Here is a 144,179-nt window from a genome sequence, read left to right as displayed (position 1 = left end):
AAATGCTCATCTATAAAAGGAAGAAAGCATGATCTATTCATAGAGAAGACATTGTGGATGTAATTAGAAATTGTTTGTAGTCTGCATAAACAGCAAGTCTAAATGCTTTCCCCATAAATGCTCATATAAGCACCTCATTGACCATTTTTTTCTCAAAATGTTCAATCATGTTTTCACTTCAAGTGCACGACATGACTGTAGCCTGGCTAAAATTAAAGTCTAAATAGCCTAATATACAGTCCCTTACAGGGGGCCCCTTACAGACCAACCAGACTTATGAATTCAGATCTTACTGTTTTATCTAAATTAGGAGCCAATGAGCTGGAACACATAATTTAATTTTATGATGCACTGAAAGTATTTCAGTAAGTAGTCATACCAGACTGCTACAACACAATCTCAGAAGGGTATTTTGCAGGTTGTCTGTATAACAGATTTTAAAGAACAGAAATCATCTGTTATCAGTAAATATAGAAACATTTCTGATCTGTCAGAAGGGTACCTTTATTGGGTTTTAAGGAATTGAGTCTGAAAAATGCTTTGCTATGTGTAAGACCAAAATACTGCAGTTAGTGCTTGGAGAACCATCTCTTTTCCTTTCTTCTCGTCCTATGTCAAAAAGGTTACTTGCCAGAGCTGCCTTCTAGTGATCTTCCTTTTGTAGCTGCTGTGAAAGCATTAGTTTTTACTTTGCTAGAGAAGGAAACATAAACGTATAGCAAATCCCCTATATTCCTTTGCTAAAAGCCTTAGTATTTCATTGTTGCACCTAGAACTTACCAGTTCAAGGGATTGTCCACTCATGCGTCCTGAAAAAAGAGTGAATTCCCTCATCAAGATGACCACAATTCCTAATTGTATAATGTATAAAACTTTTGCTGCAAAAATTATTTTAACTATATTTACTTATTTAGGAGAGATGCACAGAAAGCACTAATATTAATTGGAAGGACTCCATTCTATTTCCTGGCATGCTTTCTAATCAGTGATTTAAAAAAAATCAGAGATACTGTGCTGAGATTTCAGGGAAGAACTTTACTGTGTGAGAATGCTTAGTGGTTGCTCCCTCTTTTCTCGGCTGTAGGCCACAGTAGATGGGGCAATTTCAGTGAGGAAAGACAGCACAAATTCAGTGTGTCTTGTACTTCCTGATGTCTTTGAGGGAGCAACCAGGTTGAGTCCCTTGTAGTTGGGCTGGTGAGGACTTAGAAGCAGGTGAATACTTAATTCATTTCATTCCACGGGGCTGCAAATTTTAAACCAGAGGTGGACAACCTCTTCACTATAGCAGCCCCATCCTAAAATCCTTGTGGATAAAAAGCTGCATGGGGTGCATTGCATACTTAGGAGAATCAAGGATAGCAGGAGTGTGATTTCCCAATAAGAAGTGACAGAAGAGTCCCTCTGCTCCGTAGGGATGACCTGCCTTGCTTCTCAGTCCCAAAGTGGCTGAGGGCTGTCATCTTCGGCAAGCTGAACCTTACTGGCAATACAGATTACCTGGCAGACTGACTGAAAACTTGCTGCTGGCCAGCTTCACTGTAAGGAAATCCCTTTGAACATCCACTTCTGTCTAGCAGCACATTTTGGCCAGCCTTATCTGATTGCTTTAAGAATCTGAATCAGCTTAAGCATTAACCTCAGGAGTAAATGGTCTCATTATAATCAGTGCAGCTACCAACAGGCTAGACTTATGGTTCATGATTTAGGACCCTCCATTAATAGATGAATAGAGTAGATTCTAGTGGTTCCATATGTCCACTCATTTTTCATTTATTGAAAGGTACTGCACCAGCCACAGTTCAAACCAAGCTGCTTTACAACATATTATTATAATCTATTGGAGGTAGGAATATGCAGTATGTAGTGAGGTTAGACACAAGCCTTGTTCATTTGAAAAGATACAGTCCCTATAATGGTGAAGTGAAAACATGTTTATTTAATTTGAAACTCCTGTATGCTCCATTCAGGGATTGCAGCTTACATCTTTTGCTGAATTTCTGGGAGTTTATTCTATTAAAACCAGTGCTTGAAGCTGGGGCTTACTGCTTTTAGGGGTATAGAAGAGTGTTTTTCAGAGACACTTGTCAGGAGTGGGACTACTTAATTTTGTGGAAATCCAAGGAGGATAAAGTCCATTCTCAACTGATACAGTAGTCTAAGTGGTAATACTAAAAATGACAAGACAACTCCTATTCTTGTTATCAATAGTTGCTTTACCATTTCTCTGTAAAGGACATTTCTTATGTGTATTTGAGGCCCATTTAAGACTAATTTTCATTGATCTATAAATAAGAATAAAATCAGCCTTTTTAAACTTTTAATGGACTTTTTCTTTCCTAATGACATTTTTACTACATTACATATCACCATAAATTTTAAATATGCTGACTGTAAATTGAACAATACTAATAGAAACATAAATGAGAGAGAACTTACTTCAACAGATCATTTCATCTATCACCATCTCTGAAGCAGGATCAAACACCTTAATTACCGTTATACCCGTGGATGCTAGTCTAACACGTTCTTTGACACCTGTGGTGCTGGAGTTTGCTCCATTCTCAGTTCACCGAGGGTAATTCACTGTCCTCTTTGTGAGAGAATTCTAGGAATTGGTAGGGGTTTATCGTACCTCTTCTCAATTTTCTCCTTTCTCCACCAACTCTAGATCCACCAAGGTCGGTTCTTTAAGTCATTCCTGATAACTCATGTTTCCTCAACTTGATTGTCTCTGTGGCTCCTTGCAAGGTTACCTGCTGGTTCACATTTTTATTGGGGTATATTACGTAAAAGAGGCTGAGGCTGTGCTGGAGTAGAGGTGGGTTGGGGGATTACTTTGCAGGTCTTGCATTTTCACACAGATTGCTCAGACTCGATTTGTGATCTGCTCCAAAGCCATTTCTCCAGAGCTGCTACTTATCCAGTAGTTGCTTTCTCCGATCTGTGCAGCTGCCTGTTTAGATGTTGCAGTTTTTTTACATATAAAGTATAATTTTGGTTTATGATAATTAAAAGAAACTAAAAATACAGGCTCAATTTTCTGACCTGACAGTGAAGGGAATTCTAGAAGCTTTCAGCGAGCATCTTTAATTTCAACTTCTGCTTTTATTTCGCTGATTTTTATATTTTATCCTCACTGTTCTTGAAATAAATGTTAAGCACACATTAAATTAGAGCTGTGCCACAACTAGAGTGAAATCATTCAGTCTGCATTTTAAATAGTTAAAACTCTTACGTATTTTTTAATTCTCAGGTCCTGTAACTATAATACTATCAGCCCTTTTTTCTTGAATTTTTAGTGGAAGTCTTGGAAAGACATTCATTTTTACTGGTAACTGCTGTAAATTAAGTATTACTTTTTTTGTCAGATGCTCAGGTTGTGGTTTTGATTGTGTCTCGTGCATTATAATAACAAGAAATAATATGAAGGATGGGCATATTTTCTTATTCCAGCATACTACTATACACAAAGAAAACTAGGTTCTTCCAAATTTTCAAGTGCCTGCAGATTTCTTTAGCAAATACTTTTGTTGTCTGATGACCTTTCCTTCATTAGTATGAATTTCCCTTCAAGGCAGGCATTTTTCAATCAACAGTAATTTGCATATAATTTATCAAGAGAAAAGAAAAGCAAAATAATTTTATTTAAAGATTTCCCTTTGTTTTAAGTGTCATTAGCAGTTCTGACTAATCAGATTTTTACAATCTCATCAGGCGCTTTTAGAAAATCTCTATGAACTCATCTAGAGGATGCATTTATTCCTAAGTGTCCTGTATTGCATTACAGCACGGTAACGAGTCACCGACTGCTACAGATGTTTATGTGAAATGCAATTAACACTCTGCCAATTTAGTTTTTATAGGGACACAATCAATTTTTATTCATTTTAAAGCTAGAATGCTTTCTTTTATTGTGTGCTGCCTCTCTGCTGATTATATAGCTAAACAAATTATTCTTCTGTTTGTAGTAAATGGGAGTGTTTAGGCAGACAGTACTGTGGCATATTACATGGATCACATATAAGCTAGGAATGAAATATTTGGATTATGGAATTTGTAAGAATTTGTAAGAACTAAAAGCTAATTTAAAAACTAAGTTTGGTTTATTAAAAAAATCACATAGAAATGTGAATGATGGTATTTAGAGACGTTTGTTTAATCACAAGCTTGGTCCTGTGATGTGCTTAGTGTCCACAGCTACCGTGGCTTTCATTATTAGGGGAACAGAAACTCAGCTTGTTCAGGGTCTCTTTTAATAATGACATTTTCTTGGATACTTGGCTTAGTTAAAGTAATTGCAGTGAACAATACTGAATTATTATACGCTAATCTTTGCTGCATAAAGAGACCCTAAGTAAGTGGTACATTCAACAAACACAGGGATATTGTTGAGGGTAAAGGCTGTCAAAGATTTGAGAAGAATGGAGATTTCTGGATGGTCCCTGTTGGGTAATATTTTTTGGATATTAAGGGTGATGTTGGTTAAAGTAAACAGTAAGAAGGCAAGAAGAAGAATGGAGGTGGCATGAATGTGGACTGTTAGGAAAAATTTTGCTTAGAATGAACCACCTTCCGCACTTAGCAAAATTATTGATAAAATTGGCTTGTGCTCATGCAGTAAATACCTGTTATCCTGACTTTAGTGATCACATGCAGAATCTGTAAATAGGGCTTCTGCTCATTATTCTTTCTTCCTTTACAAGCATGCCCATGTCATTTCTTATCCCTTCCTTAAGCATTTGTTTGTTTGCTTTTCTGCCTTGACTGCTGGGCTATGTTTATCTGCCTTAGTAAAAGCTTATCAAAGAGTTGCTCCCTACCTGTCCTTAGCATATATAACTGTATAATCGGGCTGGCCAGGGAAACACTTGAACGTGACTGCATAGAGACCATCTGCTGGCATCTTCTGTTTGGGAAGGCTGTGGTTGACCCCCAAGCTCTTCCCCTGGGCACCCCCTGTGTTTCATTCTCCAGCAAGCAGTCCCAGCACTGTCCTTCCGCCAGTACTGATGTTTGTTCCTTGGTGGGTCCTCCTGGTTGCTTTTCTTTCTCGTGGTCAGTTCTAGTGTTTGTTCCTGGGGCGTTCCCACCTCTTGGTCTTTCCATCCTCCAGCCCCAGGTCCTGCACTGCCCCTTAAGTCCCTGCATCCCCAGCTCCTGTCGCACCAGTCCTAGCTTTCTTCTTCCTCCCTCTGCTCACCTCTGCCTATTCCTCATGCTTTTCTCAGCCCCAGAGCTAATTTTCTCTCTCATCTGCTCCTTTCCCTGCATGTGAATCAACTTCTTTCTCTGCCCTTCCTGGACGCAACACAGAGAAAGAAGGGAATGAAAGGATCATTAAAAAAAGATAAAAACCCATTTCTGTCGTAATTTTATGAGATAGCCCACTCAGAATCCCCCAGAGCATGCCAAGTGTGGACAGATTGGTCCATAGGATTGACCTGCTGTCAAGTCTTTACCATGAGCTGCAGTTTTCCAAGGTTAATTATTTTTTACAAAATTCATAGGGAAGTTAATAATTGCTGCCCTAAAATAAATTTCATGTTGCTGATGTATAGTCCATCTTAAAAAAAAGAAAAAAAAAATCATTATTTTGAATGTGGGCAGAATTGTTTTCTTTCTTATCATTCTCAGAAACGGGTGAACAATTTTGATCGACATTTGTCGTGGTCTAACCCCAGCCAGCACCTAAGCCCCACACAGCCGTTCTCTCACTACCCCCTGGGGGGGTGGGGGAGAGAATTGGAAGGGTAAAAGTGAGAAAACTCATGGGTTGAGATAAAGATATTTTCATAGGTAAAGTAAAAGCCGCGCACGCAAGCAAAGCAAAACCAGGAATTCATTCACTGCTTCCCATCGGCAGGCAGGTGTTCAGCCATCTCCAGGAAAGCAGGGCTCTGTCACGCGTAACGGTTACTTGGGAAGACAAACGCCATCACTCCAAATGTCCCCCCCTTCCTTCTTCTTCCCCCAGCTTTATGTGCTGAGCATGACATGATATGGTCTGGGATATCCCTTTGGTCAGCTGGGGTCAGCTGTCCCAGCTGTGTCCCCTCCCAACTTCTTGTGCACCCCCAGCCTGCTCGCTGGTGGGGTGGGGTGAGAAGCAGAAAAGGCCTTGATGCTGTGTAAGCACTGCTCAGCAGTAGGTAAAACATCCCAGTATTATCAACACTGTTTTCAGCACAAATCCAAAACACAGCCCCATACTAGCTACTGTGAAGAAAATTAACTCTATCCTAGGCAAAACCGGCACAACATTTTGTATCAATCAGCTTGATATTGGGGAAGCTGTAAATTTACTGTGGAACTTTTTCCCCTAGTAGTTAAAGCATGTGTACATTTAAGTTTTCTAGGCCTCTGGCAGCCAAGCTGGAAAGTAAGTTGAAAAGCCATTTCTTCTGCAACTGCCTTGCTACCCTTTCACGGTCAGGCTGCAAGGCTTGTCAGTGTTGTTACAGTCCCGGTCACTCAAAGAATGCTTAGATTACACCTACTGACTATCAGAACCACCTCTGTATAATCTATGCAACTATTAAAATACTTTTAGTTTTAAAGAAAGCAGTAAGAATGCGCATCCTATGCGTGTTCAAAGCCCGTATTTACCTCCTCTAAATTTTTGCTGCACATTTCAGAGAGATTTCAGTCTAACTCCAGATGTATGAGTGCTTAAAGGCAGTCTTGTCCTTATACTTGCCTGTCAAGTGTCATGAATGCTTATAGTTTTGTTGTCCGTATCAATGTTAATTTACTTAGGATGCAGTTACAGCACACTGCTGAATTTTCTTGACCTCAAGCATTGAGACAGAAACTTAACTTAAAAGCACAGAAGTAGTTTCCTTAAATTTAAACTGTGACTATAAATAATGCACACACTTTTGTGTAATGAAATAATTAATAATTTCCCCCAAATTTAGTTATAAACTACTAAAGTTAGTATTCAATTTTTTTGTAAGTTCAGGTTTCTATAAAATGCATCTAATAACTTTGTAGAGCACCACAACATAAATCTAAAGAATATATATACAGATTATAATGAACCCCTCCATTTTAAATTGGTCATGTAAGGATGATCATGTATTCAGAGAAAATGTACAAAGGTTTTGTTTCCTTTTTCAGATTTTTTTTTACCCGATCTGGCTTTCTGTGGCAAGTAACAAAGTATTAGCACCTTTGTTAATACTAATAACTCACAACCTAACACAGAGTTTTCCGAGGCCTCCCTGCAGACAATATGAAGGCTTCTTGTTTCACTTCTTAAAATTTATTAGTATTCAAGTTCAGTGAAGCCTAGATGAATAATTGCAGAAAATAAACACCCCTAGGAAGTATGAACAAGGTGAGCTATAGAAGCTGCTCTTACACCAAAATCAGATGAGGTCCACATTTGGTTCTTTTTCATGTTTCTCTCACTATTTTTCAAAGGAAATGGTACAATGACAATGACCGTTTTTAGTAACTCGCTGTAATTGCCACAGTGTTAGGACACAATCCATTGTGAAGCAGGGAAGAAAAGGCTGAAAATGACCAGCAAGGACACTTTAATGAACACTTGAGTGCACCTCAAATGAAAACCAGATGTTCTTTGTTAACTTCAGCAGTAAGCCTTCTGTTCCGATTGAGGAAACTGTACCTTCATCAAGGACAGAGAACAAGGAGAGCTCTTTCCAACAACAACGCATATTTTTTGTATGTTTTATAGATAATACTGCAGAGGTATGTTTCTATACCTTTGTGAACCTTCATGGCATATTTAACATCACTGATATAAATAACAACCCATGGCGCCATAAGTTTATGATTTGAACAGTACAGTTCTTTATTTAAGAAAGCTCTGTAACACAGTTTGCTTAGCAAATGGAAAATATTCTGCAAAATAACTACCGAAAAACTACAAAAAAGAACTATTTCCTTACCGTTTCACTGCACCAGAAGGAATACTGCAAATAAAGTTATGCTGTTATGCTTATAAAGTGATGCTGTAAGTGGAGTTTGATTTTCAGCAGTTTTGATTTAATAGATTGTAAATACCATTTTTTTAGCTATCCATTCTCCAAGTTCTAGTGGGACTGCCTAGGTCTGGCAAATCAACTGCTGACAGGAAACTAAAAATTCCTGAGGGAATTAGGCGCAGTATTTATGTGCATGTGTGTATCTATATCAATACATACCTAGACATTCAGAGATATACAGCATTGTATATAAACTCTAGACCTGAAAAACATATTGGCTTGTAGAACACCTACAGCAGCTAAATCAGGCATTAGGTGCTCCAGTTGCCCCTGTAGACCTGCAGTCCTACTGCAAGTACAACTTCATGGACACTGCTGGAGCGTAACAATGATAAATTGTCTCTTCAGACTTTAAGGAAAGGGTTTAACCAGAGATGTTCAGAACGAATTCTGGAAACCTGTAACATTTTAATTTAAGAGAGATCAGCACTGATTTCTCCAGGTCATCAGGTTGTTCTGCAGCACATGGTATGTGGCCAGCTGAATCCTTGGTAGGCAGTGAGAATCCTGTCTCTGCCCCAGAAAAAGTACAGATAATTTCCCATCTGTCCCCTTTCCCGTTAGGAGAAGTGGAACTGGAGGCAGAGACAGGTCATGGTGGAGCTAACTGCTCTGTGCTTCATCACTTGTTGGACTGTGTTAGTGGCAGTACAGGCGGGCTCCTGGTTATTTTAGCTGGAGGTGAGGAATGGTGAGGAACAGCCAGCTTCTTGTAGCTGTCCCTCTCCGCTATGTCTGAACATAGTTTTAGGATTATGTATGTTGTATTATTTCATGAATTACTAATGTAATATGAATCATAACAATCTGCCACATCAAGGCCTACTGAATGGAAATGTAACATATCGTGCCAAGATATACTTGGAGACAATTTAATTTATGGCTTATTGACTATAATTTGTGAGCATTTTCTTCGGTGCTTTTAATATATGCTGCATAAGGGTTTATCAAGGCACTTGTTCTATAATAAGTGATGTAGGAGGTCTGAAAGACTAGCATGCAGTGGCTAATGCTAAGCAATATACTACAGCTACAAGTTCTTTCTTTGTGCATTAATTCTTCTGTAATTAATATTTAATTATTTAGCCATTTATCTGTTTAGCTAGTTAATAACTCAGGATGTTAGGATGATAGGAAAATTCCGTTTGGAAGGCAACCCAGGAGGTTTGTAGTCCAACCTCCTTCTCAAAGCAGGATCACCTACTGGTCAGACCAGTTGCTCAGAGCTTTATCTATTCCAGTCTTGAAAAACCTCCACGTTTTTCACCTCAGGGTGAAAAAGGTTTTCCTGTTATCCACTCTGAAACCCTTGTGTTTCAGCTTATGCCCATTGTCCCTCATCCCTCCACCATGCATCACTGTAAAGAGCCTGGCTCTTGTCTTCTTGATGATCTCCTTGCAGGTACTGGAAGGCTGCCATTAGGTTCCCCTTAAGCCTGCTAAACTTGGTAGAGTTTGCCTGATTTAATCCACTGGCCAAGCCACATGTTATTTTGAGGAATAAACGCCAGGTTTTAAACAACTTTAAACAACTCCCCACAGCTCACTGTTGGCACATGTTTAGATCCTTCCGACATTTTGCCCTCTTATTTGTTTGTTAATACCGTGCCCCTCTGTGCTGTACGAGTGTTGGTCTGACATCAGTGAGCGGTTGTGAGTGTTGTGCACAGAGGTTCAGTGTGGGGAGAACCAAAATGTTGGGGTGAGATGTTTAGGTTGTGGACAGTGCTCTCTGTTGGCTGCAGAAGGGTTTTGGTTTCGAGTGCCTCTTCACATAATAGGAGTAATCTGCTATTTACATTAGTCACGCAAGGTTCCTCCAAAGGTCAGTGGATGTCTCCTCTCTTGTGTTGTTTCCACGTAATCTATTCAGGAGGACATACCCTCTTTGCATCCTTCTTGCTTTCTGCCCTTTTGCGGGGATTTTAAGCTCTAAAATGAAAGTCAGATCCACAAAGCTACTGGGAAGACCAGTTCAGAGAACTGTTTAGTTCATCTTCACCAGATTATACCATTTACCCTACTACTTAGTATTTCATAAAACTCTTAGGACATCCGCTCCTTTTCTTCAGTTGTTATCTGGTTTGCTCCTTTTCTTCAGTTGTTATCTGGTTTGCTCTGCATTTCTTTAGCACATTTGATTTTCAACACGAGATGTCTGAAAATGTTCATACTGTGAAAAGTGGTTCATCTGTTTTTATTAACGGTTTCTTTTTTATGAATGAATGAATGAATCTCAGCTTCCTGGGAATGTGTTTCGAAGTTGCCATTAGCTGTTTTCATTACTTTGCATTCAAAATTGTTTTGTTCCTGTGGCTGGACTGAGACTGGACTGGGGGGAGTAGGTGGGGACATTCCCATATGTCCTCAAAGGGAATTCAAGGGTGTGTCTTACATTTGTTTCAAAAATGCCAAAATGGACCAAAAATAAGCATTGTCTATATCAATCCTATTTTTTACATTTTCCATTTAAAAGGAGAGATCCTCTGTATGCCTAGAGATAAAAGTGAAAATCTGTTACTTACCAGCCAGTAGTTTAAGAATACAGAGCTGACTTGTAGAGCTGTGTTAATGAGTTTGCATACAGCAGTTACAGCGCACCAGAAATTACTGCATGTAAGATGTTGGAAAGACCAGATTCATAGATTTTTTCGGAGCCTTGCTCATCTGTCACAACTTTATGCTTGGTTCCAGCGTTTCTGTCCTTACAGGGGAGCTGCGGACTTGTAGCTGGGTTGTGTGAAGCTGAAGCTTTCATAAAGCCTTAGTGAAGTATATCGGACAGATCATTTCGAGCACAAACTGTTGGCAGGAAACATGAGGAATTCCTTGAGATTCTCTGATAGTTTTGTACATGGTATTTGTATTATACATATATATATATATATATGTATATATATGTGTATATATATATATGTGGCAATATATACATATTCCCACAATATGTAGTATTTCTACTGTAAAGACTCAATTTACTTTGGCTAGAGGTAGAGGTGGAAAGCTTTTCTTTTTGATTTCTGCATTTATGGAAATGAGTGGCAGTTTAGCATTTTGTTCCTATACTCGGAAGACTTGTAGGAGATTTAGTGCCACGTGAGACTGTGGAGAGATGTACTAGATGGATGGATAGAAAAGCATGAGAAGGGAGGGGAGCAGATCACCAGGTCCTTCTGAATAGCAGAAATTGTGATCATTTAGATTTGGTGATAGCTACTGGTGAGCAGTATGTACATATGGATAGATGGACAGTTTGCTCTTTGAGCAGATTTGCTGACTTTTGTTTGATAGCATCCCTGCAGTGCCTTGGGAAGGCTTTAGTTCATGAGATGTGCTCAGTCCAAGTTCTACAGATTTTGACCGGTTCTGTCAGAGCATCCCTCCTGTGCTGCAAGCAGGAAAAATATTAGTGTTTTGGTTTCCTTCTATTTTAAAGTAGACTTTTTCTCCAGTGAAACTGAAGTTTTGTTGTTCATTATGCCAACTAGTATGTCTCATGGAGAACTGAGGTCATGGAAATCGGCTGGGGAAGGACTTCACAGCAGCAGGAAGGAGTCCAGAAATGGCAGTAAAACTGTGGTTTTTCATTTGGTTATTGAGGCCTATTAAATTTATGTTTAAGTGAGCAAAGTTGCGAGATATGAATTGGTACACTGAGAAACAAAAATTTAGGGTCATTCCTGTATTTCAAGCTTTAGCAATTAAAAGTGTAAATCCATGTGCTATTGCTTCTTGTTTTATATAAAAGCCAGGCTGGGATACTGATTAATGTTATTTCTGGAAATAGTAAAATATATACTCATTTGGGAAGTTTTTGCAGGTTTAATTAATATATTTTGAATAAGTCTTGCGAAGTTTATCCCAATGTCATCATAAAATAGATTCACTCCTGCTTTAAGTGATAATAGTACAACAAAGTTACATTTACAGAAGTAGATTTCAAAAGAAATATTAGATAAACCAAATAAGCCCCAAATGCGTAATAACTTAGGTACAAATGCAGTTTTAAATATGAGTGTTGGGATACATTTAAAAGGGCAAATATTACATGTATTTCTTCTGTTTCCTCCTGGTTCCTGTGGATTGAGATTCACTAATGCATGTATGCAAAAAGCAGAGCTTTATGAAAGCATTAACTGGTGTACTCATTAGTGCCAGATACCAACTCTTTACTAGAAGATGTTGACGTGTAGAATCACTAGTTAGAACAAAGTGGATTTGCAAGCTGAAGTTACAATATTTCCATACTGTACTGTGGTTATTTTACTGTTTTAGAACACATGGAGCCACTATTCGGCCACATGGCAGTGTTAAATTTTGCGTTTACTGAAGTATTACATGAAACCTTTGACTGCCCAAGTTTGGAGTTCAAGGTGGCTGACAGCAATTTTCATGAAGAAGAGAAACCATGAAAAAGGGAATTACACTGCACAGATACACTTTCGATTTCCCACCAAAATATCTCCATGTTATTTTCTCATTTGAGTCTTTTTCCCCTTTTATTACTTACTGGAATTTTGTCTTACAGTCTGGGAAAGCATTGTAACAGGGAGTAGAAATCACAGATTATAATTTAAATCTATGGTATGATCGCTATTGCAATGTTGGATATAGCTGACTGCTGAGGTTTTGGTATAAGAATACTAGTTCCTGGGGGGGGAAATGGAGTTTGTAACTTAATAGGAAAAATAAATAGAAGGTCCCACTCTTAAACAAACAAAATCCGTCTGCCCCTAACCCCTTAAAGTTTGGACACTGTTCAAAATAATTCAGAATTAAAGTTATACTCCAACAAGCCATTGTGGAAATGAAATCTCAAAAAGGAAGAAATAAGTGTCTTTTATATTTGTCCTGTATTTTATATGATGCAGGGAAATTCTTCATTTTATAATGCCTCATGTATATTTTAGCTTGGTTTACTGGAGGTCTCCTTAGAGAAGCAGTGAAGTGGATGGAGAACTTCATTAGTTCTTGAAGGACAGAACAGATTATTGAATAATCAACCAAGATCTTACCTCCCAGCTGTTTGAATTAAATAAGCTGTAATAAAATGTACACAAATCCTCCCAGAGATTTAAGTAGATGACTGTGCCTGAGGAAGTTGAATTATAGAAAAGAACATCTTAATTTCAGTCCACTGTTTCTGCAACTCATTTCACAGGCACTGAGAATATTGAACTGTCATAGAAATCAGGCTACTGAATTCAGGGCACCCAAGTCAGAAAATATAGCCCCTTGTATTTTCCACAAGACATGCACATTTTTGTTTGTTTGTAGAGAAAGAGATGGAAGAGGTTATCTTATAAATAACAAAAAATAATTTGTGATAATTTTTTTCAAGATCCTTTTGCTATTCCCCACCAGAATAAAAAACATGTATTTATTCATTTTGTAAAAGCCAAAACATTAATCAGTCAGGCTATTAAACTGTAAGAAACTAAATATAATATTCGAGAAGGGAAGAGGCACTATATCTCTTTAGTGACTCATGAATGATTCATTTGTGTTAGTGTAAAATTAAACACCTACTTTTTATACAAAGTTGAGGTACTGTTTGTGTTTACAATGCTGAAGGAGGTGCTAAAACAAGTAACTGAACAGCAGCAAGAAAGCCAAATGGTATTGTATTTGTTCAGTTTAAGAAGGGGTTGGTTAAAAAAAAAAGAGTAACAATACTGGGAAGCACTGAGACATATTTTTGTATGAGGTAAGCAGTGAGTGTGGAGGTGTAAATCCCTTGGAGAACATATGTGAGAAACAATGAGGCTTCTGCGTTCTTCATGTGGGTCACTGAGAAGGTGAACAAAAACCAGACAGATACAGTATATTTGGATTTCCAAAAAAGCTTTAGGTTCTCACAAGAAGTAATTCAAGAAATACATTACTGCTAAACTTTTGTGTGGATTGAAAAGTGGCTGCGAGAATAAAGAACTAATAGAAATAGGAGATTAATATTCATCATGCAAAACCTTCAACATCTATACAACAAGTACTTTGATAAATACACTTATTAATCAACTAAAAATAAGATGAGTGGACAGATGGCAAATTTAAGACAAGATAATTTAGGTGAAGAAGATTAAGAAAGGCTGAAGAACTCCTGTGGGACCTGATATAACTGGCAAATACGATGCAAACTATTTGGAGGGACTGCGTGAGCTGCTGTAGCCAGAGCTCCTAGAGAGATTCGAGCATCCTTTTGTGTAGCTCATTGCCACTTCTGCTCAGAGCATGGCACCAATCAAAAATTGAAATGGCTTCATTGATACTGGAAAATGTTTTCTTTGTGCAAGTAATAAGCCTGTGTTACCCACAGAAGAAAAATTACTTTTAAAGTTCAGGAAGATTTAAAAGGATATTAACAGAGATAATACGGATAAGAGCAATCACAAAAAGATTTTTTTTAAATGTTACGTAATTCTTATGCTTCAGAAGGCAAAACCATGGGCAGTTGTATCCCTCTGTTGTTCTAGAAGAGCGACTGGCATCTCTCTGATAAAAATGTCTGGTACCATCAGATGGGTGAGACCCTCTGGAAGGGACAAACCACAAGGCTGCAGTGGTACAGCAGTCATTGTGTTCAGAGTTCACCAATAAAGATAAAAGTTTCTAAATGAGAAAATGCTTGTGCATGTACAGGTCATTAGAAAATGGAAGATCAGACTGCAAACCCACTCCATTTAGCTTTTGGGTCTTGCACATCTACAGTGTGCAAGATGACACTTTTGTCTTATCTGGAAAGATATAACCTTCACTATTCATATTAATTCATAACTGATCACCTGCAAATGAGCTAACTACTTAGACTTGTATGGTTTTAGTATCCTAGCCTAGCTAAGTGCTTCTGGAGACTTAAAGCTCAAAACTCAGCCCACTCAAAAAGCTTGTTAATGGGTCCCAAATGACACAGCTATCAATTTTTTAGTATCAGATATACATGCTGTATCCATTATAACTTTCACTTAGGGGCAGGCTACCCTAACTGTACAGGAGCTTGTAAGGCTTTGCTCTTATTTTTGGTCTGAAAGAAGGAAAAAAAATTAACAATGTTAGATGAAAGTGAAACAGTGTATTGCAAAAGACAATGCTCACTATGTGTCTGGCAGAGAGGCCTGATGCATTGCAAAGAGTTGCAAGATTCTGTCTCTGTTTTTAACTTTTCCCAAGTTGTTTAAATGTGCATTGTAAGCAATGATAAAATGACAAGTTATCATTGATCTGTCCTTTCCTCCATCTCAGAGGGATTCATTAAATAATGCATGCACCCATGTGAATTACCCTTCTTCTCTATACTATCCCCAGACCATTAGCCAAATATAGCAACAGCAGCATCTTTCAACCCCTAGAAACCCTTTGGCTTTCATTTAATTAAATTATCCCATTATGAAAACTCTTATAATGAGATTAAATTTAATTATTTATTAGACACTTATTTGCACTAGGGAACCTATCAATTATGCATGGTTGTGCTAAACATTTTTCAATCCATCACCTTTTCTTTTCATGGAAGGTGCAATTTATTAAGTGCCTCTGAAGTTCTGTAACAGAGGAGCTCTAGCAGAAATGTGCATGCCATCCTAGTTCAGTTAATTGCAAATATAATAGGAAAACAGAAATATGAAAATTTATTCTCTTTCCTTTTGAAATACAGCATGCTGACAGAATTGCACATTTTGCAATTATTTGGTGTGTCTCCTTTTTACATCCTACCTAGTAAAGTTCAGGGCAGTCATTTTAATTCATGTTTTTGGTTGTATTTTGTGTTAACGGTTCCTAATTGCACAAAAATTCAGATGTAATGCCTAATTGGAATACTTCAAAGAAATATTTGTAGTGCACTGTGGCTTGTAGCTATATCCATACAAGAATTTCTTATTAATTTATAGAAGATACTAATATTTTCTTAATATAAATTAGTTGATCATAAAAAATAAATTGCAGGCAAATTATTAATGTGTATAACCATAAAACATCATCAGTCACATATCTTCTTGGTAAGACTTTGGATATGAAGGCAAAATCATATAAGCTACCAATAATTGTTTAAAGCAGAATGACATTTTCTGATGAACGTTAAGAAGAAGATATAAGCGTCAATACAGCTCTGAGCTTTTCTTTTATAAGACCTTGTCAATATGTAATTAATTATTCAACTGGAGTTCTGTGTGGCTCAGGGCAGTATTTCAAAGAGCTTTCTTTTATAAATTGCAAAGTCATCATAAAATTCCTTCTTCTTTTTTCCTTTCCTTTTTTTCACATTTAGAAATAGCATGTGTATAAAAGCTCATAGACACCTGCGAGGTGGCATAAGCAGTGCACTGATAAAGTGAGGAGCAGCAGGCTTTTTAGTAGCAGTAGGCTTTAACAGATGCTTTTAATACATTACAAAATTCTGCCTTGCTTTAAAAGTGCTCGTGTTTCATGTTCAGATCTGAATGGGGGTCAAACAGAAAGATTTATGTCCTTTTTTTCCTCACTTACGCATGTAAGAGGATGTTTGCTTCATTAACTTTGAAATTCACTGGCCAAATAGACTGCATATTTTAGAGGATTTAAGTAAATGTGCCCCAAAGTTCACACAAATTACTATAGAGCATTTCAGTCCTCATCTTGAAGGAATGAGACATGATGCATCTGTTAATAAAAACAAGGGAGTACTGCCTGTATTTGGCAAAACAGTCATATCTTGTACTTACGACTTTATCAGCGTCACTGGTTGTTATTATTTGGTACTTTCTTCCTGAAAGTCAGGACTGTTAGTTAAATGTCAGTGTACTCTAGTGGGCTTGATAGGATGGTTTTATTCCTGCGAGGGAGATTACATTCATTAGGACAGCTCTCCAGATGATATTCAGAACTGAAGTTTACTTTTTGGTATGCTGCTTTTGCCAGCCGAGGATCTAGCTCTCATTCTCCAGAATAGCCTCCCATCTTCCACTTGGATAGGTACGCTCATACGTAAGCCCCGTGTGTAAGATCAGTAAGTACTCACACACAAGTATGTTTCTTCTGTTGAAGTACCAAGATCATACATGAAGTGGGTGGTGGTACGATAACTAGTAATTTTGGTCTCTGACACTTCCTCTGCAGAATCAAACCTCTGAGGGAAGCTCAAAAATAGCATCTAGACCAAAACCTTTGCAACATTACACTGCAATGAGATTACCATCTGCAAACCCTTGAATGGTGAAAGAATGAGTTACATTTGACAACTTCTCAGCCTAAAAGCAGCATTTTAATATATTTTTCAGTAAGTTACAGCAAAAACTTCATTTTAACTTTGGCAAAGATGCGATGATTGCTGTGTTTTGCATTCTGAAACCTCGGTGCTGCAGCTGGCTGTGGAACAGCCCATCTTAGTCAGTGTTGGGGGCTGGTAAGTTTGCAACGGTTATTCTCATTTTTCCCATTGTATAATCAGCTGGCAGCTTTGAACGCGACTTTGAAACCTCCTTTAAGGATCATGTAGGCTACACACTACGATATGTTAGCAAATAATTTTAAAATGCTTAATTGAAACATGAAAATGAGATGAAAATCGACATCAAAAAGCATGCTTGATACATGACATCTGTCAGCCACCTGCTTAAATTGTAGCTATCCAGTCAGGCCAGGTGCATTAGTAGTTGTACTCAATTTTCACACCTGTATTACATGAAGTTTGCAAATTGGCTGTGGTTGCAAGTCCCCATACACTTCTCTCATCCTTTTACATGTGATAATACCTTTTTGTGCAAGTGGTACAAGAAAGGTGAGCCTTCTAAGAGCTTCAGATGCTGAAACAGTAAAGAAACTGTACATCCAGCATATATTGCAGAGCAGGTTTTTTTTAATACAGCTTTTCAATACTTTGGATACAAGTTTTGATAGTTGCACATGGGCAAAGACATGATCTATGAGGAAAAATAGAATGGCAGTGATGATTTGGTCATTGGTATCAAAAACTTGTAAGCAGGCTTTTCATTTACAGCTTGCTAACAGCTTGTTAACTTTCATTAACATCCTTTTGCTTTTGTATTTAATAAAGGCAACAATTAGTAGGATACTGCATAGGTATCAATATGTTAAAAAGCAACTAATTTCAGCTGTGTACCTTTTCAAGCTTTATTTTTAACACTGATGGTGAAAACACACAATGTGGCCCAATCTAGCTTGTTATAATCTTTTGTCTCCTGCCTTTATTAATAAAGAACAGCATGGACTTACTATGGTCCTGAATGAATATTATTTAGAAATGTTTTAAAAGAAAGATATAATGTTTAATAATATGTCTTAGAGGCATGGAGTTTCCATCTTTGTTGCTTGTTTATTGCTTTCCCCTTCCATAACTCTTCAACTAGAAGCAGGTTTCTGCAGAGGGGTTAAGACAGGAGTAAAAATAATGTTGTATCTGGGAAATTATGTTAAAAAGAAAAAAATTGTTAGAAATGGAGTGAAATGCGGGTTTTCAGAAAATTACAGAATGCAGTAAGATTTTTAGGACACTTTAAATGCAAAGACCTTTCAGCTTTTTTCATTCTTACAGCTTTTAGAATATTTTTAGACAAATGAGACTGCTTAGTTTGGGTGAAAATACTTCTGATTTGAGATTTGCTTTTTTAAGGAAAAGATTCCTTTTCAACAGAACATCGATAATTTTCCTAATACAGATAACCATAGCTGGAAGTTGTCAAGGCATCAGGTCATTAAGCCAGGGAGAAAGACTCTTGCTTCCCGTGTCCCTGATGCAAAGCTTTTTTCCCATCATTTTAGGCCTTCAGGTTGCCAACGCTCTTCCCATTTTCCTTGAAACAAGCTGACAGTCTAAGGCTTTCCAGCAGGCTGTGTAACAAAGCCCTTTCAAGACTACTTGATATAAAATCAGGTTCATCATGAGCTAATGCATGGTGTCAGTTCTTGTGGCTTTTACTTCTTTTCTAGTGGTCTCATCCCTCATTGCATTCCTATGCCGCCTTTGATTTTATTTTCTGGAGTTCATCAAAGTAGACTGAACAAATGGGTAGAAAAGGAAGATCCATTTCACTGATATCACTCTTAGTCATGACCTGCTGCTACATGGTGAGGAAGACAAAGTCAATCTGGCCCATGTATGAGACAGGACAGTCTAGCTGTGTACAGCATCAGGTCTGAGATGCTGGCTGAAAAAAAAACCAGTTCAAATGATCTGTAATATGGAAGAGGCGACTTCTTGATTGCAGCCATAGCTAGGCCCTGGTAGCAGGCAATGCACAATCAAATTGGGGAGGGTTTCTGTGCCTGTAGTACTGTTTTCTTTTCTTCAGCAGCTTTATAGGATGAACCTGATTTCTTGAGGTACAGCTTTGCTTGTATAGGTAGGGACTGAAAGGATTTCCTGTGAGAACTGACAGATCTTACCCTCTGGGGAACTGTCTTTCTATGTAAAATGAAGTTGCTCTGTCAGCAGAATGACTGTCAGCAAAATGAAAAAGTTCATTAAAATAACTGAACAGGACTGCAAATGGAGATCAGGCAGTTTCTTGTTATAACCTGGTTTCCTAAAGAAAAAAGGCTTTTGCAACCACATTCTTTGTACATGTCTGTCTAGCTGTATGTCTCCTAATAATAACTTTTCAATTTGTTGGGAAATCTCAGTCCAGTCCGACAGAGAGCTAGGAGCCTCAGAAACATCACGCTCCTTCAAGTTTTATGAAAACAGGCAGATTGGTTGTGGAAAACGTGCGGAGACGTCCTTGGCTGATGAAAGGCTAAAGGCAAATATATGTTTCAGTAGACACCTGTGAATCTGCAGGATAAGGCTGCCCTGTACTGATGACGGAAAGGCTGGAGGTGTGCGGGTCTTCAGTTCAAGCTAGCTGCCTTTTGGCCCTGGGGGTGCTGCTGGTGGGTGCAGCTTATTATATATCCCTCTCCCCAGACTGGGGTTTTGGTAAGAGGTGCATGGCAGAGTTGGTCTGTGTCAACCCTAAGCCATACACCCTCAGTGCTCCCAGCCCAGAGATTGCATTTCTAAGCAGCTTACACCCCAGAAGCAAGACCCTTTCCTCTTAGGAGCTGTACCATCCTCGTCGGCAAACCTCCCCTGCTTCCCTGTCTCTTGACTCCCTTCACTTATGTGCCCTCCATGATCCTCTCTTCGAGTTTCCCAACACAGAGCCCTCAAACCCGTTGCAGCTGCTTCACCACCAGATTTCAGCCTGTTTTAAAGTGCTGCTTTGACCAATCTGTGCTCCCGCTCTCTGCCCATGTTCACTGCCCCTGCCTCTGTGGCTGCTGAATGTCTTAAGGTTATCTGTGTGGGGAAAAAAAGTCCTCCCTTCCCCAAGCTTGGTTTCCAGGAGATGTGAAAAAAAATGGTTAGAAGCAGCAACTGTGAAAAGTGAAGCCTACGAGCTATAAAACCGAGGGAATCTCTGGCAAGACACTGTAAGTAACTCTACGCCTGTAATTCTCTCTACTCACAGCCTGGCTCTAAAATACCCTGGCTGACCTTCCTGGCACATTGTGGGGAAAGTTCAAATATAGTCAAATGACAAAAATCTTTCATTTATAACTTGCTGTCATTAGCTTCTGGGGGAGGAATGTCAAAGCACGGTTTCTGGGACTGTTTGATGGGTTACCAGGTTGATTATGTCTTATTCTGGTTTTAGCAGTGCTTTTGATCCTACTTTTTTGGTAATTGTAGTTTTAATTATGTCAGAGGTTCCCAGGATATTAATTTTCTATGTATCTAAGTAGGCATTTCAGCAAAGGAATTAATGGAAACGTCTTTAGAGATGAGGATTAGGAGCAGCATGAGGAGTTTAGTAACTCTGATTAGTCTGGGGACTTTTTCCTTTGGGTATAAAATGCCACCAGAGCATCCTGAAGTATCTATATGAAAAGACTGCATGTCCCTTGTGTATTTATAAATTGTAGAGTGGGAGATGCAAACAGTGCATACTTGGAATTAGACAGTTATTTTAGATGGTGGAAAGCAGGAGGGAAATTTTCAAATTAGCGTGTGAGAACGTAACCATGTGACTCGTTAAAATTAATAGGAACTGCATAGTTTAGTCTCTATGTACCACTTTGAAAATTTCCCTAGGTGTTTCTCTATGAATATTTATGCAATCAGAAATAAAATGCAGACAATGAAGCAAAAGCCAGTGTAAATACAAAGTGATCACATAATTTACATGTTTTTAATTATTGACATAAACTCCACTTTTGTCCAGTAATAAAAAAATGCATATGAATGAAGAAAGTAGTTAAACACAAAAGAAAACGGTTTCAGCTATTATTTAAAAAGGAAATACTTTTCTGATTTAGTTTCTAAAGAAGACACTAAACCTGCTTGCACTTTTAACAAAGATATTTATGACCTATAGTCCAGAATATGTTTTAAAAAAAAAAAGACAGATGATTGCATCACTCAAGAGGAGAGATTTATGTCAATCAGATCACCAGATACCAAACAACCTTCTGGTAGTGTACCAAGGGTCTTAATTTGATCTCAACATCGGGTTAAACTAGTTCTTTGTATTCTGAAGTCTGCATCTGCACTGAAGGACGATAGGAGAAAAGTGAAGGAGGTAAAAGGGAAGGTGTATGCATTTGTTTAAGAACCCACCTATCTACAGTGTCCTCTGACCAGTTACTACTGGCTTACTAAAAGGCACAGGGTGCTTATCTTTGATTAAGTCATGAATGGCGTTAATTTTACTATCCACTCATCTTTTATTCAACAGCATAAATCCAAAGCAAGGTAACTAGCGAGGTTCGTTGTTCCTGATCATCAGTTCAGTTCAGGGAAAGAATGAAAGATGAAGCAGTTATGTCTGAAAAAAAATTAACGTATGGTGTCTGCACCCCATCCCAAACTCAAGAGCCCCGGAACTAATTTCATCTGTTAGTATTATTGTACCACCTTTCCTCTCCCAAGACAGATGCAGCAAGTCAAGGAATGGCAATGCCTGCAAAATGAGAATAATTCTGAATCAATAAAACTTTTAAAAAACCTGTCAGAAAAAGTACATATTCTGCAGCTTTTTCTGTGCTTCCCTGTCTGCCGCGTGGTTTCTACGTTTTGTAGTCTTGTCAAACTGACCTGCAATCTTCTGCCAAATAATTCCGTCACCAATTAGTCTGTCATAGGCTTTGTCAGTTTATCTTAACTTCTCTGCCCTATGGACTGAATACTGGATACCAAACAAAGATCAAGAGAAAAGAAATGTAATGCTTTCTCTGCTATAACACCACCTTAACCCAAACATCCTCCTCCCTTGAAGTTGCGAAGCAGCAAAATTCCTCTCCAGGACCCCAAACTGAAAAAGGAAACAGTCACATCTCCAGTAGGACCAAGCTGCTCACACCCTTCCTAGCGAGACCCCGGGTAGGAATGGTTAAAGGGGTGAGGAGAAACATGTAACAAATTGATCAGTATCAGAGAGAGTGATCCCTTATGTGTCACAAGCAAAATCTAAGTGACCTCTCTATCCTATGGAAATTCGAGAAGAGAAGAGAAGAGAAGAGAAAAGAGAAGAGAAGAGAAGAGAAGAGAAGAGAAGAGAAGAGAAGAGAAGAGAAGAGAAGAGAAGAGAAGAGAAGAGAAAAGAGAAATTTAGTTGGAAGGGACCTGCAGTGATCATCTAGTCCAACTGCCTGACCACTCCAGGGCTGACCAAAAGTTGAAGCATGTTGTTAAGGGCATTGTCCAAATACCTCTTAAACACTGACAGGCTTGGGGCATCGACCACCTCTCTAGGGAGCCTGTTCCAAGAGAATACATTCCCCTGGGAAATATGTGTGGTTCTTCCTCAAAGGAGAGTTTAACTACCTTGTGTAAAGACAGACAAATTGTGTAAATTGGTTAACCAAAGGATAAATTGAGAGAGGGCTGGAAAACTGTGCTAGGTGAATGTGGGCATCTCCAGCGGTTGACAGCAGCTCGTGAACAGCTGGATAGCAGAACCTGCTACGAAAAAATGCCAGCTAGCTTGTATGGCCATGGGACTGTCCCTGCTGCCAGTATAATTCAGAATATCTGTGACTCATACTTCAGTGGTTCAGATCAAGAGAGCTGATAGAGTGAACACCAGAGATCTAATAAATACGTCCACTCCCTTCTCTCATCTTCAAAGTCAAGAGAAGGGAAATAAGCTTCTGACACGCAATAAGGCAGTCATCCCTGCGTGGGAGAACGGACTCCTCGGAAAGTATTTATAACGTGGTTAGGGGCAAGGCACCAGTGTGTTGGACAATGCATTGACTTCTCTGATAAACACTTTCTGAAAAGTAATTTCCGGAGCTAACAAGGAATTATGTAAATTGAGAAATAATCAGATAAAGTCATCAAGACTGAAGAAATGAAACACTCTTTCAGAGTGCAGTTATGAAAAAATGATTGGGATGCATTTAGCAGATTTCAGCTAATGAAGTCAGAGTTGTGATTGCAGGCAGGTGAAGGAAAAGGAACAAATTTTAAATGGTGAATCAGTATTTATGTTTTCTAGACTTGCAGGAAGTCAGGGTTTCATTTGTTTCAGCCCAAATGGTTGAAAAAAGAATTATGGGAAATTTTGAAAATGCTCTTTTTAGGAATAGCTCTTTTTTTGGGGTTGGTTTTTTTTTCCCTTAAAAAAATAGTTTTATTTTCACCATCATCATATCTAGTAACTCTGATAAACACTCTGCCAAACATGATAAACATTCTAGTAAACACATTGTAACATTCATATTGATTAAGTCTTGTAGAAACATTCATGAAAATGGCAGGTGAGGAAAAGGATGATTTCATGAGAGACTCGGTTTGTGGAAATCATAGAAAGTCTGGATGTCACCATTTTTATTATTTATTAGGTTATCATGTTTCCACTGATGTCTGTACATGTACTTTCATGTTTGTTGACTGTTAAATGACATCACTGCTTTCTAACTGCTAATAGTTCTCATTACTATTAGTTCTCAGCTATTTGAGAATGTATTGGTACTATACATGGATCTTTCTAGCAAGAGAAAAGCCATGTATGTGCTTAAACAGAGCTAAAGTTGGACATTTGGCATGTATTTTTAAGCTGTGCAGTGCAGTTTTATTAATACAAAGAAACTTATGTCTTGCAAAGTTACAAGCAAGCTTAGGTGAGTGTAAAGATTTAGCAAATCAGTGTCTCAGACCAATCTCTTAAATCACTGTGATTTATTCTTTTTTTATTCAGAGTCATGAATTTCTAAACCAAATGTAAACAGCAGTCTTCAAACCTCTTATTCCGGGTCTCCAAAGCCCACTTCTCTTACTAAATTAATAGGAAACATTTCTTACTGCATATTAACTCTCGGCTATTTTTTCATTGCCATTCACTTCAAGTAATTTTATGGTACCCATTGAAATTTTGAGAAACTGGTGTCTTGGCGGACTTCAGTGCATCCAAACATGAAGAGATAACTAGACCTGGATCCTGCAACCTGGGCTGCGAGGGTAGACTCCAACACCAGTACACAACTCTTTTGAGGTCAGGAGGACTGTTAACGGGTACCTCAGTCCACCTTTGGATCGCACTGCAGGACGGTGGCCTGGCCTGAAGCAGACCCCAACACTGGCTGACAGGAGCCTCGTAACGTAGGACCTGCTGAAACGTCTTTCATCCTGCACGTTCATTAGAGGGTAAAAACAATTTTGGGCATCCGTATATTAGATTACCGTAAAAAATATTTGACCTACCAGTTGTTACTTTATGATGCATACTGCATGACTATTTACTGTTATTTACTTACTCACAACTATTTACTATTATTTACTTACTGACCAGAAAAACAAGAGCCAAATCCCGGAATTCATCACCTAGTAGAGAAAGATTTGTATAAAGCTCCTGCTGTGCTTGGTATACCACATATGTCTGAGGCCAATTCCATAAAAAGAAACTTAACATGAAGTTGGTCCTGTTTTAATTCAGGCTTTAAGATGCATACACAATATTTTGTAGTATTTTGGAGGTGAAAACAGTGGTTTCTTATTTAAAAAAAAAAAAAAAAAAAGATTAGCGCTAAAAATAATGAGGATTTTATGAGCGGGGAGACAGGAGGGAAAGAGAAATGTATTGTAAGGGTATCATTGCTGGTTTGTGGCAGCTCTTGCGGGTTTCACAGAGGAGCAAGAGCCTTACGGCGCCTGAGCTGTACCCAGCTGAGGGGCGGCCGCTTTCCATCCCTTGGATTTCCCCCTCCCCAACTGTAGGCACCACGCAGTTCCTGAGACTTTCTGAATTCAGACTCCTTTCTAGATGTGGATTAAGGTTCAGGAGGGGGAGCCTTCGTTCTGGATGCTTGTTTTCCTTTGCAGTGAGGGGTGGGGAAGCAATTCATCAGCGGCTGCGGGGGCCAGCGATGCTTTCCCGTACGGCCGCAGCCTGTTGGGGCTTGGTGGAGCAGGCGGCAGCACCGCTGGTGTCCTCAGCCAGGGCAATGGAGCCCTTGTTTGTGTCCCAGGCACCATAGCGCGTCACTTGAAGCATTCAGTCTCCAGCAGTATAATTTTGACTTTATTTCAATAAGCAGTCATCTGCAGTGAAGTACATTGGTGGAGTATGTTTCAAGCTAGTGCATTTTTAGGCTACTAAATCTACTAAATTTTCCTACGTGTCTGAAATTTAGGATTTGCTGCTTTCCAGAAGAGCTATTAAAAATCAGCCTAGATACACAAAGGTACCCTGCTTGTGAACATAAGGAAAGTGGCATCAGATGCACCGAAGATAAATAAGCATTTTTGAGTTGCACTCAACACATTCCTTATTCCGATAGCTACCAAATCATGATTTTTTAAAATCAAATTATAAGAGTTAAAAATTGTTTATCTCTGCTCATCCACCTTAGTTTCGAGTTCTTCATACAGTTTTGTTCCGTTGTGTGTATCTCTGCGTCCTCTCTCCTTATGTTATTGCATTCTTCTGGTTTCACTGCATGAAAAGTGCTGTGCCTCTGCTCGGTCTGCAGTACCCGTGCTCTGTCTTTCAGCATAGAAATTGGCATCCAGTGCAAGGTGTGCTTGCATTTGTCTGTGTCTAGTTTGGCAGCATTATTTAATGGAGGTTGCTGTGTATAGAGACTCCTGTATTGGAAAAGGCAAGGCATCCTTAAAAACACATTTTCAGAACTTCATCAGGTGAATCACTCGGTTGGGTATGAATGCTTCAGTCTTTTGCGTATGCAGATGTGGTATAAGACAGAGGGGCAAGGGATATGATTTGGTTTTTTAGGTATTGAAATAAAACTTTTGCTTGTTCTTAATTCTTGTGAAACCCTCCTGAAATCCTTATTTTAACCTATTTCCCTCTAAATTAATGACAGGTTTGCAGGGACAAAAGTACTGACTGCCCTCTGTGATTTATTTTTTCCCCTTGAGCCTAGGTTTGAAAGGGATCTGTCATCTTCTGTTTGTGGGCTGAAAATGTAGGTGTAATTATGAATAATTGGTTTAGGAATTAAATATTTCTTTGGAAAGTTAGATTGTCAAGCAAGAAATATATCTAGAAAATCCGTATAAAGCACTTAATTAAAAAAGAATCTGTATTAGCAGCCTGGAAGTATCCAAGCAGTAAGAAGAGTTTAAGCTTTGTTTACATTTTGGCTGCAAGAGGTGCCTCTCTTTAAGTATTTAGATAAACAAACCAAAGCTGCTGTTTTCATTAGCATGTGACACAGAGCCCAGTTTCCTTACCTTGGAGAATATTAAACTAAAATTTGGTGGCAGAAAGCAATTCGATCTCTTGCAAATATGACTCTTGATAAACCTTACAGTATGGAAAAAAACCCCCACCAACCTTCAAATTTCGTACCTATTGACATTGCTTAATAAAAACATCTCGAGTGCTGGTGCTTCTGGGTGTGTTTCCAATAGCAATGTGATTGCAAGGCTCTGTGGATGAAATTACCAATCCTTTGAATTCTGACCTTCAGTCTAAAACAGCTTTAGAGGTTACTCTTTTTCCGATTTGTGAGATTGCAGAAAAAAAGTTAATGCTGCTGGAAGGAAGCGGGGGGAGGGAGCCAGGCTTGGAGATGAGAACTGGGACTTTGAAGCCATCTGAGAAGTTTTCCTCTGGCCTTGATTTGTAACAACAAATATTGGCAGTCTGACTCTGAGTAATTATACAAAGGTTCAAAACAGAGCATGTGGTAATTGAAATTTCTGTGAATACAATTACTATTGAGACCCAATTGATTTTAAGGGAAATTATACTGTTGGGTTCAACAAAGTCTGGATTCTTGGGAGAGTCGTAGCACCAAAACCTGAGAGCTAGCTCAAGCCCATCATCTGTGTCTATGGGGAGGGGAAACCTCAAAATTGAGTCCCCCCTACACGTCAACTGTAAGTGTCTGTCTCTTGCCACTGAAGATGAGGGTCGGGATGACCATCTTAAACGCTTAATTTCAGATGGTTACAGTTAGGTGAGAATCTAACTCCTGCTGAACAAATGAGGGTCATAGTATAATTACTGTAAGATTCAAAAGAATTTATTGCAGTAAATTTCTTAAGAACAGTTTACAGGAAAAGCAGTTGATGCGAGTGTAAAATAAATTGCCCTTGTAATGATTATTTTAACTTAGACTTCCGCTTTTTCCTTTTCATTACAAGGCCCAAAATGTGGAATATTTATGAACTTCACTTTTAGAAGATACTTCACCCTTCCTGATCGTCGTAAGAAAAATATGTGTGACTGAATGTTTCAAGGTTAAGGACGTACATATTTACTGTATTCAACTAACACAAGGTTTGTGATTTGAATCTGTGTTTATGAATTGCTTATATTAGTCATAAATGCAGGCTTGTCTTAATAGTTTGTCAAAGTCAGCTTGGATTGCTGTTCTTTCAGTTTTCTTCATAATTCTAAATGCTTTAATTAACAATTATTTTCTCTGTATCTTTTTTTTTTAATTTGCTTGTCCAGTCTTACATGTCAGCAGCTGAAAAATTATGCAATGATTGACATAAATAACTAAAATACAGTAATGATCCACTGCTCCATCTACTGTTGAACTGTGACATGAATAATACTTCAGGAAAAAGATACAGGACACATTTAGGAAATACTGACAAAATAGAATTTGCACCAAATAAACCTATTGTTTCTGTGGTTAGTGAACCAACATATTTTTCTTGCGGAATTAAGAATTCTGAGTACGACTTTACTTCTGAGCTGAAAAACAAAGAGGAACTTTCCATCTCCCTTTTCATCTTATAGGAGGTGCTGACAAAACTGGGTTTGTTCATGTTAATGGAAAATAGTTGGAGAGAAGACAGTCTAGCATTACTGAGCTGACTCATGTTATACAGTGCGCTGTATTTATATCACTGGCAAAAATGTAAGTTACTGCTGTGAAAAAAAAAACTGCAATGCTTTGTAAATTCTGTTTTCTAGTAGCACTGAACGAAAGATGAGGAAGGCTTAAATAGTTGTGGGAGGACGACCTACAGAAAAATGGCATGTGTGTGAAATGATGTGTTTTATAGTCTTTACAGAACAACAGGACTTGATGATTTTGTCAGCTCACTGGTAATCTCTCATTTGTGCTGCGTTCTTTGTGCAACTTAGTCTTCCGAGGAACTACAGAGTATGGGTTTTATCGCCTGTTAAAGTGCTAACAGGCTGCTCCTCATCATCTTTGCTGCATTTGATTTGACTTGTTCATTTATGTAAGCAAATTATTATTCACACATCACAGTGAAGGATGATTATTTTCAATCTTTTAGGCAGTTCTGTTTCCATGCTGAGCTGGAGTAAAAGCTTGAATGTAAATTAGAAAAATTAGCTCTTTCTCAAGGATGCTCACAGGTTGCAATTTATTTCTTTCATTTCACCCCCTATCTTGCAAACAGCTAATTCTCCAAATAACTTTGTTCAAAGACAGTTACGTTGCCTTCAGCGGGACTACTTTTATAAACAGTTACTAACATGTTTATGTATCTTTCGAGCTGAGGTTTTTGTGGAAAAAAAAAAAAAAAAAAGCGCGACATTCTCACTGATTCTTAGGTACCATAGACAGTATTAAAAATCCCCCTGTAAAACTATTGAACTTTATTGGAAAATGGAAAGTAATTTTCAGTAGTTCAATTTAATAGATGAGACATTGCTTAAATGAAGGCTGTTGTAGTTAGAAAAGCTACAACATTACTCTTAAATCAGGAATAGGTCTGAGCTCTGCCCTCAGAGTGTCACAGACCTGGTGTCTCAGTCTTTAGGGAAAAGTGATGTGGAAAAGTGATGTAGTGGGTAGAGCATCTACTTCAGATGATCTGGACACCAAAATTTATCAGTATTTTTGTGTGGTGATCATAAGTATAATTACCTTCATGAGATTTCTAGAAGAGAGAAGTGATGTAGGAAGTTTGCAGTTGGGTGTTACAAAATACCAAAAGAGAGATGACAGTATTAGATATATTTAAAACTTACCTTCTTGTAGGAAACCTTCCCTTCGCCCTGCCAAACTACTTATTTATTTTGCAGTTAGAGTACTCAGCATATTTATAGTTTACACTGTTTGTGTCTATAAACACATATATATATATGCTATATATTTTTTCCCCCATTACATAATGCTTTTAAGATGCCACAAATGTATTGAAAACACATGCATACCTTGATTTTGGAAAGTGAAAAACTGAGAAACGCTAAGGTATTTGCTATCAAACTAGACTTTGAGTGCTTCTTCTGTGGAAAATCTCTGCATTTGTTTACATCGTAGCTGTCAAGAACTATTTCAAAATCACATAAAGTCATGCATTCATTCAAAAAGCTAAAGCAGTATCTACTTAGGTTTAATAAAGACTACTATTTCCTATTTTAAATTATACAAAATAATCCTGTACTTCATACTGAAGTTGCTGATTAAAAAGAAGTACAATTGCATGCAAACTAGCAAAGATGTCATCGGGGCCAGCAGCTCATACACAGTTTGACTAAGGACGATGGTTAGCAGCACGCACCTTTTCTTATAACACGTTACACAGAGACTGTAATTCATGATTAATTTTATCCAGTGTATCTTGAAAGAATATAATGAGATTGTCCTTTTCAATCACACTGATAGTTTTTGGACAGAACAGTTAAAATGCTTGATTTCTGTCACTTTTTTTGTTTGTATTTACCAAGGTCTTCCTACTTTTGCTCATGTGAGTAGCATGAGACAATAAGGGCTCCTGTCAAACGCTGCAAACTTCTGCTCCAGCCAGGGACGTCTCTAGGCAACAGCTGCTATGTGTAAGATAAAACTTGTATGGAGACATAGGAGGGATATTGCCTGCTTCAGAGGGTTCTGACGTTGCATTGCAGTTGTTACGGGAAGAGCCAGGCGGCGGCTTTCGGGAGCAATGGGATGCATCTTTTGCTTTAGTGAAGCGTGGTCTTCCTGGGCCTATTTCTAATGTTAAATATTTCAGTAGCATTTCCTGCTTAGAGACAAACATGCAGACATCCCACTGTTCCATATCCATCTCATATCTAATTTTTCTTAATTATCAGCACATCTATAATTGTGGCACCTAAGCGCCTAGTAAATGCCTTGTTCAGGATGGACCTGCTTTCCGCGTGCTAAAACAAGTGTGTGACACTGCATATGGGGTTAAAACCATATTGCATGAGTAATAGTTGTAAAAATATACCCAATAGCTTGTTGTGCATTTGGTATTATGTAATAGACTTGGTCCTTTACTTCTTATGGCTCTTGAGATGCCAGCTGTATCAGCAGGAATGCAAAATCAGGGCAAATTCAGGCATGATGTAAACATACACAAATCCCACTGAAATATCTGTTCCAAACCCAGTGTTAGTGCAATTGTGGTTTAAAATTGATGTTGGGTGCCAGTGATCAACAACCCAGCCTGCACTGATTTGGTATGCAGTTAGCTGGAAGGACAAACCCAAAAAGCCAAGTAAACAAACCTCTTTCAAATAGGTTTCAAATAGGTGCGGTGCTCAGCTGGCATAATTAGATTAGCTATTGAAACAAAAAAACTGCGCTCACTTAAACCAAATGAGGATCTGGTCCATGGTATCACTGTAGGATAAGTTCATAGGTTAGACCATGCCATGGGGTAATGATATACACTAATCTGAAGTCCAATCTTCAGACATCAGATAAAGAACTTTAAGGCACTGTTTAATGGCTGTATAAACACAAAGGACCCGACTTTATCTTATATCCCCCATCTAGATAATTTATATGGCTTCAGTTCCCATACTGCCTACATGCCATACTACAGAAGAGATTAAAAATTCAGAGCCGATTCTTTTCTTGCAATGCATCGTCAGCACCCTTTTCCCGATCATCTTAGCCTCTGTGTAATTTATCCCATGTTTATGATCACATCATCAAGCTCTGTATGTGTGTGGGGGGATCTGTCTTAGTTTAATTAAATACAGAGACTGGGCACACTCCTGAAGTTATTACTTAGACAAAACTCCCATTAGGGACTACAAACTCCAACTAACAGTAAACCTGTTTCAGTAAGCTTTACTTTCAAAACAGTAACATTCTTTCATATATTTGTGCTATTTTGGTTTTTTTTTTTTTTCAAATATCAGATGAAGTAGATTTATGCAAAAATTCACATGCATCTCTAGAAGTTGCAGTCATATTTTTTTAAATCACTTTTTGATTTCCATAGCATCACTGAAATATCACTGGTTTTGAGAGGGGGTTTTGAGTTACATTTTCCAGCGTCAGATGGTACCTCTCAACAAGAATATGGTATTTTTTGAGGTTTTTTTTCCAGAAAAAAAATGAGCTTCTGCTTTACAGAAGTATGTGCCTGATCTTCTTCATGTAATACATGGAGCTCCTAGAGACAGTGAAGCAAGACATGTGTCTTTAACTCTATATAGGATTGGGTAGCTTTTTTTTTTTTAAATGAACAACTTATCACTGGTAAAGACTTCAGTGGTAAGTATTTTCCGGAGCATCATGGCAGTTCCAAAAAGCACATAGTGCGTAGCCTTGCATTTCAGGATTTCGGTGAATTTTACCTGACAAAACTGCATGTCTCCATAATGAGTAATTTGTATTTCTTTCGCAGTTTAATATAGAACATGATAAATAGTTTTCTTGGCGCGAGATCTGGTTTGTGACTATAAAGAAGCGAAGGGATTGTGTTTGTGCTGGCTACGCAGACGGGCCCAATGGAAAGCTGCTGATTTTGACCTGGGTTCCCATATATGGTGTGTGACTGTCCGAGATCCCTTTTCTCCGCTAAACAAAATGAAATCCTAGGTGCCTTTTCAGCTCGAGGTTGACTTGTAGCTTTGCAAACCGATCTGCTTTCCTGAAGTATTCCCAATGTACTTGCTACAAAATTATGTCTCGCTTACTGGGATGTAGTAGCCAGAAGACATTTCTCATCTAGAAGTATTGCTTTCATTCACAGATTAGTTAATTGAAGGTAAGGATATCTTCGCAGTGAATAACCACAGATTTTTGTAAAGAAAAAAAGAAGTTCTGTTTGAATCTATTTATACAGTATAAAGTTATTTTTCTTTATTTAGTGCTGTAGACCTGGCATAGGATTAAGACTTCTTTTTTTGGTACTGCAAATCATTACACTGCTTTCCTCATCGTATTTGGATTAGGTGTACTGAAAAAGCGTAGAAAAATAAGTCTTACATGAATTGAAAGGTACTGTCTACAAAGTGGAAAAGCTCCAGAGAGCCCTGGTCAAATTTAGTTATTGTGTACGTTATAATGTTTTTTGACATAATGTATATATTTTTAAAAGAGGGTTTTTTTGACTTATGAGCAACTGAAAGTGCTGTAATAGAAATGTATCATAAACCCGTTTCAGTTTAATGGCTTACTAATTAAATTATTTAATTACTTATTGATTGGTAAAAGCTAAGCTTTAAAGAGTTACTGTTACTTAATGCTCAAATTTAATTCTGTGCAACCGTCTCTCTCTTCTTTGCAAATATTTTTAAGGTCTAGGCAAAGGGCTTTTACACAGTTTTAATTTTTAAAACTTTAGTAGGTGAGTCGTAATAATTTAAAATACAAATTTGACTGTATTTCCAGTTGGTTTTAGGGGTACAGACATTTCCCGTATCTGCATGGTTTAAACCGTTGACAAAGTTCCAGGTACTTTATTTAATAAATACCTTTAAATTGGAGAAGGCTGGCTTAAATAGTTTTAGCAGACCCTTTCTTTACAAGGTTGCAAGAATGTCAGATATTTGAGAACAAATCTGTTACATATCCAATCAAAACGGCATGTCCGGACGTGCACGCTGGTTGTACGCTTAAGAGCCTCTGTGAGTATCCTTATTTAGCTTCTCTCATTGATATAATGTTGGTAGTTACTCTATTAGTAGGGCTTTTGTTTGAACCCAGCTTACTCGAGGGGACGCATCCTCACGCAAACTTTTTAAATGAGGAGGGACCCGAGGGGCTTCATGACTTGTTCTGGGCTGAGGCTGGAGAAGGTGTGGAAGGGGGCTCTGGCGTGCGGGCTGGGCGCGCAGGGGGCGGCCGGGCCAGGGGCGCGCAGCCCCCGCGCCGGTTCCGCGCAGGCGGAGGCCGGCGGAGCGCGGCAGCCCCGGCTGCCTTTGGCCCGGGGAGGAAGGTCGCCTTCGGACCGCGCAAGCCTGGTTGCAGTTGTTGCTTTTAAACCAATAAGGTTGGGACAAGAGAATAGCTGCGGTTTGCATTACAAAAACAAAAACAAATCCCAAAGAGGAAAAAAGAAAAAAAAAAAGGGGTGGGGGGGGGGAGAAGAAAAAGGGGAGTGAGGAGGAGAGAGGGCGCGGGAGCGGCAGCGTGCCCCCAGGCACTGCCTGGGCAGACCCACACGGCTCGGCACGCAGGCGGCGGGGCTGGAGGCAGCCTGCGCCGCGGCTTTGTCTGCCCGCCGCCCCGCTCCCGCCCCGGCCCCGCTCCCGCCCCGGCCCCGGCCCCGGCCCCGGCCCGCCGCCCCGGGGGCGCCCGCCCCGCCGCGCCATGGGAGGCGCCGCCGCCGCCGCCGCCGCGCTGTGAGCCCGCGGGCGCGGAAGCTGCGCGCCGCGGAGACGTCGCGCCCCGGCACCGTGAGTAGCAGGCGGGCGCTGACAGCGGCTGTCGGCGAGGCGGGCAGCGCGGGGCGGCGGGAGAAGCGAAAAGGGAAAGGGGGGGAGAAAAGAGAAAAAAAAAAAAAAACAAAACCCCAAAAACCCCCAACCAAAAAACCCGAAAAAGAAGAGGGCGATCGCAATAGCCTCCTTGCAAGGCAGCCCCGAGCGCCGCGGCGGCGGGGATTAAGCGTGCGCGGAGCGGGCGGGCTACGCACGCTCCGCCGTCCCGCAGAAGAGCAAGGCGCAACTAGAAATCGCGAGGTGCAGCGGTTAATTTTTGGCCGCGTTTCAGGCTGGGGTTTGCAGGCTTCCCGCAAAGCAGATGTCAGGCGGTTCTGTTTATTGCGATCGGCAAGGTTTGGGGATTCTCCCGTTTGATTTCCTAGAGTGCGAATGGCTCGGCGGCAGGGAATAGCGTGATGGTGAGATGCTAAATGGGGGGGAAAAACAGGCGCGTAACATAGGAAACCCGCAGACCTTGCTGAAAGAGGCAGGAGAGCGTGAGAAAAATAATAAAAAAATGGGAAGGAAGAATGCCTGACGGAGGTTTTGACAGCGCTTGCTGAAGCAGGAAATCCTTTTGCTTAATATGTTTAAATTTTCCAAACACCAAGGAAAACACACAGATCCCCACAGGAGAACTTTTCAAGATGACAGAATAAACGTCTACGCAACTGAAATAGTTGACGTTTATTGACATTTTAGGTGGCTTATTTAGAACGATGGTCTTAGAACGAGGAAGTTAAAGACCTTTTGAAGTCTCATTAAATTTACATCTTGCTTTTGGGCAAGCGAGCCCCCCACGACATTCCCAAGTATGTATTTCTCTCGGTGTTTCTGACAAACACCGACAAGAGGAAAGACTGCCCTTTGCAGCAAGAGTTTTATTCTGGAAAAGTAAAGGCGTTAGTGCATTTAAAAGTGTTTCTTAGAAGGTGGTTGGGCTTTGGTGGGGTTTTTTGGGGGAAGTAAACATTGAAAAATGAGGTAAGCAGAAGAGAGAAAAGCTTTCAGAAAAAAAAAAAAAGAGGACAGTGTATTTCATGTACTTTGTTTAAATTTACAGTGATCACAGAGAGAAATTTGGGGAAAGAAGTGGAAAGGTTGTGTAGTATATCACTGGAAGTTTTTAACGTTTGATACCACGTATAAAGAATCTTTTATTTTCCATCCCATACTGAGACGGTTCGCAAAGCATCTGCCAGAACACAGACTGCTGGTTTGGTGCGTAAAAGGAATTAATACCGTGTCTATGCATCTGGCAATATATATCTCTGTGTGTGTCTACACGTTATATACTTTTATGTATAGAAACGTGTACGCACACGGCGTTTTACATGTTGCTCACGAGCCCGTGACGCGCAGTATTTAGCCAAGCACCTCGCTGCTGTCGGAGTTTTCCCAAGGCCTGGTAGGGTCTGGAAATGAGCAGCCATCCCCTCGCAGCAGATCCGTGCGGTGACGGACGGCTTGAGTCACGCTTCGTCTTTGGAGAGTGGGGAAAAAAGAATGAGTAATCATTTTGTTTGAATTGCAATAAGTATGAAATATTTCTCGGGAGCCAAAAAAATCTTGGAAGGGCGAAAAGACATTCTTAAATGGCTGGTCAGAATAGGAGCATTGTCACATTGTACTACTTCTTTCTGAAACGGAAGAAAGTGTTGGGGTTTCAGAACGTTTCATTATAAGCGTATGAAGTTAGCGTGCAGGATAGCACTTTTTGAAGAATTTAAACTAGTAATTAAAAATGAAATAACTGTAATTACCTGCTTCTGGTTTAATAAGCGCAGTTTGTCTTTGATGTGAGTATCTAGTGAAAAAGCTCTACCTCTCACTTAGAGCCCAGCCATATGATTATTAGAAGAGGGAAAGTATTGCCAAGTTTTATGTGTTGCCAGCAAGGTGCTTTTTTGTAGCCAATTTGCATTTTAGTTTTGTAACATTTTGGCTGTTGAAGCCATTATGCCTGTAGATGCTGATTGCATAGCGCTTTTAAGGAGGCAAAGAGTGCTGTTGGGGGGAAAAGTCCTCTTCCCTCCCTCCCTCCCTCCACCCCCTGCTAAAAATGACAGATATTTTTTTTTTCCTAAGGAGGAACACTCTGATTTGAAAATTGCCATTGTCTTTGAAATGTGCTTCTTTAAAGTAGAACTGTTTTAAGAAAAAGCGCAAGTGCTGGCTATAGTTTTCTGGGTTAACTTCTTATTTTCACTTAGAAAATTTCTTTTCAGCTGGAAAAATGTTTTAAATTATAGCCATTTAAAAAAAAAATCGCTCCTAGCAAGCAAAAATACTGTGGAAAACCTGTAATTTAGACAAGTACCTACATTTTATTTGCTCAGTGCTGCTGAAATTTAGAATCCCTTCCCATTTACAGTTTACTTTTCACAGAACATTATTAACTTTTTGGCTTCATACATGATATTCTGTCAGATGCTTTTGATTTGTAATTTAGCAAAGTATAATAAACAGTGCAAAAGTCATGAATTTTCCTCCGCATCCTGAGCTCTGTGGTAGGGAAAATGTGATAAAATGTGTACCTTAAGTCTTGTTTGATGATCTCTCAAAGCAAGTTTGCCTTCTGGAAATAATTTCTGGGGTTGAAGAGCATGGTATTAACAGATTTAATGTGGCTATTCAATGGATTGGTGGAGTACTATGTGAGGTTTAACAAAATGAGAGAGACAAATTGAACATCAACAAAACCTACATCTGTGAAGAATTATAAATTTAATTAGAAAAAAGGCAAACTTAAAAGACCTCATTAACTAATCAGAATTTGATGTTACTGATTTAAGATTCTTAAATGGATGAATTTTAAGTAGCTTTGCTATCATTGTCCTTTTTTTCTCACCATGCACCATATAGTGCCCTGATCCGCAATACGTATTAAAGAGAAAGAATGTGAACGTTATTTACAAAAATCAAATTATACACAGTAATATTTTTGAGGTATTAAGGAGAATATGTATGTCACTTTTCATATAAGGCATTTTTAGCTTAAGCGGAGCACAGAGTATGAAGGGTGAGTGACAGCTCCTTTTTTCTTGGTTTGATTTTTTTTTTTTTTTTTTTTTTTTTAATGTGCTCCTTTGGCTGGCCGGGTAAGGCCGTTGCTTTTTTTTTTTTTTTTTTTCCACTTTTTGTTTGATATGTGAGTTATGTTGCAGAACTTCAATTATCCAGAAATCTGTTGGCAAAATGGGAGAATGTATGAGAGCAAGCACACGCCACCCAGAAATGTTTTTATTCTATGAACTGGTCGTCATAAGTGTGGTTCCTTACTACGTTGTAATTTTGTACTACACATAAAAAACTGAAAGCATGTGAAGTGTAGCATTTTGTAAACTGTAACTAATTTCACTCACATCTGTGTCTAATTGTTGTCTGCATTCGCATTCTTGAGAGTAGATTTATTTTTCCTGGACCACTCTGTGGATTCAGCTGACCAGCCTAAGTGAGGATTAGTTGTTTTAAAGTTATTTTGATTAAAGAGTCATTTTTAAATATGGTAACGTGCAACACATGGTTTAAATAATCCTTGAGACACAAAGGAATATATCTAAAGTATGTCTAATGAAAATGAAGATTGTGGATATGAACTTTCACAAATCATAGAGTGTTAGAGGACATATAAGGTATATATTTAATTCACTGTGAATGAGCTGGATTTTTTTTTTTCCCCCCTCTCCCATGAATCCTTAAATGAAATCTCTCTCACTATACACACACGTGCACATATATACGTATGTTTTTAAGTGTACGGAAATTATTATTGTTTTTAATTTGGGTAAATAAAATGGTGAGGGTTAATTGTATTTTAGAGTTTTGTGAAGTATGAATAATACTGTAGGGCACTTTGGAAAATACCAGTTAATTAAAGCATCTGTTTGAAAAAGCAAGTTTTTTCTATTATAAAAGATACGTTTTAAAGGATCCTGTGCAAGAGGGAATGAAGATAGCTCTGTAAGCAAACTTAGTTCTCACCTATAATTTTTTCCAGGTGTTTAGAAGTAACAGCAGAAACATATCCTAAGGCACTCTGCTGCAGTTTCTGGGGTAAAGAACTGAAAAAAAAATCTTTCAACACAAAATGCACAGTTTTGAATGTGTCTGCTCATCTAGTTTGATTTGGCATGCGACAATGTATTAAAAAGCACATTATGCAGTACTTTAAGTACCCAGTCATAAAAAGATTGATGTTTTTCAGCGTGCATCATTGCATGCTTCTTGACATCATTTGTAATGTTCTGCCATTGCCTGGCTGTCCCTAGTAGTTGTTTACTCTTGCTAGTAGTAATTCTGTCTGTGATTAAAAATAACAACAAAAAAACCCCTGAAAGACACATAAGTCGGATTTGCTTGGATGATTTTTATGGCACTTAAAATGCCTCATCTTTCTTGTCTTTGCTCTGTGATCATTTAAGAGATGTCGGTTCAGGTTGAATGGAAACGCACATGAAGGATTCTCAGTGCAGACATTAAGAGGATATATACCTTGCCCGGAGAAGCTTTTGTGTGTTTTTAAGCTAACAGCATCTAGCAACGTATCTTCACCTGAATTTTATCACCTGCTGACTGTCATTACTGGCCGTGGAGAAGAGTCTGTTAGCAAAGCAACAGTGTTTTACTAATAGGATGTGAAAATCTATTTCTCACCTGAGTTATAAAAGGAGTTGTTTTATTAAACTGGAAAATTATTGCTGGGCTTCCCTGTGGAACCAGATTCCTTTTCTTGATGAGTGACCTCAGAGGTAAATGCTACAGCTTCCTCCTACTTACTTAGAAGTGTTCTTTTAAGTCATTTTATCAGAAATCTCATTAGTGACCGGAATTTTTACAAGTAAGACCTTGTGCAATAACGCAGGGGGTTTTTATTTTAATTCACCCTGGTTGGAGACGGGCTCGTTTTGGAGATGGTTGTGTAATACTGTTCGTCGTATATTGAAGATCTTTACCGTAGGTAGGCCTGCCCTTTGTTGTCCCCCCCACCCAAAAAATAGTGTCAGCCTCTCCGGCCCGCTTCATCCCTCGCCTTTAGGGTGAGCTGACTTGTGGGTTCCCCGCTGGCCAGGCGCGGAGGAAGGATGGCGGAGAGCGGAGGAAGAGGAAAACCAACGTGATGAGGGCAAGAAGCTGTCAAGAGTTAAGGGGATGGGAGGGAGCGATAACGCGGCCGGCGACGAGCGGGGTGGAGGATGCTGGGGGGCTCGGGGCTGGAGTGGCCCCGCGGCTCCCGTTGCCCTTGGCGGGGTGGGGGTGGCACGGCGGGGTTACCTTCGCAGGGGTGCGCAGCCGTGCCGTGCCGTGCCGTGCCGTGGGAGGAGTGAGCCCCTCTGCAGCTGTCACGGGCCCCTGATGAATCACTATCCCGTCACTTGGCCGCCGTCCCCCGGCGCGGGGAGGAGGGAGAGAGACCTGCCGAGGAAACAACAGTTGAGCCTTCGATTTAAAGACAATATGCCTTTCACGGGCACCGCGCCCTCCTCCTCTCCATTTGGGTTTAAAGGACAGAATTGTCGTCCGCGGTGATACCCTTTCTTTAAATTAAGGCCTCGTAGTAAAGCAGAGTAATAGAGGCTTCTGTTTGTTTCCCTGGCTTACAGGTGCAGAAGTCCCAAACCAGTTCAGATGTTGCTGTTTCCTCAAGCTGCAGGTAAGGATTTGATTGAAAATTGCGATTTTTCTGCAAGCCTTTTATTAATTTTTTCAACTTCAGTTGATAAGTAAATATTTGTTCTTGTTTTCCACATTAAGCAGGGGAATAAGTGCTGGAGCGTTGCTTTTACGTGCGTGCAACCAAGTCTGTAAACCACGAGCATGTAGACTTTTTCAGTAAATTGTTTGACTTTATGTTAGATACTGGCTTTTCAAACTCATCGCGGTATCATCCTTTTTTATGTGTAGATTGGTTTAGGTAATGAAATGTAAAGTGAAGGGTTTGTGTTCAGAACTTGTGATAAAATCTCAGTTAAAATGTGAAAACTTCACAGCTGAAATGACACTTAATGCTTAAGGATATTTATACCATTACTGTGGGAGGAATTTTTTATATAACTTTAATAGTCTTTAAAAGAGCCTAAGCGTTTCTTTTAAACTGAAAAATTACTGGTTCAAATGCCTTGGAGGCACAGTAACCTATGAAATTTCTATTGGGAGCAATTACTTAGACTGAGTACATCAAATAACATTATCAAAAGTTTTAAGTATAAAGAAACGGAAGGATGGGGCACTTCAATCATAAACTTCCCCAACATCCACCAAGGAATATGTCATGGTGGTGATGGCTGTTGGCCTTTTTATATAAGGCTATTAAAAACGCAAATTGGAAATATTCAGCTGCTTGAGTGCTGTATAAACGTTTAATTTTTGCTCTGAATCGGAATTGCTCTCTCCTTATTTTGACTAAGTGACAGCTGCTGAGACACGGCAGAGTGCTAAGGCAGACTAACGCCTATATGGATTCACTGTATGTTGGTCATATCCCTTTTCAATTGGGCACACTTTATGTAATCCACAAAGCAAACAAATGAGCAGACATAATAATGTTTTAATGCTGCATTTGTTTCAACGGAAACAGAGGAACAATTAAGTAGTTTGCCAGAGTAAACACATACATCAGGAATATCTCATTCCCTGTCAGTAGATGATAGGTTTCCACAATTGCTTCAAGTGTTTTATTTGGTTTGGAGGCCCATTATATTGCCACTGAGTGGTAAATCCTGAAAAAGCAGAGTGTTAATTTGTTGTTAAGAGAATATATGTCTTTGTATATTGGTGATTCTGTCTTTGTATGTATCTTAAAAATACAAGGTGACATGAATGTTTAAAGTATAGCGCTTTGTATCTAAATTTTATTCTGTTAGAAGCTGCAAAAATAATTACAGTAGCTGGTCAGTCATGTGTGCGGGGCTACAAAATTAGTTTTGCACCAGCAAAGTTCAAGTTGAGATAAGCTGTTCATTCTTTCCTAAGTGTTTTCGGGATGTTGATTAACAGCAGGCTGCGTCTCATACAAGTAATTCCTCTGTAATCCATGTTGAATATGTCACTAAAACTAGTTGCATCTTGTTTTCAGGTCTATGGAAATGCAGGATCTAGCCAGCCCACATAGCCGACTAAGTGGTAGTAGTGAATCCCCCAGTGGTCCAAAACTTGATAACTCCCATATAAATAATAATTCCATGACACCCAATGGCACAGAAGGTGAGCCACCATTTTTTTAGTGTTTCATAGTTTGTTTTTACTCCTTGTTGCATTGGTGTTCTTGCAGTCTGTAAGCCACAGAGAGAAAATGTTTTACTATTTTAGGTATTACGTGTTTATGTAATACAGTGTATAGAGCCGATATTCAGTGTTTGTCAGTAGTTACTATTACCAAGTTTCAGCAATAGTTTTCATTCCAAGTTTATGTTCCTTTCATGGAATTTGAGCAGGTAGTATGTGTAGAGCTTAAAAAAAAAAAAAAAATCCAACCCCCCTGAAAAGCCAGTTTAGTGATGAGAAGAAAGGAGGTGTTTACCATTGTTGTACTATGAAAGGCAATCTTTCTGTCTTTTTCACTATTTCAGTATTTCTTTATGTTCTCACTTTTTGCAAGCTCCTAAGGCTATGAAATTTTTGTCAAGTAGGCTAATAAAACTGAGTGTTGAAATTTCCTCAGGCTAGCTTGCTGCTCTGATGAAGTGGCCAAAATTCAAACAGGTGTAGTAATTCAATGGGGTAAACTGATACCTATTTTTCAAGCAGCAGTCAGCCAGTTGATGTTATGTTTGTTCTCAGTAGAATACTAACAGCAGAACAAGCTAACAGCTTTGCCAGTAAGGAGATATAATGAAACACAGAAGGTTTTATATAATAAGCGGCGAAAAATACTCTTCCTTGTAACGTTTCTGTGGCAATAGTAGGAAAAATCGTATATGATGTTTGGCTAGCTGCGTGGACAGAGATTTTAATACGTTACTAGAAAATAGAACCACACATCTTCAGATAATACTTTTCAATATAAATGTATAGCTAAACAACTGTTGTAGCAAAGATACGCCTTTTTTTTCCCTAAGAACTGGGTCACATTAGTGCTGTCAGACTGTTTAGGATTATGGACATGCATTACATTCTTCCAGGAAAGGCACATGTCAATCAAACAGATGTCGTCCCCCTCAATTCCCCAAACATCTCTGTTATTCGTTCTAATTGGAGTCCTCTGTAGTGGGGAGGGTTTATGCGTTATCAGATTAACAGGCGTTTGTGCCAGAGTTGTGTATAATTTACTTTTTGCTATCGCTGTAAAAGTATTGCTGCAATCAAATTTTAAGGCATTTTAAAAAAAAAAAGTAGCTTTTTACAGAATAAATGAAGTTCTTAATGTGTTAATGTAGTTTAAGCAGAAAAACACTTCATGTCCACAGATGAGTCTTCCTCCTTTTTAATGCCGAAGTTCATAATTATATTTTTATATCATATTATTGAGTATTTACTGGTTATTGGTACAGGATGAAATTGGTTGACCCTTTCAAATTAAAATTCCTCTTGCTCACAAAAGCCTTTGCTGTAAACTTTGCCAGCTTTTGTACCTTCCATGTAACTTGAAGGTTCTTTAGTAGCACAAAAATAGGGAGTGTTCTTTGAAACACTGAAAGACACTCACCATCTGGCTCAAGTTTTTGTTCTAAGTAGTTGTTGTGTGCAGGCATGCACTCTGAAAAATGGGGTGCTTAATATTACTTTGTCAGGGAATTAGCTATATATTGTATCTATTCATGCAGTGACCTCAGGTAGCAAATAGTTTTGGAAATAATATCCCAACTTCTAGGTAGGTATCAGAGTTTATCGAAGAAAGTAAATTAAATCACAGTAACTTATTTATCTGACATTAGAATTTTAAAGTTCAGGCTTACTCATTTTGTGTGAATTCTACCCAGAAAGCTATAACTTGCAATACACGTTTACCTTCTGAGATGAAGCCAAACAGTTTTCTTTTGTTTGCAATTTTCCCTCAGGTGACATGACCCTCCTCAGCACTGCAGACTGGTTGCTAAGCCCTAGCACACAGACCCCCGCAGGTTTGGGTGGCTGCGGTGGGTGCCACAGGCGTGGGCACTCAGCATGCGTTTTCAGATGTTGTCCAGAAAGCGTCCTGAGAAATAGCTTGTGCTTGGTGATTCTGATCTAAACTTTCTAAATGGAAAATTCCTGTCTCTGATTGCTCTTAAGTGACAAATAAGGAAAAGTTTCTGAAAGAAACATAATTGAATAATTTATTTCTGAATTAGATGTGTGACAAGAGACAAAATTTGTGAGCGAAGCAGATAGATGCCTAAGAATCTGAAGGTGGATTTTTTGCTGTTAATCTGTTTTATCTTGAGAAAATGTTGGGTTTGGTTTCCTTGAGCTGCTAACCAGGCTTAAGAGAAAATTGAATGAAGCAAGGGTGTCTTTTTTTTTTTTTTAATGAAAGGTGAAGTAAAATTATTTCTTCTGAGATTCTTGAAGCAGAATCCTGCTGAGACACAAGTGGCAGATTGTAAGGATGCAGTCGTAAGGGCTTGCCAAACACCTTTCTTAAAATGCTGCAGTGTGGTTTGCTTGCTTGTTGCACGTGGAGTGGAGATGTGGGTTGCTGAAGCTTCATATGTTAAATATAATGTATAAAACCAACGTCTAATCTACTACACGCTCATTCTGACGAACATGAAAGAGCCCTCCTTTTCTGGCATAAGGGACCTTCATGTGAATGAGAAATGACCTCCAGGTATTTGCATGTCATAAATATCTTGTAAAGATATGTTAAATTTGATTTGACTATGGGTGTGATGTAGGCAAGTTTCCATACCCTGAAGTGCAGGATATGTTCACTAAATGAGGAGGAGGGGGGGGGGGGGGAAAAAAAGAAGAAAAGAAAAAAAAAAAACCTGTCCCAAAGTGAAATGGCCCCGTTTCAAACAAATGTTCATTAATTCCTCTAAGGCACATTTTCAGCCTTGTCTCTTATTGATGTTGTTCTACAAGAGGATGTGGTTGGAAGATAGCTCACTGTTATTAGCTAGTATTTTTAGCTTCACACTTAGTGGTAAATTTTCAAAGCACTGAATGGGGATTTAGTTGTGTGATTGAGTTTAATCTCTGCGTGCAGCTTTGTGATAATAACTCTTTGTGTGCTTAGTTTCACTTCAGTAGAGCAGAATCACTGTAGTGCAGAATTGACCAGGTAGTGCTGGCTGAGGACTGCAGCTGAAGAAATTCAGGGGGTTTTGGGTGACTGCTATTTATTTCCTTCTAACTAAACATTTTTAAACAAGTCAGATTTACTACTTCTTGTCTCACATAGCAATTCCTCTACGGGATTCTTCTAAAGCATAGTGATTTCTGTAGAACAAACACTATTTTAAGTTTGTTGCAGATCATGCGACAGTCTTCAGAGCTCTGGATATATGTGTGGTGAGGGGAAAAGTAGCATTTCCTTAACAACTTGATGAAAAAAAAATCATAGCTAATAAGAAGTAATTACTTTGCTGGTGTTTGTGTTTTTTCTTCCTTTCTCTGGGCCAAGCAGCATGGTCTTCAAACCAGTGATGGGGAAGTAACAAGGGAATTATAGACCCTGACCAGTCAGAAATTTTGCAGGATCAAATGCAGAGGAGTAACACTAAAGTATCTGGCTAAAGACACTCAGAAAAATCAGTTCTGGCATGCCAAGATGGTGCTGATGATCGAAATACCGGAGTATTTGCGTTTTCTGTGATCTCTTTAAGTGTTTTTCCACAAAATATCCTCTGTTGTAGGGAGTAGATGACACTGGACACCATTAAAAATTTGGCCCTGTACGACTTGCCTCAGAAAATCTGTTACCAAAAAAAAAAAAAAAGAAAAGAGAAGCGAAGTAGGGATCAAAACGTTCATAGTCATGCCTTATCTCTAATCTTCCTTTGTCAGCAAATTGCTGTGGTGGGTTGATACTGAAGGAGTTAAAGAAACAATAACAACAGAAGCTAATAAAATTGCCATTCATTAAGTTTTATCAGACAGCTAGTGGCTATTCCAACAACACTTCAGTAGATATACTTTAGAGGGGAAAGGCTGCAAGTAATCAATAAATTTGAAAGGAGTAGCAAAGCTTTTTTCCATAGCGGACAACTGCATGCAGTTTCTGCCTACAGTGATCCCTACTTTTATCTAAAGAATGTAAATCAGTTCTGATGGATTACACAGAGTGACAAACAGAAGCCCGTGGCCCATCGTGATGATGTTTTATGCAACTGGAATGGAAAAGAATAGATGAAGATTGGAAGAAGGAGACGTGGTTTTCCAAACAACTACACTTCATTCACGTTACGAGTATGGAGCCGCTTCTGCCCTGATTTTTGAGTGTTCAGAAGGAAGAAGAGAAGGCATTTTCCTATCAAGTGGGAAGGGAAAATAGATAACAAATTGAAGATCAGATTTTCAAAGATACATAGGAAGGGAGGCTTCAAAGAGAGTTGGACATCAAAATTCCTTTGGAAAAAAAAGGTTCTTGCTCTTTAAGTACCTGCTGCAACATGAGAATGAGATCCCACACAAAGGCATTCAAAGCTCCCCACTACCTGACTATCTGATGGGTGGCCATTAGAAAGGTTGTTTTAAGTCTGGTGAACGTAAATCCATCTTCAGGGTTTCAAAAGGCAGCGCTGTACAGTATGTTTGCTGTTGAGTTGCGATATTACAGAATGGAGAAAAAATTGTTTTCAGTATTTTGTGAAGTAATGGTGGAGTAAGATGTTGAACTACCTAGAGACAGTATGAGCTGATCATTGTTATGGCACACGGTAAAGATTTTTTGTAAGTAAATGATATGTTGAGGTTTTGTTGTAATTGTAACAATACTTTGTAGCACTCAGTCTTTCAGTATTGCAATCAAGCCTGCATGTTGTCAGTGAATAATTTTTAATTTTGTATAAGTTATGAATAATTTTTAATAGTAATTCAGAATTTTGTGTACTTTGGGTTGCTAAGTTGTGGTAGGTGATGGCAATCAGACAAAATGATCCTCCTTTGGGAGATGTTTGGGTTTTGGTATCTTTTAATTGGTCATTTCTGCCAATTATGTATGCTGAAGTTTCTAGACTTGTGTTTGTGATGAAAAGCTTCATGGTATGAAACTTGTAACTGATGCAGGGATACCTCCGTATTCAGGTATCCTGAATTAATAGCCTGGTAAAGGTGAATCTAATCTTTGCATTTCAGTAAGGTGTTACTATCGAGAACTACCGATGCTAACTTCTTTATGCAGCCTCAGAAGAGCACAAGAGGGCAGTTGTGTGGCCAGAGGCAAAGACTGCGGTGGTCCCAGGCCCCAGACTGGCAAAAGCAGCCTGGGGATCTGTAGGGGCTAGTAATCTGGTCTTAGACCTGCCGCCACTTCTGGAGGATAAAAACCAGATACTCATCACTCTGCCCATTTATGTGAGGGCAGGGGGCTGACTTGGACTAGCTTTTCTTCCCTGCTTTTCACCTTTTTCTTCTTGCTGTATTACATTGGCTTCCTTCCAGACTCTTTGTCTTATCTGTGCTTTTATTTTCCTGCTTCCCTAAGAGTCCTTCCGTCTGTTCTGAGCACATGCAGCATAATGCTCTATTATTCCTCTTTCATAGGTTTTTGGCCAGTGAAATAACTTGTTTGCTCCTCTGTTGGCTCAGTCCAGCAATTCCTGTTGCAAGGTCTTGAGGAGGAGACTAGCTAATAAATATTTATGTATTTATTGTATTTTCTGTATGTACGTGCATCTGGTTGTGAAAGCTTCACCATTTTGTTTTCCCCCATAACATTTTCCTGAAAGAAAGGATCTCGTTTAAGTGGAAAGTCAATTGCAATACTGGCTCCCACAGACATCTGAGGGAAAGAAAATACTCCAAATGACAAAGGACTTAAAAAAAAAAAAAAAAAAAGAATGGAACATCTCGGAAGCACCATTATTTTAATGTAACCTATTTTTGCAAGCTTCTCATAAACGTTTTCGCAGCATGTGCCATGCCAGACTGTGGATGGAGCGTGGTGGTGTGAGAGCACCCTCTGAGCATGCCTGAGGGTCCCAGAGCCCTGCTGGCACAGTGGCTTTGCACAGGCTGCAGGATGTCAAGAACCTCTGAAGATATTCGCTACTTCACCAAAAACTGTAACTGCAACACACCACGCGAGGTGCAGCGCCTCTCCAGTGGGACCTGCCTGTTAAGCATGATCTGCATGTGTGCAATCGCGTGATTGCACAGCGTAAGATAGGAATATCATACGCCTGGCCAGTAATACAGAAGAGAAGGAAATTTGGTGTACACCAGCAGAAGCTCCAGGGAACAGGAGTAGGACATCTAAATCTAGTTTAAGATCACACCTTAATAGACAACAGGGTGATGTTTGAAGAGCTTTAGCAAATTCAGAGACTTGTGACCCTTCAGGTGATTTAGCACTTCCATTTGCATCTTGGAGACTTCTGAGGGGTTTTTTCTTATCACAGGTAGATAAAAAAGCATGAAACTTGGTTATACTTCAGGGTTAGCCATGTCATCTGACTCCTGGTCAGAGAGTGAAGTACCTGTGCCATGTGGTTTGATGAGACAAGCTGGGGAGTTTGCTGCTGCTGCTGGGTGGAGGGGAGCACAAGCCGGCGCTATCCCTCTTTCTCCAGGTGAATTTGGCTTTAAGTCTGGCAGTCTTGGAGTTCAGACCCTGGCCAAAAGTAGAGGATATTATTTCCATCATGCTCTCTGTTCACTTGAAGCCCTCCGTGTTCCCAGAAGGTAGCTGAAGACAACATTGGGGTTTTTTTTTTCATTAATGCCTGGGGCTGTGACGCTGTGTGGTTGTTCTGTCTGGCTTTGGTTAAAGAGTACAGATACTTTACACGGACATGGTGCAAACTGTTACACATGTGTAGGGGAGTTGCCTTGGTCAGAGTCCCAATCAATGATTTAAGGCAAGAAAAAAAAAAAAAAGGGAAATCGGCCATAACACCTTTAAAAGGATTGTTTCTGGATATATGCTGCCTCCGTTTGGACAGGAGAGATACAATCATACGGTATAAATTGACAAGTGAGTGTGAAGGGGTAAGAACATTAGTTTGACTCAGATATTCTCATCTTCTAACTGCAGTGAATGAGACTATTCTAACCTATGACACTACTTCTCAGTCAAATACCCAGGTTAAATCTTGATTGGCAGCTACAAATGCTACCAAAACTTGTCTCCACCTAGATGGTTTTGAATTTTCTTTCTGATTTTGCACTGTAGTGGTGATGCCGTTTCTTTGTAAATTTAAGGGTTTTACTTCTAGCTGAGCAGGTTACAATGACATTAAGGCTCTTTCAGTTGTAATGCGTAACTTCAGAGGAAGATGAAGATTGTGGGGGAACCTTGCATGCAGTGAAGGCTAGGTGTTAGCTGCAGCCGGGATACTGCAGAAGTTTTGAAGCCTTCTCGCATCAGAGGAGGGGAGAGCAGGAAACAGCCGGGGCTTGAACTAGAATGTGCTGCTTTGAGCAGGGACTTTCTTTGAAAGCTGAACATAAATTTCGGCTGGAAATTACCTTGTAGTAATTACCTTCTGGTAATTTCCAGACAAATGAGATTCAGGAAGAGTCCTCTGCTTTGAGAAGCAAGAGCAAGAAAGTTTATCAGGCTTCATGATCAGGAGCTGATGATTTGATAGTCTGTGATAAAAAGAGAGAGTAATGCCCTGGATAGGAATTAGTATAATTGAGTAACCTGTTTATAAGTAACCTGTAATCTTTAGTAACCTGTTTATAATTGCAAGATTTTTCAGTACAAAACAGTTGAGAGTTTGAATAAAATAATAGAAAATATCATCAGCTTAGAGATTCAAGGTAGAGTTTTTGTCCTGTTGTTAATGACAAATAATTTTCTTTGCGCTTTCAGGTGAGCTGTGGGCGTCTAGTGGGTACAGAAGGAGGATGGTATCAAGGAAAACTGTGTATCAGTAGTAGTGGGTACATAAAATACGATATGGCAAGGCAGTATCTGTCATGAAAATTTGCATCAAGGTAGTGTTTAGCTCCTAACATTATTTGAAGATGTCACCTTGAGACAGAACAAAATGAGGCTAGAGATTGTATTTATATGTATGTGTATAAACGAACTAACAGCCTCACTTACTTTGTTGAGACTCTTTGTGCCCTGTGAACATTGACAGCTGTCAGCCAGGAATTGTTTCATTTTGCCCACTTATTTGTATAATACAAGGACTATAACATTACAGTATTAATTCAGTCTTAAAACTGAAAAATTAAAACTGATTTAATAACTCAGCCATGTTTACGGTATTTCTATTCTGGTTTAATGTAAGTGGCATAGCTGTTACCAAAGACTAGTTCCATAGAGCAAGCCTTACAAGTATTTTCGATAATCAAGTAATTTAAAAAAGATGTTTAAAAACCCTACTTTTTGCATGCTTGAAGGTGCGATCTTTATGATGTATTCATATGATGTTTGTGTTAGGAATGGCCAAATGTTAGGTCTCTAAATCCATATTTAAAACAGCTAGCATCTCATTCCACATAGTACTCTTTACTGCTAAGTATGCCAGTGACCACGTGACAAGCTGTGAATTCAGAAAGTTGTTAATTGGCCAAAGAACCACATGAACTTGTGGGTTCTGGTCTGAAGTTATCTCTTTTGGTGGAGTTCAAAAACTGCCATGTAGCCATTATTAACCACCTTTCGTAATATGGCTGACGAAACAGGGCACATTGCATTTACTATATCTGAGTGTCTTAAGAAGAAATATCTTGACAATCAATGTTAGATCAGCAGTTATGCTATCTCAGAATGTGCTTTTTTTCTCAGAGCTAGCATGTGTTATTATCTGATACTCCTATTTTTTCTATTATTCTGCTGCATTGTTTTCTTACACAGTTTGTTTTTAAATCTTGTTTTTAGAATCTCATAAATGACTAGAAAAGAAAAATAAGGAAGAAAAATGTCTCTCTGTTGACATAGCTTCTTAAGCTCCTTGGTATATAAATCAAATCTATATCAGTAATTCCAAATGTTGAATTTTTGCAGCAGAGCAGGAATACATTAGATTTCTTCTTGGACTTCTTGTTGTTAATCTGGTTTACTACATGACTGATGAAACTTAGTAGTATATTGCTAAATCACAGTCTGTCTCTATAATGCAAGTCTGATAATTCTGCACCTCTGTAAAAGTCTGTTTTGCTAAAGGAACAGCAGAAATGGAAACTCTTCCGTTTTGCTTTCTGTGGTCTCTGCCACGACTGAGCATGCTGTTGGAAGTTACTGGCAAGCTTGCAGCGCGTTCTCTGTAAATGTGGCAATATTCCCACTGATTGCCCAGTGTCATCCTGTGAAAGCTTAGGACACGTTGCAGAAATGTTAATTGTCATGGAAAATGTGGAGGGCTGAAATCCAGAGCATGCTTGAGGAGCACGCGGCAGGGCCAGATCCGTGCTGTTCCAAAGCCTGGCTTCCTTGGACAGCTCCATACATCGCTCATGATAGACATGGATTACTGACACGCTACTGTGATAAAGTGACAGACTTGTAACCTTAGGAAATCCCTTCTTTCCCCATGATTCTGGGGGGAAACATGCTCTGTTGCAGGTCAGCTTTTGTATTGGGCAAATGAGAGACTTTCCTTTGCAGTGAGAATCCATGTGGTGAATATTTCCAACTGGTAAAACCATGACTGTTACTTCTCAGTTTATTTCTTTGTATAGCAAGCTTTCATCCTCTTGAAATATTTTTAGGCTCAGATAGAAGAAAATACGCAGTCATTTCCTGGCATTTTGATTAAAAAGCTTGGGGAATGGAGGGCTTTTCAGTTCCTATCCATCTTTAATAAAGTCCTGACTAGCTGCGGCGATAGGTCTGTTAAGGTCCTGGTTGTTCCTCAAGACAGCATGATAGGGCTTATTTATTATCACCCTACTAATGGGTATCCAGATCAGGAATAATGTGGACAGCCTTTCTTATCCCTTTTTTTTGTATATTCAGGAAATGCAACAGCTGAGAGAGGAGACATAAGGAACAGTTGTTACGAAAAATTTGTGAGCAGCTCAGTCAGCAACTAGAATTCATTTCCATGAAGAAGGCACTGCGGTGTATTTCATACATGTTTTCCTCTATGTTCAAAAGTCATATGTTAAGAGCATTCAGTTATAAACATGGTTGCACTGAAGTATTGCTCATGAGTCATAGAGACAGAAATTCCATTTTGATGAGGTTTTCCCCAAAATAGTATCTTTAACAAGAATCTCAGATCCAGAGAGGTGGCAGACAGTGCACGTGAAGTAGCCTTTTAAACCAATGGCAAGAGAGACATTTACATCCATTTAGAAATTATCCTAAAAATCTTTACCTCGAGCAAATCATGCTATAGGTTTCGATACTGTATGAGGTGGCTCAGCATAGTCCTTGGGCTGCTAGTTTGCAGTGATCCAAGCAACAATATTTTATTTTATAGGGAATACAGAATTGTTTCTCCAGTAGAGGAGAGGGGAGGAGTTTGGAGAAAGCATATACTGAAAACTTCCACCCTTAACCCTGAGTTAGGTTGATCTGTCTCGTCTTCCTCTGTTTTCTTCCCCCACAGATATCAGCTATAGAGAAAAGCATCTTTCATTGTTATTTCCAAAAGTATAATTGCATTAGGGAAATTAGGTTTGGAAGACTTGCAAATTTTTGGGAACGCTGGAGTAATCTATGAGGGTAGTAGTAGTCTGACTATAGAATGTAGCTGTGATAAACTCCTAAGAAAAAGCAGAAGATAATGTAGATTCTTGGTATCTAGATTAACAAACTGTAGAACTTGCTGTAAAAATCTGTTAGTTTCTGGAAAATTACTTGGGATAGACACTTTGCAACAAATATTTTTTCGCATCTGTGTGTTAGACTTTCAGTATTTAGTTATGAAATAGATGTTGGATATGTTACATGCTGTGCTTTTAAGAAAAACATTTTTATTAGAGCTGTAGTTCAGATCATGAATGCACTTTTGAAGTGAACCTCTTGGCCACCCCTTCTTACCACACGTTAATTCACCTTGTGGAGTCTCTTGGACTTCACTTCTTTCAAAAAAGGTGCTTTGCAGGAGTGCAGCTAATGTTGTCCAGCTGCTGATGGGTGCTCACTCCTTGGGACAAGACTAAACCTAGCATGAATAACGCCCCCCGCCCTCCCCAAATGCCTGAACTGTGGGTACTGGACTCTCTGCACGAACCATTTCACTCCGTGAAACTTTTCTTACTGGGCTGCACTGCTTGCTAATGCAGATGTAGCAGAGTTTTGTGTGGAGCTAGTATTGATCTCCTGAGTTAGCGTGTGCAGACAACACACCCTGCGTGAGATTCAAAAGAAAATAGTGGGTAATTAGTAAAATCCTGAGCGATTGGATGTAAATCCCTTGGATGAGGTCAGGCGAAGGAAATAGCGACCCATACGGAAATAAGAGTTTGGATTGGCAAGGAAAGGAAAGGTCCTTTGTCAAAAGGAGAAAGTGCCTCTCCCTTTGCAAACCTGGCACCAAAAGGGTTTCTGCTAGTGATGGCTGCAATTCCTGAACACATATGTATAGACGAACATAGATGCACACCTATATCGAGATGACACTAAGGCTTTACATGTCAAATGGGGTGCAGTTGGCCTTGGTTTTCTTGGATTCACCTTCTGCAGTGTTACTGAACTGCCTCGCTGAAAGGTCAGGTATGCACCGCTGCTGGTGCGTGGGAAGCGGCGACTGTGTGTCAACAAGAGCGAAAGCGGTGGGATGTTGGTAGTAAGATCAGCTCCGTTGTTTTCTGAAACGACATCCTCAGTTGCTTTTGGTGTGCTGTAACTCCGAAAGCTAGGTATGTAAAAATGGATTTGAGAGATTTGCCGTGCTGATCTGGTAACTCCCTGGGAGTAGGTATCGTGCCTGTTTGCATCCACGCCAGGTCAGCCCCATCCTTGCTCCATGGATTCGAATACTGTTGTTACTGAGAATGTGCTGGAGTAACCAGAAGGGAAATTTGCTTATTTACTTGATGCTTTATTAAAAGTCATTAATTAATAATTAATTATGAAGCAGCATGAGCCAGGAGAGAATCTCTCTCATTCTTTTTCACTCTCTGACAGCCGTGTTGGCTTGCGGGTGCAGAGGGAAAAAAATGTAAAAGCATTCTTTGAAGTATCTGGTGAGGACTGTGTCCCCTTTGTTTTTTCAGGGTCGCTGAGTATAAAGTTGGTTTTCATTTTGAGGGGGGAAGTCCACCATGAGGACAGTGTTTGACTTCATTAGAAATTGTCGGTTTTCCTCTGAAAAGTTACTTGGATAGAAAAAAAAAATTGAACAGCCCTCAGAGAAACACATTTTAAAATTATTTCCTTTTTTGTCTTATTCAAATTGCTGTCTTTCAAGCCTGTAAATGTCTGTGTGACCTGATCTAAATGTGGACCCTTATTGTTGGGTCTGCAGGATTAAGAGGAATCAGGACAGGTGCAGAGAGTTGCATGGGGACTTCTGGTTTGTTACAGTGGCTCTTATTCCTTGGGGACAGAAATAACCCTCTTGATCATTTTATATGTATGTGTAAATCATAGCTGCCAGTACTTTGCATTGTTTGTATACACAAATACATAAAATGCAAAATATCGATAGCCATGATTTAAAACAGTTTCCACAGATTTTTGTTTTATTGAATTTGTGGCTGTAGTGAGTGTGTGTGTGCATGTGTGTGCAAGAATATTAGGTGCATATAGAATATATTTTATTTATATTTCTATAGTTAAAACAGAACCAATGAGCAGCAGTGAGATTGCTACTACTACTACCACAGACGGGTCTTTAGACAATTTCTCAGGATCAGGTAAGGAATAAACAAAGGTTTTAAGCTCAGCATTTTTTCGTGTACTATTTTCTTATCCCATGCGGTCTAAACCTGTGCACAGCTGTTAAAAAGCCTTGTGCACTTCGCAGCTTATGCCTATTTCTGTTCGTCTTACTCAGACAGTGTAAGTCAATAGGAGTTTTCCCCCAGTAAGGAGCATTACAGCATCAGGCTTATTAATGTCCATTGGTGTCTTCGGTGGGAGTCTCACTAGGGAGTATTCTGGCCCAGAGTAATTACTCTTTTGTTTTCTGTGAGTAAACATACCTGCCTCCGTGATTAGTGTTGTAATTGCGGGGTAGGTCTTCCTCATTTATTGTAATTTATTATTATGAAGGCATTCATTCTTTTGTCAGGCTTTTTTTCTTCCTGGAAGCCAAACACATCTTAGGTTCTAGCATACAGGAGACAAGCACTGTGAGAAAATCCTAAGATGTCTGCACAGTTTTGCATACCTATGGATTAACTGTGGTATTTCTAGCGGATCGTTTTTATGGTGCAAATCAAATAAAAAAGGATCTAATAATATGTCGTGGATTCTATTTCCAGAGTAGCAAAATTTGACATCTCGCAACCAGTCAGGCCCCAAGTAGCCAACCCTTTTCTGGTCTTGTCACAGCCTCCATTTTCTGCGCGCGCTGTTGAGTATGAAAATACCAAACTTGAAAGCCAAAAAAAGGTTTCTAGAGTACTTGAAGTCTCCGAAAGAAGAAAAGCTGCTGTGTTTAATAGTGGCTACGTACATCTGTGGTGACCCGACTGAAGGTCGGACCATCACATTTGACGTATCTGCAGCCTCGCAGGCCCACAGAAAGAAAAACTTATCAGGTGTGGAAGGCACAGAAAGAGATTCCCGGCTTCCCCCCATGCTTCGCGAGCGCTCCCGGAGTGTAAAGATGATGGATTTTCCCTGTAGTTGGCCAGGAAAGGGGTAGCTGGCGAAGGGTAATTATCCGTGCCTTGTTTATTTCCAAGTACTTAGCAATAGGGCCTGTTGTTTCTCCGGCTGTCTGATTTTACAGTAGTCGCATAACCTGCCGCTGACCCCTTCCTGGCAAAGGCTTCAAAACCCACCTTGGGCCCTAGAGAAGAAATGGCACCCAAGCAGTAACCAGAGAGGGAAGGGCTCCCAAAAATAACGCCCGGAGCAGAGCACGCCGGCACATCCGCCGTGCTTTCGGCAGCACCCAAAAATACCGAAAGAAATTAGGATGGGTTGGCGTAAAAGCTCTGTGTCGGCTGTGGGGGAGAAGCTCGCTATTTAGCCTCCTAGGCTGAAGTGTTTCACTCAGAAAATTTGCACATTAGTCGTGGCATCTTTATGCAATACGGAGTGTTTTGAAGGTCTGAAAGCATTTTAGAAAGCAGATAAGGTGGGGAAAAAGAGAAGGAAGTGTAATACGGTAATACATCGTCTGCATTATGGAATTATTTTTTAAAAAAAAAGAGGCACGTGCTCTGAAGCTGGCCATATGTTTTCAATCGAGGCATGCATAAAGCTCCTTCATAAAATGTAGGTCTTAAAAATTCTAAAAGTTAATAAAATGTTGCACTTGAGATACGAATAATCCTTTGAAAATATGAAGGGAAATGTTTCCATTAGGAAATAGATTGTTTGCATTGAAAATGTTGTCTGTGTGCAAGCAAAGAATAAACTATTGCTCAGGAGTTGTACAAAAGGGCAATTTAGTATTTGAAATTTGTAATCAAGATTTTAATGTTAAGCATTCTCGTATAGTTCCTGATAAAATATTATTTTCTATCTAAGGTATCGATGATATTTGAATTTAATTAAAATCATGCTAATACTCTGAAATTCTATTAGGAAAAACAATATTTATCTTTGGTGTGTGTATTTACACTTCTGTGTGCTTTCTTTTCTCCTTGGTGCAGCAATTGGAAGCAGTGGTTTCAGCCCAAGACAAACACATCAGTTCTCCCCACCGCAGATTTACCCTTCCAAGTATGATATCTTTTAAAAATAATAATAGTAGTAGTAATAATAATAACTGAAATAGGCAGATTTTAACCTCATTTAAAATAATAATTGGGTCCATCTGTTAAGTCATAATTTAAACCACAACAGCTTCTAGGGAAAAATTTTTTTTTTTTTTAATGCTAAGAATGTATGTGAAAAATATTTGGAAAATTCTTATTTTACTTATTCTTTTTTATTGGTTTCTTCTTGTTTTGACTTTGTCTTATAGTTTCTGTTGTCTAGCATAGCCTATGATTATGTGTTAATGAAGTAGCAGGATTATAATAAGGCTAAAAATAAGTACACGCATGTCTATCTAATGCAGTGTCTGTCCTATTTTCTGTCATTTGTAATCAATAGCAGACCATACCCACATATTCTTCCTACCCCCTCTTCACAAACGATGGCTGCGTATGGGCAGACACAGTTTACAACGGGGATGCAACAAGCTACAGCTTATGCCACCTACCCCCAGCCCGGCCAACCTTATGGAATCCCTTCATATGGTAAGAAACTATGTCCATGTTACTTTATGCCAGAGGTAAATATTTTTTAGAACAAGATTATGTGACCCTTGCCTCAGTGCTTAGTGGGACAGCTGTGCCGTCGAGCATTTCTTGTGGAAGACTGGTAATTTCACCAGTGGAGTGAGTGATGCTTAATTTATGTATTAAAGAGCTAAGAAGCTACTCAAGAGGATGACTGTTTTGGAATCAAGGAGAGAGATTCATTAGGTTTTTATTGGTGATATTAAAAAAAAAAAGCACACAAATAGGAAAAGAGATCTAGGGACTTCCATTACACAGGCACATCTCCTGGTGGCTTGCTGAGGAGCTCTGCTCTCCCACAGTGCAGTAGGGTGCGTTGGTACATAAAGGTCTGAATTTCAGCTGATCCAGATTACTGGAACCTAAGGAATCAGTGAAGCTGTGCTGATTTTCAGCAGGTGAAAAACTGATCAAAAAGACCCCCACCAAAAAAATCTCACTGAATGTTTTAAAACTTCCTGGAGGTGAAAACTGAGGTAAATTGCCACTAAAGCTCTGTCTGCCTGATGAAGGAGATAGTACTAAGTAGCAAATATTAAAAAATTAATTTAAAAATGGGCTGCTGCGGGTGAGACCATTTTGTTGCCAGACTGTCTGCTGGCAGACCACATAGCATTTCGGCAGCAAGGATGCATTATTAGAAACTAGGTCTTATATTCCTCTGGGGGAATATATTAAAAATATACAATCCAAATGCTTTTAGCAGTATATTTTGTAAAGGTACATTCAGGTAATGTAAGTTTTATACCAAAAGGACAGAACTCACAGCACAAGCTGTGCTCCTTAAAATCATTGAAACTTTTAAGTGCAAAACTGGTGATTCTTTCATCCTGAAATCTGCAAGTTGAAATCCACTAGGTCTCAAGTATATCCTACGGCAGATTATTGTGAACAGTAGGTACAAGAAATAGGTTATTATTTCCCCTTACTTTTTTTTAAAAAATGTCTTCCATTAATATATCATCAATAATTATGATCCAAGGAAGCTATTCCTCGTGTGGCTACAGCCTTGATTACTCACTGCCAAAATATGGTTGTATACATGGATTGGATGTTTCAGTTTGAATCCACATATTTTAAACTTACACAAACAAAATATTTTGGGGATATTTAAACTACATTTTCAAGGCTATGGAGATGGTGATTCTTCCCCCCGCCCCCCCACAAGCTCGTGTTGCTGATGAGAGCTTGTCTGCTATTTCCAGCTGGATCAGGTGGTGTGATAACAGATGACCCCTTTCCCCACCGCGCTTTTCTTGACCTGTTTCTCCTGCGGACACCTCGTGTTCATTCTTGGCTGGCTGCGGTGGCTTGGGCAGCCCAAACAGTGACTTTTTTGGTTTTTGTTTGGTTCCTCTGGATGAAATCCTGACCTCACTGAAGTCAACTATAAAACTCCCACTGACTTCAGCAAGGCCTTGATTTCACTACTTGAGTTTAGCTGTCTCACTGTCGTCGGAGCTATAATTGAGAGTTGCTTTACTTGGCAACTGCTCGCTGGGGGTTAACGTGCCTGCCTCCTCTTTTGTTTTGTTTTGCTTTTTTGCCCAGTCTATCCCCAGTGCCTAGGACTTTGGATAATTTTGCCTAACGTTTTACATTGCAGAGCTGCTTTTGACCACTGAACCCCCCCAGCTCTGGAGCCAAGTGGATTTTAACATGTTTTGTTCTTTTCAGACAGTGCCTCGTGACTGGGGCTAAGGTGCTTCTCACTGATGTACTTTATAGGAGTAATATTTAAAAGCAAATAACTATTAACATTTTTGGGACCTAACACCATATATCTTTTGCATATTTAAGGCACATCATATAACCTGTGCTCCCAAAAGAAATTATACAGGGAACACTGGGACACTCATTTGCAACAGGCAAGAACTGCAGCCTTCTTCAGAGCCCAAATTCTCCTCTTGAGTCCGCAGCTTAGACCCCACATACCATCTGCCTTGCCTTTCTCTCATCCAGGCAGAGAGCTTCCAGCAGGTATAAAGAGAGGCAGCTTATGACATATGTGAAAGGAAAAACTCTTGTTTCTTTACTCTGGGGCTTACTGGAAGAAAAAGTATTCCTCAATTCCTATATCAGCCTCCCTCAGGTTTTCTGTCGAGGGCAGAGTTTGGGAAGGTGCTGTCTCAAATGCACCTCTAGCCTCTTCATTTTTCCACTCCCCCACTTCCACGGTGGTGCAGCCGTGCAGGCAGGAAGGGGGGTGGAAGGGAATGCCACTGACAGCTGCCTCCCAGGGGCTCCTGGCTCTGGTTCATCTGCAAAGCCCCTGAGGAGGCTGGAGAATTTCCTGAAGCTCCCTCCTCCTGCCTGCTCTGGTACCAGTATCTAGCAAAGGCTTTGCTTACCAGCTTCTTTTCCTTCCAGACCAGTCCCCTTAGGTTTTCTCACTGTCCCTTCCCCCTTCCTTGCGTATGTCAGGCTTGGGAGAAGGAGAAGGGAGCATCAAGGTTTGATGAGTGAAGGCCTTCTGGATGAGAGCAGGTGGGAAGAGTAAGTCCCAGGAGATGAAAGGCTCTTCATAGCACGGACATTTGCAGAAGGGCATGTCAGTGCCAAGTTGTCTTCACTCAAGTGGCATCCTCCTGCTGCTGCCTTTGATCGTCTCCTCCCGCTTTGTCTGAAACTGAGAGTTGAATCGGGCCGTTAAAGCTGGACTAGAAATGTAATGCTTGATTTAGTTAAACTTTCTCTAAGCAATATTTAATCAGCATTTCAGAAGTCCTTAAATAGACAACAAATAGGGATGGCTGATACCAAAACATCCATAGCAGGAGTTTCCCCTTGGAAAGGAGGTGTCAGATTCGTCACTGTGATTGTTTAATTGTAACGTGAAACAGAAGAAGCAAGTAAGCATCAGGGAAAAACAAGCAAACAGGGTTAGTCTGGCAGTTAGCAGGTCTGGCAGAAGGAATTAAGGGTAATTAATGACAGCAGTTGAAAAATAATGATTTAAATGGCAGAAGAAAATGTGCTGCCATTTGTATATAGGGAGATATTGGAAGTTTTGCAAACAGTAGTTTCTCAGCCCTCTCCTACCTTCAAACGATGTTGAATATTATTTAAAAAAAAAAAAATCCAACCAGGAAATGGACTTAGATTAACAGTCATTTTCAAAGGAATGTTACTAATTCACACTTAGTTAATTCAGTTCAAATAACGGTGGTTTCTGAACAATGAGGTATCACTGAATGCCACAGTGAAACCTAAGAGTATTGTATTACTTTTCCATTGCTTTGGCTATAATTATTTTAAAATGGTAGTTCATGTTGGGACAGCCTTATAATTAAAACTAAGACAGAGGCTGAATTGTGTGTGTTTCCTCAGTGTTTCACTTGCTGGTATTTACTTGCTTGTTGCCTTACAAATTGGGGGAAGAATCACTGAAGTTGGGAGGCAAGTCATTCATTTAATTGGACTTTGGATTCTTCTATTACTGAATTTGGAAATGAGAGGGTAATGTGATGTGTAATGGTTTTCCTTGACAGTGCAGATTAATGACTCTCTGCTATGTTTTTCCCAGTTTGGGAGATTGCTTCAGGAATAGTTCCTGTCTATTAGGTGTTTATTTGTTAAAAGACTGAATGCCTCCTATAGTGTTTAATTAGCTTTGAAAATCATCATGACACTTGATGCTGCTAGTTCTCTTTATCCACTTCTAATTCCTTAGGAAGCCATTGCACTCAGAGCTATGTAATTTTCATGTAGGAATATTATACAATGCAAATCTCAGTTATGTCATTAATGGGTGGATGGCAGTAGAGCTTGGCTATGCTATGCTTCAGTAAAACCATATAAAGTTGCTAATCTACCTCTATGAAATGTCATGAATATATGGAAAAGTTAGCCTCTGGCAGGAAAGGAAAAAAGGAATAATGCAACTTCCTGTTCATGTATAAATTTCTTTTGCAGTTATTGGAAACACAGTTTTGAATTTAACGTCTCCCTGGTGAACTTCAGTTTTATGTGTGCTTTTAGACTGCCCTTACCCTGTTCATTTGTGCATGCTCTCAATATTCGTTCTCTCATGCGTGCAATAGTAGGTGTGTGTTGAAAATGCTGTTAATGAAGTGATTTTATTTTCCGTCCCTGTTTGAATATGAACAAATAGATTTGCTGTCACTAACTGATTTAGGTGCATTGTGGGCAGGCATCAAGACAGAAGGTGGATTGGCACAGTCACAGTCACCTGGACAGACAGGATTTCTAAGCTACGGTGCCAGCTTTAGCACACCTCAACCTGGACAGGCTCCCTATAGCTACCAGATGCAAGGTCTGTATAAACAGATATTACCATTAATTAGATATAGTTAATGCTATGGGTTGTTTTTTCCCCTTATTTCTTTACATTCCTAAGATAAAAATGAATGTTTGCTCGAGCACTTACCTCTGATGTTATGGCAGTTGGAGCTGAAATGATGATTGCCTTTGCTGAGAGCAGTGACAGGCCAGCTCTCAGCACTTTGGAAGATCCCTCACTTAGTGACTTCATTAGTTTCTAAATAGTGAAGTGTTGTAGTGTTATTACAGTAAAAATGTATCTCCGAATAGCAGTAGTTTAACAAATAGTGAATGTGACAAAGCAAGTCCTGGAAAACGTGTCAGGATTATGAATTTAGGAAGTGCCAAATATAATTTGACACCTGAGTGTGTGCGGGGAGGGAGAAGATAAAAATACCTACTGCAGCTGTGGAGGTAGCTAAGTAATGATTGAAGTCTGTTTCTTTGAAGTCTATTTAAAAGCTGTAAGTCTTTGTATGTGCGGGCTATTATTATCGATTATATTTTGTAGCCTTACTTGCCTGTTTAGTTTACTTAATATCTTTCTACCTTGTTCTCCCACTTCCTTTTTCCCCTTCTGTACTGGGAAGTCGCTGGGTGTGCCTGGTTCTGGATTTTCACCACTTTAAGGGATATTTAAAAAAAATCTTTGTTTACTACAAAGGGCTAATTTTGGATGTCTGCCGCAGGACTTTTCACCCCTGAATTTGACAGTTGAAATCAGGTGTGTTGCAGATTTTAGAATTGCTGAAATAAGTGATCACTCACAGAACTGGACCACATTTTTTAAAAGTTTAGCACCTCTCTTTACTGTTATCGTGCTACATTTAAACTCTGTGCCATCATGTAAATGCTCCATGAAATGTCTTGAGGCAGAAGTGCTTTCAGAGACCAAGTGAATGAGGTTTTGCTTTTGTTCCACGGCTTTAGGGGTATATTGATCCAGTCCTTCACTCAGACACAAGAGAGAAGTTTTTTGGGTTTTTTCTTAAATCCTCTTTTGAACTTTTGAGTAGCTCCATAGGGCAGAAGCTACCATCTGACTTCTGAAGTACTGCTTACTTGTAGTGTGTAAGAGTGGTATGCAAACTTTCATCTACATGCTGAATAGTGGTGATCTACTCATCAGAGTGAATATAACCATAACCAGGTTATTGGTTTTGCTTTCTGCAGATAGCCATACTAAAAAACCCAAACACACATACCCCCCTCTGAAAAAAACCCTACCTCTCTGTAGGAGAGAACTCAAAACGCTTGCCAGCAGCAGCAGCTACAACAAACCCCTGGACTGACATTCCAGCTTTTAAGGAACTTTTAAGGAACTGATAATTCATGGTCTCTAGGAAATAGAGTTATTGAAAAATGATGTCTGCGTTGCCTATAATTTCTATTGCAGTAGTGCCTTTGTGCCACAGTCATGTATCGAGATCCTGTTGTGCTAACTTATACAGCCAAATGAAAGTATAGTCCCCATAGAAGTTGGAGGGTAAAATAAGACACATCAGGCTTATTAGGGCCTAATATAACAATAAAGCTGACACAGTTTAAGCATAATAAACAGTCGTCACCCCATATTGGTTATCTAACAGCTCTAAAGGTGGGGTTTTTTGTAAGATGCAGAGCAGAGGGATGTCAATAAAAAGGGATTTTAGGGAGGACAATGAAGTAGTTTTGCAGATGTCTATGGGAAACTCATTCGATGGAGGGAGGAAAGGGGGAGCAGCATGGGATAATGTGAGAGAGTGCTTGTTGGAAAATTTTAAGAGTAAGTAGTGAATTTTGGCATTAGTAGAACAAAAGTAGGACTCGGTCAATGGACTACATAGAGGCCTGTCATAAAGGGCATTGCTTTGTTTTCTGTGATATGCAGAATGTGTATAAGATCAGAATTGTCACGGTCATGAAAGGGTGGTGATTGTCAAGAGATGGAACAGTAGGATCTTGGAAAGCATTTCAGCTGTACACACTGAAAGGCAAGGATCTAAAAATATTCTGCACAAGAAATGTGTTAAAGATGACCCAGTTGTGAAGCTCCAATGAGAGGAAGGTCAGAGGTGTTGATTTCACGATAGTATTTTCTGCAGGGCTGAGGGAGGAGGGGGTCTGAGCCTGGGTTTTGCTCCAGCTGTGCTGTCCTTGGGCTGAGAGCTGCCTGCCCGTGGAAGGCAGCAGATCGCTGACAGTCTGGCTTGGGTGGAAGAGCCACAGGTCAGAGTGGGAGAGTCCCTGTGGTGTGTGTGTCATTTCTGTTGTGCTCATGAACAGCATGGCGCGTGGGTGAGGGAAGGACTGCTCTCCTACAGAAACCTTACAGACCATAAGAATGGAAATAAGGAGAATATTTCAAATTAAAATATTGGTGGAGTTGTTAGAAGCTAAGTAGAAAAGAATCACATTGCTGAACAGGTCTTCCTTGCAGTTAAATGTTGGCAGTACTTATCTATACTATACATGAGAATATATGTCTTTTTAATGTTTTCATTAGAGTAACTTTTGAATTTGAAGCAACTTTAAATTGACTTAATTCTTTCTTTTGATTGAACAGATGCTAAAAGTAAACAGGAACATTTGTTTCCCTTTCCTGATTTAATTTTGGAAGGAGAACCTATTCATGGCTTCAACTATTATTAAAGGACAAAACTGATTCTCTCTACAGAAGGCGGAGGTAGTGCTGCTGCTGTTCAGTTGTTTGTGCAGAAACCTCCAGAGAGGGAAATGAGCTTATTCTCCTTTTCCCATCTAGCAGTCTATGGGCAGGCTGCAGCCTCAGCCTTGCCATAGCCTGCAATAGCTGTTCTTCATCTCCTGTGTGTGGCTGCTGAGCTGCTAAATGGAGATAATGGATCCCACAACCTACTTCACAACCAAGCGTTACAGGACAGTGTGCTCGGGGCCCTGCTGGCATTCTTTCCTGCAGTAAAGGGGATTTCCTAGCAGCCTTGCAGTTGCCGTGCTCGTGCTCCCTGATTGGGGTTACCTCGCGCTCGAAAGCTCTGGAGTTATTCTGGTTCCTCTCCCCGGGGTGAACGTCTCCCTGCAACGTAAAGGCACTGCCTCGCGGTGCGTGTGCAACCAATTAAACCCAGTGCTTTTCCTGACCCTGCTAAAATTACAGTGTGATTAGTCACCGAACAATAGTGGAGGGAGAGACTGCCAGCTTATGAAAATGATAAGGAGAATCGCTGCCTGTGACTCCTTGCTAAGGTTATTCTGGTAATTGGATTTTTGTCTGTTACAAATTTATCATCCCTATAACAGGCGGTACGGAGGGGAGAGGGTGGAAGAGGACCTAGGCGGTTCTGCTGCCCCGTCTCCCCACTCCCTCCCTCCCTTACTTTAATGAGTATGTTCCTTAAGCTGTTTTTCATATAAGTTGCTTCATAGACGTTGAAAGACCACTTATATGACTAATGGCTGTGGGAACGGGCCGTTGTTCCTATATTGGCAGAGTTACAAGGATTGCTCAGTGAGGATAAATGGAGTGGAGGAGGGCTGGGGGGAACGCCAAGGAAAGAGCTCCATTTGCAACTGTCTTGAGTATCCTTTGACTGTGATAAAAGTGTGGCTTTTACCCTGCACCTGAGTATCCCACTGCCGGAAGGATACTAGACCTGTGATGAGCACCAGCATTGTTTTAGTTACCAAGACTGTGATGCTTGAGAATATACTAACCAATTGGTTTGGGAATTCATCCATAAAAAAGTAAACGTTAAGGTATTCGGTTATTATTATACAGTATAAAAATATTGTGCTGGATGGCTAAGCAGTTACTAGGACAACAAGGGGGAGTTTGCCAAGGATTTTTAAACGCTGTAAGCAAACGGAAGAAACCTTGAGTTTAAATAGCCCATCTGGCTGTCTTAGGCTTTCCCAGGAGAGCTGCGCTAAACTTCTGCCACATACATTGTACCCTGATGATAGACATAGCCCATGGCAAGGAGACTGAGCTAGGAAAGCAAATGGACTTGTGTGGCAAATACAGAGGGGAGGACCTCGTCCTGCGCCTCGCGGCGGCACGGGGGCGAGCCCCGCGCCTGGAGCCCGCGCCCTGGGCCCAGCAGGGTCCGGCCATCTTCCGACGCTGACTGGGATTCCCAGCTTTAATGTGGGTCCGCGCTCTTTGCAAAATAGACCTTTGACCTGCAATTTACAGCTTTTATCACATTTTAAAGCTACGTAGCGGGCGAACTTGGGGCCGTAAATCTTGCGCATTCTGTGAAGATTCTTATTTTTGTGTTTGCTCAGCTAAGGCAGGAACAGCAGCTCTATGCCATGCCGCAGCTGATTATTTAAAAAACAAATGGCAAAATTGGAGTATTTTAAAAACAACTTTAGGCCGGTAGTTCTGGGTGGCCCACAGAGCTGTTTCTGAGAAACCTGCTTCGTGTTTGTTACGGTCTAGGAGACCCCTACCCCTCCTCCATAGGAGCCAGCGCTGACCATGAGATGAAAGAGCGAGATCTGCGTGTTAGTATGTGTGTGTCTTTGTCTGAGAGGGAGGGATGCTGGCTGGCATGTAATTACTTTTCTCATTTGCTCTTGCAAATTATTTGCCAAACTTTCTGTGGAAAGATAATGTATTCATCAAAAAAAGTTTGGGTTTTTTTCTTTTTCTTATAACTACGAGAGGCCTTTTATATCTTTTCAGAATGGTTCAAACCCTGCACCTATAAATCTTGTGTTTGAATGCATTACTGCATCACTCAGAAACAACTACAGAAATAAAGAGACACAGTGACTTACATTCTTCCAACCAAAGTGCTCGTAGAAATAAAATAGCATTTCAAAGTTTTGCAATTTAAAATATTTTTCAGCTGTATTTTGGCTCTGGGGTTTGTTATAATAAAAAATAACATCTGTTTTCCAATTTTAAATTAAATTTAAAACAACATGTTTTTCTCATTAGTACTGTTTATCTGTACTATCTGCTAAACTTGGATGTCAACTCTTCTGCTGAAGTAATTTGATTTTAGTTCACAGGATTAGTAGCATCTATCAACAACCACAGCTTTTGCACTAATAGCAAATACAAGAGAAGTGTTTACAGTCATTATTACACGTTAAGTTTAAGCTTCATCTTTTACTGCCACTGCTGTTGGACATATTTCACATCTACTTTGAGGCTTAACTTGTGTGAGTTTTTAGTAACTTTTGCAATCAAAGCATTTAAATATTTTTCCTTCTGACTTTTTATAGCTAGGATGCCTATTCGGTTTTTCTGTTTGTTTGTTTAAAAAAGTAAATAGCTCACAAATGCCCTTTAGGGGTTGGACTAAGCATGCAGCCCTGCCTGCATTCCTCGCTGTTTGCAGTTGCAAGAAGTGTTGCTTTTCCCAATGAGCAACCGCTGCATAGGATTTGGTTGTTAATTGAGTTGTGTTGGGTACATCAGAGGATTGGTGCATCTGTGCGCCTGGCTCCCTGTTGATTTCCATCCCTCCTTGCCTCCTTTGCTCACCTGCAAGCTTTTGCTCCCAAGGTCTTGGTATATCTTTGCACTCAAGCAGGTTTTGGTGGCGAGGGGGGCTGTAAACAACCCGCACGCTTTAGCGCAAGCTCCTTGCTGGCTGGTGCTCTCCTGCTGGACGAGTTCAATAGGTTGCCTCATGACAGACCTTCTGTTGGCTTATGTAGCTTCACCCTGTGCATCCATATGTCTCAGCTGGTGGCTGTGTCACTCCCGGGTTATAACCAGTGAGGGCAAAACAGCTGAAAGGGGGTTGTTGCCCTCTTAGTGGAAGAGCTACTCAGGTTAGGTATTAAACAAGAGCCCCATCTGTCTATTTTTGGTGGCTTGTGGGGGGAGGAGGGAGGTGAAGGCGGTAATTCAGTCTCTGGGCTAAATTCAATCTTGGGTCTCCCTTCTCAGAAAGGCACTTTTTTTGCCGTGTGTCATGCCCGGTAGACTCTATCGAAAAAGAAAAAGGTTTGCGGCCCAAGGCTGTCTATGATCGATTAGCGAATCCTAATGGCTTCGCAGTTGGGCTGAGCTGTTTGGAGCAGGGAGTTATGGCTTTTGCTGTTCCTTTGGGCGCTGAGGCTTACAGAGGGGAGAGGACCCGGTTCTCGAAGGCAGTAGGAGAAACGGAGCCAGTGGGCTTCAGTGAGGAGAGACGGTGTCTCACGGGACAAGGTTCGCAGTTATTGTTCAACAAAAACTGAACATGAAGAAACCCTCATTACTTCCACAACGCTGGGGATTATTCAGAGGAGTGGGATAGCCTAATATTCAGTCAGAGCCAAGGTGGCTCCAAATTCCTGTCTAAATTTCACGTTTTTCTTTTTATTGCAATAATGAAACACAGGGTGTAGGAACAATGAATTATCACTTTCCCTATATTAACATGTTATAGAGCTGATGACAACCAAATCGGTCAACATATGGGAAATATTACAAATATGCCATGTCCTTATGATATAATCGCGTGATGGAAGTTATTTTCCAATACTGTGTTTTAGTAATTCACGTAATTTTTCATTTCATTTCAGGCAGCAGTTTTACAACATCATCAGGAATATATGCAGGAAATAATTCACTCACAAATTCTACTGGATTTAATAGTTCACAGCAGGTAAATTTGTAAATATGAGTCAAGGAAACTTTGGCAAACTTAGAATTATCATCCACTGAAAAAACGTAACTAAATAGTTTTTTGAATGAAATTAACATCATTTCAAGTTAAACTAATGTTTATAAATGTTTTTCTTCAATTCATCATCTTCCAATAATAGCACCAATTGTCTGGGTTTGATGTTCTTATTCACACATCTTCAGTACTGTGCCTAATAAACTATTCATATGAGAAGACGTACTAAATTACATGTAATTTAGATTTCGTTTTACTGTCTCACAGCTTTAGGTCCTATAGCATCCAGTCCAGGAAGCATACGTGCTGAAAGTCTAACATGTGTTTGTAGTTATATTTTGGAATTTATACTAAAAAGTAGCAAAACTTTGATGGCCTATTCAGTTGCTTTTTTGTCTTGCAGGAATATCCTTCTTATCCCAGTTTTGGCCAGGGCCAGTATGCACAGTATTATAATAGCTCACCATATCCTTCACATTACATGACAAACAGCAACACCAGCCCAACGACACCCTCCACAAATGCAACATACCAGCTTCAAGAACCACCATCTGGCATCACCAGTCAAGCGGTTACAGATCCTGCAGCAGGTAATTACATGGATTTTATGGTCCCTATGAAGCACGTTTTTGTAAGTTGAAAGGGGGTTGAATTGGATTTTTTTTGTTTGTGTGTGTGTGTGTAGTTGTTGATTTTTTTTTTTTTTTTTATTATTTCTTAATCCTGAGCCTGTGGCGTGTCTTGCACAGATTCTAACAGAAAATAGACTAAAGAAAAATGGGGATCAGTAAAAGTTTAAAGCTTGTACGAAATACAACTTGTTTGTATTTATTTGTAAAATGCTTGTGTTAAAAATTGCAGGATATGGGAAAATCTTTACACTAAACCAGAACCTGATGCTTTTAAGCTCTGTCTTCATTAAGATAAACTCCTTTGATTTTTCCTAAGTAAGACTGAAATTGAGAGGCCTTCAGACCATAGCCCAACTGTCCACTTGAAAGAGAGCTTTTGTGTTTTTCACTTTTGGAGGACATAATAATGCTTGTAATGGGGAGTTGAAATTGCACAAGTGTTTCCATTTTAAGAAAAGATCTTCAGTGGCTTGTCCTTCCCAGTCGTTTTACCTTTCTTGCTGGAATTTGGCAGTCCTTTACTAGTTGAGATATTTTTTGAACATTTATGCCAAACTGCTCCAGCTGGTTTTAGAAATGAGAGGTGAAAAATACTTTCCCCATTATTAAAAAAAAAAAATTACATTTTTTAACAGTTCAAGCATGTCAGTAGTTAGTAGATGGCAGAAGTTTGAAATCTGTCAGAGAGAAAGTCCGAGGTTGCAGATGTGTTTCTCAGTAATGTGTAAGAAGCAGCTAGGATTTGGCAATGTTATCAGGAGGTTTTGTTTTGGAGTTTTGTTGGGGGAGGTTGGTTTTAGTTTTCTTGAAGTACTTGATGGGACTGATCTTGCATGTGCAATGTGAGCTTTAATATAATTTGCTAAGACTGTCTTGCTTTTTTCTGCATGAGCGTGCACCTGGAGAAAATATATGTAGTGTTGTCTCTTTTGATACATTTGCTGAAAGTAAGTAGGGAAGAAAATACAGCTGGTGTGTGTGTTTATATACATGGGATCACATGTGTGTGCAATGTAATTGAGAAAGGAATCTTTCTAAATATATGAATGCATATTGGAGTCTGCAGGTTTTAGAATATATGGATGTGTATTGGAGCCTGCATAATTACTCTTGCTTTTCACTTTGTTTTTAATTTTTTGGTTTTGTTTTCTCATGGGTTTCTTTGCTTTTCTTTTTAAGTTGCAAGCTGTGAGTTCCTCTTATGTCCCCCCAAAAAAATGTGATCAAGTTTTAGTTTTTATCAAGATATTCAAATTGAATCATTGTATTGTCTGGGTCTTGATCTTTTGCAAATTCTTTGCATATATTTTTTAAAGTCGTTGATACTTCCTGTAAGCAACAGTAAACACATACACCTCCGTATATACAGGAGGTATACAGGAGGTGTATTTTTCCTAAGCTCAAACTTAGTGGCTTAAAGGCTGTCTTCCTATTTAAATAGTTTTCTGTGCTCTATAAGCCTGGACAAAACTTTTCTATCAGTTCCTTTTTAAGAAGTTTTTCTCTTCTCCCTCAAATCTTCCACGTTCTCATTAAGAAAGTTTCGCCTAAAAATTTGAAAGAAGTTGGTGGGCTTTCTCATGGATGGGTCCTGCACCTAAGCCCTCTTCTAGTTTATGCTTTCATGTATTGAAAGCTGGACATCCGTGAGTGCCCTACCACTGCTTCCTTAGACATGTTCCTTGGTCATGTGTGCACCTCCTCTGGCATTACTGGGACTGCCGTCTCTTTCCCTGAGAAATTTATGTTACTGATTTAACAATTCTGAAAAAGTTCCTTCAAATGGTTTGCAAATAACAAGTCTTACTGTAGGTGTGGGGTTATCTTGAGCTGGCTGCCTGTACCATAGGCAGGGACACATTTAGGAAAATACCTGCTGTGGGCCACTCTCTGTTAGGAAGAGCTAATGGAAGCCATCTTTCTTGCCATCATCAACAAGCAGTTGCAGTTGGCAGAAGGTATACGGCTCGATCGAGATTTCTCCATTTATCTTTTCGCGCTCGTCTTTATGCATTTAAGTTAGGATCAAGCCCACTTAGGCTCCTTCTGTATTGAGCGGAGACGAGTATCTCTATTTAGAGTTCGCTTTAACTACAGTCTTAATCCTGAGGTGCCAAAGCCTCTCCACTGGTACGAGAGCAGTTTAAGGTGGCTGACATACCAGTGTTGGGTTCCTAGGTTAAATTAGGTAAGAACCTTTTGCTACCTCACAAACCTTCAACGCTGGTAGAAGGGAAGTGAGGACCAGTCAGTGAATCCATTGATGTGCCTGCCATTTCCCCTCAGACACTGTAAATTTTTTTTTCTTTTTTCTTGCTGCAGCTTATTACAAAGCCTCAGTTGAGCTCACACACAGTGTGCTCAGAAGATAAAGCAAGGCTGGGGTCAAAGAAAAGAGGGATCAGCATGGAAGGAGGGAATTCTGGTGGAGTGGGGACAAGTGGAAGGCATATTAGAGAGAAGGAAATTCACAGTTGGGTCAAAAACACAGAACAAAGGAGCAAGCTAACCAAATTTTAATTACAGTTAGTCAAATTTCTGTAGGGTGTTTGTTTTGCCACATCTGGTCAAGTTAGGCTGCTGATTATCTACCGCAGCTGGAACGCTGCATATGAGGGATGGTGGGGAGCAGAGCCATCACATTAGGCTCCTGTACCCCTTTAGTAGGATGGGCTCCAGCTGCTGAATTGCAGCTGTTCTTATGAGATGTTGGAATCCCTAGACATCTTCTACATTTAAAAAAAAACCCATGTAATCTGTGCGGTTCTGAACTATGCCAGGACAAGCACAGAATGGCCTTCAGACTTTACAGAGACACCAGAATAGTTTGACAGACATAGGTGGTTCTTAGGAATTTGGGCCAGTAAGTGAAACAGAAGAGTCTGGTAAGAAAACTGTGAAAAGAGAGACAGTAATTATGTGCTCTTATGACATTTTTAGCAGAGTTTTGCAGACTCAGAAAGCTCAGATAATTTCACTTAAAATATGTTTAATTCCTTGTCCAAATATAAAATAATCCTTCTTTCTCTTTCCTTTGTGGATCTGAAAAATTTCTTGTACCTCAGTCATGACAAAACCTTTTGATCACACAGAGCTTGATAGTCCCTGTCTCCATAAATCAGACATAAAAATTAATGTTATTTTCTTCTGAACAGAAGGCTGTATTTTTGCTAGTGACTATTAAACAAAACAATAAATCTCAGTATGACATTTCAAATTTTGAATGTGTGCTTTGCTTCAGATTTCATTGGAAATTTTGTTTCAGTTCAAAAGTAAGAATTTTCAAAAGTTTTTTTCCACTTGTAGAATTCTAACTTTTGCTTTACAGAATAAAATGTTTTTCATCAGAATAACGACAGAATACTATGTTCCTTCTGGAATGAGCTTTCAATCCATATATGAGTAGATTATCCCAGGTACGAGTTGGTGATTTTTCATGTGAGCTGTAGTATGTAAGAGAAGTAATAATAATTAAAATGGTAAAAAATAATGAAAGTAGACTAGTGAGCCAAAATTCACTCTCCCTTCCAATATTCAAATTCATTGAAGTAGGTTCAGAGCAAACAAAAGGAAGTATTTCTTTATGTTGCATATAGGTAAGCTGTGCAGCTCCTTGCTGCAGGATGTTGTGGATGCAAAAAGTTTATACCATTAAGCATTGCTTAGACAAACTCAAAGATTGGATTTACACATACCAAATTCAATTCAAGAAACTCTTGACACAAAAAATCACTGGAGACAGTGGATAAATTAGCATTATGTATATGTCTGTGCTTTTTATGCTCGCTCACCTAGTCACCTGCTGTTGGGCAGTGTTGAAATTTATCCTGGATGGATGGAATTTTGTCCCAATCCGTTATGCCTGCCCTGATGTTCTAAAATAATTAGAGGAACATTCATAACGTATTTCTAAGAGTTAATGTAGAAAATGGCTGCTTTTTCTAAAGCTTTAATGATTTTCTCTTGCAATGTTCAACTTCGTCATCACAGCTGGTAACAAAAAATTCCAGATTTGTGCAATTTTTTGTTTAGAAAAGCAGTCAGCAAAGCTGAATTTATCCTATTTCATATGATGCTGTATTTATAATTTATTAAACAGTGTTTCTCGCAAGAGAGACTTCCATTGTTTTTGAGATGTGATGTCTTTCAGTTTTCTTGATTTCTGCAATGAGTGTGTTTTAAAATATTACTGGAAGGTTTTTTTCATATTACTCACATACTTCACAATGCAGATTAAAAACCCCACAAGGGCTGTGCTAGCCAACAAATATTGTTCTCAGCCATGGGTCACCATTTTGTTCTTAGAGACTAAACTTCTTTTTCCTTGAACACTATATCACATTTAGTATTGCAAAAGGGAAAGCTACCTTCACCGTTTCTCCTTATCATATGTCATAACAATAAATTAGAGACAGGAAAGTGAAACAGAGCAAATACACTATAGAGGCAACTTTTCACTAATACCTGTGTGGAAACAAATATTGCCGTATTTGCAGTACATTATTGGTGTTCTAATGTTTGCTCATTTACGTAATTATAAATGAAGGGTAAATCTGGAGTATATATAGGAAGGAAATACAATGAAAATTCTGTAAAAACAGAAATGAGATCAGATGCAATAATGAATGGCAAAGTATGGCATTGGTTTTGCTTGACTGATAATGGTTGTTCTCCTGCTTTTATGTTAACAAAGTACAAATTTTAACTCCTTTGCATTGCATTCAACAACATATAGCCTGACTCACTGTCTCAAGATATGTTGAGGCTAAGAACTTGATGCACTTTTCAATAGATTTTTTTTAGTAGGTAAATAGGATGTTTATCGTTGTGTTTAGTAGGATTAAAAATAACAATAATTTCAAGTTGTTTGAAACCATAAATAATGATTAAGGAAGAAATGCCTACAATGGAGAGAGGTACTACCTGCCCATGATGAGATTGCTTCATCTTTTTTGATTCAACATTGGAAGTTGTAGAAAAATTTCTGGACAACTGCAGGGCTTGTTAATACAGTTGTTGTCATACATACCTAATGTATATATGTTATATTTTGTAATTATTTTGGATATTTTAGATATTTTGGATATTTTAGGATATACAATCCTAAATCAAAAAGTCACCCAAGGCTTGAAATAAATCAGCATTTTTGCCAATATTTTTAACAGGTTATTGAGTGTTTCTGTCAAGTTCATAATAGTATGCTAGTAGTTCCCAATAGACAAACATTAGATTTGTTTTTCAGAGGGAGAAGATTTTGACTTTTTTTTCAAAACAGCACTAAAGGCGTCCTTCTGTGATCCTGTCAGCAGACATTATTGTATTTCTTGCAATGCTTATTTAGTACTTCTACTTACTTACTACTATAGAGAAGTAAAAAAAAAAAAATCCTCAAATACCTCTGTGAGTCTTTTGCATTGTTTGATCCTGGTCCAGTTTTATGTAAGCAGTAAAGCAAGAAGTTTGTATAGTGAAATTTTTTATTTAGCTTTATTTATGCAAAAGTAAGAAAATCATAGCTGAGACCAATGTATTCCAACTACCTGTATCTTATACTGATTTTGGTATATAGGAGTTGAAGTAACACTGGCCTGAGGATTTAAGGTCTTTATTTGAAATTAAGTATAAAATTGGGGGGGGGGGGGGGGCGACCCATTAATCTGGGCACAATCTAAATGGAAAATATTTGTACGTACCTATTTGCAGAGCCATTTGACTATAGTAGCTATCTTACACCCATCTCATCCATGTGATTTACATTATGACATGAGATATGATTACTTTGATAATGTGTGTTTACTCCTTTTTGCATACCCTTTCAGTGTAGTAGGGAAAAAGTCTGTTGAAATTTGCAATGCCTTTGTCAACAGCAAGACCTCTACCCACACATTTGCCAGTCAGATTTACCTAGAGATAGACTTGATTTTGGGATTTCTGGGACAGAGAGTTTTCCCCAAATTTGTCATTTGATGTGGGATTTCCATAACAAACAGACAGGAATTACAGAATACAGTGTTGCAAATGGTATCTCTGTGGCTGTATTGTCTATTCATAAGTAATCTAAGTATTCTTATGTATGAGATGATGGAAGATTGTCCTGTGTGACAAAACTGTCAAGACTGCCCACGATGATGTATAATGGGGAAGAATACGCTTATGATATTTTATGTCAAGATGCAATAATATGGTTCCTGTAGCACAGGGGAAGGTCTGCTACAGTATGGTTTATATATTTTAGGTAAAACAGAATGAAAATCTATTTTATTCCTCACAATTATGTGTAGGTTGGAAAAGGAGATATACATTTTTAGAATCTGGGTTAAAAATGTTTTTCTTACTGACTAGAGAAGTTGAGATTGGGTCTCTTACACTTGGTCAAGGTTTGGAAGAGGGAATTCTGAGTGTGTGAAGCAGAAACAACCCGTAACATTTGGTGTCAGCCAGCCTGGGGCAGAGCGCAGAGAGGTGCCATGGCAGAGAGATCTAAAATTAGATGTCTGTTAATGGATGCAGAAGAATAGCTGTTATTACAATATTATTATAATTTTGTGAAGGTGTAGGCAAAACACAGAAATGGCTTTAGCGGTCCAGACCAGCGGATCAACTGGTCCCATACCCTGCCTGCTGCAGTGGCCATCAGCAGACACCCTGGGAGCAGCAAGGACAGGCTACATTTGTGTAAGACTTGCCCTAAGCACTTTTCCAGCTTCCAGATATTTTCATCTCAGGGGATTTCCAAAGCTGCTGTTGTTTGTATGTTTAGGGTGTGCCTACATTAGCATTTTAATTTGGAGCAGGAGTCTGTTTTGAAGCGAAGAGCTTTGACTCAGCAAAGTGGTCCTAGAGCACCAAGCTGGAGTCCTTCCAGACAAAACTAACCCGGAAGGTGCTCTCCAGGACAGCTCTTAATTCCTCCAGCCCCTATTGAGGATGCTCAGGACACCAGATCTGGCTGGACCTACAATGAAATGACCTCCCAGAAACAGGTCATTGCCACCACTTGTTTGGTCCCACAAACTCAACCTGCTAGTGCAGACATGGCCATAGCACCCCTGAAGTCCTCTCTTCCAAGGGTGTCTCCAGGATCCTCTTGAACCTTTGTAATCTTTTGGGCACCTGGCTTTTTTTTTTCCTCAGACTAGATACAAGGAAGAAATTTTTTATGCTGAGGGTGGTGAAACACTGGAACAGGTTGCCCAGAGAGGTGGTAGATACCCCATCCCTGGAAACATTCAAGGTCAGGTTGGACAGGCAACCTGATCTAGTTGAAGATGTCCCTGCTCATTGCAGGGGGGTTGGACTAGATGACCTTTAAAGGTCCCTTCCAACCCAAACCATTCTATGATTCTGTGATTATTTTATCCGAACTCCTCTTTCTTGTGTTTAACCTGGCTACTGCCAGCTTCCTTTGGTGATCTTGCTTTAGTATTGGGGCAGGCAGCGGAGAGCTGATCCTCACCCCCTTTTCTGCTCATGATTTTGTGGAGGGCTGGGTTTTCTCCTGTACTTGCCTGTGTTTGTGATGCTCAGGAACAGGATAAAATGAAATGCAAGTGCTATAGAAACATAAGCATTTCCCTTGGCTAATATTAAAGTATGCCTGTTACTATGAAGTTAGCTGAGGTTGAACAAATTAACCTCCTCCTATCAACAAATGTAGAATAATGGGTATAACAATAATGTGTTTTGTGGCTATATAGCTTGAGTTCAGCAAGGCTTTTGCTGCCCTGACAGTTAAATCTTTTCACGTAACAATCTTATAAGCAAACTAGTCTAGCAGAAACTACAGCAGAATGGTATAAAGCTGTTTAGGAAACCACGTCAAGAGAGAAGTCAGTGAGAGCTTGCTGTTAAAATAGAAGGATGGCTACAGCAGCATTCCTCAGTGTCTGCCTTGGGCCCAGCATTTTCATTAATCATTTAGATGACGGAACAGAATGTGTTTGCCTATTAAATATGTAGATGACACCATGCTGAGAGGGGCTGCAAGTTCTTTGGAGACAGGATGAGAACTCAAAAAATGGAGATGTGATCTGAATAGGAGCAGGTGTGAGGTATACATTTAGGCAGGAATGATGAACTGCACAAATGTGGGATGGGGAATGTTGGCAGCTCCTTCCAGGCTCTACCTTTCCCTGCAGACCGCTCTCAGTACTCCAGATATTAGTGGCACACCGAGTACCCTCAGCCGCTGTTGTTTTTCTTGCTCCAGAATTTGTCGGGGCTTGGGCTTGTCGAGGCTCTGGGCTTAGCTGGGTACTGGATTCTTTAATTGGGTTTCCTTATGAGGACCTGAGAGCAACCATTGGACAGTGAGCTGGTAACCCGGCCGTGCACATGGAGGCTGCCCTGTTGAGCAGCCTTAATCCAAAGAGTACATGCTATGGTTTCCCTTTACATACATGGAATAAGTTTCTTACACACTATGTCACGTTTCCCCCCGTTGGTTACTGCCGTCTGTCATGCTGTTCCTAACAGACTGGTCTCCTGAGTAGGCTCAGAAGCTCCAGGCATTAGCAATGTTGTGTATTCTGTTCATGTGCAATGTTTGGCCAGGTCTTTGCGAAATGACCAGTTAGGTGCTGCTTTTTCCTCGGAAGATGATCTAGGGATCCTGAAGCTAACATTTACTGGAAATATCGCAGAGAATGCAAATTGTCCCCTGCCAAGTGGTGTCCAGGGAAGGGTAGCCTGCGGGATGCGGGAAGTAAAGCTTTGCTCAACTTTGCTTTGGATTACTGTGTCCAGTTTGAGGAGAAAACAGAGAGCAGTAGTCAAAGCCTACAAAAGAGGATTGTCAGGGAAGGGTTAACCTAACAACAAAGGGGATGTGAGAACAGTCTTCAAATGCATGCAAATACCATGAAGGGAAGAATTTTTTCCCCACTTTCACGGATGGAACTTAAATTGCTGTAATGAATGCTGAACTTTTATGTTTTGTTTCTAATGGTATGGCTGTTAAAGCAGCAGAGTAGATTGCCTGGAGAGATCCGTCAGAGCAAAACAGACAAACCTCTCTTGGGAACGATGCAGATACAGTGGGCCCCAGAAAGGTGGGCTGTGGTGCGCCCTGCCAACCTTGGGGTCCCGAGGTAGGGTTGGGAGTCTGTCAGGTTAGGGTCTGGCCCATTCAGGCAGATGACTTGCACCTGAGAAGGGTAGATGGAAATGAGCCTCCACCCAAATTTGCAGCCCTGGGTTTGAAATTTTGAATGCAGCAGACTTAAATGAAGGTGTTTGCAAAAATGGAAAGCTGGATGGCTCTTGCAAACAGGCTTTCTTCCCCAGTCTCACTAAACTTTGTTCTGTGTGCTCACTCTTTTAGGTTTACTTGCGTTTATTTCTCATGAAGTTTTGTTTATACTTTTTCCATGCTATTTGTTCCCTATTTTATTTAGTATTATTATTACTACCCCAAGTTTAATACTTAAAATTTTTACGTATATCACATCTGTGAGAAGAATTTAAAAAAATTTGGATCTAAAGCCAAACTCCTAAAAATACTGTCAGAGTCCAAGAGCAACCCTAATTTCAATTAGTCAATAGGAAATGGAATTTTTCATTCTGAATTTTAAAGCACATATTTAGAACATCATTGGCCAATATACCTGTGGAAGAAATTCCAGTCTGTTTATTTTACTGGGTTATAATTTATTTCAAAGCTTTTGTGCATTGTTTTCTTTCTTCTCTTTTTCTTTTTTGTTAAGGGTTTTAATAATAAAAATAATGTATAGCAGATAAACTCATTTAAGTTTAAAAGGTTGGGAAAATTTGTACTAGTTAAGTTGTGATTTCTTATTTACATTTTAGTACAGTAGGTGAAAGCAGTCAGCATTCAAAGAATTAGTTCTAATAAATATTCTGAAGTGTACCTTGTCATAGGAAAAAAATGTACATGATCTTCAACATTTAAACCTCTGTCTTTAGTTATGTAGACTGACGTGGCTGGATGATTTTTGTTGATTGGCACATACGCAGAATCACTCTTTTAGGTATAGGTCGAGTCTTTTTTGGAGATTCTTTATTTTACCTTGAGTTACATCTTAACTTGTTATGCTGCTTTGTTTAATGTAGCCTGAGATACTTAGGTAAAAGTATAATGTGAAATATATAGTAAATACTAACTTCCATTAAGTGTAGATTTGAAGGCTGAACATGAGAACTTCAAGACCTTTTCCTTTCATTCAGCACAAGCAACCGTTATTATTTTGAGTAATTGTGAATATGTGGTGTTACACAGATGTCCAGAATCTCCTCCTTAATCTAACCTTTGACCTCAACAGGATGTTTTTTTAGGAGAAAGAATCACTTGTGTGAGAAGTATACCTGTCTTCAAACGGGAATGCCATGGTGTAGGCTGATTAAAAAGTAAATTAATATTGATACAAATATACACATCTACTGAACTCTAAAGAGTAGTTAATGTTAACTGAGAAGTGAAATTGATAAATATATCATATGCTAAAAATTCCAGCTGCTTTCACAAAAATAGGTTTTTTAGGAAAAAAAATTAACAATAACCATCAAAATAAAAGTCTTTTCTCTGTGAACTTAAGACTGTGAAAGGAAGTCTTGAAAAGAGATTTAAAAATGTGTTGTTGCATTTCTGAGGAGTATGGTACTTCTAGTTAAATGAGTTAGGAAGGATAATTTATGCTGGGTGTCTGTTAATGTTCAAGCACTTCACTGTTAGTGAGTCTGCGGATGTTAGAATAGCAAAACATCTTCCACCTACCATGTTTTCAGGAAAAGTTTGTTGTTCTTACATACGTAAATCATGGTTCTTTTTTACCTGTTCAACAGCAGTAAATATTTTTGTAAATAAATTTTGCTGAAGCATAATGATTAGTGTACAATACTGTTTATAAAGAATGTTATCCTGTCTTGAAGGTACTCATTGGAAAAGTTTAGAGTAGACCTTTGAAGAATACCATAAATTTCATCTTCATAGTTGATGCGTATTTAAAACATATTTAAAACTTATTAATTGAACTTACCCTGGGAAAATAAGGACTCAGTTTTATGCCATATTTAGAAAGAATTCTATTCATCTGGCTCAAATGTGGCAATCTAAAAGTAAAGTGTCTGCAGCCAGGCAATTTGGAAAAATTTTCAATTTCTGTAAGTTTTTTTTTTTTTTTTTAATCACAGCTGGATGTTTTTTTCTTACCAGTCACCACAATGGTTATCTTAAAGCTTGTTTGAAAACTTAGAATTAAATCAGTGTTCTTTAAGAAAAAGCTGGTATCCCTTAAAATTGTTCATTTAGAGTTAATCTTGTCTATGAAGTGATATGATCTTCTCTATGATTTGAAGGAATGAAGATTTTTTTTTTACTTACTGCTCTTTTCTTTATTTACTGAAACAATTTATTCCTCTGTTTTTACATATAACTTGAACTCGATTTAATTAATATTTAATATTTATCAATATTGCCACTTATCATTGTAGATTTAATTATTTTAGTTATGACTCTTTAGTGAATGTCCTGGGTTTAGTGTCACATGTAAAAAGCAAGTAAATTGAACATTTTGAAGTTTAAACTGAAAGGTAAAAATGTAATTTCTTTACTACAGCAGAATACAGTACAATCCACAGCCCTTCAACACCCATTAAAGATTCAGATTCAGATAGATTGCGTCGTAGTTCAGATGGGAAATCACGTGGACGTGGCAGAAGAAACAATAATCCTTCACCACCACCTGACTCTGATCTAGAGGTACATTATATTAGATGTCTTTGACCTGGTACAGACTCTATTTTTATCGCTATTTTGCAGAGTAGTATTTACACATCAGAAATAAAGTGGCATTGGAGCACCCTTTCTTTTTTTTCTAACACTGTTTTTGTAGAAGATAGAATTTTTCTTCTAAAGAAACTTCTTCATGCAGAGCACGTACTTTCTCTGAAAAATACTGGGGGTTTCTTTCTCCTTTTGATTAAAAAAAAAAAAAGCAAGCTTTTCCCAAGTCAAAGAAAGGTTTGCGTTTGGACAGGAGACACTTCTAGCACAATAGTGGTTATTGTTCTCTCATGCTATGTTCACATTTCCCTCAGTGGCCCATGTTGTGTTGAGAACACATCTCCAGTGACACACCACAGCTATGAGTGTCCACACAGCATTACTTTTCCATTCCAAAAGCTTAGCCCATTTGTCATCAAGGGAAATACAATCTCACCAGGATTTAAAATACTTGTATTTGAACACTTTATTTTTCATTAAAATATCGTTTTGTGTGTGGTCGGAGGACAAATTTAAAACACATATTTTCCATTGGCTGTAAGTGAAAGAATTATTTACTGATGCCATAAATTCTTACACATGCAACATCTAAGTTCATAATTTTCATTCTTCAGGTGCCTAAAATCCATTAAAAATGAACATAGATTAAGGGGTTTTAAGTACTTAGCAGCAATTTGTTTTTTTTGTTTGTTTTGTTTTTAGAGGTCATTTTCAAGAGCAGTTACATGAACTTTGTTTTGTAAGACTTGCAGAAATACAGAATTCAAACCCAGAAGATTTAATTTTCGGAGGCTTCTCTTCATTTGTTTCAGTTTCTATCTCACATCTGGCTTTAAAATAATACATTGTACATCTCATTTTCTGTGTGTATTTGACAATAACTATAATTTTATTCTAATAGAATAATTTGATATAATAGTAATTGTAGTAAAAAGCTAACAGATTGTATTACCCTATTCTGGAAAAAACTTGTTAGTTCTGAAAATAAATGGCAAGGAAACTATGGTTTTAATATATAACCATTTCAATACAATTTTCTCATTTGTGCACTTACTGATTCAAATTTTAACTTTCCATTTCAAGTATCAGCTTCACAGAGGAACACATTGATTTGATTCTCTTTTTACAGAGAGTATTCATTTGGGATTTGGATGAGACAATCATCATTTTCCATTCCTTGCTTACAGGGTCCTATGCCAACAGATATGGAAGGGTAAGTGTCAAGAAACTGATGGAAATTTTCAGTAATATTTGCTGGTTTATGGTTGATACACAAGGAATACCAGAACATTAGTTGATTTTCCAGAGGCAAAATGGTACTGGTGTTTCAAGACATTAGAAAATCAAGGAGTAAAGCTGTTTCATATGCCCATTCTTTGCACTTACTCAGCTCTTATATTCAGTAAATAATTAAATAGTATTGGGAGTAATACTTTGGCTGCTTGAGATCTGATTTGTAGGTACAGAGTGTCTGAAACCTGTTGATACCATCAAAATCTGCAAAGGTTTAGCTCCCCTCAGAGAGCAAAGAACTTCCAGGAGTGATTGCTAAAATAACATTTTGGTTCTGAGCGATTGGCAGTGGATTGTGCTCTGTATTGGGAAGGCAAGAGGAAGAATACTTCCGGACATAGACAGATTAGTCTGAAATTTTTTACCTTAACTTTTTTTTTAATCTACACATTGACTGATGTTTTTGAAAGTCTGCTTATGAGTCAAATCTTTCTATTATGTACAGTCTATAAATCATAACTGAACTGATGAATATGTCTACAGACTGTGGGTTTCCTTGGTAATTCTCAGAAGAGAAACATGGTCTTAGGTGAATAAGAACAGTTTATGAATGGAATGCCCTTGTGAGACGCAAAACAAACTTTGTTTTTCCAGCATTGTATTTGAAAGCTGATGTCTCGGCTTCTGCTAAAATCTGTTGTGCCACTTCATGTTCACCTCATATGATGCATAACTAGAATGTGATTTTTTTTTTTTTTTTTTTTGGTAACCTTAAAAAATTCTTCATATACAGAACAACAGATAGTTTTGTCTGGCTTCATGTAATCACTCTGTCTTCTTGTAAAACTTGCATTTATCAGTAAAAAAAGTTTTACCCTACACCCAGTTCAGTGAAGGGCAAAGCTACTACTGATTCAGTCCATACCTGGGTCAGGTTCTGAATTCCTCTTAATAGATTATTGCATTATAAAAATCTAAAGCAGCACTTCTTTGCAACCCTTCTTGCTTGTTCCGGTGTGGTGTATTTTCAGAATTGTTTGCTGTAATAGCAGCTTACCTGTTTGAGGAATATAATTAGATTTTTTTATCATGTGCCAGAAAAGCAAGTTAATTCAGCAGCCTTCATTTCCTATGTGTTAATAGTTTCTATTTAGGTAGTAAAAAGACACTAGCACTTTAAATGTTTCAACTATTATTGTATGGATACATGTAGACAGTAGCATTATAGAGTATTTACAAAAAGTTGTTTTCCATTTCTCAGTCTTCTGTGAAGATATGACAAACTCCCTCCAAAACCAGCTTTTGCGTGGCACCTCAAAATCACCAAATTTGTGACAGTTCAGCTCAGAATGAGGAGAAGAAATCCTAGTGCTCACAAAAAAAACTTGGTGCCAACAGAATCTCACCATTTGCTTTTGGGCAGTAGAGCAGGGCTGGAAAAGCCTAATTAGTCATTGCTGTAGAAGTACTTGTGCAAGCGTATTTTTTCCATTTGTTACCAGTTCCCTATAGTGGTTTCATTAATTGGGGCCTGAACATAAACACCTTTCTTCCTGGGTGCTTGAGGTTGAGGAAAGTGGCTAGTATGCAGCTGTGAAGAGATATAAATACATATGCTGCAAGGAGGTGGGTGACTCCTGATTGCAGCTCCATCGCTGTTGGCACTGTTTACTTGAGATGTAGCTGTCGCCCGGGTGGCTCTGGTTGCATGTGGCAGAATACTTCTGCATTGCTAAATGACAACAGACCGTCGATGTTTAGAGGGATGACGGGATTAGTGCTTATGCTGCGGGTAAGTACCCCTTTTTGATGAGGGGTAGCAACGTGCATGTCCTTGGTTCTCAGATGCAGTCATCAAAGTGGCCCGTTCTTGCTTTGTGTTTTCTTAAAGTTTCATTCCTATCACAATTTCTCTTGGCTTATGGACAGCTTCAGACAACAGTTAGCGATTTCCATAGACATTAGAGGAAGATAGTGTCAAATGTTCAAAGCAAACATGCTAAAACATGTATCTGTCATATGAGAATTGTAGGGTTTATTTGCAGTGATGGGAAGTGCACATTTTTTTTAAAGAGTGTTTCCTAATGATTTCTGGCCTTTAAATCAGAAATCCAGATCATAAGTCAATCCAAAAAAAAAAAGAAAAATTTTTGAGGGGAATTCTTGTTCTTTTCACCTGTATTCTGCTTTTTGAGCAATCTTAACGTCACGTTCTCATGTGTTTCTGCACTGTGATGAGGGCTAGAAATGCCCTTTTAAAAAATTAAATCTAAGCTGCTCACATAACCATTAAAATACAAAAGCTGGATCTTCAAACAAACAAAAATATCCTAATTAAATAGTAGGGGATTTGGCAACCTGGCATTCAGCTCTTCATAATGCCTGAGTGAGTTTCATGGTGAATGACTATGAATGATGAGCAGCCCTGCTGCTGAAGGGATTGATTTCTTTTCCTTATTCTCTACCTCGTTCCTCATAACTTCTTGCTTGTGCCACCCTTTTCTGTATTCTTACTTTCTCTTCTGTTTTTATCACCTGCTCTCCTTTTGCTGCTATTGTACTCTGCTTTCACCCTGCCTTTGTCCTTCAGCTTTGTTGGAACAAAATAATACCCTTGTTTTTCAGTTTGCGCAGTCATGGTATAAACTGCTATATTTTTATTTAAGTGTGATTTGAATGTTGTGAATTTCATGGACATGTGTGAAACTAGTTTAGGAATATGATTTTTACTTCCAGAAGAGAAGAAAAAGAAACAAAACAAAACATTTCCATTTGCTTTTGGATTTTTTCTTTTTTTAATATGTACAGAGAGAGCTCTATTGATCAACTATCAAGTTATCAGTCACTTTAATTGACATTAGGGATTCTGACACCTCAAAACTTATGTTTTGAGCCAGATGTCAACTGACTGAGTTTTGGAATTTGGAAAAAGTTGGAGCCCTTTAGTATCTTGGAGCAGGTGGAAATACATCTCAGTATAGGCACTGGGATACTGTAGTCTTTCCATACATTTCCATTCTCCATGAAAGCATTTATAGTCAGAGGCTTTAAAGGCATTTTCCTTTAAATTATAAGCTATTTTAATGTGGTTTAATATATTTTAGAGATTGAGAAAAACAAAGCCTGGTTTCACTTAACCCTTCATTTGTGACCTGTAGGCTTAAGTGGAAAATAAGCCTTGTACCCAAAGTGAACTTTCCTGTTTTTCAGCTTCTTGTTTCTCCACAAAACAAAGAAATCAAGTGGGTAGAATTCAGAAATGACATACAGACAATGTTTTGGCTCCAATACCAGTATTCAAAACAAGAGGCCTGATTAAGCAGTTTGACATTGGTATTTCTTTTCTTTAGCTCAACTGTACCTCCCTCAGAGATTTGTACCTGATTTTGACCATACCTGAAAAGACACTCCACCTGAACCTGCAAATCCCAATCAACAAGAACAGATTGTTAGCTTTCCTCCTCATTGTGTGACACCTCACAATAATTAGTTAGCAATTAGTGGCTTAAAATTGCAAAAGAAGGTTCAGTATGGGATTATTTTTTTTTAAATCTTATTCTAGCCTTGTCTTCTTTTAAAGTTTTCAGCCCCCACTGCAATGTCTGACATCAGAGTTTAATCTTCTGCAGTGGTTTAGACCAAGGCTCTTGTGCTTTTCGCTAGAGCAGTTGCAAGACTGTGACTACACAGGTATTTAAAACCCTAATGCAGATAAGGTTTTTGCTTCTGTTAAATATGTGGGTATCAGGGCTGCAGTTTAACACAGTTTTTATGCTAAGTGGAACATTCTATAGAAAAAGATTGTGTTTAATCAAGGAATTAAAGTTTCTTTGAAAAGCAACCTGTTTTGTTTCTTCTCTTAGCTTTTATGGTATTTAATCTGACATTTTCAGTAGGTGCCAATGATTTTCTTATTTGTTTTTCTCCTAATTAAATTAACCTAATAAATGGCATTATTTTAATATTACTTTAGAGAAATCCCCATTCTGTTTTGTCTGCCATTTAAAAATACCTTGGAGTGAAACGGTTCACAGAAAGATTTACAAAAAGCTATTTTTTTAAGACTCAGAAGTGTGATAAAAAGTTTAATAAAAATGTTTAATTTAAGTCATGTGTACATTGAAACTTAACATATGTATTTACAACCATTTGTTTAAAATTAACCATGTGGGTTCATAACCAATATCATGTTCTGTCTGCTGATTTATTCTGATTTTTAAAATTATGTTCCTGTTTATGGATGGAAGCCTAGAATGGGATTAGTTCTACACTGTTAGGTTAGCAGTTGATAATCAAGATGTAGCTAGTGATCTTCATTTGCATCTTAGACACTCAGTCCATCTAACTCCTTTTAATAACTGGAGCAGAGAGTTCTGTGGGTTGACTTCTGTTAGTGCTCAGGGACAACAGAAATCCTTGTCTGGCTTAAAAAAAAAAGGCTAATGAGCTGTGAAGGATGGTGGGGTGGCAACTGGGCACAAAGACATGCAGGAATGTCAGAGGGAGAAGTAGCCTCAGGCCTAGCTAGAGAGAAGGTATCACCTGCTTTCCACCTCACATGCCTACAAAAGTAAAATAAAGGAAGACATAGGTCTACAAATAGAACAATATTAAAACAGAGAGACAGAATACTTTTGTTCATATTTTAAAGTCTTTCCATTTGAATTGAGAAGCCAAATACTCTCCATTTGAATTGAGAAGCCAAATACTCTTTTTTTGGCAGTGTCAGTTTAAATAGAAGCCTTATTTTTCAGGGCAAAGTTCATGAAAATAACATCATGCTTCCCCCTCCCCCCCCCCCATTTTATAAAGGCTATTTTTCTGGTACTAGAAAACTTACTTACTCTTAACATATGTGAGCTCAAGAGTAGGTGTTTTGTCTGTTCTATGTAGCTTTGTTTCTAAATGCTTCTTTCCAAAATTATTTTTCTGGTTAGTTTTACTTGGGTTTTGGCATTTCCAGAAGTCAAACAAGCTGCCAAATCACTATTCTTTTCCAGCTCTTTGCTACTGACACATTTTGCCTTTTAACCAGTAGTTGTAGAAAAATGTTTGAAAGTTCAGAGATCACGTTGAAACACCTATTAATTTGATTGAGAGATGGAAGAAGATACTAGGGGCTGCATCTCTTGGTTTTTAACTTTGAGTTGTCATCAGGTTTAGAATATTAACTTATTTTAAGTAAAATATGGGTTGTCACTTCTGCAGTTCTATTTAAAATATAATTCCTAACAAACTAACATTGTTAATAGAGGGTGTCATGAGATAATATAACATGTTCTTTCAAACTCATGCTTCTGTGTGCTTGGATATACTTGGCATTCTAAATAAGAAACTCTATATCAAATGTATATATTAGGCTTTCTTTTTGATTTTTTTAGATTGAAAATATATAAAACACAAAAAAAATCAAAACAAGACAAACATCTGTAACGCATTTGGTAACCACAATGCTGAACATGCTTTTTGAGTTTATTAGCTCAGTAAGGAATAAGTTGTTATGGTAATTTCTGTAGAGAAGTTAAAGTGTGTTATGTATTAATAACAAACAATAGATTTGTTCACTCTGCATGGGTGGGCCAAACTGAAAGCATAATTAAAGCATGGTTTTGTGGAGAATCAAGGAGTGGTTTTAAATATAATTGCCATTTGCAAATAAAACATTAACGGTGATTTGCTTTAAAGTCACTAGGTATTCCCAGGACTGAATCCTTTCACTTGTGACCAGTGAGAGTTTATTTTGAGTTACAATAGCATTGTCATGCCCCTGGTTGATCATAAAACTTGTAAACAGTTGTAAAATCTGGAGAAATTTTAGGTGAAATGGATTTGCCCTTTCTGCACAGAGGGCAGAGAGCCCATGCCAGGGATGCACGAGGGTGACCACAGAGGTCCTGCTGCAGAATCACGGTATCGGTCGAGTTAAAGTCATATTTTTGAGTGTTACCGGTAAGTGTTATAGTACAGGATTAGAGAGTTGCTGAAGTTAAACTGAACAAGTGGATATTGCATTTAATACGTCAGATGATCTCTCTTGAAAAGCAATTCCTCCAGTTTGTATGCTGGTATGTATGTTAGGCATGGTATTGATGGTGTACTCGCTTAATTTCTTCTTTAAGGATCCACCCACCTCTGTATCTCTTGGACTCCGAATGGAAGAGATGATTTTCAATTTGGCGGACACGCATCTATTCTTTAACGATTTAGAAGTAAGTGTTCATTCGTTGAAAACATACAGAGGCAATTTAATAATTGTCTCTTTTTATGTGTTATTAGGTGGTTTGACATTATTTTTGGTTTCACAGTTTTAATATGGAAATGTTTAGAACATACCTGTATAATTTAGTCATTAGGTTATATAATAACATGTACACTAAATGTCTGCACTGGCATTTAAAGGTTACAATAGTTTAAATGATAGGGTTTTGTCTTCACAGGTCTTAGTATTTATGACCGCAATAGACAAGTTTTAGAAGTGGATACACCAAAAGTGTCTGTAAACATTAGAATTCAATAGTGTGCGCAGGCCATTAAATATTAAACTTCAGCTTCTATAAACAGTCAATGGCTGGGTACAGATTTCTCACTTACATCCCACTGTGGGCAAGTATGACCTTAAACCCGAGGGAAATCATTAATGTTGTATACGCTCTCTGTCTCAGTGGCCTGTTACTAAGGGTCCTCCGCCTTCCCCAGCGGCAGGTACGATTTGTTACACGCTAGGGTTTCTTTGCCTCTCCCCTGTGGCATGTGGCAAGGAGCTGGTGTTGGCATGCCAAGGGCTTTTTCAGCCAACGTAGGCTATGGTTTGGCGACGCTTGTGAGATCGTTCTAAAACTACCCAAACTGCTGAAAGAGACTGTCACCATAATGCCTGGCTGTTTCGTCTTAAAAGGGGAAAAAGCAATTTCTGATCATATTTTAATAACACGAAAACATGAAAACAGTCAGATTTCTTTCCCATCATAACGAAGACAGCTGTTTATTTAAAATCCAACTGTTAAGCAAGCTTTTGGTGGGGCTGCCAACACACATTAATCATCAACTTGTTGTTTTGCTAGATTTTAGAATAGTGTGTTATTCCAGACAGGCAAAAGAATCTAAAAGATTCAAATGCAACTTTTGCTGATCAAAGTTAATTGGCAGCAATTGGCCTTTAAATATTTCCTGATGTTTCCCTTTTCAAAATCAAGCAAAATACACCTTATTTAATAGATGAGCCAAAATCATTTGAAAAATGCCAGTGTGTGATAGACCTCAAATGTGGTTTGTCCAACATCTGTCCTATATTTTGATTTCTTTTCATCTAAAAAGAAACCACTCACAGATGATTTGGCATCTTAGAATGTAATGAAATTATTTAAATGTGCTTTATTTTTTCTTCCATTCCTTAGTGGAGTATTTATTTTTTATACTTACAATAAAATAGATGATTTCCTTAAATTTTAAAGTAGTGTTTTCTTTCATTAAGGTAGCTGTATGTAAAGATATGATTGTTTTGGATAAAAGAAACACCATTAGTGAGTTGCATGTATAGAACTGATTTTTCAGATTTGTGGAGAAGTATAACAATGCTAGTTATTTTCCAAATCTGTTTCTGATTTCTGGTTATATTTCATTTTATCCAGAGCAGAAAGAGAAAGTACTACTGTATCTTACCAGCATATTTAGTAAAGTTCAGCGTGTTTTCATTTGCTGTGCATAGCCAGATACTTTGTAGACTTGTAGCTACTTCTTCATACATGATTGTCAGTGTCACTGACTTTAATGGAAGCTAGTCAGCTGCATCTTAGGGATTCTGCTAATTGGCATGTTACAGCCTTAACAGTACAGCAGAGCAGTTTGTTCACTGAAGAGCTTTGAAGCTGTGTGTGAAAAAAACACTGATCCAGGTGGTTCACGGAAGCAGAGGAGCTCGCTGGATGAGCTTGGTTCCTTGCACTTCCCCCATAACAAGCCAGTTTATCTTGCATCTCCAAACTCAAGTGTAATAGTCTGTGTCTATACCCTAGTCTTTCTTCTTCATACGTAGAGGCACTTCGGAGTGAGCAGTTGTGTTCATGTCCTTGTACATGAGCTCTAGGTCCTTATTTCTGAAGAACATGAGCTCCGATCTGAAAGATCATGGTCTGTCCAAGGGAGAGAAGAGCACGTTCCGCAGTGCAGGGGAGTGGGTTTGTGCTTATGGATTGCCACAGAGAAGTCTTCAGAGAAGTACACAGGGAGGGGGCATAAGAGAGCCTGTACTTTGAGGGAAGCAGCACATAAGGACTAGACCTGGCCACAGACTGAGGCTCTCAGTTCACCAGAAATTTCAGGTTTTTTGAAACATGTTGCAGACGTGGTGGTTTTGAAGGAACATGCCCTCCTGGAGCTGCAGTTTGTCGTTCTTGTGAGCGTCACCATTATTAGCAGGGCCTGCCTGGTTCCCAAGGCCTGCGACCTCGGGGCAGATTCCGCGCATCCATCTCAGCAACTCAAAGTCCTTGCTTGGTGGTTTGGAAGTTCAGACTGCCCTACAGCTTGACAGGCTTCCATGAAAGCTGCGGGCAGTTTGGCTTGGCTGTGCCTCAGGCTCAAAGCATCTGTTCTTGCTGATGAAGGACTGAGTCTGGAAGATCTAGTGGTGACCCTGCTCAGGCCTAAGCTTTCTAATTCATGTGCATAAGCATTGGGGCTGTTAGGAATCGAGACGTGTGTAGGCAACGTTGCCAGCGAGCCGCAGAGCTTGGGCATCCTTGCCCAGAAATAGTATGAAGACAGGCAAAGCTGGATTTGGAACGTGTCTAACCCACAGTGTAGACATGTCTTTGGGTCTAGGCATAATTCAAAGCGGGAACCTGAAAGCTGATGCTCTCCGGCTCACCCAGGCTCAGAGGGAACCCTTCCTGGCATACAGAGAGGCTGGGTTTACGGGCAGGCAATCATCTGTCATAACTTTGGCCTACGATGCACATTTTTCCAGATACCACAAGTTAATGTTTTTTAATAAAAATCTTCTTTTCATCCGATGCATTCCAGAAAGCTCTAATCAGAACAGCTCTCTTGTTATCCAAGTTAGGGGGAAAGTATTCTGTCGTCTTATAAACTGCTGAAGACTCATTTAACATTTTGAATGCAAAGTGCAGAGTTGCAGAAGCACTGCTTGATTTGTATATGACCTAACTGGCTTTTCAAAGCTCAACCTAGAGATTTATTTTATGTTATTAGGTTAAATTCTAAACTTCAGCGGTCATTTTTTAGTCCGTATAAAGTGAATCAATGCTGATGCGTATCACTTGCAAACTAGTTTACCCATCCTAATTTAGTAGGGGATACAGCCAGGTGAATGAATCATCCAATTTCCTATATGTTGCTCTTTATGTAATAATAATGGTATTTGTAATTGGCATTTTTTAAACTCAATGAAAAAATGCGGTCAGATCTCACTGTCTAGCTCTGAAGTCAGTGTTCTGTTTATGAATGGGTGAGCTGCACTTAGATTTACTATTAGTTACTGCACCCTCAGTTTGTACTAGTTCTTAGTTTATTGCTTTAAGAAAAAGTAAGAGAGATGGCTTATTTCCTTCACTTTGCACAGATTTATTTGGAGTAATTAATTCCAAATTGATAGAATAGCAAATAATTTCAGGTCTTGAAGGAACATTTCTTAAACAGCATGTTCAAGGGGTATGACAATTTTTTTAACATACTGAAGGAAAATATTAATGTTTACTAATGTATAATTTGATCTAAGTACCATCATAAACAATGTTTTCTTGCGTTTCATAATGAAATTATAGAAGTATACTAGACCAAACAGTAGAAAATAGTGCAGTGTTCTCACAATTTAGATTCCAAAGTCTGCATTTGGGCTTCAAAATAGGAAGTTTAGGTTTTCAGTATTGAAAATTTTCATTTAAATATCTCACACTCTGTTCTATAGTAGAATTTTAATTGTGTGCGGGAGGGAATAACTATATTGATGTAGTGCTCTCGAGAGAACCAGAGTTATCTCATCAGAAGAGAATGTGTGATTTTACATGCCGATTATGTTGTGATAGGGATAATAAGGTATAATATTTTAATGGTATATATAGACCAATTACACATACTAGGTATTTTAGGGTGTATGCTCCAGTGTTTTTAGGGAAATTAGCACCTTGATGATAGGACTGAAGTGTGACATCTACCTATCTGCATCTTTAAAGATTGCATATATTTGTATATTTATACTGACCCTCTTAAAAGATTAGCTTATTCATTTCTTTGGCATATCAGGTCCATATTATGACTAGGTAAGTTAAAGGAATAATTGCTGGTAGTGAATGATTATGAACATCTTATTTTAAAAAGTTAGTTCAGTGCTTTGCAAACTCTGTTCTAAAATGGTACCATCTCATTAGATGTGTTCCTTTAGAGGCGTTTACTGAAGCTGAAAACGTCACTTATGAAGCCTTTTTTCTTTTTTTTTTTTTTAATCTTACCTAACACTTTTTTACAAATAAGAGACTTTTTTTTTTTTTTGGTCTGTGTTGAATTCTATTGAAGTCATTAAAATCAAATTAATTTGTATTTTTATTTCATGATTATTGTTTTTTTCTTTTAGGCTTTTTATTTCTGTCCATTTCAGGTTTTTGGTGTGGGCTTTTGTGGGGGGGTCCAAAATAAGGTTTTATTTTTATATATGTGTGTGTATATATATATAAAATTATACTATAAAAAAATTAATTTTGACACCTCCAAGAAATGCAATAACACATAAGGGCACAGTAATGATGATTAGCATTCATTTTTCTTCCATCAGTGAAGGATATATAATGCACACTCATGGCTTCACAGTTCACTTTTGGTTGTGGAGTCTCTATATGCAAAGTGATGATACGTGTATGGGAGTCTTTTATGATGAATGGCAATATGGTATGAGTTTTTCAGCTACCTTTGTTGATGTATTTCCCTTAATGATAAAAGATGAGGGGATGCTATCAGGCATTACTGTAAAGCAGTAACTTTGGTTCTTTGGGGAAAAAACCCAAAAATAGTTATGTTCTAACAATTAGGAATGCTGACCTTGATTAATTTCTCCTCAGATTCTTACTTAAAGTCCACCTGGATGTATATTAATGTGTTCCCAATGAAAATTCAGGGCATAGTCTCTTCTGTATGTCAAAAAGAGCTGCATAACTGCTTTATGATTACAAGCATGATGTTACTTCAGATGAACGAACCTTTAAGGCGTCATAGTAGCATATTACTGTGCACGGACCCCTCTGGAAAGCTGCCTGCAGTAAGGTTACATGCGATTTCCATAAGATGCAGCTCTGTCTGTAACCACGGCTGGCTGGAGCGGCAGCCCAGGCAGGCGGGGGCTGTGGTGCTCGCTTCCCACCCCCAGCTACCGGGCAGCACCTTTGCTCCTCTGTCCTGCCCTCCTGCCACCCGGGGAGTTGGCCGGTCCTCCCACGCCGAGGAGCGGGACAAGAGCAGCCGTCTGCGTTGCTCTAACTCTCCTGCCTCTTCACTCCGCTAAATAAAGATAGATAGATTAACACAGAAACATTTTGCAAATCCTACACTTTACACGTATGGGAACAGGCCTGGCTCTCATGAAGCATCGAGATACTGATTTACATAGATGCATCTTTTCACAGTTTAAAGCAAAGAATAAACTGCGTTTACACCCTTGCACTCTCATGCTCTGTGTTTGCCCTGTAAACCTCCTCCCTCCACCCATGTGGCAATAAATCCTTCCAGGACTCCTACTAGTCTGTAACTGCTAGCCTGGATTTACTCAGATCTAGAAGTTGATAGGGAGAAATTAACTGCCAGGTATTTTTCATGAAAACTGCCCTTTGTGGATTGTTTTCTGCATAATTTACTATGTGGATGTGCCTGCTCTCCTTGTTTGTAGCTCCCGGTCATCGGACTATCAGTATTTATCAACACTACCTCTCCCTCATATTCCTCTGCAAGCTCAAGGCTGCGTGGAGGGCAGCTTTTCTACTTGAAATGTGACTGGGATGTCTGACACCCAGCAGTATGCAGACCCTTTCTGTTCCCTAAAGAAATGTAAAGGACCTCTGAGGCCCACGTTGGAATGCAGACTTTCATGGCACTAAAGCAGATGGCGATACCTTCTGTACTAACACCAGGTCTTAAAGGGATTACTCCAAGAAGAGGTGTTCCAGGGAGATTGTAGTGAGAGCTCAGGCCTAAGAAAGGGAACAAGAAAACCCCAGCACAGCAACCGTGAAGCCTGGTCACAGAGCAAAACTTGTCCAACGTTAGTCTCTCTTTGGCCTTTGCCTTCAATTCTTACAGGTGAAACTAGGCTGCCTCCCTGCTGCTGGAAGCAAATGCACCATATAAATCACTTCTAGGCCTCAAGGAGACCTTCTCTTCATGACAGGGACATATATTCTTCTTTTCATCAGCCTGAGAATTTTCTCCTTTGTAGGTCTCAGTAACACTGCAGGAGACTAAGTGACTTTCCTCCCAGGTCTGTCAGTGACCGTGCACACAGCTATGTCCCCAGCGTACCACGCAGTGCCCTGTAGGAATGCCTTTGAAGCAATACAGCCATATGTTCTGTTTCTTTAATCTGAAGGAGAAAGGGAAACTATTTCCCCTCAGACCTTGATACTTTAATATGCCACAGACTCAGGCTGGTAACTTTTAGCACAGTAGCACTCTGAAGCATGATTTGGGATCGTGGGCATTATGATAATACACATTATTGAATAATAACATTCGGCAGACTTATGTGTGCAGGTTACTGCACATCTCAGAGAACCATGACCACTGTAGGGTAAAATGCTTCTCTTTCTGAAAGCATTTTAGCACATCTGGTCCTAGAGTCAAGTAATCTAACAAGTGAACTGCTTGGATGCAAGCCAGCCCTTAAGTGCAGGCTTTGAGCAAGCTCCAGAGCAAGCTGGGAGAGCAGGTTGGCCACTATTAGCAGTGTGGAAATGCATCATTTATTCTGTCGCACATTGTGGAAATGTCGTAGAACCAGCTTTGGGCAGGCGTGACAGGTATGATATTGCCTAGATTTAAACTTAACTAATTGTATGGAGGTCCAGCCAGTGATGGGAGCTGGGGGAACTGCAGAGGCATAGCCAGGCAGACCCAGGAGGTGGAGAAGGAGGATTGTGAAAACGCGATCGCCAGAAAGAAAAGCTTGCTCAACTTCTCTGCGTAGAAAAAAACCAGATCAAGATCGTTTTGTGTCTGAAGCCATGCTCCAAGCTCTGAACATTTACAGAGTTTGCCTTTGCTGGCATTATGCACTAATCAGTTGTCTGGTGCATGTATTTTGCATATATGTGTTGAACGAAGTGACATGAGATCCATTTTTGTGGTTGCCACTACTTTGTAATTCCTGATCAGTGTGCTTTAGTCTCCTCATCTACAGATAAGGATGATGATGGTGATAAGGGTGGTATCTACAGATACAAGGATGATAATTCTGTCATAAAGTACTCAAGAGGGAAGAGATGGCCAAGTCTGGTGATTGTAGTAGTTGTTATTGTGTACAGTTGTAGTTGGCTTTCTAACAATGCTTCAGCTTGGTCTCTTTAATGTCTTAGTCCTCAGGAACATCCTGACATGAATGCTCTCCCTGCTGACACAATTAGAAAATGCATGTATTCAAACAACTTAAAAAAAAAAAAAAGGACAAAAAACCATTGCAAATAGTCATCCAAGAAAACTTTCCAGTTTTCCATTGTATTTGCTAATTTGTTTTCTACTGGTTTTTATTTTGGATGATTTTTGTAAATTGTAGTTGTTCCAGTTTTATTCATACATCTTAAGTAAAGTCTGTTTTTTAAAAGCACAGGGGAAAAAAAAAGAAAACAACACTTAGAGCAGAAAGCCATTGGTCATCACTAATCATTGGAGTGTTTCAGGTACCTGTACTTGTGAGCTAATAACCAGTATGAACTCCATGTAGTCTACTGTTTGGTACCAGGGCTTCTTTTTGGGATGCCTAGATTTTGCTGTAGTACAAATGAGCTAAAAAGCAGGCATGCATGCTTTGTGAAGAAATACACTGACACACAAATAGCTCTGTATAGTAAAGAGCATTTCATAGAATCATAGAATGGTTTGGGTTGGAAGGGACCTTTAAAGATCATCTAGTCTAACCCCCCTGCCATGGGCAAGGACTTCTTTCATTAGATCAAGTTGCTCAAAGCCCCATCCAACCTGACTTTGAACAATTCCAATGATGGGGCATCCACAGTTTCTCTGGGCAACCTGTTCCACCCTCATCATCTTCCTTATGTCCAATCTAAACCTACCGTCTTTCAGTTTAAAACCATTACCCCTTACTCCTTGCTACAGGCCTTGGTAAAAAGTCTCCCTCCATCTTTCCTATAAGCCTCGTTTATATATTGAAAAGCCACAATAAGGTTTCCCCAGAGACTTCTCTTTTTCAGGCTGAACAATCTCAAGTCTTTCAGCCTTAGGAGAGGTGTTCCACCCCTCTGATCATTTTTGTGGCCATCCTCGACCTGCTCCAACAGGTCCATGTCTTTCTTGTGCTGGGACCCCAGAGCTGGACACAGTACTCCAGGTGGGGTCTCATGAGAGCAGAGTAGTGGGAGGGAATCACGTCCTTCAACCTGCTGGCCATGCTTTTCATGCAGCCCAGGTTACGGCTGGCTTTCTGGGCTGCAAGTGCACATTGCTGGCTCATGTCCAATTTTTTATCCACCAGTATCCTCAAGTCCTTCTCTGAGGGGCTGCTCTAAATCAGTTCACCACCCAGCCTGTACTGATACTGGTGATTGTCCCAACCCAGGTGCAGGACCTTGGACTTGGCTTTGTTGAACATCATGAGGTTCACATTGGCCCACTCCTCAAGCCTGTCAAGGTCCCTCTGGATGGCATCGCATTTGCCAGTGGCATACATGCTAGTGAAAAAAGATTTGTGACAGACAGCAAGCTAACTTCCAGTGGTACTAAATCCATCTCCAAGATGGTACCCTGAAGTAATTTCTATCAGATAACAAAACACGTTTTGTCTACATACTCTCCCAAATTGCACGTTTAAAGGTGTACCTTCCAGTGACAGAATTAAAGTTCTTGTCCCCTTCCCAGGAAATAAAGTACCAAATGCTGACATACTTTTCATGGTAACAATTGTACCTGCCCATTACAGCTAGGTTCTGCAGAGCCTGAAATGTCAGATTTCAGGATTGGCCAGTACAGGAGATAGTGTTTTGAAGGGTAGCGGTAACGTACCTGGAAGCCATTGTAATATCTGAATCCAAGTAGTATATAGACAGGGTCTGTTACTGGAATTACAGATCTACTCCAGGTGTGGTAGCTTTAGTTGCAACAGAAACCATAGTGTTGTGCTGCAGTGGCAGGCTCTGAAGTGTAACATAAAAACTGCTATACAATGTATGACATGAGACAGTGCTTTGAAAATTGTCTTATAACCAATAATGAAACAATATAGTTGTTCCAAAAACCTGTCTAAGGCTTGATAGAAATTAAGAGATGCAAAACTCACTGTAAGAAATTTAACAGACTGAGAAGCTTGCAGTCTATTTTCATGCTTTTGCTGTCAATCTGCACGTTTCAAAACACTGGCTTACATTATATTGCTGACAGATATAAACACCTGCCCTTTCTGAATTTTTACTTTTGAGGGGCTGCAAAATGATATGTGCCACAGAGCTCTTCCACTACAATGCAGATAGTGCCCTAAGCACAAATGTGTTGCGCTGCTTGATGGTTCAGCATGTTAGATCCAAAACTAGGTAATGATGTGATTCATCCTGAAGGCCTCTTAGTGCCAGAACCATCATTTCGGATTTGAATAGGCTCTTTTTATTATTTAAATTATCCCAGAAGTCTGAAATAATAGAACAGTGATGCCAAATGAATGAATAAATAGTTGATACTGATCGTAAAAGCAGTTAATGTTGCTATCAATGAATGTATTGCTTTCCATTTATTCTTGCGGAGAGAGGCTTCTCTTTGGCTTTCAGTATTTCATGGAGCTGATGTGAACAAAAGGTTTTTTACATTTTCTTTAAATATTATGAGTACCACTGAACAAAGGCCGCTCTACTACTACAGTTGTAAATACTGTAGTTATGACTTATTCATAAGTTTCCAAAGTAATCCATTATTAGTTTATAACCTGAACTTAGGTGTAGGTTTAGTTTATAAATCTAAAAAGTTTCACAAATTCAAATAACATTCCTGAGCAGTAGATTTTGTGTTTTGGTCTCTGATTAAGCTGACAGGTGTAAAATCTCATACAGCCAGTCATGTCCCTGGTGCAGCTGTAAATGCTGAAGAGTGGAAATTATTCCAGCTAAGATCAACATTAATTTACACTCAAATATCTTTCCCAGCCCACCCTTTCTGTTCACGTAATGGAGTTATTTTGTGCTGATTCCACCACTTTGAGGCAAACCGTTTTTTTTTCCTCAGTGGACTCTTCCAATGCAAACCCAGAAGATAAGCTGAAGACAACATAATAGTCACCTTTAAAAAAATTCTCTCCTTGTTGATTTGGGTACCATCTTAAACCGCAAATCTCAGTTTTGCATTATTCAGGTTGGTGTTTTAAGTGGATTAGTCTCTGAAAATGATGTACCTTTTCTTTTAGGAAAGCTAGGCGAAACCAAGTGTCATCCTTACATGCCATTTTGCAGGATGAGACCACATTAGCCAATCCTCACATAAGTACAAAGATTTGAAACCACAGCGTAAGCATCTTAGTAGTATGCATGGTAGGTAGTTTCTGTCAACCTCTTCAGCCTAGGTTTAGTTTTGTCACAAATTTACAGTGTTGTCAGTGCAGTTGTCCAGATTCTTGAGAGCCATCATGCAGTTTGTGCTGGTGTGGTTATGTGTGACTGCTATGACTGTAGTTTAAATTTTAAGAAAATATGCATGCATATGTATTTTAAACAGATCTGTTTGTGCTGGCGTTTTTGTAGGAATCTTATTAAAATGTTACTACAGGGAGAAAAATTAAGAAGTGTCTTTCATTCATTTTGTTTTCAAAGCACGAAAGGAGTGCTTGAAGTTGGTTCCCAAAATGTTTGAGTTTCACAGTCTCAGGAGATTTCTACTGTTTCAGTATGGTTACAATAAGGCCTCTATCTGAATTTCATCCAGTTCAATGGTCTAATGAAACTTTAAAGAAAGGGGGAGGGGATTATTCCCTTTACTCGTTGCAGTATCACTTTTATTTTTCTGTGGTTTAAAGTAAAATTTGACTGCTGGTAATTGTATTTTTAAAATTTGTCTTTAGATACAGTCAAGAAACTGTGTGATTCTGTAGTGGACTAAAGCGATCTTAATGTGTGCTGTTAAACCATGAGGATTTAATGAGGATTTTAAAAAATGTAAATGAAAAGCTTGACAAAAGAAACAATGAGGTATTGAAGGAATGGAATATTTGGGTTTTTTTTTTCCAAGATCCTTGTCCAGTCAGAACAGGGTAGTCAAGGCACTTTCTGAATGTTACCTGCAGTACTGTATGCATTCGGGAGATAATAGTTCTTACATGTTCACTGACAGCAGAATACAGACTGCTGACATGAGTACTGAGCTCAGCGGAAATATTATTGACACAAGAAAGATCAGTTATATCTAAGTAAATGATCCTTTCTGAACTGTAGAAAAATCACTTCAATCAGTTGAAAGATCTTCTCTTTTTCTTCTGCATATTTGTATAACTCGCATTGCGAATGTAAAGTATGGATACACAGGGGAATAATGCCTTCCCTAACAATGGTAGGCAAGGGGGAGAGCCAATTGTAGCAGCAGTTATAACTCAAGTAAGAGGTTTTCTAAGAATTTTCTCTGACTGAAAAGTTTCAAAATACAAGTCAAATATTTCAATTCATATCTTGGAACAAAATGTGTATGTTTTTCTTAAAGGTGTGTTTACAAGTCCAAAACTCCCATTATGGCTTTGGTCAAACGAATAAAGCATAAATCAAGTCATAATTACATACAAATAAGGGTTGATGAACAGAACAAAAAAGACAGTGAAAATATACAGTGACTTTTTTTGTTCCATGACTTTAATAAATTCAGACAGAAATTTGAATACAAGCAACCTCTGACTCCCAACTGTCAAGAAGACTGACTAACAAAACTAATGTCTCTTTCCTGAATCTAATCTCCACTAGTTTGGTGTTTAATGAAGCAAATATAATGACTAACAGAAGTGTCTTCCACAAAAAATCATAAAGCAAACAGATTTTTTTTCTAGCTGTTCCTTTATATTACAAATTCATACACCTTTCCTTACTGTAGGAACGTAGGAAAAATAGAGAGGAAAAAAGTTTCGTATGACTGTAAATTTTTAATTTATAATTAAAACCACACTCAAGTATCTATTCTAATATATTATTTCATGTATTGGGAAAGAGTCTGTAATTTTAAATACAACATTGTATATCAAGAAAAAAACTCGAATACTGCATGATTGATTCCAATTCAGTCTTTTTTTTTCTTTTTAGTTAAAAGAAGTACTGTGAAAAAATAATTTTAAGAACTTGCCAACAACAAAAATGCTTTTACTAAGGCATTGAATCAGCAGTGTGGTAATATAGCTTTTATGTATAAACTTCATATGGTCATGCAAAGGGTTAAGCTATGTGATTTCAGGATAAAAGGTTTCCTGAGTTGACTATTATTCCTATGGTCTGCCAACAACTTTGCAATAAATGGAATGATTTTTATGGGAATGTGGTTATTCACAGCAAGACTACAGTTGGTGTCAGTATGAAAAATTCTTCTTTAGTAGATTCTCTCAGCAGGGATAACAGATCTGAAAGAAAGGCAAAAAGTAGTTACAGAGAACTCTGGCTGGTGTTGGTGACAAATTATGTTTACAAAATGATGGGGTAACCCATTGAAAAAGAAGAAATCAGAACAACAGTAAATCAAGCGTCTTGGTCCTCTAAGTACTGCTGTTCCAAAACAAGTTACTTGTGATTGTGTGTATTGCTTAATAGCTCCCATTTCTCTTGTCCATAAAGCATTTGAGACTTCTAGCCTTTCAGTTGCAGGGCTGTGAAATAATGCTTCAGAAATCAGTAAAATTACTGTAAAGTTATATCACTGTCCTTAAGATAACATAAAATATTAGTAGGCATGAATTAAAATGCTTCAGGAGAAAGGAGAAAAATTTTTTCCTTTGATTAGATTTTAACATTCTTTTATAATTATTAGTTATAATATTTATAATTTTTATTATTTCTTTGTATCACTTGTCTGTTTTTTACTTCATGTTTTTTGAAATAATATTATTAGAAGGAAAGTGTGATGGAGAATGCATTAATATATTAATGAACTTAGTTGTTATTAACAGTTACTGCATTTAGGTTCAGCTTGTGATAAGCTTTCAGAATGCTTAAAAGATTAAACCATTGATTAAGTCTGCAGCACTGCCATTAGAGCTGGTATTATCTTCCGTTTGAGATGAGGAATAAAGTTACATAGAATTTAATGATTCTCCCCAAACCATACAGTGACTTTATGGGTTTTAATTGTTTAATCATTCATAAAGAAAGTTGTTGGAGGATGGAGGGGCTTGTTACTATTTTGGTTGGGATTTTTTTTTTTAAAGCAATGGGTAGCAGCTTTTTAAGAGGTAAACACAGCAGCTTTGAGTGCTTCCTGCTCTTTGTTTCCCTCATGCACAATTACCCCAGTTCTATTTAAAACATTTCATTTGCAAACTTGTCTCAGAGCATTGCAAGACCTCGGTGTAGCATTATGGCATGAATTTCCTTTGTTGTGCTGGGATTACCAATGATGTACCAGCAAGGAAGAAAATCAGCCTCGCTGTGTCAATGTCAGGGAGAAAAAAAATTATCCAGTACAGAGCAACAGTGTTGTTGATAGGTGGAGGTTCACTTCCCTTGAGGTAAAGGGGTGGGTTTACTGATCCAAAAGTAAATATTGACCAAGATGATGCCAAAGAAAATAAATTTCTTAAGAACTTTACATTTCACATTCTCTCAAACCAGAAAAATAGCATGTGCATTCTTTAATATTCTAAGAAATATTTCTTCACTAGGAATATTTAAAAAACAATCTATGAAAGGAATACTTTTTGTTTGAAAAGTTTTGAAAAGAGTGTGATAGTTAAAGATGCAGCTGAAAGCAGAATCAGCTCTTGGTGATTGCTGAATGTAATCATTCACATTGGTCATGTGAATACTTATTGCCAGTAATACAAAAATTGAGAATACAGCAGTCCCGCTTTTCATAAAGTAATGGATGGGTTTTGCCAGATGACCTTCATTTAGCAATGAACAATGGACAGAATCATAGAATCATAGAATCGTTTAGGTTGGAAAAGACCTTTAAGATCATCCAACCTACCCTACCAAGTCCACTCTAAACCAATCAAGGGTAGACTAGACTAAACCATGTCCCAAAGTGCCACATCTACCCATTTTTTGAACACTTCCAGGGATGGTGACTCCACCACCTCTCTGGGCAGCCTGTTCCAATTCTTGACCACCCTTTCCATAAAGAAATTTTTCCTAATTTCCAACCTAAACCTCCCCTGGTGCAGCTTGAGCCCATTTCCTCTCGTGCTATCACTAACTACATGGGAGTTCATGTTCAAACCACTAGGTCTGGTTCTACTGCTGTGAGAGATAGCTGTTTTCCTTGAGGCACTTACCTGATTTTGGCAGAGTTAGTCTGATTTGGCTGTGATTGGAGGATGGATCCTGGAAAGTCTTAGCAAACCTTTGGCCCTTTACTTCCTAGTAGGTTAGCTGGATGTTGAGTAAGAAACAACTGTAGTCACTTATTACAAAAACAGGTAGAAGGGACTGTAGAACATACTGAAAATAGATTTCTGGGCCATCAGACTCAAAAAAATAAGCAATTGCAGGAAAGGCTGCTGAATAAGCCTTATTCCTGCTGACATACAAGGGATAGTTGCGGAGAGGGGAAAACTTCAGACAGAGCTGGCTGAATTATCTCCCTCCCACCCCCAGATACCATAAGAATGGCAGCTGGACTAATCCCTGGTCACCCAGAGTAGTCATCCAGGGCCCTACAAAGGAATATGTATTAGAAAATGCCTTTTCTCACTTGGCTGAAATAAGAGTGCCCCTCATCCTGATGTTTGCAATGTCTGTAGTGGCAACCTCCCGACCAGACTGTGGCTAGGTATGCTTTATGAGGAGCCTGTGATTCAACTTCTGATAGTTCACCTTCAGCAACAGAGAGGTCTGGGAAAGCTGAATGTGATTATTCCAAAAGCTTCAGTTGAGCTTTCTTTTTTACAGCACTACATTTATTTGTAGATGTAAACCTAATTTTTAAGGTACTTTAAGTCCTATGAACAGTAGGAGAGCTACTTTCTAATGAACCTGTCAACAATTGTGGACTCCCTTCCAGCAGGCATTGCAGCAGTTGTCTTAGCACTTTCAGACTGAGTCACAAAGCCCATCTATTTGCATTTAGTTTTCCACAGTAGCAATCCAGGAACAGCTCAATTTTGCTGCAGGAAGGAAGGAAAGAAAGGAAAGGAAATACAAATCGTGTTAAGGAATTTTCCCTGGTATGTATATGAGGGAATGACTGGAAATAGTTTCTCGTCTACGTGATGCTACAACCATGGGTGACTTGCAGAAAGCTCATGAAGTTCCGCTTCATGAATGTGGGACTAAATTACACTGCACATGTAGCTGTAGGTAAATGAACAGAAATGCAAAACAAAGTCTTTATTCATAGGCAGAATTGTGGCTTTGCTGTTGTGTGCAAAACCCAGCTAAAAGCTTCATCCCATCCGAAATGCATGATGCCTGGCTGTTGTGGAATGTGCTGCTGTGGTTCGTGAGTGTTAGAGCTATGAAGAATAACAAATACCTCCTTAGCTTACTTGAGAAGATCGTTCCTATAGGCTTATGCAACTTATTAACCACTTCTTTCATGTGGCCAGTGACGAGTGCCGTCATACTAGGTGCCACTGAAAAGAGACCCTATATGATTTCCTTCTCAAGAAAATCAGATGGAGTGGTCTTTGCACATGTACAGCTCAGCTGAAATACACAGGAGCCTACCAAGCTTGTAGCATCACTTTATCGCTTCATTTACCTTCCTGTTGCTTCTCCCTTTCTCTAAACATAAGGGTGTAAGGTGGCACAAAGACTCTAGCCTATCCAGCTGATATTCCTTGAGCTCTGGCGAAGCAGATAGTCATCCTCTGCTCCAGCTGGGCAAGGCAGCCGTGCCTCAGCTCACTCCCTGCTTCTGCCACTGAGCAGCAGCATAGGGGTCAACATCTGCCCCACAACATCAAGCGGGGAAAGAAAAGAAGGAGAAAAATGCAAAGTGTTGTGCAGTGGTCTTCAGCCTGCCCATGGGAGCAAAAGTTGTAGCTGTCTGTACTGGCAAGGTCAGCAGAGCAAATTTTAATCCAGTCTTTGTCCAATTAGCACATAATTACAAGGATGGGAGACTCACTAGCCCAAAGCATTGTAGCTTTCATTCAAACACATACATTTAGGAGATGACCAACAGCACTAAGGCACAGCAAGTTTAAATGAATTGGTTGCACAGGACTGAAAGAGAGACCTTACATCTTTTTGTGAAAATTTCCATGTGAACAACGAGAGCACTCCCATTTCCTGAGATATGAGACATTGTTTTCATAAAATCATTCATTTCATAAGTTTAATTTTGAACTTGTTTAAAATTTAAATATATTTGAACAACCTTTAGTATATAGTTTCAATAAAATGCATATATTCCTAAAAGTATACTTTCAAGTTAATACTTTCGGGAATAATTCATGACATGCTGACCAGGTTCATGGCTTTTGTTACTTCTTTAAACACATTCATATTTTATTTTCACTGGCTTTCATTAGTCATAGAATTTTTTTCTTTTTACAAAAGTACATATCCGCAGATAACATGAATCATGTTGTAAAGAAGGTATTTACAATGTGGAGTGCTGAACTTTTAAAATAAAGTGAATTTGACATTTCGAACTTAACACTGTCCTTTCCAGGAGCGACACAGACTCTTTAAACAGATAAACTTGAGTCGTATTTAGCCGTTTCTATCTATGGGTAAAATTCTCTTGACACCCTCCTCTTCCCTCCTCTTTTCCTGCAAAATATACAGAAATAGAATAACAAATTGTTTTGTCAGAGTTATAGCAAGAATTGATTGTTAGAGAGGCACTCCAAAACACTTCCCTGAGTAAGATCATACATTACAAAAATAGAATAGTTTTATGTTTTATCTTGTCTGAACAACTAGAATGTAATGAGCATATTCGGAATGATAGGGAGTATCTCTGAACTGGAATCCGAACAACAAATCTGCACCCTAAAGCAAGCGACAAAGCTCTGGGGTTTGGAGGACTGCACTTACTTTGATTGTCCTGAGCTCTGCTGACCCTGTGCTAGAGGTATGATTTTACATTCTGATCTTCCTTTTCAATGGAAAGATTTCAATGTATCGAGTAATATATACCGAGACACTATCAGTTCTTGAAATATCTGCTTCATGACACTTATGAGGTAAAGAGAACTAGCAAAATAGAGTTTTCTTTTGCTGTGGGAATGCAACTGTCATGTTACGGTTGCTATATAGATACTTCTCTAGGTCATGTTTTATTTTAAATTGGATTCTTCCAGTTACAAGGTGCAGCTGAAATGAAAATGTAAACCTTGATTTTAGTGTAGCTACTTCAGTAAACACAAGTTGCAGAATAAGATCTGTATTTATTTTGGAACAAACACTGTTTATTTTAGGAGTATCATATTTAATCCAAATGCACTTGTTTGTATGAGCAAGCAAAATAGGATTTTAATCACTTTTTCTATTAGGAAAGAATAGCATCTATTGTATGTTCTAAAAGGGTTACGTGTTCAGTGTGGGAGAGCACTCCCAAGTTATTGACTATGAAAATGAGTTTGTTAAATAATTTTAGTTCGTAGTCCTCAGTGTTTATAATAGCTAATAGTTTATATAGCTAATAGCCTTAATTTTTTTTTTTTGTTTTGATGTGCTATTTTAACAGTAAAAGGTGGGATTTGGGTTTTTGTTGTGATTTTTTTTTTTTTTTTACACTATAAGCTTCTCTTTATAGTCTTAAGTTTAAAATGGGAGTGTTTTGAAAGCCTTCACAGCCTGATTTAATTCCTTGACTGTTCATCCACAAATTGTCAGACTGAATGAAGTGGATTTCAAGAACTCTCTTTGTTCTTCATATCCTGTGCCTGACCCACAGGTAATCTGCACCTTTTTTCTTCAGTGACGACTAATTGTGGTGGGAAAGAAGAGAAAATGTTAGGGTCACAAAGTGCAGGCTAGACAGAGATGACAGGTCCTGCCAATTGAGTGCCAGTATTGAGAACCTGCGAACCGTAGTCTCTGCTTTTTCACATGGATTTGCGCTGTATGTTAACAGGTACTCTGCGATGATGGGTTAGGAAGTTCAGCACTTCAGTATTTATTGCCTTAGCTTGAAAAGAAGTGCAGAGGTTTTTGTATATTTAACAAATACAGTAGGGGAGCATTTGGTGCAAGCCATACAGATATATATGGGATATAGATGTGATGTTCTATGTAATGTCAATTTTCTAACCTGTATGCATACTAGAGATTTTGCTATCCTTCTAGTCAAGTAAAAAACAGAGATTTACTTGTCAAGTTTAATGACTTCTGTTAAGTAATGTTGGGACCCTTGCATGTTATTTTTCTAAAATTGGAATACAGACTAGTCAGAGCAGTCTGCTTTCTATTTTGCAGGCACATAATCACAGCTGTAAGTAAAAAAGGTGTAAAAACCAACAGAGTTATAAAGAAAAATGGTCATTCCAAGTCATAGCTTGGAATATGCAATTGTTGCTTGGAAAAACATTCCTTGACAATCTGTAAGCCTATGTTTCCCAAAGAAGCACGTTGTGATGGCTTATAGAAGTGATGAGTATTTGTGGAGCAGATTATTACCTGAAACGGTATATATCTTAAAGGGTGTATACCTTATTTCTGGAAAAGACATAAACAGAGATACTGATGTCATAAAAAGCTGCATAAAAAACACAACAGTGTACACTAGACGATTTTTTTTTAAATTAAGTTTTTTTCAGATACATCACATTTATAAAGGATTACAGCTCTAACTTGTTTTGCCAGATCTGTTCTCACATGTACATGACCAAATTTCTCTACTGTTCAGTAGGGAAAATGAAGCAGTGGATATAATTGCGTAATGACAGATATGAGAGGAACAGAGAATCCCAGCAATCATTTCCTGTGAGTTGGCCAGCTTCCAGGCTGTCTCAATGGGCATGCTGATGTAAAGGCAAAATGAAAATAGCTTGTTCTGAAGGGCGGTTGTTGGTTTGGTTTTTTTCCCCTCTCTCATTTGACTTTGCAGACTAAGGTATTGAAACAATTCGTTGACAGCATGGTGTTAGTTTTCTCATGGTAAATTAAGAAGATCAACCAAATGTGGAGATGTATTTTAGCTATAACCAACAGATTTGGGACTGTAATACTTCAGCATCCTCTGAGGTTACATTCATAATATTATTCACATTATTCCTTTTCATAATGTGCAAACTTGTCCAGGGTTATCCCACACTCAGTATTTATTCAAAGACAGCAGAATTATTAGATTTATTTCTGTTAGTTTTGTAACACAGAAATGTAGATGATCAACATGCTAGCCGTTATGTCACTCTACTTGGTATGTAGTATTGGCACAGATAAGAGGAACTCTTGTAACAGCCTTAATCTCTTTTTTTATTATTATTATTATTAATTTTCCTACAGTAAATTGAGTAGTGAGGCATATTTTACATAATTATGGCAGAAGTGCACAACTTGACGGGTGGTCGTGAAGGAGCAAAGTAATATAAATATTTGCAGAACATTTCTGCCATAACTTAATGCTTTGCATATGAATCTTTATAAAGATCCTAAGTTAGTTTAAAGGAATGATTCCAGAAGACTACATAGGTCCAGGCAGTTTAAGAGCTGTGAATGACGACTGTGGAGCATCTCTGGGAGTTTTTGGCTTGTCATACAAAAACAGAAAAGAGAAGGAGGAAAAGTTAGCAGGAAGGAGTTAGCATATGCTTTGGGAATGGAGGAGGGAGAAGACACAAGCTTTCCATGTACAAGTCTTAGACTAGACTCGTCTAGTCATTCATTTTTGATTGTTGTTTTTCTTCTTTGGCTTACTGCATTTCACTGGAGACATATTTTCACTTAGCAAATGATTGCAGCAGTTTTACGGAGCTCCTGCTAGCACGTATCTGCTGCTGCTTCAAGCCCCAAAGCAGAACTGATGGAAAGGAACGTAGAAACAAGTCTCAGTTACTCCATGCAACATCAGTTGGTTTAACTGAGGCTGCTGCAGGAGACTGGTTTCAAGCTAAGCTATGAGTTGTGGCCCTGAAAGGTCTGAGGGACACAGACGCATGGATCCATGCAAGCCAACTGTGCAAGAGAACAGCAAAGGACAGCATGGACAGTAACTTCTTAAACTACTATAGGTAGATTTGCTAAGGTAACCATGCTGACACTCTCATTTTTCCTTAGGCTAATTGGTAAGTCCACAGACAACACCCAATATCACCATTAACATTGTATCTCTGAGCATGCTTTGAGCATTTTCTTAGTGTTTTATATCACCTATCTAGGATCCTCCCTCATCCAAACTTGCACTTTGAAGTTATACAGGAGGTATCTCCTTTCTCTCCCTTGCTAATAGTTTTTACTGGGGTCTCCCTCCTACAGGCTTTTAAATGCTCCTGCATTTCACAGCTTGCTCTCTTTCACACTGCCGTTCCTGAACTGAAAAGACTTGCTTTCTCCCTTTGCAGAAGATGGGTTTTCTCTCTGCCTCCAATTCTTTCTTAAAATGGAATTCTCCATGAAGCCTTTTGAACAAACCTCCCCAGCTTCCAGATGGCACTTACTTGACGTAGCTCTGGGGGTGCTGCCTTGGGCAGCTGCCAGGACTGCTGCCAGGAGGACCACTCCTGCTTCCCACCGCCCAGCCCCACTCTCCTGCCATTTCCCACAGCAGTCATCAAGCTAGTGTGCTGATCGCACAGAAAACCAACCAAGAAAAAACAACTGCTCCAGGTTTCTGACCAACTTGCCCTATGGTTGCTGGCCACAGCTGCAAGGGATTTGCAGCAGAGATCTGAATCAGAGCAGCATCACTTCCCTAGACTAAATTACCCTTTCCAAATACCTGTCCTATCCCATCTCTGCCCCTCAGACGCAGAACGTGTATGCAGTACCATGAATAAGGTCTTTTAAAGTTTCTGTATGTTTTAGTAGCTCAAATCTCATTTTCAAATGCGAATTAAGCACTTTGGCAAGGGTTTCATTAAAATCAGTGCAGTTTAGAAGACCTATGTGAGAATAGGGTTTAGATGCCCAAAATGCTTTGCCCTTCTGAAAGTATTGTCCCTGAACTGTACCAAGTGCAGTTTGCTTTCCAGGGATTGATCCCAAAGTGCAGAGCTGCATCTCAGCCTGTCTGACTGAAATCCAAACCTTCAGTGCAAACATGTCATCACTTGTAGTCCCTCATGAAGATTTCAAACTGGATACACTGAAGTTGCAAGGTCAACACCTTTAGGAGCAAAACACAGCTTGCTGCATAATCTTTATACATAAGCCACAGGATATTTCGCTCCTTACTTGCCAATTCAGCCTATTTTAAAAGAGAATCCAACAATTTTAATGTTCTGCTTTGGACCTGACTGCTAAACTGATTCTATCATAATAAAACACATCTGCATAAATAACATGTATTTATAGTGTTTCTACAGGGATTTTCAATATTAATTTGAGATACCACTTTGCCAGAGAAATTAGGGGTACAGGAGTAGTACTGTATTTCTTATGAAAATTTTACAAAAGTGTCAAATATATCTGTAAAAGTTCAAAATGGTAAGCCTGCAAACAAACCAGGTTTGTTTTTTTTTTTCCCTGAATGGCTGTTTAGCTCTAAGTTGGCTCCCATCACAGAAGCTTTTTTGGGAAGTACTTGAGAATTTTATGAGTCTTTGTATTTTTATTAAAATACATCTTTTCAAAAAGGTACTGATTGGAAGTGCATACTTTATTTGTTGGTCAGTGTGAAACTTCATTTTAGCATATGTCTGATTATGGTTCATGTTGAGTAAACCGCTATTTTAAAATGTTGAATGTGTGGGTGCTTGCTTATAACTAATAAGGGGACTGAACGGTGTCTCAGGTAATCTTTGCTCATGAACAAAATGCTCCACACAAAGCAAGCAGGTGAAAACAAATACAAGGTGTTCTGGAGGAAGGTTGGACCAGATCAATTAATGGTGGGCAGGTAATGGGCTGCTTTGAAGAAGTATTCCTAAATAACCTTACTGCTAAAAGAGCAGTTGCTAAATGAGTGTTTTCCCTTCCCATGTTCAGGAGTTGAAAAATGCGCCCATCACTCATTAGCCCAAAGTCCGAGTCAGCTAGACAGCGTGAAAAAATACCTGGCACTCAAAGCTCACATTTAGCCTCAAAGCTGTGTCCTGCCACTCAGCAGGAACAAAACAGTCGTGCACTGTTTGTGACCTTCCTTTACTTGTCACGTAGTGTCAATCACATTGGTCTTTAATCCTTTCCAAATTATAACATGTATCTCTTGTGCTTTAATTTTCCCTCATTCCCTTCCCGATTTTACTTTTTTCTTCTTTTATTCCTGACAAAAGAGGACACTATGTCTCTCCATTATATTCAGTATTTCACCTGAAATTTGTGATGTTTGTGACCTTTTCTCTACTTGCTTACTTTTTTGACACTGTTTCTATACCTTTATCCCACCAATTTTTTTAATCTCTTATTTCTTTTCTGTGTTTTTCTGTCCAAAATCTCTCTTTCTTTCAATATCATAATTTCTATTTCTAATGTATCATTTCAGTTCTCACTTTCTACCTACCAAGCAGATGGTTAGACAAAAGGGGAGAATGTCTGTGATGTCCCAGGGCTTGTCATGGTCCCAAGATCTTGCAGCGTAAATTAAAATTCCAGTTCCTCAGGTCCTCTCTAACTGGGGGATCTAAGATGCAGTGGTGTCATTTTTCCTGCTTCTATCTTTTGCCTGAGATAGCTGAATTTGGAAGTCTGTTGAGTTATTCCATCTTTCAGGCACTCCTGTGAGAAGCTGATCTTCTACTCCTTCCTTTACTTTTGTGGTTACTAAAAAAATTGTTTCTTTTTCCCAGATTTCTATTTTGAATCCTCTTCTCCAACAACTTGTTCCAGTTGTCATTCAAAGTTTCCAACTTGGGGGAGGGGGCTGTTGACTTGATAATTTTCATTGCTACATTGACAACTCAAGCTTAAGTTTTCTATCCACGGAGAGTTTGAGAAGTCACTGAGCAGTGGAAGAGTAACTACAATAGGAAACTTGCAGATTCAGGAGGGTGTCCCTTCATTAGCTTACTCTCAGTTCATATTTGAATCATTAACTTTGTAGGTATTTGGATGGACAGTTCCTTTCAGTTTTAAACAAAAAAACCTTAATATCTGTGAATTTGATAACTTGCTGAAGAAGCTTTTTTTAGCCAAGTTGATTTTCAAAGCCTGGCAACATATGTTCACACTTGTAGTTTCAGCTGTGTCTGTACATCTAATACATTCTGTTTGCCTGAGGAGGAAATTCACTGTATGGTGGTTAAATATGAGCAAATGTAGTATTGTCTTTCCCGTACTGGTTGTCGCTGTTACCTCTCTCTCTAGCACAAGCTACCTATGCATAAAATACGAAAGAGTATGTATTACAGTAAGAATAAGTATATGTTGTACAAGTGCAAAAGACCAGACCTTGTTCTTCAAAGTGTTTGAAAAGTTTTTGAGGTATTTTTCGTAGACCTATGCTTTTAAAAATCTAGAATCCACAGCCATCATGTGAGGCCAAATAGACTTCTTCAGCTTTTTTCTTATCTGAGGTTGTTGACCTCAGGAGAGGAGGAGAAGGTTACAGGGTCAAAGTCTTTTCCTCCTTGGAGCTTGCTGCTTGCTGGGAGAGGGTTGGCTGGAAAATAGATGTTTTAGAAAAAGGGTTGAGGGTCACGATTTTAATTCTGTTAGGGAACAGCTGGTTTGAGTTTCTTTCCACTTCTATCTTCCCTCCCTTCCTCACAAATCCATGGAGAGAGAAAAATTTGTTCAGAGGAAAGCAGTAACACAAAAATAAAGGACTGCAGTATTTTCGTCTTTAAAATAGATCATGTTTGTTATAGGACTTCACATTAAGAGAGAGAAGAGGAAATTATTAAAATAATTGAAATCCATTATTGTTTCAAGCATTGAATTGAGATTGATCTAGAGTGCCAGAGGTTTATTTGTTTTCCTGCCAAAAGTTAAATTGTTAATGGTAATGGTCTAATGTTTTTTTGATGGATAAACAGTATGCATTACCATTTTTAATTTAGTGATGTACAAAGCTAATCATGAATGTGCAGTGTTAGTTTGCATACAAGTTGCTGAAGAAAGATGGTTTGATTTGGCTATTTCTGTTCAGATTTTCCTCATCTTTGCATGCTGCTTTCATGCACTAAGACCAAACAGAGAGAAGGAAACTCACAACTCTCAAATGAATGGCAAACTAGGAACAGATTTTTCGTCTGTGCTCCTCTGAAACACTGGCCTCAGGCTGTGTTGGTGTGTGGCTCAACAGCAATCAGAGGTCATAATTTCATTGGCGGTTAGCATCAGGTTTAATTTTTCTAATATGTTACATTTACCAAAATGTCTGGTTTCAGTTACACTTATGCACTGACTGAATCAGCTTTGAGCAGCATGATGTTTTAAGGTACCTGAAAGGCTACAAGAACGTTTATGGAACACATATGCTAATTGTTTTTAACCACTTTCCTTTCTAAACACAAAAATGTGTTTTTGGAAAGCCATTTAACAGTAGTAGCTAATGATGGTGTGCATTTTTTCTAAGAAATGAGGAGAAAGAATAGGTAAAATAGTTGTTTTAACAAGACTGCCATCTACTGATTTCCACAATTAAAAATATCACTGATGAGTAGCTTGTTCATAGTTTTTTATAGCTTTATTTTTGAGATTTGCAAGATCAAGAAAATTATAAAGTCTTTCTGTCACCTTAGGAATGCGACCAGGTTCACATCGACGATGTGTCTTCAGACGACAACGGTCAAGATTTAAGGTACAAGAGAACTGAGCAAGATAAAATGTTGCTTTGCAAGTTCCTTCCTGGGAAAGCAATGAACTGCTGTAATGCTTACAGTAGCCCGCTGTCTTTTTAGCTGTCTTGGCCTTTGCAACCCAGCAAAGTGAGTAGCTGGTGGCTGAATGTAGCCTGCTGCCTTTTGTTAAACTGGGGGTTTTCTTATCTCTGACTAGCACCTATAACTTCGGAACAGACGGCTTTCCTGCGGCTGCCACCAGTGCGAATTTGTGCCTCGCAACGGGAGTGCGCGGAGGAGTGGACTGGATGCGAAAATTGGCTTTCCGTTACAGACGAGTAAAAGAAATATACAATACCTACAAAAATAATGTTGGAGGCAAGTGACTCTGAAGTATATAACAAATATAGATGAGAAGTAGTAAAAAGGAAGAACTTTTGGTTTCTGTTCCTTTTTTAACATGGTAGTGTTTAGTGAGCTGTTTAGTTTGCAGTGTGTGGAAAATTGTCTCTGAGCTAATGAAAGCAAAGGAAGATGACAGAACGTTACTTAATTCCGGTGCAGACACGCCCTTATCTACTCCACAGGTCTTCTGGGTCCAGCAAAAAGAGAGGCTTGGTTACAACTAAGAGCAGAAATTGAAGCTTTGACGGATTCTTGGTTAACACTTGCACTGAAAGCACTCACCCTTATTCATTCGAGGTGAGTACGAAGAATACGGGGTAGTTAGGAAACTTTAGGATGTCTGCTGATGATCTAGAAGAGGCTGCCTGGTCTGGTGGGCAAAATGTTGAACGTGGCAGACCTTCTTCTCATTCCTTGTTCTCATCTGACCATGCCACTCTGTACGTTGCTCTCCTGTAAGGTGGGAAAAACCCCTTCATTTGTAAGTGGCAATAATAATGGTGAGGGGTTCTAATGGGAGGGTAAGGTTTTCCTTGTTCTCTTCTGTTTTGTTTTGTTAAAAAAAGTATGTTTGTGTTTTCTTTTCCATAGGACAAACTGTGTGAACATTCTTGTAACAACTACTCAGCTAATTCCAGCTCTGGCAAAAGTCTTGTTGTATGGACTAGGGGTTGTATTTCCCATAGAGAATATTTACAGTGCAACTAAAATAGGTGAGATATTTTTATAATGTTGTGATACCTTGGAAGCTGTAATTCTAAATCAAAAGATATTGTAGTCTGTATTTATTTCTTACATGTGTTCACTGTAGCAAATACAGAGATTAGTAATACTTGATGTCATGAAACACTTTTCATGCTAAAGCATCCTAAAAGTGCTTTTCAAAAGTTCATTGTGATCTACGCAGAAAGCTTCATATAGCTCTATTAATGCTGCTGCAGCCTCTGTTAGGAGGAAATAGAATTGCTTTTTTGTCATCATTTCTCAAAACTGTAAGGCTATGTAGCAGTTGAGAAGGCTTTTTAGTAGGCTGTGAGTACAGAACACTGGTGTCTCCCCAGATTAGTGGAAGAAATTCCGTAAAGGTAAGCCCTGGCTCCATTTGTTTTCATGGGCTCTGGAGCAAATTTTGGTAAACAGTTTACCAGAAGCAGGAATGTTTTGCTGCAGAATGTAATTATTTAAGTTCATTCGTACTGACTGTAATAAGCTTCAGCCGGGCAAATGTTTATTTCTGTTTTCTGGTTCAATATAAAAGATGTTATTCTGAGTATGCAGAAGTACATAGGACCAGATGGCAACGGTGCTTGTAGGTTTTAACGTGATTATGACATATCTGTTCTGTCTCAGATTCCCTCAAAATTGTGGGCTACATGCAAAAATTTTTCATGTGTTCTTAAGTATCTGTAAAACAGGAAGCTCAAATGGCCAAGAAAAAATGGTGCGTTATTTTTGTTTGGTTTTGTATTTTGAAAAAAAATTGGTGGGGAGTTTTATGTAGAAATTTGAAAGCATTACCATAAAAGATTTAAAACTGTTTTCTGGATAGAAATGTTATGGTACCGCCTGTCAAAACCTTAAAGTAAATTAAGACTTTAAATTATAATACTTTAAATACGCATTTTAATTAAAACATGTTTTAATAAATATTCACTTGTGCCTTCACGTACACAGGACAGAAAGATATTTTTGGAAAACTGCGTTCAGTCACTGACTGTCCCAGGAAATCATGAGATTTTTGTAACATGACGTGATTCATAATTTTCAAGCACCATTTCAACCTAGTTAGTGTGGGACGTTTCTTATGCTTGGCGTTACTGTTAAAGGGTGTCATTGAGTAGTTTGGTTTCTCTGCTGGCTAGAAACCTTTTTTTAATTTCCAGCCTATTTGTTTTTATACTGGTACTGTTCTTTAGCTGAAATAACTGTTTTGAAAAACACGATTTTTCCCATTGGTTGCTGTAGACAGGTAAGCATGTACCATGACAAGACTGAAGTGATCTTTCAGAATGGGGACATTTGAGAAAACTCAGCTGTAAGCATTCTTTCTAGCTTCACAGTACCAGTACCTGAAGCTTCCCAGCATCAATACCTACATGAAGAAGTGGAACACTGGGATCATGTCCCTGGGTCTGTGCAGTGAAGTAATGAGCCATGTTAATGGATCCCAGTGCAGGATCAAGGACCTTGCCCATGTATTGGATTACAGGCATTTAAATCTAAATCTTTTGGGTGACCTTCTAAGTCAGGATACTACTGTTTCAGGAGCTGTGATTAATCTTGTCACAGGTTGTGGAGAAAAAGCTAGAATTTCAACTCAGATTCAATCAATTTGCTCAGTTCAGGATACTGGCCGTAAACAGCCGGTAGAGAATTCTCCTGGTAGGGAAATTCCCCTCAAAACCTGTCTCAGATTAGGGAAGGAGACAAGAAAGGTGATATTGCGGACCTCTAGTCTGCTATGCCTGCCATGGCGTGTGTACTAAAGGACTTCATGGAGCAGATTTTAAGGTTGCCTGTCAGCTGCTGTGGTGGGAGTAAAGCTGCAGTCGGCCTTGATACACCATCCTGCGGGAGAGGGTCTTCTCTCCCAGTAGCTCTAATTACGTATTCAAAGCGTTGGGGAGATGCAGGCTAAAAAGTGGTTTATTTGATGTCATCCCATCACCACCTATCCTGAATAGTCTGATCTTTTTCTTTCAGGAAAGGAAAGTTGTTTTGAGCGAATAATTCAAAGGTTTGGAAGAAAAGTAGTGTATGTCGTTATAGGGGATGGTGTCGAAGAAGAACAAGGTGCAAAAAAGGTAATGACCCTTTTTCAGTGTGGGTTGATTTCAAGAATCTGAAAGCAAAATTGTCTTTTCTTCGACACAGGACAGCATGCATTGACATTTGAGTTTTGTATCTTTGCTTTATGAAATATGTTTGGACCATATCTAGTAGAAAGCTACATAAAACTCTAGATAATAATGTGCCCTGCTGTTCTCCAGGAGACACATTATGCTAGCTGTGTATGTTTGATGTATTTCAAAAAGGAGCCAGAAAATGGACCCCGGCTTTTGTGCCAAGAACTAATAGTTCTGTTTTCATTGGCATCCCAAAATACCACATAGGATGTTATGAGTATAAGCAAAAAATGGCAATTCTTGCTGATCAAAGGCAGTGTGCTATTTGACTACATGAAATACATGTATGTCACACCTTGAAAAGGTATGTAGGACTGGAGTAAGTATACATAAATTTCAGCTTTCTTGTGCGTCCATAATTTGGATTCTGCATTCAGGTAACTACCTGTGGCTTGTCCTGCGTTCATAACCTCAGTTAACTGAGCAGAGGATACTGTTTGACTATGTCTTTATTATTTTTTGCTTTCCCTTGGGAAGAAGGGAAAAATTCACTTTTTTTTTGCCCCAGTGTGGAGTAAGCTCCATAAAAAGCAGTACTTCCCACTGACAAATAATAGGCAGTATTCCTAGCCTTGCTATTCTACCCAAGTACAGCAGATACAGTCTTCACTTGGAGGAATGAGGCATTATATTGGCTATCTGAATAGTAGGAGAAAGAGTAGGAAAATGGGCATTTCTGTTCTTCGTTCCTTTTACAGGTGAATTGCTTTTACACAGCTGGTTTTTTAATCACAAAACTGTCTGTGGCACTTCTAGATCTGTTTCCCCTGTAACTTTCTAAATTGGAGAAATTAAACTAATTAGTCCGCATGGTGTTTTAACAACCATTGACTGGTTTTGCTTCATGAAATCTGGGGTTTGTCCCCCCAAAGCATTGCGGGTAGATTCCCAGCTCATCTCGGCACTTCACAGAGTTTCAGTTTCATATATCCCTTTGGCGGACTGACGGGAACAGTTTGCTCCTTTCTCCTTCAGAAATGCCTTTCATCTTTGCAGAGAAATGTTTTCCCGCTGTAAATGATTACATTTTAAAAGCTGCATTTAAGATCGGGGGGAAAAAAATTCTTCTCTTTGTTCCCTTTCTGTTGCTCGGTGAAACAGTGTTGTATATGATAATGGCAGGAGTAGTCCTTTCGGTAACATTATCTAATTCAATGCTTTTTTCAACAGGAAACATGATTCAGAAAAGCATAAGAGAAAGACTTTCCAGTTGCTAAGAGGAGTAGCAGTATAGAAAGTTCCTTTGTGCCATTACTTCTGTGTATTCTTTCTCGGTGGAAGGAATTTTCAGATTCAAAGCATGTTAGATGCTCTGGATTAAATTATCTGCTGCAGTGATGCTGGAGAAGTCAATAAGTAGACCAGCAGCCCTGCCTTTCTGCAGAAACTATTAATTTCATTAAGGAAAGTGCTTGTTTGATTCTTGTCCCGCTTCTTACTCCACCAGAAAAGAAGTGACCGTTTCACACTGTGAAAGCAGGATTAGCCTCTTAAGTTTTGGCCCTCGCATCCTGCAAGGGCAAGAACCACACAGTGCCTTGCGGTACGAGGAGCTGCTCCCAACTCAGATGATGCCTTTTTGGTTACCTGCTCCTCAGGTTATTTTTAGGGTTATTAGGAGGATTGAGATGGGAATGCACCCTAGTGCTTCAGTTTAAAGACGTATGCCCTGTCTAAGGAATGAATGGTATCACCGTATTAGAAAACAGTAAAAGCCTAGACCTTCTCCGGAGAGTGTGCAAACAAAACAGGAGAAGGTTTACCCCGACAAAAACACGCAAAGCCCATCAGTCCACAGTGGCATAACTGTCCCATGGTGTACCCCATTGCCTTGCTTATCCCCTGAACTAGCTGGTTCCTTCCTACCTTCCTTCCTTCCCATCAGCACGTTGGGTTTTGTGATATTCTCAGGGCAGGGACAGCTTTTGTGTTATCCCTTTGCACAGCACGTTGCTGGAGGGGTTTGGCCTGGGGTGAAGCCCTTAGTAGATGTGCGTTTCTTTACACGACTTAGAGCATAAACAGTACACCCTTGTTTAAATAGCACTTCATTAATTACATGTAAACTATAACGAGTATTTTTAAGTGAGTGTGTAAATTCAAACCTATTTAATTTGAGAGATTTTTTATTCTGTGTTTGTTTACTGAAAAAGAGCTGAACTTCTAGCTTAGGAGGTAAGAAAGTTAAGGTTTGTTATTAAAAAAGAATTTATCAATAATTTATCAATTGCTTCATCATAAAACAAGATTTTCATTTATGTCCTTCATTCACAGAAAATCCTGAGTCAATACAATAGGAAAAATAAAGGACACAGTTAAATTCTTTTTATTACTGTCATTATTGTGAAAATTCAATAATAGAAACTTTTTCATACCGTTTAAAAGATCATTGTTCTTTTGAGAAACATTTTTAGGGTAGACTGTTTTTTCATAAAATGCCTCTTTTGATTGATGAAAATAAATACAGTACACTAAGGAAACCGCACGCTCTTACGTTTCACGTAGCACGGGACAAGCCATGGTATCAACACCTTTGTTTAGCTGTCACTTCCAGCAAAATATTTTACAAGACAATTACAATTCTCGGGATGTTTGCGTTGCAGACTGAGGAATGATCATACCCTTCTGGATCAGTTCAGCACGCAGCCAGGGTGGCGGAGGGTTACAGGGAGGTTGCTACCTTCGGCTCAGCTTCCCTGGGAAAAGGGGGAGAGGAGGGGAGAGAGAAACCGGTGTGAGAGCTGAGGGGTGCCCGGGACTGCTGCCGGCACCGGGTGCAGGGGGTGCAGGTGCACCCACCCACACGGGTGGGTCAGAGCCGCCACATCTGGGTGCCACTGTGGTGACACAGCTATTCACATAATAAGTTTCTGGGTTTTTCTGCCAGAGACTCCATTGTCTTGGCATTTTGTTTTGCTTTGCTTTGTTTCGTTTTGTGTTTTGGTTTTTGTTTTGTTTAGCTGTGTTTTGTTTTGTTTTGTTTGAGCTCATCTTTTGCCTTTGGAGACACAGTCGGGAAATACTCGTAAGGCAGAAAAAACCCCAACTCCTGAGTTTTTCTACTTAGGAGAATCCTCCAAAGGATTTCTAATTTGCGAGAGGAGACAAAGGAGGAGGCTCTCTGCACTGCGGAGCTGGATTTTACATCAGGTGATTCGGGAGAGCCTGGGCAAATTGGCTTCTCCTTTTGTCTCCAAAATGGTCATGCTGCCTCGGAGGGAAATTGGGAGGAAAAATCATAAATCTTTGTGGAGCAATAAATAGAATATAAATGGGTATCCAATATGCCACTGCTTTTAAGTTCACAGTCACACTGTGCTGGTCAGGTTTGGGGTAGGAAGTAAAGACGACCGCTTAGCAAATCTGGCAGGGACACAACAAAAATACTGTGAAAGATGACAGAAACTGATGAGTTTTCTATTCAAATCCGTCGCAAATCTCAGGAGTAAGATTTTATATAAATATGTATTCATTTAAGGGAAGGAGGAGAGTCTGCACTTTTCGGTGTTGCCGTTAAAATATGGCTTTGTTTTGCACGTGCATTAATAGAAACACTTTATTTTGTTGGATAAAATAGTTGAAGTTTTGTTGTTTTAGTAAATACATGCTAAAAAATAATATTGCTTCTATTTCAGAAATAAAATACCTTAATATTTTAGAAATAATATTTTAGAAATAATAAATAACCTAATACTTAGGTTATTGAATAATGTTGTAATTATTAGATTTACTAAATTAATAATTTCACTTTTCATGCTTTTTACACCAAAACCAAATTCAAACTTTTGCTGCCATTCTTCATTTTAAAATGTCATGAAAATTAAATCATTAAGAAGTTCATAAATGTATTTATTACCAAGTATCATCTACAAAACAATTAATGTTTTTTAAAAGACAAAAGCTTCGTATTTACTTGGAAGATGCTGAAATAGTACACAAGATCATTGTTTTACTACCAGTCTAGATGCATATTCCTCCAATATAGAGTAAGAAAAACTTTCTTACAGTTTCACTATATCTAATGCATCCAGTTACACCACCTATTTATTAGCGGTTAGCATTTGTCATCCATTCTCCCACAGCAGCAAATGAGATATTAGCATTTTTCAGTGTGCTCAGAATAGAAGACACGTGTTGTACATGACATGTGTGCTAAGTGTTGGCAGGGATGGCTTCCTAAAGGCAATATTTAGTAAATATATATACAAAGAAACTCTTGCCCGATCATTTGGTAAGAAAAAATGTACTTCTTTCTCATGGGTGTGTTGCCACTTTTGACAGCGCTGAATAGTTGTGGATAAATGGGGCATGTTAATACAGGAATAACATAAAAGGTTTTGTATGATACTTTTGTTATTTTAAATGTTTTAGTTTTGTACAATCTTTTCTTATCTTAGATGAGGTGAAAATTACTGTATATGCCCCGTGAACACAGGTATGTATATATGGATACATACGTGTGTGAAACTGTATATACATACGCAGACATATAGATGTAGATATATATAGATCTGTATCAGGTTTGTTTCCCTCCTCTTAGCTATGAAGACTGTGCCGTAGGGTCAGACTGATAGAGATCTGAATCGGCCGCGTTCGGCCGTGCAGAGCGCGCTAGTGCAGATTCCAGCCCCGTGCAGTGGCTGCGTTCCTGGCGTGCTTTATTTCTTGGGAGTGTGCTGCTGGTCTTTTGACCTATATGCAGGAGAGCTGAAAATAATTATAATCCTGAGGTTTACACAACCTCTTTGTTTTCATGGGACTCTTCAGAATCATTCCACACCTCAGTCCTGTAACTACATGGAGTAAGTGGAGGTATACTCCTTTCACAGACAGACATAAATAAAGTGGAGGACACTTAAGTGAATTAGAAATAGAAAGATATAGCCAAAATAATGACCACCTAAAGTTTGGTTTAAAATCTGACCATAAACAGCTGAGGGTAATCCAAAACTTGATATTGCATATGGGCATCTAGCAAGAATCGCTGTGATTTGATTTAGCAGAAGCTAAACCTTCTGTTAAATCAATCAGGGTCTTTAACTGCCCTAGATGCCTGGTGTGTGTATGCTCTGTGTTGCTGAGGTTGTTACTAGGGAAGCAGTATAATGCTGGAGCTGCATGAAGTGGGAGCTGGAAGCCAAGAATTTATTACTACAATTCTCCCTATTCATTAGTTTGCTGTATGACCTTGGAGGGCATCCACGTCATTGACTCTTGGCTTCTGCAGAGACACTACGCAAAGGCAGGTGTCCATCAAACTCTTTGCCTCGCCACATCTTAGGTACACTATTTACACCTCCCTGACCCAGTGGTTGAGGCAGAGCTGGTGCCAAGCTGACTAAGAGAAGCAGGGAGCTATGGCTGGCTGGCAGGGAGGGCAGGTAGGTCCTACCTGGCAGGGGGCTTGTGAGAGACGAGGGAAACTGCAGCCGCGCAAGAAAGGGAGGCAGCACGGCTGAGCGCCGCTGGCCAAGTGCAGTCAGCTGGCAAACATTGCAGGGACCTGCCACAGGCACAAACCTCTGCCCATCTGTCCTTGATTGAATACCCCTATCAGATGTTATAAATTATGCCAGGAAGATCTCACAGCCTAAATAAGAGATAGGTGCGCAGAAGCTTTTGGTGAGTCCAGGGAACAGCATGATTAGGAATTTTTATTTTGTTTTGCTCTTGCTGGTTCGTTTCCTGAACATGGTGCAAGAAATGAATCTTTAGGAAAGATTTGAGTTGGAAAGCAGCAGTGTCTGGCCACCTGGCAGAGCACAGAGGATAGACGAGCTGTATAATGGAACAGGGAAGACACAAGGACGTGGAGTTGTAACTGAGTAAGCTAATTGCATCTAGTTTCTCTTACTGATGGAGCATAGAGACAGTACAATGGAAGTCTAGATTGAAGATGTAGAAATAGTAGGTGTCATAGTCAGCATTTAACACTTCCTTCTTAAGGAAAGGATTAATCTGTAAAAGTGTTTTGGAAATACCATAAGCATTTTTTCCAGCATCTCAATTGTCTCCGAATTACTTTGGTTGGTTGTTTTGTTCTCTCCACAAGCAGCTATCGCCCATGCATTTATCTTCAAGCTGAGGTTTAGTCAGCTGTTTCTCAGGGTTTTGTAACAATCTAAAGCCAAGCAGAAAGAAACTCTCCTAATGGTGCTTCCTTGTGAGTCACCTTATTTTCTTCCTGAAGAAATTTCTTTGCTCTAAAAGCTAGGCATACTTTGAATGTGGGCATCTGTTGATGCATCTGTTATTACATTTCAATTTAGATCAGGAGTGTCATATCAAAGCAGACCTACCAGTCATTCCCCCTTACTATGCTTTGATTAACATCCTGGACTGGCTTTAGGGCTGGGGGGAACCCAATGGATTTCTTTTGGATAGAACTAAAGAACAATATATTGTCCAGGTGCTCACAAAATGCTCTCCAACTGCTAATGGGCGCTTTTTCCACAATGGCAGCCTAGAGCTATTCTGAAGTGAAACCCCTGAAACATGGGCACTGGGTGCTCAGTGCCACCTCCTTCGCTCTGCAGTCCCTCTGATTGTGCAACTCTACTTGCTAACACTTGTCCTTCATCGGGTGTGCATTTTCCAGATTCCTTACAGTGCTCCCTTGCTGATCATGTACAACTCTTTAGTCTAGCTTATTAATATTCATTAATTCAGTATTACTTTCTCTGACTCTTGCAAGAGCAACAGTTGATTGTTCCTTAACAGTTGCCATTTGACTTCAGAGAGACTTGCCGCTACTTACATGGTTACATTTCTTTTAAAAAACGCTGCTTTATCCTATAAATCCAACCCAGTTCATCATCACATCATTATCTGGACTGAAGCAGCATTTTTCTAAAAATAATAATTATTTATACACTGACAGACAGATGTTTAAGCACCTCTGTGCTAAGGTGTATGCCTTCTGAGATAGGTATAAGGTAAAATTACAGGGCTTACAGTAAACACACAGCTGGAAACAGAGTTTCACATTGTTTTCAAAATTGTTCTCTAACTTAAATTTAACTTAAATTTAACTTAAATTTATCTTAAAATTGTTCTCTAACTTAAAATTTAATTAAAATTAACTGAATGAAAGAAGGAGGTCAGTGTTGAAATGATAATCAGAAGAGATGGAGTTTTGACACTGACTTCAGGAAAATTAGGAATTTACTCAGGACGTGCTGAAGGAGGATGAACAAAGCCTCTCTGAGAAGTTGTAGATGAAATGCTTGGGGAGCTCAGCAGCTATTATGATAATAATTTGCTTGTGGTTTGCCTCCTAAAGATGCCGGGACACAAGCTGACCCAATGAAAAGGTGAACATGATCCTGTTAGCCTTCAGAACATTGCTGAATTGAAACTGTTTTCCCATGGGATTTATAGAATATTTTCCTGACGAAAGCTGATGGTTATCTTTTTTTTATTATTTATGCAAAAGTTCTTGCTGACACTATAATCCCTGGTTTAGAGTATAAAGATAGTTCTTAATCAGATTTTTACCTTCATGGATGAGGTAATCTGTGCTTTTTCCTGGTATTTGTGGTTTTGGTTTACTCAGGTTATTTGCAAACGTATTTGTGCTCCAGACAGATTTTATTACAGCTAAGAGGAAAAAAAAAAGTATTTATTTTAAAATTGTCCCATATGGAAAAGATGTTTTAAGATCAGTGCTAACAATGAGCGATGTTATACAAACCACTGGGATGAAATTCCTTTCAAAGTGATGGAAGCAACACATGAGCTATTCTGAATCACCATGGCTATGTTCTTAACTCACCTGCCAGGCATAATTCCACAAGGAATGAACACATTTTGATAGTAAATAATACTTTCACTTCCTTTATTGTTTGGGTTTTAATCAAGTTCTGTTCCCCTCCTCGAACTACCCACATGCTTCATGTATAGGTTATTTTTCTTAATTTTTTTCTAGAAATAATGTTTTCTTCTGCAACGTGCTGAAACCTGTTTTTCTTATAAAGAGATGAGAAACCCTTCCGTTCCTTATGATCTCCTGACACGTTTGCTGTTGTTGCTGTTGGTAAATAGATTTGCTATTATTGAGAATTTATGTTGAGGGAGTGGTTCAGAGAAACCAGAGATGAACATGAAGGGCTTGAGGTTTTAAGAGCTCTTTTTCTCCCCTCACAGTGTTCCCTTATCCTTGCGAAAGACAATGGGTGGGTCTAAATACCAGAATACTTGGGATTATTTTTACATGTTGTCTGTGCTGTTCACAGCATGCTATGCCATTTTGGAGGATCTCAAGCCACTCTGACCTTATGGCCCTTCACCATGCCTTGGAACTGGAGTACTTGTAGCAGCTCAGCAGCACTTTGAAACCCCAGAGCCTCCTTCTGCCCATGGACGGGATGTCTGTGTCTTGTGTCAGCATTGGACTACAGAACTTTGTGATTTCAACATGTTGACGTACAGCTGCAATTGGTCTTAACCCTTGCCCTTTCAGTAAACGGAGGAGCATGTCTTTTTCTTCAGAACAGCTGTTGACTCTGGTACTGCGAGTCCAACGAAAATAAGCCATGCAAATGTTTGAACAACTCATCTTTACCGTATTCACTACCAAAAAGAAATAGAGAAGGAAAAAAAAAAAAGAAATAAAAGGTTCATACCTGTGAAGAAAAAAAAGGACCTGCAGATGCTTTGTAGTTTTTAGACTCTTCAATGTGACACACACCATTTCTTCAACACAGCAAACTTGATTGCACAATGAAGACTGAGATTTTTCAAAATACCAGTGGAGTAATTTTCTTGTAAAGAAGGTTTACTTTTTGGTTTCTCATACCCAGGGTACTCTGTACATCTTTACTTATTTATGAACAGACTATATTTTGACATCATATAACTGAGGATATGTATAATAGGATTAAAGGCTATTATAAGCCTTTGCCTTATGGTACAGCAACTACTTTTGATTTTAGCACATTACAGAGTAGTTTAAAATATGTCTAATTTAAACTAATAGGTACATCACTGAGACAATCATGTACAGGAAGAATTTTTTGTGTAAATTTGTAATAATGAATGATTCTTTTACATATTGTTAAGGTAAATGCTATTGAAAGATAGTAATGCCTTGTTGGTGAAGAATGAGGCCACGTGTGCACAAACTGTTGTGCAGTGCCTTATCAATGCGTTGGATATAAATATGTAGATAATGGATTTTTTTAGATAAATTTGTCAAGACCAAAAGCATGGATGTCAAGTGTCAATAAGAATTGGGTTTTGTTCTTCTCAGCTGTTTCTCTACCTTCTTCTTCTCTCACCTACTCTGATTATGAAAAGTTTGATTTCTTTCCCCCCACGAAGGAAATATAGATAAAACACAACTGAAGAGGAGTCCTTTGCCATCTTCTGTTTCCTCTTCTAACGTTAACATATTAACCCCTTTTTAAAGTATTGAAAAATGAATTAGCAGATTCATTCCATAAAGAAATAGAGGGAGAACACAAATGTATTTTAAGACATGACTTAAACTGGAATCTTGGTACCAAATAGCTTTTGTCTCATCCAAAAATGAAGGAAACTTTCATCATTGTTATTTTTAGAAATTAGAAATGGGAATATTTTGGAGAAATTGAACAAGAATACTCATATACATATAAGTTTTTTAATCCTCTTCCACCAGGAGTCAGATTTTCCTAAGATATAACATCCATTGCCGGCAATGGAAATACTGAAATAGTTATCACCAAGGAGTTAAAATCTGCTTTTGTCTATACCCATTTACAGGACAAACCTAGACTGTGTCTGTCTGTGACTTGTGACTTTTCTAATCTTGAAGGCCATGAGCTACTTGGTCAGATAAACTGTTAGTCTGACTTTTCGGCTTGAATTGTACCAATTCCCTTTACCTGATTTAAATCTTTTCATTAAAAAGAAGCCTCGGCTTTGTTGGTTCATTCTCCAGCTTTTCTTCTTGTTTTCCTTTGCTTAAAAACACCAGCCTTGAAACAGCTACCTGCAAAGCTACAAAGCACCAATGTAGCTACACACCACCACCCTTCTCTATTGGAGGAATCATATTGCTGCTAGAATTCAATGTTTGTGGATTGCTTTATTACCAACAGAGAGGTTTTTATCCTAACAAGACTTGCACATGTGCTTTACTTTACCCAGTATGAGTGCTGGAATTCACGCAGTACTCACATACGTACATAAAGCACGTTGTGAGTAGTTTTTAGAATTGAGACAATAATTAGCCTTTTTTTTTCCTCAAGCAAAGTAGACAGTGATGGGGGGTTGGTTGTCTTTTTTTTTTTTTTTTTTGGCTCTTTTCAATTTGTAGTCACTCACGGACTGAAAAAAACAAAACAGTTTATCTGGGCCTTATTGTACAAAAAGTGTGTTGTGTCCACAATTGTGTACAGAATTTTTCTTCATTAATTTTGTTTTAAATTAATAAAATTGATTTGTGAACGTATTAAACAATTGTCTTGTATGCAAGTCTGTGATATTTCTGCTCTCTAGGTCACGAACGAGGAGACATCTCTCATCTCTTTGCTGTCACAAGGTAGAAGTTGTTTACCTGCTTGTGCCTGGCTGAGACGTTAAATAGGATAAAAAATATTTGCATCTAGTTTACAAAAGGCTCAGTTAGATGGGCAGCAGTTGTTTTGCTTATCAGCAGGAGGTAGAGAAGGTCAACGCATAATAGGGACTTGGTGCATGGTGTCCTGGAAATGCGTGCCTAAGTGATTCATAGAAGTAAATGCCTGAATGTTAGGTGCCGCAGTGCCTCTGAACGTCATCCGAAGCAATCCATGTGCCGAATGGATGAGTGCCGTTGTTCAGACATCTCACTCAGGGCTACAGCAAGTCTCCCATCCTCTGAGGATCTACAGGCCTGAACGTCTCTGGGAATTCAGGCCTCGTATTTATCTTTTACAAGCATGGAGCAGGGCCACCCTTTAAATCAGGAGAAGAGTGGCCATGCCCACCATTTTATAGCAAACACTTTATTGTAGACCCGTGAAGTTTTGGTCCAGAGTGTGGGTTTGATCCGCTCTTCTAAGGAGAGGGAGGGGCATGCCCAAACTCACATCTCGCCTTCCACAATTTTATCCTAATTAACAACTTTTAGACTAACCTGCCCAAGAAACATCCTCAATTCCTCCTGGTACTGCTGTGCCACCCTGCACAAAGGGATTAGTTGAGCCAGAGACTGCAGAAAAGAAGTCAGTAAACCGGAGAGTGAATATGGCTGCACTAAAGGGAAAAGCAGGATCAGCCGCGAGGAGGAAATGTGTCCATCAGCCACATATGGTTGTTTTGCAGTGGCTGGTGAAGGGCCCTCTTTGCTCCTCTGCCCATGAGTGAGAGCCTTGAATGGAGGCTAGTGGTCACTTGTGCTTGCTCTCTGGTCTAGTGAGACCTGGGTTTTGTTGCTACATTGTGGTACAGCTTCAAAAGGAGAGATGGACAGTGCCGCAAGCTAAGACAGACATGGCTTAGTCAAGTATGGGTTTGTGTCTTCTCAGAGAGAACAGGGATTAAGTCAGCATAAACTCTTTTTGAACTAATTGTCCAATTATATCAGTAGTGACCAAAAGGAGTGCATGGCACCCATTCCCCGCATGGTGTAGAATTGACTGATGTCTGCCATGTTTTCTGAGCAACTTGATCCTGTTGGCCTCTGAGGTGCTGGAAGTGCCTGGCAAGTCAGGTCCTTAGGAGACTTAGGAGAAGAAATATCTACTTTCCAACTCTATGATGGCCCTGGGAGTGAGCTAGGAACCAAGACTGGGCATATGTAAAGAGGTGAAGCAGCTAAATGTGAATAACTTTTACCTTTACAAACTGCAGTCTCTGATAATTTTAGGTAAGGAACAGGATGATAGTTTCATTGTAGAGTCTGCCTAAGTCTCACTTTAGGTACCATGAATTCTTTCTGTATCTAGCCTTTAGCATCTCCCTCGGTCCCATGGAAGAGGAAAAGAACCTGAATAAAAGGTTATGGGCAACAAACCAAGCTGTAATATTATCAACCTCCATGTGCCACATACTTTTCCTTTCTTGTATCTTCCACACTTTCACCTTTGTTCCAACAAATGTTTACCTGGGTTTTGCTGCAGTGTAGCTTGTTCTTTGGCAGTGCTTGTCGCAAGAGCTTCAGTCCCTGTATGTGTGAAGAACTCAGTTCTACTATGCTACCAGGTGACAGAAATTGTCTTCCCTTAGGAAGTGGCTTACCCTCAGAAGGCTCAAAGTGGAGTTCTCTCTGTTACAGAAAAATTGAACAAGTTATTCCAAATGGTAGTACCGATTGAAGTTTCCATTTCTTAGATGCTCACTCATAACGATGTTCAGCTGTAATAGCTTTAGTTCTAAGAATAAAACGCATCAAAATCATTAGAGCTATGTAACTTTGAAGTAGTGCCAAGAAAGTAAAATTAATAATAGTAATTATTATTATTTATGTCTTTCATGACTGGAAAACATGCTCAGTGAGTGGTATCTTTGCCTCAAAAATGCTTGCAATGCAAGCCAATAAAATTTTGTTAGAAATTCTCTTTTGCCTTTTCTTTCAATTTTCTGCTTCTCTCAGTGTTGTGATTCTTGAATTCTGCCCCGCAACATGAGTAGAGGATAGGTGTCAAGAGACATGTTGCTTTGTGTCATATGCTAAGGGAGAGGCATAGTCCTGCACCAGTCTTCCTCTGTTCTTTGTCGATGGCAAGGCTGCACAGCTGCCACTTTTGCTATTCTCCTTCTAGCCAGGGACTGGCTCTAACAAAAACGTCCGACTCTCTTGTGCCGGCAAAGGGCTAGAAGAAAAAGGGGAAAACAGTCAGCTCCCAGGTTAAAAGGGGAGAGGGGTGAGGATTGCCAGGCTCGAAAGAAGGTCTGTAGGTAACTAGGGAGGGTCACTGAGCAGAGCACCCAGCACTCCCAGGTGGGCTCCCAGCAGCTGCCCGGTGCTCTGCCCAGGAATGTGATGGGACAAGGGACTGGTGAGAGGCCCCCACAGTCTCTTGGCTACCTTATCCCACCAACTTCATGGTGTGGAAGGCCAGCTTGGCCATGGCAAGGAGGACAAAGACGTGCTGTAACTCAAGATGGGCCTCAGATGAGGATGGTGTAAATCAAGAGGAGGCTGGTTACAGTTCTTCTGGCTCCTTCTGATCCTCTTGCCCTGTCCCCATTACCACACCCCCACCACACACACGCATACGTGCGCACGCACACACACACGTTGCCAAGCTTGGTTATGACAGCGGAATTAAAATGTTGGGTCATTGAGCTTATTGACTGACTGACTTTCAAGCAAATGGTTTGCAATAGAAAACACCCCTTACTCTCATTCTCCAGCAGAGCTATGAGAGATAAATAAAACTCTTACTTTTGCCTACCCGAATCATCCTTCCATGTAGCTGTTTGTCAGCATTTCATTTTATGTTAGTGCAAATAAACTTTCACATTCTGATACACTGGGGAAAAATATAATTTTCATTCTGCACTAATATTCTACATTGCCATTTCTAGTTTATAAGTGGCTATTAGTTCCTGCTAATGGTGTTAGAATAACAGTGGAAAGAAAACAAAAGATTTGGATTTATCCAAAGGAAAATACAGCTCTGCCAGCTCTCATGGAAGCCACATGATGTTGCCAACTAACACCTTGTGGAAGTCAGCCCAAGGCACAAGTAAGTATGTTATTAGCGATCTGCCCTTTCCATTGCTTCACTGCCACTGGCAGTTATTTTGCTGAGAAGAGGTATTTGTGGCTGGAGATTTGTTTCTCACCCCCCTCTTTGAAATCTTTTGCGTGGACTGCTGACTACTACTCCCCAAAGGGCTGGCCTTTGACCCTGTGCTATTTCCAGTCTTATGTATAGATGCAGCATTATTTTCCAAAGTGGGAATTGAAGCATTTGCAAAGGAAGCCCCAGTCTGCTTCATTTTCTTCATTGCCAACTCATGTCAGATTTGACATGGAAGAGAGATGAGATCTAGAGATTGCTTTAAACTGAGTAGCTGGGACTGCAGAGACAGGAGATATAATGCAGAGGAGGTGGAGAGTCGTTAGAAAAAGAAGAAAAAGTAATTTCATTTGAAAAATATGAGATAATAAATCTGGGGGAAAATAATCCAAAGCAAGGAGTGGGAAAGAATGATCAGTTGTCCGGCATGGAGTAAATTGACTTTACGTTTAGGAAAGCAAGTTCCATTTCTTGGCTCTGCCACAGAACAACGCAGGCATGTTTTTAGGGCCTTAGCCCAAAAAAGGCTCAGACTCAGAAAAGCTAAGTGCTGCTGTGGCTGGCCACCAACGGGGCACCCAGAGCTTCAGCGGGGCATGCGTACCTTCCATGGAGAGAGCTGGCAGCCTCGGCGAGGAGCTGCCGAAACCAGCTACCGGCAGCAGAGCTCTGCATGAAATCTTGCGCTCACCGGGAGCTTGGGCACTACATCTTGCCCCTCGACTGACGTCTGGCAGCCCTTTCCCATGCAGGAGCGGAGGCTGCCCGTGCTGAGGCACATGGCGGGAGGTGCCCTGTGTCCTCCGTGGCTCCTGCTGCTCACCCTCTCTGCAAAACCTTAGTGATCAGTGACCACTTGCACAGGTAACTTTAATCCAAGGCCGCTTTCAACCCTATCCAGATCTATGTGGCGTACTCCTGGGAGGCTGCCTGCTGTTAATATTCTCGGAGAGTCAGAGTATTTTTGTGGGAGCGGAAGAAGACAGGCGAGAGGGAGCGAGCGAGCATGCAGGCTCTCAGAGAAGCACAGGAGGATGGTGTTTGCAGAGCAAGAACACTTTGCCTCTGTATAGCTGCTTAATGCAAAAAACAGAAGGTCCTGGGAGCTGGCACTTAGCTCAGGGCTCCTGCCTCTGAGGCATGCGCTCACACCGCCAAATTACAGTCGTGCCCTCTGCTCTCCTCAGCAAAATCCATTGGGTGGACTGAAACAGATTCAGCAGGCGGGAGTGACGATACCTCTTTTTCCTCCTCTCCAGAGCAAACAAATGCAGTTCTCGGTACAGAGATGAGGAACTGACTAGAAACAAAATCGTGACATTCCTTTTTACCTCAATAAACGCTACAATTCCAGAAGGGATTATTAACCTTGCGTTAAATTCATGTTCCAGCTCCTAAATCTATCTATGCGGTCATTATTTATATGTGACTCACTAAACATTCAGTTGAGCATCTCTGTCACAGGTATCAGAGGTCTACTTACATGCCATTGGGTACTTGTCATTAATTTAGGGTCACAGGAGGTTAGTCCAGTAATATCTCCACTACACAGTAGGTAAATCCTCTAGGACTGCTCCTGCTATCTTCTTATAAAATGAGAGTTTGAAATTCAATTTAAAAGGCCCAGATTTATCCCCAGTAACAGCCTTCCTGGAGCTCTTTTGTTTTAAGACCGAAAGTATTTGAACAGGAATTGAAAAACTCACTAAACTATATACTTTGTTCTCTAGAAGACAAGGAAAGCTCAGCAAAATAAAGTGAAAACAGAAGTAATCAAGGTTACAATATCCCTTTTAAATGGCAATTGCGTGGGGAAAAAAAAAGTTGTTGTGAATGTTAGCAATCCTTTTTTGTGTTCTTACAGTCCAGCTGAGATCCATCCTTCTGTAATCCTTTGGTCTAGCGTTTCTCAAATACTTGCTCTTATGCCGCTTGATTCTTCTCCCCATTGCTCCAGTTGCTGTGTGAACCAACAGGTTGGAGGATTTTGCTGAGGGTCTTCAGGCATTTCCCTGCCAGAGGCACAGAGCAGGTAACAGAGCCAGTGGTAGTGTCTTCTTGGGAGTGAAGGTGCTCCTGTTACCATTGGCTGTTCATGAGAAACACACTAATATATTCATGTGTTAAATGACAACTGAGAAGTTCAGTTTCTGAACTATTTTTTCGAATTTTCTTTCTTATAGATAAGCAGAACTGGAATTCATTTACAGTGGCTATAAATTTACTTCCATTGAAGTCAAAGACTAAATTTCAACCAAAACCTGAATGTAAATTGTCTATCACAAATCACAGACATTGGGTCACCCATTGGTTTCTGTAAAAGTTACAGGCATCTATGCAGATCTGTAACTGTAGCAGACCCTGAAAGCTTATTGGCATTTTTGCTTAATATTTGCTCTTTTTTTTCCACTAGGAATAGAAACGAGACAAACCTGATGATTGCTATGGTAACCCCAAGCCAGAGCTTTTTCTGAAGACTTTCATTTGATTCTTGAACCTTGTTTTGCTTGGGAATGTGGTTTGATGTTATTTCCTCCTTCCTGCTGAGCAGTCCAAGTCCTGAGCTGGGCCGCTGGATGATGAGAGAAGATACTGACCTCATGCTCCTTTTTAAATTTTTTTTCTGACCACCTTTTCACCCACATTTGTCTGTGAAGAACTGATCTTCTATGATCCTGTTCTTGCCATTTTAACTTCTTCCTACTGGGTGCAATGTCCTCCTCCATATTCAATGATACCTCAATGTTTTAAACATTGACATCTGAGACAGAAGCTATTTAATACTTCCATAATAGTATATAATACATTTCCTTCTGTTCTGAGATGGAGAACACTGTACCTGAAATGTGCAGAAAAAGTTACAGTTCAGATACTAATATTTTCCACAGGCTTCTAATTACTCTTTCATCTGTACCAAATATAGAGTGATGTTCAAACCTTGTGTAGGTCTCTGGCAGGACTTTGAACGGTTATGTTGTCTCTGGTCAGGTTTCTAAAAACCATTCTAGTAATTTTGAAAACATGCTGGCAAAAGGAGTCTGTTCCGCAAGACACCGGTTTAATTCTTAGACAGTGGCTTTCTGCTGAATATTTGTGGTATCGTTCTGAAGTGTGGAAGTACATGGGATTTCTAAACCCTCAGTTTCCTGGTGGGAATAGTTCTGGACAGATGATTTTACTATCCAGATGACAAACTAATTGCCAATAATTTTGTAGAAATAAAAATCTTATTTGAAATGATGATCTAATTGTTAAATAAAAGAAGAATAGACAATTGTAAATGCTTCACTGTGTAACATAAATCTGAAGATGAACTATGAATGCTTCTTTCAAATCAGTCTGTTAATTAGACTTTATTAGACTTGTAGGTGGGATTCAGGGGTTTGTGTTCATCCAGAGGCATGAAGCATAGGAAGATTTTGGCTCTCATAGATGGAAAAAAAAAACTTAATCCACTCCTTTCTAACTGGAAATGGAAAGTAGACCCCCTTCAATCATCCTTTGAATCAAAAATGAGGGACAGCTGCAGTCTGAGGTTAAATCCAATTATTCCCAGATTCAGTAGAGAGATTGAAATTTGGATTTTGTCCCTTTGATTTACTAATCCACCTAAATAACCGAATGACATTGCTTTTCATCTGTGAAAGGGTAACTAAGTGAGAAAAGCTAACCAAGATGCAGTATGTTTGTGGCTGAACTGGCACATGAACGTTCTAAAACACGTGTAACAATTATGCCCTAGATCTCTAACCCATGTGTTTCCATTCCTAGTCACTCGGATTTCACTTCCAGCATCAGTTGCACAGTTAGTATCAGTGTGGGTATGAGGAGTCCCCAAATGGACCCAGGACCACCACATGTCCTTCCCACCCATCTTCAGATAGACTCTGTTGTGAACCTACATTTGTGCAGAAATCAGTATTTTAGCCACCACTCACCTTAATCTTCTGTTATATCAGTCGTGTGACATGATGAGTCAGAAAGCAGAGGCAGCAGCATATGTGTCCATGCTCATCTTTCTCATTAACAGCCTCAACACTGTATATGCAGGGAGTGTTCTGCCATGGCTAGGTTCATGGCATGTATATGGAATAGCTATTCCATATACAGCCCTATTTCATATCTCTGCAGAGTACGTTCCTCAGCTCCATTGGTCTTGGTCTTTTTGGTATTACATAATATTAATTTCCTACATTCTCAGTCAGTGTAGTAATGTTGCAAGAATGTGAACTGTGAAATGGCAGCGCTGTGGCTTGTTGTCATGGCATATTGGCTCTTCTACGCAGGCTGGATTCCTGTTTATTAAATTCAAGTCAAGTCACTGAGTCACATGGCAGGTCCTCATGTCTCACTCATTTTATATCTTCACTTGAAAGAGAATTTTCTGTTTCATCTTCATGTTCAGTGTTTTTCAAAGGTGGCCTGAGTAAAATAAACAAAATACCATGTATTTATGTCTATGGCTAGAAGAAAGGCTTTGTTTCAAGCTCATTACAATACTCCTTAACAAGAGTATGCAAAATTTAAGACTCTTTAAACAATGCCAGGAAGAAACAGTTGCATTAAGTGTATAAATAAAATTAATCTTTGGTTCTCCAAAATATAGATTAAGCACACTGTTAGTGATATAGCCCATGAAAAAATAAACTACGGAGCCCTAGCGGTCAGACTATAACCAACTCTGACATCCTCATATATTCTTGTAAACCTACAGCGGTTTGTAGTTTTCTTTGCTGCAAAAAGGAAGGCAAACAAATATAAATCGAAAGGCACAGCTATGATTTGAAATTACTCAGCCAAAAGTTGAACCCATGCAACTGTGTCATTTTATTTATCCATCAGCAGCAATGCTTTGTTCTGCCAGAACTCCCCAAACCCTCAGCTCTGTAGCACAGACAGTAAATCCCAAAGAACCATGTTTTAGTAACATTAATTGGCACAGCTGCTGAAAAAGACCAAAGACCCAAAAAACCAAATAGGATAATGGTAAAAGCCTCTGCCCACAAACCTAGCTTGTGGTCTCTGCAACTTTGCCACAGCATTTCAGCTTGCCAGATGCTGACTACATCAGTCTGCAAATATTCTACTATTTCTTCATTTAAGAGTTGTTGAGGTTGCTTGGTAGATAACGACCATTCTGGATCTTTAAAAATTAAATTAAAGCATAGGATAGGGTAGAATAGGATAGGATGGGACAGGGTAGGATAGGATTAAAAGCAACAAAATAAATAAATGGGTTTGGTTGAGTAACGTAACTGATGGAAAGACAGCAATCATTGCTTATCTCCCAGAAAATAAAGATAGGCAGCAGTTTGGGAGAAAGGATCAGCCAGGCTAGAAGAAATTATTTGGCTTAGAGATCATGTTGCATGCCATGCCCGCACCTGTGGTTAAGTTTAGAATCCATGCTAGCTGAAATATCTTGTAATAGTTTGGCTGGGGCTTAACCCGTCTCTCTCCAGAGTGGGAAGGAGAGCAGGCAGTGCTCTATGGCCAGAGCAGCCGGGCTCATCCAACTGCCGCATGGCCACGTATGACCCTCTCCTGAATTGGGGATCTTTGCTTGTGCCTCTGTTGCACTTGCAGGGACACTTGAGCCCCTTCAGAGCTAGAGCTGAGATACTGGATAGTGTGCAGAGCTGTACAGCATGTCTAGACCCCAGAAACTGCCCTAGGTCCCATAGAAAAGCAAGGTATGAATATGCCCAGCAGCAAAAAGCCCCTATCCTTATCAACTGTTGCCTTCTAACCAATGCACATCATGCAAAAACACTTTTCGGTTAGAGCTGATATCTTTTGTGAGTCAGCAGTAGTGCATTGGAAGGAGAACAAGGACTGATGCAGCTCCAGTATCCAGGATGGCTGGGTTGTATCCTCTGATTCCCCATGTCTGTGTCCTCAGATTCCCCATGTCATGCTAAGTGACTTATCAACTCTATCTGACATCTCATCTCTTAGTAAAGAAAGTATTATACACAAAACAGCTGTTTGGGACACTGGCATGATTACAGTTGTGAAGCATTGTGTGCTTCTCAGACATACAAAAAAGGTCACATTTTCAGTGATGTCAGTATTTCACTGTATGCACATTTCCATTTTAACTGTGTGTTATATCCATTTCGGTTGTTTTATTTTCTTTACCTCCCACAGATCCCAGTGGATCAACCAGACGTCCTGATGTTTGTGAGGCAGTCCACCTCCTTCTTCTTCTCCTCTTCTTCCTCCTTCTCTTCCTGCTAAATTTCCATGTCCCTTGAGAGTGTGCCATTGTGGCCTGCCTCTGACTTGCCATATAGTGTGTAGGGTGCAATAAGAGACAGAGAAAACAGCCATCCTTGGTGGCCACACAGCAAAAGTATATGGAGATGACACTTTCTGCTCTCCCACCCCTCTAAATTCAAGGCTGGTGGCTCTGCAGGGAGGAATATCATCTCTTGTTGAATTTGGTAAGATACTCGGAGGAGAAATCCTTCTACAAGCAGAGCTTATAACTCCACTTCTGGCCTGGGCCATGGCTCCCATGTTGGCTACCATCAAGGTGCGTGCCAGATAATTACAGCCCAGCAGCCTTTCACATCATGAAATTTGAATTGAATCATAGAGCTACTGTCAGCTAAATGGTAAGGGTGTTGTGAAGTGTTTGATTTTGTCTGAAGGGAACAATCTGAGTGTGAGAGAGGGAAGAAGAAATAGCTATACAGAAAAAAGCTGCTTCAATTCCAGTGTTATTAGAGCAGTTCTGATGCCACTTTTCTCTCTAAATCCTAAACTCTTCATAAATCTCTTTTTCTTCCTCATATTTTTCATGCCTGATTGGCTACCCAGTAATTGGGATGGCTGGGCGAGGAGTGGGGGAGTGGATTATTTTGTTTTCCTCAGTATTTGTTTTTTTAAAACTGTGAGGAAAGGAAGTTTCGGCAATATAAGCATCTGATTAAACAACTGTTAAAAAAATATGTAAACAGTTTTCTGTAACATTTGTTCTAAAATACAGTATCTAGCAAGTCAGCTAAATCTAAAGCTATAAGTGGGTCTTAGTGATTTATCTCAGCAAGAGCTAGTGCTCTGCAGGTTCTTCTGAAAGATGCAAAATTGTTTAATAGGGATTTATCCATTAAAGAAACGTGAACCTTTAAAGGCCTGTCAGATGCCGGCAGAGATTACAAACTCCATGAGCAAAAAAGAAGACGTTACCCTTTCTACCAGCTGACTCCATGTGTCAAAGGAAATGCTTCTGCAGCACCAGTGTCTAAGGAAAAGATTTAGCTTAGAAATCCTGCCTTCTCTCTCTTGGCTTTATTGTCAGCATTTTGTATGGGCACTGCGGTCTGGGTTGTTCAAGGAGGTTGGGATAACACCTGTCTCACTCAGGATGATGTCATTTTGGCTTTAATTCATGATAATACAATCAGCTCACATGTTATAAATTGCCCAGAAGAAGGCGGCTGTGATCCAAAAAGGGTTTTGTTAAGGATTTTTTCACTGCTGAAAGGTAAATGAGGAGCAGGACTGGAACATGGAAGAACCACTCTAGATTTTCTGGAATATCTGGAATTGTCTAATGCCTATTCTGCCTATCTAGTTTCTGATCTTTTTTGTTTAAATCCTACTTTAGATTTGATTTTGTGAAATGTAATATTCCATCAGTACTGCTGTATATTTTTTGTTTCCTACATTTTGTGATTCTAGGTTCTTCTGCTTGCAGTACAACTTAATTTTACTGGTATTTATACTTGTCAGCTGGGGAAAACTAAAAGTCTCTTACGCCAGGTGAAATTTTGCATTCCCATCTACCCAACGCACCTATGGTCGCTGCCCACCACACCTGTACTAGTCCCACTCTTCTCCAGGCAAGCTCTCACCCATCCCAGGTGCTGCTTTCATGCATCCCTCTTTCCTTCAGAGCACTGGACTATGTTGGACTTCTGGAGGGCAGACTTTGGCCTGTTTAGGAGCCTGGTTGACAGAGTCCCTTGGGAGGCAGTTCTGAAAGGCAAAGGAGTCCAGGAAGGCTGGACATTCTTCTAGAAGGAAATCTTAAAGGCACAGGAGCAGGCTGTCCCCATGTGCTGAAAGATGAGTCGGCAGGGAAGACCAGCCTGGCTGAACAGAGAACTTTGTCTGGAACTCAGGAATAAAAGGAGAGTTTATGACTTTTCGAAGAAGGGGCAGGCAACTCAGGAGGACTACAAAGATGTTGTGAGGTTATGCAGGGAGAAAATTAGAAGGGCCAAAGCCCAACTAGAACTTAACCTGGCTACTGCCATAAAAGACAGTAAAAAATGTTTGTATAAATACATTAGTAGCAAAAGGAGGGCTAAGGAGAATTTCCATCCTTTATTGGATGTGAGGGGAAACATAGTAACAAAGGATGAGGGAAAGGCTGAGGCCTTCTTTTCGTCATTCTTTAATAGTCAGACCAGTTGTTCTTGGGGTACCCAGCCCGCTGCGCTGGAAGACAGGGATGGGGAGCAGAATGAAGCCCACATAATCCAAGGGGAAATGGCGAGCAACCTGCTACACCACTTAGACAGACATAAGTCTATGGGCCAGATGGAATCTGCCCAAGGGTACTGAGGAAGCTGGTGGAAGTGCTCACCAAGCCATTTTCATTCCTTTACCAGGAATCCTGGCTACCCCGGGAGGTCCCAGCTGCCTGGAGGTTAGCAAATGTGACACCCATCTATAAGAAGGGCCAGAAGAAGGATCCAGGGAACTACAGGCCTGCCAGTCTGACCTTGGTGCCAGGGAAGGTTACGGAGCAGATCATCTTGAGTGCCATCACACGGCATGTACAGGATAATGGGATGATCAGGCCCAGTCAGCATGGGTTTACGAAAGGCAGGTCCTGCTTGACCAACCTGATCTCCTTCTATGACCAGGTGACCCCCTTAGTGGATGAGGCTGTGGATGTTTTCTACCTAAAGTTTAGTAAAGTCTTTGACACCTGGAGAAACTGGCTGCTCATGGCTTGGACAGGCATACTCTTCACTGGGTAAAAAACTGGCTGGATGGCCAGGCCCAAAGAGTGGTGGTAAATGGAGTTAAATCCAGTTGGCAGCCAGTCACAAGTGGTGTTTCCCAGGGCTCAGTATTGGGGCCAGTTATGTTTAATATCTTTATCAATGATCTGGATAAGAGGATCGAGTGCACCCTCGGTAAGTTTGCAGGCGACACCAAGCTGGGGCAGAGTGTTGATCTGCTTGAGGGTAGGAAGGTTCTACAGAGGAATCTGGACAGGCTGGACTGATGGGCCAAAGACAACCGTATGAGGTTCAACAAGGCCAAGTGCCGGGTCCTGCACTTCAGTCACAACAACCCCATGCAACGCTACAGGCTTGGGGAAGAGTGGCTGGAAAGCTGCTTGGCCAAAAAGGACCTGGGGGTGTTGGTGGACAGCCAGCTGAACATGAGCCAGCAGTGTGCCCAGGTGGCCAAGAAGGCCAACAGCATCCTGGCTTGTATCAGGAATAGTGGGGCCAGCAGGAGCAAGGAAGTGATTGTCCCCCTGTATTCAGCACTGGTGAGGCCACACCTCAAATATTGTTTTGGGCCCCTCAGTACAAGAAGGACGTTGAGTTGCTGGAGCATGTCCAAAGAAGGGCAACAAAACTGGTGAAGGGTCTAGAGAACAAGTCTTATGAGGAGCAGCTGAGGGAACTGGGGTTGTGTAGTTGGGTGGAAAGGAGCCTGAGGGGAGATCTTATCACTCTCTACAACTACCTGAAAAGAGGTTGTAGCGAGGTGAGTGTCTGCTTTCCCAAGTAACAAGTGATAGGGTGAGACAAAATGGCTTCAAGTTGTGCCAGGGGAGGTTTAGATTGGATATTAGGAAAAATTTCTTCAGCAAAAGGGTTGTCAAGCATTAGAACAGGCTGCCCAGGGAAGTGGATGAGTCCCCATCCCTGGAGATATTTAAAAGACGTGGAGATGTGGCACTTAGGAACATGGTTTAGTGGTGGACTTGGCAGTGCTAGGTTAACGGTTGGACTTGATGATCTTAAAGGTCTTTTCCAACCCAAATGATTCTATGATTCCCAGGCAGCAGCAGGGGAAAAGGCTCTTGGTCTGTTGCTTGTGCCTGTGGTAGCATACTAGGAATGCGTTTTTGGTTTTGGAAAGCATCTAGTCAGACAAAATAATTTCAGTTATTTTTACTCATACTCAAAAATTGATGATTTTTAGAAGGAAAACACATAAATCAGGTGGAAGTTGCTAGAAATGTTTTATTCTTATCAGCATGGAGTAAGAAAATTTGTGGTCTGATATTGACAGAACATGGCTTTCCTGGGTTAAAATACACATTTACCTCTGCTACTGGTTTAGAAATGCTTTAGGAATACACAAAGGATTTTTAAAAATAAAAGCATGGTGCCTCAGGGAGTACCGCTAGTTTAAATAACACATGAAAAGTATTTATGAGCCTTTTTTTATGAGGTGGTCAAAGCAAAGACCATCCAGCATGTAACATAAGACTGGCTAAAGAAGAAAGGTTTTTCAAAACCACATTGGAGAGTTACGCATGAGTGGAATTTTGTTTCAGTCTCTATTGCTTATTTAAATTAATGATGTTTTCAGGTGGAGTCTAAATGATAATACAGATCAAGGTGAGTTTTGCCAGGGAGCTGGACTCTGGTCTATTATTCAAAGAATGTTACTGACTAATGTTGAAATAATCCTAAACAGATAATAGGTTTAGTGAAAGGGAATTTTTAAATAGTTTCAAACATTTTCAAATGTACTGGAATTGTGTCAACCCATTCTTTAGCAATGGAGATTAATATTCCTGAATAGTCCCATGTACCGTAATGGCAGATCTCCCAGTATTTATCCAATGTGTCCAACCACAGCAAAGTGCAGAATAAAGGTCATTACCTCTTGTTTGCTTAGGCAGTACCAGCTCAGTAGTTTCTGCTGTGGTGTTGTAGAGTTAATGAGGTTTTCCCTACAACAGGAAGAAGCTCCAGACCATCCCCATGTCAGGGGATCACCTCCAGGTCTAATTCCTGAGACTGCAAACCCTGGTTCCTGGAGCTCCTAGAGGGGGTTCAAGACTACCACTCCAAAATGGTCTCTCACACACTTCCCTCCCACTTCGTACACACTCACTCACACTCTGGTTCCAACTCTTCTCTTCCTGTCCCTAACTTTCTTATCTCCACATAGGCCTCTGAGCTAGAAGACTGATTACAGACACTTGCGATCCCAGGTGTTTCTTGAGGTGCTACGAGTCCAAGCTACCTACTGACCTGATACACCAATCTCAGTAAGGTGAGCTTTACACTTCTGGAATTACACCTCACTAACCAGGGAGGCTGCACTGACTTCATATTCCTCACTGATTCTGCATTAGGCTTCACTGCAACTGTGGAAGTACTTAAAGGGTTTGCAGAAGTATAGGCTGACAAGGAAAACTTGTGAATGGATGTTGTTTTGTTTCTGCCTTAATAATGCCTGTACATATTTAGCTAATTAGGACATTCATTAGAAATTACTTTTGCAATTACTATGCTAGTGAGTAGGGCAGAACTGAACAAGACTGATTACAATGGGACAACCCTTAACTGCTTAAAGTAAAACATGGACATCAAACCTCAATGTATCCAGAACAAACTTCATCTGAAAAAAGGAGAGCTTCTAGCATGCTATTTATGTGACTTCATTGTGAGTAAGATTGGTGAACTGATCTGGATGCAAAATCAGTTAAAAAAATTTTGGTTTTTGGTTTTGGTTTTTTTAACTGGGGAAATTTCTCTTAAGCTGGTATCACTGTTGACCATTTGGTAACATCAAACCACAGCCTCCTACAGGAAATGTAAATAAATCCTGCCAAGGGTGGCATGGAACTTCAATAACCTTAAACCATTTTACACCTAAATGAGAGCATCTGTGGAAGGGATTAGCATGCTGTAATTTATGTGCAGTGACTTCCCACCTTGAGCTGGTTTGCCTTAACTTTCCCGTGTGTCCCTAGGCAGATAAGCAGACATGGAAAGAGCCTGGTCTGTGCTGGTTCAGTCACTTCGTGGAACAATTCCGCGGATCTGGGTGTTTGAAACCGATCTTGCACAGAGACTCCTTGATTTTGGTGGAAGAGTTTCACTGAATGGGCTCTCATCACTGACAGCAACGCTGAAGCTGAGTACGTTTTTCAGCGATTTATCATTAGTAAGAGGGTAGTATGTCTGTCTTGGTAACTATTGTCATTCCAGAACACGCTGTTGGCTACGGTAATGGAGATTAAAAGCATGTTAAAATGAAACAGCTGCAATCTCTCAGTTGTTATTCATTAACATTTCGTTGTTCAATCTGTTTTATTGATTTTCATAGTGCATAAAATACACAAAGCGTCTAGCAAATCCGATACCAAATGAAAGAGCAATGTATAGAGAGAATCCTGCAGTCTGAGGAACGGCTACAGTGAAACAGGCAGTCCGAAACAGGCTGGGCATGAATTCACTGAAGGAAGTGGACTAAGCTGCCACCCTTCATTTAAAAAGGCTGGAAAAAACTATTAAGTGCCTCTGTGGAAGTATGTAGCTGAAATGATAGCATCATCCCAAACAAGAACACAAGGGGTGGAGGATCCTGCTCTAAAACATGAACAATTTGGGCAGAAGGGCTTTGGCCCTTCATTAAGTGGAATGTAGCTGAGTGTGTGTATGCATTTGTTTGTGTGTGTGTGCTTTTGCTCCTTGTAGAAAAGGCTACGCAGATGCAGTAGCAAGAAGCTCAAAAGCAGAAAGGAAGTTGAAGAATGGCCTGATCCAGCAGAGTCATCAAGAGGAAGAGGAGCTTTTGTGGGGAAGCTGCCCTGAAACTTTTGCTGCTAAAACCAAAATTGTCTCCCATTGCTTAATAGTACCTGGTTTCAAGAACACAGGGCTTGTAACCAGAGAGAACTGCATACAAGCTACCTGACTCCATCATCAGTTTCTCTGCTTAAAGAGAATAACCTTCAAGCTTCCAGGTTTTTTGGCATAGCTAATCAAGTTGAAAAGGGCAACAATATAATCTGCATGAACAGTACAAACTGTGCCTGGTGGTCAGGGAGCCAAACTGGCATCTTCCAAATCCCAGGGAGGCCAATGGGATAACTCTGATTTCACCCAAAGTGTGCTTTGGGTCAAGTCCAGCAGTAGCATATGTATCATCTAAGCATATATTACTTCCTTACAGGGAAGCATTGTTTTAACTTTAAGTGGTTACAAACCAGCAGCACTCTGATAGCAAAGACGTTACCCTGTCACTATGCTGCTAGTTAAAGACAGAGAAGATGCTTTACATCAGTGAAGCACTTCATCCTGCCAAGGACCACTGCTGCTTCGCAAAGCAGGGGCTGTCTCCAGCGCTGCCTCTGCCCCTGCCAGGGGTCATGGCCATGAAAGTATGCAGCCAGCATATGCCCTGACAGGGATGGGAGCATCTAAGGCCTCCGGGCAAACCTCGTGAAGTTCCATAATGTGATTCCCAGGCCATTTTGGACACTCGCTTCCCTTGGACTTCATGCACAACGAAGCCATAATGGGATTCTCAGTGTGCCTGGGCTCAGTGCCATATGGGCAGCAGTTGTATCCTGGCAGAGGAATAGTCCAGCCCCGGGCATTGCTTTCCCGTACTTTGGGAGTATTTCAGGTCTGGCATCTCTATGAAATTGGTCAGAGAATAACATTTGGCTATGTCACCCATGCTGAACACATTAATTAATGTTCTTATTAAAGCGCCTGGCTTTTTCTGCAGCCATGCAATGTTAGTTTGTAATATGGACTATCAGCTTTGCTCTATGGAGCCAAACACTGACCACCTTCTACTTCATTCTCCTAGAGCCTCTTTTCCTGTGATTTTCATTTACATTGCTAAATAGTCCAAGCATACTTAGACTACTATCTGTCTCTCTAGAATACAACAGACACTTACCTGGCACTATAAATGTAATAATGATAATAACAGAGCTGTCTCTAAGTGTTTATTTGAACACACTTGGTAAACCCAAGGGGAAGGCTGAATGCAGTGACATATTTCATTAAAAGACCACTGATGTTTTATTTAACTCAATAATTAAAAGTTTTACAAAGATCACCTCAGGGTATTTTTTTAATAGCTCAGTTTCAACTGAATGCCCAAGTCAACAGGTATGACAATTGTTCAAAAGAGTAATTTTAATATAAGTAATAAAGGTTCTTACAGATTCAGATATGTTTCTCTCAAGACAAAGAGAAGTGTTTCTATAGAGATTATTATGACTGTATAAATTAGTCCATCACTCCTCTGTGCACAAACTATAGCAGGCTCCCAAATGATTTAAATAGTTTCCTGCAGCAGGTCAGTGGCGGTATGGAGCTGTAAAACAATGGTACTCAGCTGCTTTAGCTCCCATTCAGAGAGGATTTTTGCCTATTGGAAGGACAGTATTTTGCTTAAATTAGACCGTGGAAAGAAAAGAGATGCTAACTGCACAGTTGTCAGATTGCTCTTTTTTTTTAAAAAAAAATAGGTTATTTTTTAAGAACTGAGGGCTTTTGGAGGGACACAAGAAAAGCAGTTAGCAGGGAAATGTCTTGGGAGCAGTTAATTAGTGAGAACATGATATGAAAGTGGGATTAAACTCTCCTTTTGTCTTGACGAAATGGATGCTAGTTCCTGCATGGTCTATTCCCAGCCTGGTGCAGAAGCTTGATAGCTCTTCTCACGCATCAAGTGCTATAAAATGTATTCTCATGCTGCCGCTCCAAGTCCTGGCATTAACTTTACCCTTTTCATGTCCTCCCGATCTTAGATTTTTTCCCCCTCCATGCTGCTATTTTCTAGAAGAAATAGTTTCCTATGCCTTTTGTGACAAATCACTTCTCCTTTCTGTCTCCCTAAGGGAAGAACTAGTTACGACTGGGCACATATCTCTTATGCATGACACATTTACCTTGCAAACCTTGTGGTGCCAGAAGATGTTACTCACCCTGACAGATGTTTCCTATGCCAATACAGCCTCAGCAGTAAGCATGGCAAGCGTTTCCTAATCTGCTTCAACACAGGGTTAGTGGATTAGCTCAAACCACA

General features: G+C 39.4%; 1 protein-coding gene across 14 annotated transcripts; it reads left to right on the top strand.

The window, feature by feature from the left end:
- The first annotated feature begins 39,669 nt into the window (after positions 1 to 39,669).
- EYA1 (EYA transcriptional coactivator and phosphatase 1) lies at positions 39,670 to 123,725 on the top strand. Of its 14 annotated transcripts, none has more exons than XM_075728140.1 (19): positions 39,670 to 39,713; positions 41,136 to 41,263; positions 45,732 to 45,746; positions 53,831 to 53,911; positions 55,826 to 55,895; positions 56,274 to 56,416; positions 60,573 to 60,734; positions 67,232 to 67,314; positions 67,733 to 67,900; positions 75,129 to 75,132; positions 79,538 to 79,677; positions 80,831 to 80,914; positions 87,054 to 87,143; positions 112,061 to 112,119; positions 112,317 to 112,477; positions 112,687 to 112,801; positions 113,096 to 113,217; positions 115,208 to 115,308; positions 123,645 to 123,725. In XM_075728140.1, exons 2-19 carry the CDS (start codon positions 41,140 to 41,142, stop codon positions 123,723 to 123,725), a joined length of 1,803 nt encoding a protein of 600 aa, XP_075584255.1. In that variant the 5' UTR covers positions 39,670 to 39,713; positions 41,136 to 41,139. The 14 variants fall into 14 exon arrangements, with proteins under 14 accessions (XP_075584255.1, XP_075584254.1, XP_075584253.1 ...); XM_075728139.1 differs by lacking the exon at positions 45,732 to 45,746 and adding an exon at positions 43,057 to 43,128; XM_075728138.1 differs by lacking the exons at positions 45,732 to 45,746; positions 75,129 to 75,132 and adding an exon at positions 43,057 to 43,128 and having other exon boundaries at positions 67,733 to 67,919; positions 79,535 to 79,677.
- Positions 123,726 to 144,179: the final 20,454 nt, after the last annotated feature.

The sequence above is a fragment of the Pelecanus crispus genome, chromosome 2 (genome assembly GCF_030463565.1).
Source record: "Pelecanus crispus isolate bPelCri1 chromosome 2, bPelCri1.pri, whole genome shotgun sequence".
Classification (NCBI taxonomy): Eukaryota; Metazoa; Chordata; class Aves; order Pelecaniformes; family Pelecanidae; genus Pelecanus; species Pelecanus crispus.
The sequence above is the reverse complement of the archived record's forward strand: the minus strand, read 5'-3'. Positions and strand labels throughout refer to the sequence as shown.

What these genes read in the sequence shown, in the direction of transcription:
- EYA1 (XM_075728131.1), top strand. Translation starts at nt 41,140, where the DNA reads ATGGAAATGCAGGATCTAGCCAGCCCACATAGCCGACTAAGTGGTAGT. An exon ending in TATTCTTTAACGATTTAGAA is followed by an intron (nt 87,144 to 112,060) that starts GTAAGTGTTCAT and finishes CTGTCACCTTAG; the next exon opens with GAATGCGACCAGGTTCACAT. An exon ending in AAGAACAAGGTGCAAAAAAG is followed by an intron (nt 115,309 to 123,644) that starts GTAATGACCCTT and finishes TGCTGTTCACAG; the next exon opens with CATGCTATGCCATTTTGGAG.